General features: G+C 41.4%; 5 protein-coding genes across 16 annotated transcripts; 2 read left to right on the forward strand and 3 right to left on the reverse strand.

Annotated features, from left to right (window-relative positions):
* Window positions 1-1,960: 1,960 nt before the first annotated feature.
* LOC115375583 (histone demethylase UTY-like) lies at window positions 1,961-50,090 on the reverse strand. 2 transcript variants are annotated; one of them, XM_030075032.1, is made up of 30 exons: window positions 49,560-50,090; window positions 49,357-49,420; window positions 35,494-35,602; window positions 34,254-34,303; window positions 32,248-32,306; window positions 30,121-30,241; window positions 29,464-29,518; window positions 26,753-26,787; window positions 25,863-25,956; window positions 24,418-24,544; window positions 23,830-23,928; window positions 23,253-23,472; window positions 21,098-21,235; window positions 17,772-17,903; window positions 17,071-17,142; window positions 16,679-16,786; window positions 14,976-15,395; window positions 13,314-14,200; window positions 11,759-11,888; window positions 11,096-11,201; window positions 10,153-10,358; window positions 9,856-9,917; window positions 9,593-9,667; window positions 8,089-8,237; window positions 7,870-7,984; window positions 6,858-7,045; window positions 5,708-5,849; window positions 5,397-5,523; window positions 4,477-4,647; window positions 1,961-3,283 (listed from the first exon to the last, which is right to left on the reverse strand). In XM_030075032.1, the coding sequence occupies exons 1-30, from the start codon at window positions 49,733-49,735 to the stop codon at window positions 3,254-3,256; spliced, it is 4,467 nt and encodes a 1,488-aa protein (XP_029930892.1). In that variant the 5' UTR covers window positions 49,736-50,090; the 3' UTR covers window positions 1,961-3,253. The 2 variants fall into 2 exon arrangements, with proteins under 2 accessions (XP_029930892.1, XP_029930900.1); XM_030075040.1 differs by lacking the exon at window positions 21,098-21,235.
* Window positions 50,091-50,577: 487 nt separating this feature from the next.
* Window positions 50,578-56,746, forward strand: LOC115375597 (FUN14 domain-containing protein 1). Of its 2 annotated transcripts, none has more exons than XM_030075051.1 (5): window positions 50,578-50,698; window positions 51,593-51,758; window positions 53,162-53,237; window positions 54,490-54,624; window positions 55,342-56,746. In XM_030075051.1, exons 1-5 carry the CDS (start codon window positions 50,674-50,676, stop codon window positions 55,417-55,419), a joined length of 480 nt encoding a protein of 159 aa, XP_029930911.1. In that variant the 5' UTR covers window positions 50,578-50,673; the 3' UTR covers window positions 55,420-56,746. The 2 variants fall into 2 exon arrangements, with proteins under 2 accessions (XP_029930911.1, XP_029930920.1); XM_030075060.1 differs by having other exon boundaries at window positions 50,674-50,698; window positions 54,490-54,618.
* A 628-nt stretch (window positions 56,747-57,374) lies between these two features.
* On the reverse strand, window positions 57,375-64,222 carry LOC115373501 (centromere protein L-like). The gene is made up of 5 exons (XM_030071938.1): window positions 64,084-64,222; window positions 62,853-63,027; window positions 62,417-62,671; window positions 59,839-60,432; window positions 57,375-57,975 (listed from the first exon to the last, which is right to left on the reverse strand). Exons 1-5 carry the CDS (start codon window positions 64,098-64,100, stop codon window positions 57,901-57,903), a joined length of 1,116 nt encoding a protein of 371 aa, XP_029927798.1. The 5' UTR covers window positions 64,101-64,222; the 3' UTR covers window positions 57,375-57,900.
* Window positions 64,223-68,168: 3,946 nt separating this feature from the next.
* LOC115370245 (peripheral plasma membrane protein CASK-like) lies at window positions 68,169-122,056 on the forward strand. 9 transcript variants are annotated; one of them, XM_030067193.1, is made up of 29 exons: window positions 68,169-69,102; window positions 78,376-78,488; window positions 83,993-84,098; window positions 85,174-85,251; window positions 85,495-85,567; window positions 91,435-91,537; window positions 91,985-92,163; window positions 93,530-93,652; window positions 94,190-94,273; window positions 95,168-95,267; window positions 96,536-96,553; window positions 98,888-99,009; window positions 99,428-99,505; window positions 101,058-101,138; window positions 103,297-103,485; window positions 103,745-103,823; window positions 104,294-104,379; window positions 104,840-104,908; window positions 105,038-105,106; window positions 105,350-105,385; window positions 106,589-106,627; window positions 107,155-107,351; window positions 108,219-108,334; window positions 110,206-110,271; window positions 111,210-111,290; window positions 111,962-112,164; window positions 118,745-118,828; window positions 119,081-119,107; window positions 119,506-122,056. In XM_030067193.1, the coding sequence occupies exons 1-29, from the start codon at window positions 69,044-69,046 to the stop codon at window positions 119,680-119,682; spliced, it is 2,835 nt and encodes a 944-aa protein (XP_029923053.1). In that variant the 5' UTR covers window positions 68,169-69,043; the 3' UTR covers window positions 119,683-122,056. The 9 variants fall into 9 exon arrangements, with proteins under 9 accessions (XP_029923053.1, XP_029923095.1, XP_029923036.1 ...); XM_030067176.1 differs by having other exon boundaries at window positions 68,171-69,102; window positions 110,191-110,271; XM_030067185.1 differs by having other exon boundaries at window positions 68,171-69,102; window positions 91,985-92,160; window positions 110,191-110,271.
* Window positions 87,443-89,815, reverse strand: LOC115370293 (probable G-protein coupled receptor 34). 2 transcript variants are annotated; one of them, XM_030067264.1, is made up of 3 exons: window positions 89,531-89,815; window positions 87,722-89,028; window positions 87,443-87,571 (listed from the first exon to the last, which is right to left on the reverse strand). In XM_030067264.1, exons 2-3 carry the CDS (start codon window positions 88,974-88,976, stop codon window positions 87,561-87,563), a joined length of 1,266 nt encoding a protein of 421 aa, XP_029923124.1. In that variant the 5' UTR covers window positions 88,977-89,028; window positions 89,531-89,815; the 3' UTR covers window positions 87,443-87,560. The 2 variants fall into 2 exon arrangements, with proteins under 2 accessions (XP_029923124.1, XP_029923115.1); XM_030067255.1 differs by having other exon boundaries at window positions 87,443-89,028; window positions 89,521-89,815.
* Window positions 122,057-144,179: the final 22,123 nt, after the last annotated feature.

Below are 144,179 nucleotides of genomic sequence, written 5' to 3' on the forward strand. Positions count from 1 at the left end.
AAAAGAAGCAAAAATGTTCAATTTTAGCTTCAGTTGACTCTGGACTGGATGTGTTGCTTTCTGCAGGACTGCAGCAGCTCAGATGCAACAAGGCAAAGTGGTCAAAACACAGCGGGTATTCAAAGGCATATATAACTAAATCCAGCTGGAAAAAAAAAAAAAATCAGACCTACCTCTCCAACTCCTGTGATGCCAGGGAAGTGGGTGGAGACAGTATCAGGGTTTGACGATAGCTGCTATTTTGCAAATTTAAAGCTGCAATAATTTGAAACTCAACTAACTCATTTCTTAATCGATCAGGCGGAAATGAGAACTATAAAATTCTGCTTATGTCTTATTTCATGCATTTGTCAGTTGAGTCTACAAGGCTAACCCCATCAACTCAAGTGATGACCTTTAAGACTCAACTCAATCTATATGGTTCTCATTGCTTGACTGACTCACCAATATTTCTATTTAGACTACTTTTGGCAGTTTTGCATTATGCACCTTTAAATTGTCCTTCTTTAACTGGAGCTTTGATTCATCTATCATATAACTGAATTTAGTGTTTCTCTTTATTTATTCAATCTTTATTTTACCGGAAAAAGTCTCGTAAAGGCAAAAGTCTTAAAGTCTCTATCAGGGAGGGAAACACCCCTGACGAGTAAAATCACATCCTGGCCTCCATCGTCGGCAGGGAGCAACACCGGCTCCTGTCTTGATTTTCCACTCAAACGGCGACACATCGTTCCAACCCTGGTCGCTATCTCAATGAGTCACAATTTGAAGCCAAATCCCGCCTGCGACATCCAGTCTGCGCAGCGCCGGCCGAGCGCCTTGCCTTGCCATGTCTGAGCTGCATTACATTACAAACACAGTTGGAATGGTTTGATCCCTCCTGCACACTGGAGCAGGCAGCATGTGAAAAATGTCAGGAATCCCCACGCTAGCTCCAAGGTACCACATTCAAAACATCCTGAAGCCCAAAGCTGGTTAAGCGCTGCATTGTTGTGGCCGCTAAGTGTTTCCATCGTGTCAAAACACACTGCATTGTGGGTAATATTCCATATTGTTGCTTTTGGGTCAGTGTTTTGCCTTTGATGTCTTCGCAGTCCCAGCAGGAAAATGGCACAAGTAAAAATCGTGACACAGTTTGTTTACACTGTTCTTGATTTTTGGAGAAACAAGGAAGCTGCTTTGTCATGCCCCCCTCCTCCTCCTCGCTCAGCACGACACTGTCTGCCTCCTCAAGCTTTCCTCCTCCTGGAAGGGTTGGCAGTGGGGAGGCCATCTTGGCTCTGAGCGGGGCTTCGGAGCCGCCGGGCGTCCAGCAGTTGCTCAGTAGTCAGTGTAGATCCTGTGGGGCCGGCAGCAGCTACATCTGGCTACTGGGTCTCTGCCGTTCGCTGTGATCTTCACAAGGATACGAGACACGGTGAACACATGCAACTTTAAATACGCAAATGTAACGTGCAACAGCTGCCATCCGTTTCATCTGAGATCACTGTATTTTTTTGTTTTCAATTTTTGCCCCCCCCCGGCACTCTGATTTGTTTCCAATTAACATCCCTGAATAATTTCTTTCCTTGTGGTTTCATTTTAAATTTCGAACAAACTGTTTTTGAGTGTCTTTGATTGTTTGGGTGCATTTGAGGACAGTGGGAATTTCAATTAGGGGCAAAAATGAAGTGGATTTTATGACCTGTGTTGGGTAAGGTCTGGACCTGGCATACAGTGTAGGATTCTGTGTGGGTGAGTCTACAGCTACATTGTCTGCTGGGTTTCAGGTGCTGCTCTCATGCACTGATGTCTGCAACCAAGTATTTTTTTTTTTAATTTATTTTAAATCTCACGGTAAGTTATTTTGCCTCAGGTTGTGCATTACAGCTGTACCAGATGAAAAATTAAAGCGTTTATTTTGGTGTCAGATGAATGTCTGTCTGTGTCATGTTGAAGGAATCCACATTCAGTGCATGGGTAATTTCACAACTTTGTGTTTATTGACTCATCATAAAACATTCTTCAAACAATAAAACAATTTTAAATGTCCGTTTCTGTACAATGCTTGCTAAGCAGTTTTATTCATATATAGAAAATGTAAGAGGAGTTGTGTTAAAATGACAAAACTCCTTCAAATTTAATGGCAGGTACTCTGGAAAAAATAACAGCATTCCATCAACAAATATTTTCAAGCAATAAATATGTATTTATAAATAGTGTAAATTTACATCAAGATTAGAAACATAACGAAAAAAAAATCACAAATTAAACTTTATTCCATAAGTCTATGTGCAACCCATTTTCTTTGTGACTTGGCTAGTAATTTTTTTTTTCTAAAATTTTCTTTTTTTTTTTTTTTACCTAAGAAACAAACAAACAAAAAAAAAACAACAAAACAAAACAAAACAAAAAACAAGAAATGAACTGAACATCATAGTTTCAAAAAGAACGAGACAAAGATAAAACATAAAAGCTGTAAAAAAAAAAAAAAAAAAAAAAAGAAATCACCTAAACTCTTCACATTACAAATTTTTTTTGGAGATTTTGCTGTCCAAAGAGTCTTAAAATTACTATCTACCATAGAAAAAGACCAGTTAGGCTAGTGCTCCTTAGAAGGGGAAAAAAAGAAGAAATCCTGGAGAATTCAGTAAAACAAGAGGGGAAGCCAAGGTTTTATCCTGTTACCAGAATACAAAAAGAGAAAGAGGGAAAAAGACAGGGAGAGAGAGAAAGAGAGGGAGAGAGAGAGAGAAAGAGAGGGAGAGAGGTTGTCAAGTCAGTAGTCTTTTAAGGGTGGTGTTGCCAGTTGTGACAGTTAACAATTATCTACAAAACATTTCATCACGCATTAATAATCCCACTCCTCCCCCGTCGTCTCCCTATTCCCAACCGTTTTTGATTAAGTCCTCCATTAAACCAGGGCAGAACCATTGTCACTCGAGGGGGTGGGGGGTGGGGAGTCCTGTATTGGGTTAGTGTGCTCGGTGGCGCCCCCCTCTGGGAGGGCCGTGCCCAGCACTTCAAACAGGTTGCATAGACAGACACTCGGCCGCCTCGGCCTCCAGCCGTCGCTATGGAGACCAGCCATATGGGAGGGGCGGTGGTGAGGGTGGGGGAGACGGCCTTGGCTTTCCTGAATATCAGAAATGGTCCGTGTATGTAGGTGTGGTTTTTGTTCCTTTTTGTTTTTATTTTCGTTTTCTTAATACAAGTTCCTGTCAAATGGGCTTGATGGCTCCACAGCAGAAGAAGAAGAGGGTGTCGTCTAATGTCAAGATGAAGATGAATGAAGAGGAGGGGCCTGGGGAGGAAGACGAGACAATACAATTAGTCTAGCCATTATATTCACTGGCTTGGGGTTTGACCACTGGCAATATGTTCAAACTAAAAATCATGACTCAGGAGACTAACAAAAAGGGTTTCCTGCTAAATTTGGCAGATTAAAGGATAATACTGGTGTGTTTCATGTTTGCACTAATCATCTAGGTTTCCCCTCTTCTTTACATTATCACAGTCTGTGTATTTTGAGATATCAGAGCTTTTTTCCCTACCTGCACAAGAGGCCACCCTGCTGCCATTCATTTTTGAACAGAATGAAGTCACTTTGAAAATGCATCTGTCTTCTTCTTTGAGGCGTCGGTAGTCGCCCAGACATCAGGTAATTTACAGCTATGATTAGTTAGTATAATTGGCCAGCCATCCCTCTACAGCTAGGTCTGACTCAAGTTTGTATTTTAAAGACTCCCTATGATGAAAATCAAATTTTAACCTTGCTGTCCATGCGATGTTTTTCATTTGCTACAAGACTTATCAAGCATGAAATAAGCATTCAATGCCATGTCTGAGCTACTCCACTTTGAAACTGCAGCGTGCCGAGGACTAAGTAAAAAAAAAAAAAAAAAATCTGGATTCACAGGTGAAGTTCATGACATCAAAGACATATTAGCACCAGCCCCATTAGTTGCTTGAGTGTTTTAAAATCAACAAGACCAACTAAAAATGGCTGCTTCACATGAACAGCATTCGTGTTACTAGGACATTCAGCGCTTTATGTTTTTTCCTTGGAAAAAAAAAATATTGATGAACAGATGATATTTAGGGTTTAATCAAGGGCTAGACGGCATGACAAATGACAGAAAAGTAATGTAAATAGTTTGAAAAAAAAAAAAAAATCAAATTTTGATGGTTAATGTTAACTGCATATACACAGGAATAAATAGACAACCTCCTGAAATGATAATGCTGTGTTTGTATGGTAAAGCTTATCAAAAGCCTCCATTTTACATTAATGTGGGAACAGGCACCCATGAATTTTTCAGCTTACACATAAGAGTGGTTCATTTGTTTCTTCCCAATTTTTAGTCCAAATGAAACATGAGTTGAATAAAACTTAGCCAAGGATTTCCTTTTCACCTCACCATTCTCCCATAAATCTGATGAATATTATATGAATGCAGAATGAAGCAGTCCACCTCTCTCTGCCCGGGGACTTACTAATGTGAACTGGTCGTAGACCTGCATGAGGTCCTCCATTCTGTGCTGCTCCAGCACCACAAAGTTGTCCAGCGTGGCGCTGCCTTTCCTGGCACAGTCCTGGCAGTGAACCACGTACTGTTTCTTGGACAGGAGCTCGCTGCGCACAAACAGCAGGTTGAACACCTCCACCTGCAGAGCACACACACACACACACACACGACAGGTGGCAACAAGAGTATGAGCAACTCCATGTTCTTCATAGTTACAGCAGTTAAACAATAAGGTATGTATATCACCATACATCACTTGATGGCAGTGATGTCTGGTTACCCTGAACTGACTTTGGCTCTGGAAGACCACAACACTGTGGCAAAATAAAAAATAATGCACTGGAAAATTAATAAAATTGAGTGAATATTCCAAAATAAATACCCCTACACATTTTACACCAAATCCATTTATTTTTTCCACACCTTAATTTCTTGACCATATTTGAACCTTTTTGGGCTAGCAGACAATCTGATATAATGCTGTGAGGTAAAACGACTGTTGACTTGGACATGTCTCTGTAGCTGAAGATTAGTCATCACAGCACATATCACAACTGCAAAAGGCGGAGGGTCTTAATTATGCAGTTGTGTATTGAAACTAAATGATTCTAATTCAAATACATTTTGTGTAAATTGTCAAGTTGTAAATTCCAGCAAATGACCTGATTCAGACCTGCAGAGACACCCTGGCAACTTTGGGCAAATAGATGCTCTTTGGCTCTGACTAAACATGTTTAGGGGTAAGAGAATTATTTAGGATGACAGTAGGAACACAGCAACTAAGAAGCAATAATCTTCCAGCAGAAACAAGTGAGAGCTGTGTGTCCCCTGAAATGGTGCTAAACTTCACACCCCTGATGCTGCAGTGTTGCCGGTGCGTTCACTGACCTCACAGATGGTGCAGTAGTGTGCCGGCTCGTCCCTGCTCCTGGGCCTCAGCACCGTCTCCTTGCCGGCCGACGCCAGGGCCTCCTTCACCCACTGGCACTGCTTCAGTGTCCGCAGCAAGCAGTACCTACGCACAATCAGGACACATGCAAATGCAAGCGTCAGATGAAAGGATTTTGGGCCGTGCAAACTACAAACTGAAACACTTGAGCAAACATATAGTACAAGCACACGGACTGCACATGCTGATGAGCTTAACAAGGAGTGCAGAGTGAGGAAGGAAGGAAGGAAGGAGGGATTTTGTGACTCACTTGATCATCTCAAACAGCTTGTGGTCAGACACTTTGATGTTGCGTGCCATGTTCCAGGAGAGGTGCACCATGGGAACCATGGACTTAACACTCTGGAGCTTATTCCACTCATAACGCTCCACAGCCAGCTTGTACTGGTGGGCTGGAAGAGCAGTTGCAAGTTTTTAAGTTTAGTCTTACTGAGGTGAAACATATCAGAGAGATAAAACATACAGAATGCATACAGTCGAAAAGCACAATGAAGGCTTTGCAAGCTACAGCTAGATAAAACAACTGAAAGTACTGCACACAATAAAAGACCAACCATCAGCCATGTAAATTTTGACTTCATTTTGGTGGTTAGAACATAAATCTCCAATTGATTAAATACTACTCAATATATAATATCCTGTTATATAATACATAAGCTATGTTTTGCCCAAGACAATACCAATAAAAATTAAAAATCATACCAGCAGGCTTATGCATATGCGACAGTGACTTTGTAACAAATTTTGGATTCAGAAACTGTGTGATGTGAAGTGTCGCATGTAACTGTCAGTTAACTTGTTTTTTTTTTTTGGAATGGCATTTATCTGTGTTTGCAAATAAACTCTAATTATAAAACAGCATTTTTTGTTTTCATCCGACTCAGGCATGAACAATAGGAGAAGTGCCATGAGAAGAAAAAAAAAATATTTCAAGGTCATGATATTCTAACTAGTGGCCATAACATGTACCTCGTCCCCACATTTTCATTAATTCGACTTTTCCATGACTCTCTCCACGACTAGTATGTTGAATTTCCATGACCAATTTTAACTGGATGATTTTTTTTCCTTGACCAAAATTTTGAACACACTTCGGATTTGGGGGAATTGTTAAGGTTGACTACTCTTCTGTGTTATTGTGATAGAGAAGTGAACCTAAAATGAACACAATGAAAAATAAAAATTACTTTTGGTGAACTAGTAACTGATTTTTTTCTTTTTGGGGGGGACTTAACAAAATCCTCTTATATTTCATTTGCCCCAAAAACTGAAAGAGCAGTGTGAGCACCTGATAGGGGAGTAAAATAAGTCACCCTGACTGATTTGGCCTTAAACACAACAGATGGCTGTGTTTGTTTTGTAGTGAAAGGTTTTTTTTAATCAATCAGCAGGAGGCGTACCGGTGAGCGGCCCGACGTTCCAGGCGATGTTGTTGCACCAGCCGATGGCCTGCACCCAGTGGACAGTGCCGGTGTTGAGCCACACCAGGTCGCCTGGACGCTGGATGAACCGATAGACGGGGACGTCGGCCTCGTACAGATCCTCCAGGTTGGGCCACCATGAGCCCATCAGGAAGTTGATGTTGTTCCTGGTGGAGAGCGTTTGGATGAATGGAGGACAAGTGGGGGCAGAGGATGGAGAGAAAGAGGGAGATGATGGAAAGGAGAGAAAGTAGGGAAAGGGAGAATAGAGGGGAGAAGAGAAGTTTAAATGAGTTTAGAACTAGTGAGATCTCACTCTATTGCATTTTCACTTTTTTTCTTTATGATCCAGCTTTTTCAATTTTCTTTTCTCTGCAAGATTGAGGTAGTAGATCCCCGCTCTCCAGACTGTAATTCAAATCATCTCCTACACCTTTTGTTTCACTCACAAGCACACATAATCTTTTAACATGCACATGCCTGTTGATTGTGTGCATATGTGGCATTTCATTCAATATATCCATTTACAAATAATTCTTAGCTAACATATTTTGGTCATTATTACCATAAAGTTACATTCTTCAAGTTTTTTTTTTTTTTTTTAATGCACACGCTGTAAGATCGCTCATGGCATCAATAATGTTCCTTGGACAAGAAGAGGAAGAGCGAATGCTACTTTGCAAGTAAAAATGCTAGATGATATTTGGATGCAATGAAACAGAGGCACTCCAGGGCAGAGAAAATTGTTTAAAAAGCTCTGAATCTATTAACGCTTCATGATAAAAGGTTAAAAAAATATTGACCGTAATGGTTTTAACCCTCTGCGACAGAGAGAAGCAAGACATTTAAATTTTCCGGAGTGCTGTGGGGCCTTCGTTTTCATTAATATTCCATAGTGACTCTTAAGCCTCATGCCAGGAATAGTCACATTTTTAAGAGGGTTTTTTTTCCCCCAAATGGTAGATGTCTTAGCTCAGAAAAAAGCCTTTACTTTTCACAGAAGTTGCTCATAACTCCCCAGTATGGCTCCGGTACAGCAAACCATTCACAGTCTCCTGGTCCGATGTTGATGTTGACTGCACAGAAGTTGTTGTGCTCCTGGTGACCTGGATAAACAAAAACACCACCATTTACACACTGGACAACCTGACATCAAAACAACACAAATGACAAGCGGCATATTATTATTTCTACTATTACAGATATTAACCTGGTATCCTGCTCCCAGGGACCTTCATGTAGAGCTGAACGGTGTTCATGCCCAGGATGGTGTGCCCTACATGGCTGAGCAGGTTTCCTGCTGATACTACCCGCGCAAAAGCCGGCAGTTTGCTGAGTTCCTGGAGCTGCTGCTTCCACCTGAGAAACAGGGAAAGAAATGATCAGGGCTCAGTGATACATATTGATACGTACGATTGATACATATGAATCTAATTGTGTTGTTATGAAAGTTATAATCCTGCATTCAGTATGTTGATATATAGAGCTGCCACTTTAACAAATGAAATCAATAACCTGATGGTAATTTACTAAACTGTGAGAGTGAAATGTCTATTTTTAAGACTAAAACATCTGGTGGCGAATAATAAGTCGTCTCATATGTGTTTCTTGATTGCATCCACAAGAGGGTGTCAGGGCATAAGCAGACAGAAAATATAGGGCAGCAGCAATTTAGCTTAAACCCCGTTGTAGGTATCATTCAGAATAAAATACTGACCCGTTGTGCTGTATTCCAAAGGTTGCCAATCAGAAACTATTATACACTATCATGTGTTTGCTTATTTAATTTTCCAAGAGGCTTGGACAAGCCCATGTTTCTTTTTTTTGAAAGAAGACTGGTCTCCATTACTACTAGTCTAGCTATAAATACAACTTCTATTGCCTTGGCACGCTTTGAAACACAGAGGACATTAAAAAACTGAATGGCACTTCTTCCACAGTCAGCATGATCTTAAACAGCTGACCAGTATCAACATATGCCTGTGTATGACTTGCAATACTTGTAGTGATTGTGTGTGGAAAGGTGCAAGACAGCCAACTGACAGCTTTCTAAAGTTGGTGTGAATCGATTTGGGTATAGCCATGTAACATTTCCAATAGTGTCTTTGTGCTGGCTTGTCTGTCTGAAAACTTTAAGCAGTGACAGAGTAAAAACTGAGAATAGCATCAGGCTCACACCTGCATTTATTTAATCATTTTAAAAATCAAAATCCCCATATTCCGTGACAGCTATACTGATCTGTATCTTAATGAATACAGCATGTAGCTTAAGGCAACTCAAACACACGTGTATCAATTATCATGGAACCAGCAAACAAACATCTCTAAATGAGAATTTTTTCTCTTCTGTTCTATTAAACACGATGGCCGTCTTGAGCTTCAAAACTGAAATGTTCCTACATGTTTCAAAACAAGTTAACACCTCCAAATCACCAAAGACACTGGTTCCCAAACCAGTCCTAAAGTGCCCCTATCCTGAAGGTTTTCATTCCAGGTCTACTCTGGCACACCTGACCCCATTAAGGCCCATGCATCTTCATGCATGCCCTGATCAGGCAGATCTGTTTCAACCAATCAGCATGAAGCCCTTACATGGATCAGATGTGAAAGACTAGAGCTAAAACAAAAACCTGCAGTGCAGGGGTCCTTCAGGACTGGGTTGGGAACCACTGACCTAAGACGAGATATTATTCAGGGATGAAATCCAGACTCACTTCCTTTCATCAGACACGTCGATGTTGGTTCCAAACTTGATGTGCTTTAAGGGTCCCCTCCTTTTGCGTGCCACACTAAACACACACACACACACACACACACACACACACACAGAAGTTATGATAAGCAACATGTAGTGCACCTTATCACCAACTTACAAACATATCACTGATGAGTCTCTGAAACCTCTCTTTTACAGGAAAGTGAGTAAACAACTTTTGCTAAATGTGAAGAAAAAGTTTGGATAGGTGAAGGTATGTACCTCTCTGCTGACGCTGGCTCAGTGTCTGAGGGCTCCTTTAGTGCCTTCTTCTCATTCTCCTCCTGAGTACAAACAGCAAAGGCATCACTAAGTGTGTTCCTATCCACAAAACGCACAATACAACTTGTACATTTCTGCAATATTAGGTAACCAACCTAGAGGCAATACTTTTTAGTCCTTAAATGTCCTCAAACCTTGTTGAGCCTTTGTAAAATTTCAGTCCTGTATAAACTGTAATTTCAATCCGTGGACAAAAGGTAGAGCATCTAAATGTTTTGTTATTCATCAGTCACTGACCCGTAAGGATTCCTGGAAAGAAGCAGCCTGATACTGAGCGTATTTGGCTATGGTGGTGTGGGCGCGGGCGCTTTCACAGCGCCACATCTTCTTGGTGCCGCTTGGGTCCCAGTTCTCGTCAGCGGGCTGAGAGAGTTGAGTCCGAACCTCCACCAGGTGCTCTGGGTTGGCCTCGACCAATGTCTTGGTGGAAAACAGACCCAGGTCTGAGGAGAAGACAACAGAAGGGAGGGGACTCAATGAGAGACTGATGTTCACAATCCCAAATATACAGACTTTTGACTGCAGCAGTGATCAGATTTACAGATTAAAGATTATATACACTCATGTCCTATTTAAGAGTGCAACCATTTTGCAGATACTTTTTACATTGAAGGCAGTATTAAGTCTGACTTGGTATCCTTCACACCATTAAATGTGCTAGTCTATTTAATTGTTACACTTGGGAGGAACAAAAGCTGAAACCAAATCCACAATAAGCCAAACTCATAACATTTGATGAAAAGACACATATGAGTCAGCCTGCCTGTTGAGAGGGCTGTGTATTGGAGCTAGCAAACTGCTGCCTGACCTTGGCTGTTGTACTTTCCAAAAAGCATCTTAGTGCTCCAGCAGCTGAGAACACAACGCAGAGATCTCTGCTGAAGAGAAGCCCACCAATTAAATCACTGAGTCACCACTAGTTACCAAGGCTTCACGAGCGCTTTGTAAACGAATGTTGCCAAGCAACATAAAAATTGTGGCCTCTGTGCAGAATTATGGCAAATTTTCCTTTGCAACAAAATGTAGCACCAGGGAGTGGAAAGACACAAAAACACAACTTTAAGTGGCAAAATATGACCAGACGCCTCACTGCTGCAACAATTTTAGAAAGGTATCTTTGCTGAATGGAACTACGCCCTCATTCTACGCATCAATATATAATCTAAGTGATGCACTTTACCCAGTTTGAGTGCTCCAGCCAGGCCTCTGATAACAGTGACAGGGTTGGAGGGGTTTGTGCAGAACTGGTGCAGTGGGGGGAAGAAGGCATCCCTCTTGTTCTCCAGCTGGTTCATACACAGGAAAGAAAGAAAAAGGTTATCATACACTGTGCGTGCAAAGTGCTGCAAGTGCCTGCTCTTTGATTAAACAGAATGACCAGGTGAAAGCTCTAATCCTGTCTTGAGTTCTCCTATGAAATCCCTTCAACAAGAACTAGATGGATGGGATGGAAGACAGGTTAAAGAAGGGTATGCAAAACTCAAGACAACACGAGGAGACTAATGCTGAAATATGTCATCATTTAGCTGCTTTAAAAAAAACTGGCTGTTAATTGTACATATGAAAAACAATCAGAAAATAAAAGAAAAATATGTTTGGGTTTGCAGATGAGATTAAAAACAAGGAAACTTATTAAGTAAAAACAGATATGAACAACATTTAAGTCTGATTTAATTTGTTGAAGATAAGTCAAAACAACTGATGAACTAAAACAGGTTATTGTCAAAATAATCTCAACTAGTGTGCTACTTTCCACTGGTCACAACCTTAAAATTTTAATCCTGTCCACCACAAATAATATTTCTAAAATCAAAAGGCCTTGAGTCAGCTGGGTAATACTAACGTATATGCTGGGTGTAGGGGGGTTGAGTTTGTCCTTGGGTAGGGCTGGCGTGGGTGGAGGGGGCAGGCGGGGTGGGGGACACTTGTCCAGGAGGATACTGCTGTTGGAGAGACCGTTCTTCCCCAGGTTCCTGCGTACATAAAATGGTTTTAGTTATAGCAGTAATAGTAATGTCTTATTATGAATTCCACTATGGAAAATTCCACTGAATGTTTTACTGTCACATCAGTAGTGATCCAACACACGCACACACCATATATGGGGCACTAGTGACAGCAATAACACACCAGGAACAAACGGTTAATAATAATGAGTGCCGACTATGTGTCACACACTGTCTACACTACACTCAGATCTTATATGTGTACTTATATTCCTTAACTGCCGGGGTCCCATCTAACTATCTTATCTGCTGATTAAAAAATAAGATTCTGATTGTAATCCCACTGGTTATTTAGGTAATGGTGGAATACATCACTTGAACCAATCTGCTGACTTAAAACACGTAAGCTGACATACTAGATTTGTCACCACACATAAACTGAAAAATGGTGAATGTGTTTCCACAATGGATGAATCTACGAAATAAATGTTTTGTGCTGAGTAATATCCGCATGGCAACAAGACTGTCCAGTAGCCTTCAGTTTTATTTACAGTTACATAACAATATCTCTCTAATTTTGTGGTTACTCTCTTATTCCACTAGGGGGAGACATCCTCAAAAACAAAACTGAGGCGAAGTTCTTGGCCTAATCCCTCTGTCATTTGCACACTGGCATAAACATCAACAGCCCTTAGTTTGTATTTACATTGGTTTATAAGGCAACAAAAGAAGGAACAAGTTACTTATACCATTTCAAACAAGCGAGCCCTTCACTTGCATTTCCCCAGGTAAACCTCACAACTGGCATAGAAACTTCTTTCAAGAAAAACAGTTTCAGGAAAATCTCAAGGACAATTTGAGTTGTAAAATGTGGTCACTGGAGGAGGGCTTAAAGCCTTTTCTGTGCTTGGTGTGGGCCTTGTCAATCATACTGGCATGGTCTTGAAAATTAATTTTACCCTGAACATGCAATACATGCAGGGTAAGACTAAATGCAAAAACATACACATACTATACTCAAGACCAGCTCATCTGCAGACCTGCAGTTCTATAAGTTAGATCTGCAAGAAGCACTCCACAGTGCTTGCAAAATAGTCTTCTTTGTAATGCATTATCCTCAGGTATTATTTTTTTGGCAGTCTTTGTTTATTCATGCAGAGCTTTTGTCTTAAAAGAACAGTATTTTTGCTTACTCTTGTCCATACTGGCTTGTTTTTGAGAAAATAATGTGAGTGCCTTGTTTAAATAAAGTATTTGATCTTTGCCTTTGTTCAAGCCTTGTCCCTGTGAACCAATCAGAGCAAAGCAACAAAATAGTCGTGTCTAGCAGGGGTGTTAAGGGGTGGGCAATTTTTATTCCTACCAAGCAAAATGAATAGAAGGCCTGTAAGCCTTCTGGACATCTGTAGGACACCGTGATGTGAGAAAAGCCACATGGTGGTTCAGTCTCACCTGCAGGCCTTGAGCACGTCTGTGGAGCTGGGATAGATGGATATCGACGATGACGACGATGAGGAGGAGCTGTGTCCGTGTGGAGGTGTGGCTTTGAGACTGGTGATAACAGCGGGTGGCTCAGCCTTCAGCGGGCTTTGAGAGTCCTCAGAGATTCCTCCTTTGCCGTTACCGTTCATGGCAGGTGCAGTAGACGTGATGGTGGTGGTTGTGGGACTGTGGGTGCCCGTTTGAGTGTGTTCCGAGGATTTGGGCGAGGGCGTGGCGGTGGATATGGCGGAGATGGGCGAGGAGGCAGCCGAGCTGCCCTGGGCGTGGGGGGTGGAGGGCTGGGCGGACGGGTGGATGTTGTTAATTTTCTTATGAGGCTCGGCCGCTGTGGACTCCGTGGCCGTGGTCCCCTCTGAATGTCCATCACCCTCCTGTGGGCCCTTCCCCCCCGCCAGCAGGGCAGATAGCCTGGGATTGTCTGCGCTAAGGCTCGGCTTCTCGCCACCCTCTCCTGCCTTGCCACCATCACCCGAGTGGATGTGATTTGCGAGGCCTTCTGCCTGCGCTGCCGCACTGTTTACCGGTGGCGTCGGCGTCTGGCCCTCAGAGCCCCCGTTGCCGAGGGATGCGGTTGCCGTGCCGCGGGCGGTCACGGTGTTGCTATCTTTGGTAGAGGGCGCGCCGGCTGTCGCTCCACCTGAGGTAGCGGATTGGGGGAGGGCAGGAGGGGACGGTAGGTGGTTGTGAGCCTGCTGCCGTGGCGACGGGGCGCTAGCGGAATGTCCGACCTGATTGTTGGGGTGCAGGGGGGCGGCGGAGTCGGGCGTCTGGGGGTGAGACAGGGTCCCCTCTCCATTGGAGCCCGGCGCATGTGGAACGGACCCCTTCTGAAGCCCCTGCAGGAAACAAAATGACTGTTAGAATAAAAAAGTACATGTAGCTGTGCTGAACTGATTCTTAAGTTATGAGGTAAAGATCTTAATCTGATTTGAACTAAAACACATTGTTTGACCTATTCCCATTAACATCAACTGTGCCAATCCCATCAGAGGATTCTTCAATACAAATGGATGCTGTATGGCCAAGCTTTGCTCAAACAAACAGCTGTATTTTAAATTCGAGTGGAGATTCCAAGGTTCCCAGAGATGCCAAATATGTCCTGCTGAATTACAGGGAAATGTGTATAAAATGATAACCAAGACATGTACATACATTTTTTTTTATCTGATATAATGTTATAGCCATAAAACACTGGCACCGTGGCTTTGAATATTTCATTCAATATAAGTGGAATGTATCTTCAATGGCGTACTGCAACTAGCAGATACAGAATAATGATGCAACATTATTGCACAAAAGGAATTCAGGGGCTTTGACAGAAAAACAAATGAATGAACCAGGGCTACATGAAAAGGCGCTTGTATTGTATGTCAGCACCAAAACATTCTCAATACAACAGAACCACTAACTAACCTGAGTCAGGACATTAATTAGTCATGAATTTTTTGGAATAACACTGAATTTTGAGAGGTTTTGAACAGGGAAAACCATTCAGCTTATTAAATGCTGTAATGGAAGTAAAGAATATCTGGTAAGTAAAAAGTCAAGGAATTTCACAAAGTTGTGGCCATGAGTGCTGAAACTTGACAAAGACAGTGGGTGATGTCTGACCTGAGAGGAGGTTAGGTGCAGGGCCCGGTGCGGCGCGGCATCCTGTGTTTGGGTGCTTGTGCAGGTGTGAGGTAGCAGTGCTGTGTCGCCGCTGCCGGCAGGCTGCAGGTAAGGCACGTCTCCGTTGGGTCCTGTGGCCGTGGGCCCTGGCTGATTATTACTACTACTATTAATACTACTACTGTTACTACTACTGGTACTGTCGCCCACAGAGAGGGAGTCTGAGTGTCTGTGTGTCCCGGGGCCCAGGGGCCCGTTGGCCAGCGGTTGAGGCGGGCAGGGGGACCGGTGGGGTCCCAAGTGGGGTCCCAAGTGGGGTCGGGAGGGGTGGAGGCTTGGGTGGGGAGAGGGGAGTGAGTTAGTGGTGGGGCCGTTGGGGAGAGAGGGACGCAGCTGACCTCCTGAGGCATTCTGTCTCATCTGTGGAAGGAAAATAATGCCAACACCTCAGGTTAAAGAAATATTACTTAAGACGCTTCAAAGAATTCACTGTTTGTTTTAACCTGCTTGAGCAATTTGATGGGCGGGATCTATCACACCAGCACAACTCATGGGCGGAGAAACACACCCTAAACTGACTCCCAAATACTTTCCAGGGACCGTTTAACTTTCTGGCGCTGGCTTGTGTTGTGATACATGGCAAACCACGCCTGTCTGATATCTGAACAGGCCAGAACAAACCACGGAAAGAATTTGAATGGACGATCTGAGCCAAGTCTACTACAACTACTATTTGTATGGGATCATAAATTAAATCATGGCCTGTGTTTACGATTGTGACGACTGGGTGAGGTTACCCATTTATGTATTCTGACACTGTGGCTTGAGCCTTCGGCTACGTTGTGCTGTCATGTTAATGGAATCTTAATCTCAGTGTGTGTCATTACGAGCACATCCATAATCACACACTCAGGCTTTTTCCAGTTATGCCATTGAAGACTTCACAGACCTCTATGATTACATGCACTGATCCCACATATCAACTATAAATTCTTCAAGCTTCTGTGTGCAACTATGAATGTCCGTGGTTATGTATATGTCTGTGTGGATGTGTTGCAAGTAGTTATGTGTGTAAGTCAATACATGCTGATGCGTCAGAGCTACATCAACAAAGAGCTGCAAATACTTGGCAAAAATCTGCTTGAGTAGCCTACCAAATGGGTGGAGGTTCCCAAGAAGCGCAACACAGGAATGACAAGACAAATCACTATAACTTACAAAGTCAGTTTTGTTTACTTTTCTGTGATTGCCAACGTGGCACTAACTGACACAAAATTCCATCATTTGCTGCTCCCACTGGGTTCGACAGGACAGGAAACACTTGATTGACCAACAGCTATAGTAGATAGCAGACCCAACTATACAACTATATTACTAACTATCAGGTCTAACTGGTTTTCAGGATTGTAAACACCTCAAACTGATGAACGGTTATCTACAGGATGAGTTCTCACATGTTAACCCTTTCAAACTTTTACCAGACTCACTTCTTGTGACCTGTGCCATATTAAAGCATAGCAGGAGAAAATTCTTCACACCAACAAATGTTTGGACGTGAAATAAAGCAACACTCAACTGTATGTCTGTCGGAAGTGCAAACATTTTTTTCTGACAAATTCCCAAGGAAATGGTGGGTGTTTTCTGAAGGCTGGTGTTTAACCCATGTCTGCGATGTGCATATGTGTGTTTTTGTTAGTTTTTACCTGCTGCTGGTGCTGCTGCATCATGGTGAGCTGAGCCTCCAGCTGCTCCAACATTTGAAGCTGCAGGGGCTTCAGGTTGGCCCGGTTACTCCGCAATTGTTCCAGCAGCTGAGGACACACAGCAACAAACACATTGTGAACTTACAGACCCAAACATACTGCTATCATTCAAGTAGGAATGGTTTGTGTTTTCTCTGCTGCCTGCTCGGAGAAACAACCAAGCTTTCAAGGATTTACAGGCATTCTTCAACATACTGCACTGATACTGAGATGAGAACAGGGTAGAAAATTGACTGTGGTCTCAGCTGGAAGAAGAAAAATCCAAATCCAAATCATTAATACATCCTAAATGCATCCAAAATGCACAATATAATATGAGAAGAATTCCCCACCTGTAGTTTCTGAGGGGAGAGGTACCAGTTGGGAACCGGCTGCTGTGCTGAATTACTGGCCCATGAATCACCCTGAGGGAAAAAAAAAAAGAAAGAAAAAAGAAATAAACAAAAAAAAATGTTATGTATATGTGTGTGTGTGTGTGTGTATACACATACACACACACACACACACACACATACATACACACACATTCTTTTACATATGCCCTCATATGACCTTAGAGATAAGGTTGCGAAGTAAGAATTAACATTGTCTACAGAAGCTGTAGACATTTAGATTCAGGCGATTTTACATGACTTATGTTTATCAAAGCACCGTCATTTCAAAACAGGAAACACGCATGACATGCAAAGAATAGAACAAGTTGTGCATGTTAATTTAATCTTCTATCAGTTGTCAACATATTATTACACAGTCTTGCACAAATACAGATGGGATGTTATTGTTAGGTTTGCTGATTAGCTACAATCACTTTAAAGTTTAAATGGGTAAAAAAATGTATGTCCCTGTGTGGGTGTATCCTTTATGTATACAGCCTATATCTAATATCCTCAAATTCAGCTATTTTTACACTAGTTTAATTTAAGTATTCAGTGTTGGACCAAAAATTGCATTAAAAGAAGGAATGGTTTCAGCAAAACCATAATATGAGAGTTATAAACTTTCCATTGCACCTATTCCATGGCATGGGAATTACCTTGGCTGGGCTGGAGGCTCTCCTCCTCTTGGCCGGGCTGGACTGGTCATCTGCCTGGCCCAGAGCACCCATGTGAGGGGGCAGAGACTGACCCGAGCCTCCACCCTCTGCACTGTGATGGGGCTTACAAGCCTGGAGAGAGAGACGTGGAGGGGGGGGGGGGGGGGGGGGGGGGGGGGGGGTTGGCAGGAGCATAGACAAAGGAGGATAAAGGAAAATAAAGGATGAAAAGAACAGACAGGTAAAAGAACCAAACAAAAGATCAGAAGAAAAGAATGGGGGGAAAAAAGATAGGGGGGAGTGAATTGTGTGGGGAAGAGAAGAGACGGGCAAGAGAAAAAGGATAAAAAAGGGAAAAAAAGGAGAACGAGGAAGAAAAGGGAGCGTGAGCAAGTGAAAAGATGCAGAGAGGAATATTTGAATATCAAGGCATAATGCAGAAGGATAAATGTGTGACAAGCGTGACATGGAGGGGGGAAATTACATTACAAGGAGAGGCCAGAAAAAAAGAGCAAAGCAATGAGGAAGGAGGAAGAGAGAAAGAGAAGAGCATGGCTGTGATTTTGTGTTAGCACTTCAACCAAAAAGCAACACATGTAGCAAAAATATTCCTGTCTATCTGGAGGTGTTGCTTCATAGGGCAACAGCAGCCCCAGGCTATTTTTCTGTCTAAAAAAGGTAGAAATTAATCACTAGTGCCTGTTGTCAACATTTGCAGGATTAAAACCACTAACATAAAAACAGACAATGTCATTATGACTTTCAACAAAATTATCCTCCTTCAAAGCTTCTCTACGCATTTCACATTGCAGGGGTCAGCCTTTATAAAGCAGTTGCTGCTGCTGAAGCAAACATGTAGCATAACTCAACCTTTAAAGCAAAAGGTTACACCACATTCCACACAGACAACCTCATCCTTACCTCTGAACAAGCCTCTGTGGGTCAGACGTGACTGCACAAAACTTACACTTGGTTATATTTTACTGCTGTTTTCACATTAGTGTCTGCGTTCAAGACAGCAGTAGTTTACTTACTTTTGTTACAGCTGCATGCATTTTAGGTGACTAAACAGGAGGTGAATAAGTTGTAGTCAAAAGTAGGATGTTTCAAAGTTTAACTGTCTTAAAATTTGAGGGTTTAACAGAGCTATTAAGAGTATGCTGCTGACAGTATGTTCATGCTGCTTAGAGAAGTGAGTATAGCTTGAGCCTTAAAAAAGGTAAACGGCATTGTTATTTTGAGTTATAACCCATGTACCAAATTATCTAGTTTAGCTCAAACTTCCCTTCGGTCATTTATAAATTTACTTGTAGTGCCACCCGTAAAAATATACCCTTTGCGGTGACAATCCTAGTTTGAAATGAACTTCTGTCTCAGCTGAAGATGCTCTTAGTAAGAAGACAGGGATTTGATAAAGTTTGTAAGGTGGCACGTATTCAGGGATCATTTCCTGGTGAGGTCATTCATTTTTTCCTCTGGTCCCATGTAATTGACAATAGGCAGATCATAATATAATGTGCATTTTCATATAAATGCACTAAGGTTTATGTGAAGGATGATTTCAGAGCAAATTGGAAGTTGCTTTTCATGTTATACAAAAATGAATGGCTGCAAATTGACTCCTCTGAAGGGAGGAAAATGAGCTCTGATTATCTCCAACTACACTGACTATGTACATCACTTTGCTATCACCTGGGACCAAAAATAGATTCATTTTTATAATATTTCTTTTCTCTTTTTCCCAAAATCAAATCAGGCATGCAGTAACATCTGACCCACTGAAAACTATGCATCAGTAAGTTCCTTATTCCACACCTTCACACTCCAACAGTTTTCTTACAATGAATTTTCTGTGACCAAATCAAATCAATGCTGAAAATCAACACATTCCAATGCCAAGTCACTAGCACAACAATGAACACACACCTACGTGGACACAATGGAACTATTTGGTCTCTATCATGGACGTGAATGGAATGAGTGGTAATGCAACACTAGGGGGTGCTGCTGGGGCTTTGCGAGCAGCTGCAGGACACCTAAGGTCAACTACTAAAGGGGGAGGAAGATGGACAGAGCCAATGGGACACCTGGATCTAGTCTACGGCAGCACGACCTCACCAATCACGTCCGGGGTAGGGTCAAGGGCCATACAACAGTGAGTGTGAGAATTACAAACACAGCCACTTGGCTTAGAATTAAGAGCATTTTAATCTGTTCAAAAAGGCAATTTTTTCCAGCCTAAAGCAAAGCAGATTATGAACAAACAGCAGCATGGTGCAGGTACAACCACAGCTTTTTCGATTTGACGGTGAACTCGAGAGAGGTTATCCTGGATGCCAAGTCAAATTAAGAACAGGATTAGATGAAAGAAATTTACTGGATAGATTTTTATTCAAGGAAGTAACAATAGCTTGCATGAATGCTTCATTTTATTTATTTTTAAAACATGATGGGTGAGGCCGAGTGACTACTGAGTTGTGGAGAAGAAAGGGAATAAGGGCTGGGTAACACTTGGCCGGACCCCTCCTCCGCCTTAACAGATGCCACAAAGCAGCAGTGATGTGGACAAGTTTGAGCTGAAAATGGTCGAGCGCTCTGATCTGAGAAACAGCATGTTGCAGAGAAGTAAAGCAATTAGGGCTGAACGATATGGTAAAAACAACAATATCATGCATCTATTTAACTATTTTAAGATACTGTGATTGAGATGTTCACTTTATTGGAAATGCTAATATCTGATTAATAAATTTCAATTTCACTGGGAAAAAAAAACTTGAAATGATGATGAGTGATTCATGCTGGTGTCGGCATAAAAAAAAAAGAAAAAGAAAAAAAGTTCTCTTATATCTGGAGAACAATTTTTAGGCCAGGGCATCTCTGTAGCACCATAAAACCTTGCTCATTACTATTTTGTCACATATTTTACCTTCATCAAAAAAATGCTGCTCCCATGTTTTGGATATTGCAGTTTTGATAATATTTGATGAACTGTTCAGCCCTAAAAGCACTCACTGAGTAGCTTTGTTTTGGAAGTTTTCAGCTTTTTCTGGCATCAGCGTTTGCACACAGAGACAGCAGGGTGGAGTTTGGCTGAAGTGTTGCCCATTATCAGGTGTGTGTATGTATGTGTGTGTCTACCTTATCAATGAGCGAGCCAGTGAGTGTTCAAATGAGTGACAGTAAATGCGTGTATGCTGACCTGGAGGTATGTCTGTGTGTACATTAAGATTATGTGTGTGAATGGCTGTGTCTGTGCGTGTGCACTTGGTAAGAGGGCAGGGGAGGGGAGGGGGAGGGAGGTGTAGTTGCTCTAACTGGTCTCTCACCTGCTGTGGTGCACTGCTCAGGCCTCCCTGCCTGGAGGTTAGCTCAGCTGGGATTGGTAGACTCCATGCCTCCTCAATAAGAGGGAGCATTTTACTTTTACCCTGTAGGCTACTGAGCTGGGGGTTACTCAACTGAGCCTATGGGAATGGAAAACGGCGTGAAAAACAAAACAAAAATAAATAAATAAAATACAAGGTTTTTAAAAAATGATGACCTCAAAAGAAGGAAATGATCAGTAATGGTAAATAGGTAGAGATTATAACAAGTGAAGCCAGGCTGTAAGTCAACAGCGATATATCCAAGTTTGTGCTGGTATGGCTGCTGGGTGTGTGTCACGCATCAGTGAAACAAAGTAGTCTTAATACTTGAATGGCCTTCAGCAACAATATTCAACAACCCATTACACACAATCACAGCAAATCCATTAAAACAAGTCACAGAGCTTGTCTTAATGCCATGGAATTATGCTAAAATAACTGGTGAAAATGCAACGTTACTTCATGCATACGTATAGGGAGATGACTTTGCTTTTCCAAAAAATATAAATGAATAAATTAACACATGGGATAAGAGGACTGGCAGGTGACTTAAAGACCAGCTATCGTTAGCTCGACTGTGAATCTATCCCTGCCCAAAAACATTCACCCCAGGAGGAAAACCTCAGGATAAGAAGATCACTCCTATGTTTCCCTGAGGGACTACAGTGCAGATTTTTAAATAACAAATGGGAGACATCAAATGAAACATGACTAAAGATTTAAGTTCAAAGAGGCCCCACTTAGGAGGAACTGCCATGTCAGCCAGATACAAGTATAGATATAAAAGAATAGGACTGGTATAATGCAGGAAAATTAAGATGCCAACAAAGGACAGGACAAGCATATGGCCACCACCTGGATTTAACCAGCCAGTCAGCTGAAGATGTACTGTGTACAAATATCTGAGCAACACAGAAAAAAATTTACTGTTTTTAAACAAACGCACAGGCCAAATAACATAAAAATAGGAGCATTTTTAGGTAAACATTGGAGAGGAAGAGCCACCAGATGTGAATTTTCAGGGCTTTTTTTTTTCCAGGATTTCATGTATTTTTGGTACACAACAGTCATTCATTTCTCACGGGAGATTACCATTTTCCTGCTTTGTTGCCTGCTGTTTTGTGCTCCTAATCACATCCCTGTGGAATGATATACAGACTAATCCAACATGGCTGAGGCCTCTCAAGGATGCGAACATAAAACAACAAAAAGCAAGAAATCGTAATCTCCTGTGCACAGTGAATGGCAGCAGTGTGTGCTTAAGTGCGAACCCTGAAAAATCCCATTTGTTCCTCTTCATCTTGGTGGAAAGGGTTTAGGGTCTGGGACGTTTAGGAGGGACAGGAAAGGTGGAGGCCGCTGATGTTGAGTGAGCCAGGCATCAGAGTTTGCTGATCACTGTTTCATGTCAGATCCTTGTCAAACAGCTTCTCAAAATCATCATGAATGTTCGTTTTAACCTGCTATATGTACCAGATGGGTGTGGTTGACTCTATCAGGGCAAATCAGGTATCAATTACAGATGGGTCCACTAAATTACCCTGAAATTAAATCAACTGCGACTACCCGCATTTTTTGCCTCTTGTTGTATTATATGGAAGTCCCCATCAATCTGGCACCAATCTAGGCTAAAACAAATGCTCAGTTTTCCATATATTGGTGTATTTGTTCGTACAGTCCAAAAAAAATAATATTTAATGTGGTTAAGCACTTCCAAGTATGTAAGGGAGCTACAGCAACCACGGTTCACTATGCCTATGATATAGTACATTACTGCTCTTCCTTTGGGGGAGAAAAACATTTATACATTACATATGTTAAATACGTTTAATAGAAATAGGACTTATTAGATAGGAGTTTAATAGTTACCTGGTTAGTCAACACTAGCCTAATTAGCTTGGAGTTTATCTAGCCTAAACAAACAGTAAATAAAGCAATCAATAAAAAAAGGCTGTCAAAATACAGCCTACCAAATAAAACGACAAGTCCATCATTTTGTGAATACACCCAATAGAGTGATATTTGCAAATATCAAAGCAGGCTCGCATGGCATTGGCGGCTCCTTCTTTCCTTTCCCCTCCGTCAGAGGAAGGCACGCATTCCCCTCTCCACCCACCTGCAGGCATTTGATGCGGTGGGTGAGTGCGGCGGTATTGGTGCAGGCTTTGCTGCGTGTGGCGTTGATGTAGCACTTGATGGCGTCGTGCGGCTGGTTGCAGGACTCGTACAGCGTGCCCAGGTCCATCCAGGCAGCCGCGTGGCTGTGGTCCAGCTGCACAGCGCAGATGTAGGCCTGCAGCGCGTCCATGGGTTGGTTCTGCTGCTGGTACAAGACCCTACATGGGGGAGGAGGGAGGGAGGAGGAAGGAGGAGGATGCATAGGAAAAGACGGCAAAAAATGAGGGCAGTGCAGGGGGGTCAAAGTGATGAGGAGGAGGGAGAAGAGGGACAGACAAAGAGACATGGATATGAGGTTACAAATAGATTAAGTGGTTGTTCATGGAGGAAAAAGGTCAACATGAGGGATGCTCGAGTAATTGAAGCAAGGGTTAAATTGCAGTTTGAGGGGAGGATTTCAAAAAAATGAAGGGAAAAGGAGGATGAAAGATGTTGAGAAACGATTTTTTCCATTATGTGAGAAAGGGTTACATGGCGATGCATCTGAGGGTTCCACTGAAAAAGCTGACCCTTACCCTATAGAGCACCAGGTATCTGCACTGGCCTCTGATTTGTCTATGGACTGCCGATACGAGATGAAAGCGTCCTGGACTTTCCCAATACTCGAGTAGCACCTGCAGGAGACACACATGCCAACATTTTGCTTTAGACAAGAAAAAGCATTAAATAAATAGCAGCCACAAATCCATCCACCATGAACCATCCAATGAAAGCTGTGATTTGTAATGTTCCGTTGGTTTTTGATGGTATAGCAACAGCAAAAGCTTCACAACCTGCAATTATAACTAATAAAGCCAGCCTTAGTACAAGTTGTTTACGAGCTTTATTTGTGTCAGTAGTCATTTGTCAGAGCATGTGTCAGTTTTGTCAAACGGTACACAGCTTATCGCAGTTTGGATCAAAGTCTTCACATATATTGGGGTTGTTCTTCCTTCAAAAAAATGTCATCAGTATAAATACTTTCTCAGGATTGTTGAACCTTTCTGATTTATCTTGTTATCAGACCAGCTTAAAACAAATAGTGAGATTTGTCTACAAAATAGACTAGTTCTCTAATGAGATTACTGCCCATATGCAACTGTACTTGCCCACACACAACCTACCTGCCAAGGAAGTACCAGGACTGTCCAGAGTTGGGGTCGGCCTCCAGAGATTTCTGCAGACACTGGATGGCATAGCTGTCCTTGTTGGCTCTGTCCCCGAGCTGTTCCACTGTGTGATGCATCCAGCCTGCAAAACCAGACCAGAGTAGTCAATCACCTCAGCAATTCATCAACTGAGGCCCTTAAACAAAGAACCAATGTGTCAACTGCCTGTTTTGAATGTTTTACGAGAAGCCAATATAATCATTTGCATGAGAGTTAAATGTGACACAACCTCTACTCTGCCTGGGGGCAAACAGCAGTAACTACTTCTGTGTTTTGAAGGCCAAATATTACCACATAGTATTAGAGTTCATAACAACAAGTCTGAACACATAAATGCAGTCCAAATCTGTTTGGACTGCACTCATTTTGTTAGGACAGATTTGGGTTCACTTGAAATTTCAAGTGAAATTTCTTCAAATAGACTTGTATAGTATTTTGAGAAAGGGCCTAAATCAGTTGGCTTGCATGTCACCTGAATGATTACATAGTAAAGCCTAGGCTATGCAGTCAGGAAAGTTCATACAATGGCTTCATTCTAATATCTGAATAAAACTGTAAAGAAAGCTGTCTGTTGTTTTATTTTCCAAGCTGATTTAATTTTATTTACAGTTAAAAAGGATCATATTTTACAAGTTGGGAGCGTTTCAAATAAAAACAAAAAACAAGCAAACAAAAAAGGTATTTTAGCCTCAAATTCAGACATTTGGTTTTGACACTGAGGTCGAAGCTTTTATTGCAATTACAGTAGCATAAAGAGTTGTCAACAACTGAGTAACTGTCTGTCTCTCCTGTCTTCATCTGTCTCTCCTCTGCTCTGCTCCATGTGTGTGGAGGGGCTAAGCCCCACCCTCAGTGAAACACAGAGAGCAGAGGGGAGGAGAGGAGGAGAAATTTGCGCAAGACTTGTGACAAAAAAACAGTAGAGACTTTCAGAATAAGCGCAAATTAAACAAGTGCAAATAAATTAGGGAAATGACATTAATAAAATTTATGTTTTTTTACAGGGGGGCAAGCTGCCCATTTTGCCCATTTCTCCTACCATGGCTATGGTAGGAGAAACACTGCCTCGAAAAACCACTCTGCATTTGAAATCAGTATAGAACAAGAACAAAAAACTAAATCAATAACTGCAGGGGGGTTGCTGTGACTAGAAGGATATGCAGTGTCTGTGCATGTCCAGACATTTTCAGTTGTAATATTCCAGAGTTTTGAAGACCTCAACTTTAAGATTTTCTTTTAATACCTTAGGCAAATGATGGTATTAATTCTTCACGCAGTGCAGTCTCCACAGCAAAATGATAAAGTTTGTATTTAATTTATATTCCCTACTTCTGAAAAAGCTAGAATTTGACATAATCATTTTCCATACTTTGTGTGCAGCAAGTATGTGTGTCTCTCACCTAGCTGCTGCAGGGTAGTGGCCTTCACCTGTGCAGGGAGATCCTCTGTCTGCAGAAGACTCTCATAGGCCTCCTTGGCAGCCCGGTATCTCTTCTGGATTTATTGGGAGGGGGTAAGGAAAAGACCAACAAAGAGAAGAAGGAGGCTGAGAACAAAGCAATGATGAAAAAATAGCTGAGATGCATTTGAAAATCCCTCCACTGCGGCATCCATGTGGCTCAGTGTGCTAAGCTGTACACTAACAACATCACGGATTTGAAATCAACCCATGACCTGTGCCACATGCCATCCTCCTGTCTCTTGTCTATCTTTCCACTGCCCATCATGACAAAGAAGCAACACCAAAGTAATCATCCTCCTCTCCCCTTTCAAGTCACGCTTTTGTACCCAAAAATATTCAGCAGCTACATGCACAAGACTTCCACTGCGGCGCTATGTTCTGACACAGCATAAAAAGCACATTAGATCTTAAGCGCTGGTGCTCCCAGAGCTAGTGAGTGCTACTGTACCTCTCCACTGAAACACACACAGAGAGACCACCAGCATACAAAAGAGGGGGAGACAGACTTTCTTGTTTCCGTGGCAACCTCGCCGAACGGCCAAGAGGAGTCTCCCGTCCCCTCCCACCCGCCACCCACTCACCCACCCTGCTCCCTGCTCAATTTGTCAGCACCTGGTCCAAAACACAAAAACAGGGCTATCCCTGACATTCAGATACTCTGTAATTTTACTACACTAACTAAGCTACAGGCTACAGCAATAATACTGGACATTCAATGAACAGAAAGCCTCCTTTCTCCTGACTTACAAATGACAGAAAGAAAACAAGAGACTTGTTTCCTAGGGAGCAAACTGAAGCAGAGGTTAGATAAAAAGAACAAACACTTACCTGAATCTCATACAAATGAGCAATGTGGAACTGAACTGTGAAAGGAAAAGACAGAAAACACACATTAGGTGGGGGTTATTTAGCATTTAAAGAAAGCTTTCGCACCCCTTGTCAGAGTTGGTCCTCCTTATACAGGTCTTCTCAAAAGTAGCGCCCTGGTGCCAATATATGGGTCTTAGTTAATCCAAGGTTGCCCGTCTACACTGAGTGTAATGGAGCAGATAGGGAGCTGTGCTCCTGGCGGCACCTTCCTTTGTCTAGAGCGCTGCAGTGTCTCTGATCTGAGCTGCCTGAGTGACTCTCAGCAGATGGAGGGAGAGAGAGAGAGAGGGAGAGAGCGAGAGGGGAAGAAAGAGAGGGGGGGCTGCCCTTGGTGTGTATATGAGAGGGAGAGGGGGGGAGAGTGAGAGAGAAAGAGAGAGAGAGAGAGAGAGAGAGAGAGAGGGAGAGAGAGAGAGAGAGAGGGAGGATGAGGGGACACAGAGAGGAGAGAGGCAAACAGTGAGAGCCTTGTGTGCATGTGTGCAAGCAAGTGTATGTGTGTGTAAATAGCAAACAGGAGCTGGAATGGAGCGTGCTGGGGTAGAGACAGATAGAGAGAGAGAGGCTGGGCAAAAAAAAAATGGATATTGCTGTCTCCAAGGTAACAGGTACCGGGGCCAGGGAGATCAGAGATGGCAGTGGCATATCAAATAATGCCAGTATTCCACCCAGGCTGAACCCCACCAATGTTGATCAAACAGTGTCCAGAAAATATCTTAAAACAATTAACAACTAGATTCAAGCATTTCACCAGTCTGCCTTGACCAATTTCTTTTGTATATGATCCAAAGAGGGCAGCAGGAGGCTCCTGGGACCCATTTAAGATCAGCCGCTGTGGGTTTTGTAGTATAGAACAGACCCTCATGGACATTTACACCATAATATATGAGCAATTGTGCTTTGATTGCAGCAGTCAGCGTTTCCCCTATCACAGCCATTAGTGGGTGGGCCAGTCATCATGATGTAACTGTCCACTGACAAATGCATTTGTTCAGCAAACATTCACTTTACTGGAGATTTTCAAGCAAGTTCAGTGAGTTTAAAGCTAAAGTGAGAGCTTTAAATATTCAGTAACCAAACTGAAATAAATAATAAGCCTGTTAATCTGGCATTAACAACTTGAGAGAGAAAACTCTTTGTAGTCATTACAATATTATGTGATTCATCTCACAAAATCATGAAATGCTTTCTTGAGTGAGGAATACATTGCTTGTGTCCTCAATGAAGCACTTTTAAAATCACTCAGTTAGCTTTTAATATGTGTCAAAGATAGGAAATGTCACACCATATATATTAAAAAAAAAAATAAAAAAATACAGAAGCAGCAGTATGATGCTTCCTCTGCCAAGTACAGTAAGGAGACGAATGCCCAGTTCACACTACACGATTTTAGCCCTGATTTTCCACTCACCAACAGTTTTTGAAGGTCGCTTAAAAAAGCCCCAGATCAGACGCAAATCTGTGTTCGAGTGTTATAGGTGAACTGTTCAAGGATGTAAGCTGAAAGGCTTGCCAATGCATTGTATACGCATTTCCAGATATCTTGCAGGCTAAATATCTGGATCTGTCAGTGACGAGCTACAGCCAATGAACAAATGAGAGTGCAAGACAAGGAGCACTTCTGCTGAAGCAACTCCCTGAATCCAGTCTGAGCATTTCTCCCTGTCTCTCTCTCTCTCCCTTTATATGGCGGGCACAATAATAGAGTTTCTATGAGAAAACACTGGCATACACACAAGCTTTTCAGTATCTGTAACCTTGACGTCCTTGGGGGCACCCCAGTAGCTCACCGGATAAGAGCACAAACTATGTGTTAAGGCTGAGTCCTGATTGCAGCGTTCTGGGTTCAAATCCAACCTCAGGCCATTTGCTGCATATCATCCCCTCCCTCTCTCTCCTCTACCTTTCCCCTGTCTCGCTCTACTGTAACTGTCAAATAAAGCAGAAATGCCAAAACATAATCTTAAAAAAAAAAAAAAAACCTTGCTAAACCATAAGGCACCTACCTACATTTTCATTGCAAAAACATTTTACCATCTCCATTCCCAATTCATTCCCTCACCCACTCATACCATGTCACTCCTCACATATGTTTTCTTGACAAAACATAATTTAAAGACCAGAAAGACTCATCAGGGATTCCTCCTGGTGAAAGATTTTGTAATGTGTGACCCCCTGTCGCCACTCAGTTATGTAGTGTGCACACTGCAATGACTTCAAGATTTCCGGTTACAAGATATCAAGCTGTGTTGGTACAGCAATCTGACAATGTTGATAGTCATGTAGTATGAACTTGGCATTGGTCAAGGCCTGCAGTGTTAAAAAAAAGAAACATTTTCAACAGGTTCATTCTTAAGTGCTTCACTTCAATTTTGACAAAAGGTAGTTACCTGAAATGTATCACCGGATTCATGACCATACGTGTTCCCAAAAAAGGCTATTGCTTTAAAAACATCTAATGACTTGATGAGTAATGAGTTTCACTTTCAGGTCAGCAATTATATCAGAGTAGTTGTTGCTTTTTTCCCTGAGATTTTTTGAATCAAGCATGTCATTTCTTCAAGCATACATTTAAAAGACACAAACGTCTACCTAAGTCATATTTGTCATTTTAAAAGGAGAAAAAAAAAAAAAAAAAAATCAAAAGATGTTACGAATGAGACGCTTACTTTCAGCTTTGGACAAAGTGCAGGGGTTGGAGTCAATCAAAGCCAGCTGAAAATGCTGTGGAGGAAACAGAAAAATCAGTATAAATACAGAATTATCCCAACAACTCTTCTCTTTGTTGTGAAGGCAAATCTTGGACTAAACCACATTAAATTCCCACACATTCACTGCTTTTGTTTCACTACAAAAGCTATGGGTCCAAATCGGTAAATTAACCACCCATTCAGAGCAGTGAGCTGAAGCTAGAAATCGTCTGTGTTGCAGAGAGGCAGAGAGAGCATAGCACCTAGCAATCAGAAGGAATTACATTTCCACTGGGACCACCAACACTAAAAATATGTATGCACTCACAGTACTACTGTAGGTTCTTGAGACAAAAGCAGCCGCCTTTTGTCAAATATGTTGTTTTTATTTACGGTAGCCAATTTCTTCTTCAGCTAGAGCTCTACCAAAGCTTGATATTTCATAGTCTTCCATAACATCTTAGCCACACAGTTTTGGGTGTTACTGTACCTGTCAACCTGTCAGGCCAGGAAATTAACTTCTACATTTATCTTCCCTAATTGAGAACACCTCCATTGCAGCTATAATTAAGTTCAACCATAGGCCTAAATCATGCCTGTTAATCTTGGATTGTTTAAAATTCAGACAGGCTGTACCTTTAGGCTTGACTCATAGTCTGTGTTGACCTTGAACATGAGGCCCAGGCGCAGGTGGATCTCCTTGGCCCGAGAGAAGCCTGGGTCGATGTACAGCACCTCCTGGAACGCTTTGATTGCCCTGCAGAACAGATGGAGGGAGAGATGAAAGAAAGCAGCGGGAGGAGGAGAGAAAGGCAGAGAAACAGCACAAAAATGAGACAAAAACAACATTTAGATCCAAGAGCTGGTCCGTGGTCTTCAAAAGGTCCCTCTAGACTAGTAAACCAGTCAAATTTTAATATAATTGTGATTTCTTTGGGTTCTGTGATGCATGAAGGTGGCATTTCTCGTTTGTGTAGTTTTCAAAAAGGCAAAATTAAGCTGTGACAGTGTGGTGTTGGTCAGACAGTCAGTGCTATTCAGTGTCCTTTGATTCACACTGAATAGCTGAGATGCTGATTACCCAATGTACTGTGGGGGTAATGGTGTTTGTTGGATTCGCTTCACTACAGTAGAAGCAATCAGATGGGAGTATAATAGTCAGTAAATATTGCAGCAGCAACTTAGACAAGCTAGCTCACATAAACTTATATAAGAATGAGAGAATTTAGTTCATGAAATGCTGGGCTTGCTAAATAAAATGCTGCAGACAAGTGGGAAATTAATTAAACTCTGTCCTTGGCATTTTGGCTCTACTGTGATGATATTCTCAGAAAATGAAGCTTATACAATAGATCACACAAAACGCAAATGCTAAAATCTGCTCAGTGTTGGCAGATATTAAACAATTTAACAGAGGATTAGTAGGAACTCAACTGCAGTTTTCTTGTTTGGGGACAGTGCTAATTTATTGTGCACAAGTAGATTTCAGATGAATTGACTAAACTGGGCCAATGTGGGGAAAAGTAGTTAACCCGTTGGTAGATCAAATGGCCATGTGAAGCAAAGTCTGCCCTGAACCTTTGGGCAAAGGTCTGTGCAAGAGAATTGGCTTCTAGCAAAAACACACCACTTCAACATGAGTATGCAGAGATAAAACTAAATTAACGGAGTTGTGGTGCACCAAAGTCAGGCAACAGTAAACATGTCACAGCTGTCCGGGCCAATCAGTGAAAAAATGTCACCTTGATTTAAGCTGTAATATTTGTACCCCTTTCAGATAATCAATCTATTTTAAATTGCAAAAATATCAACAAATCTCCCTCAAACAACTGTATTTGCTCAAGTTTCAAAAAATTCTACAAGATTACATTTCAACACATCATGATAACATAATAATTTCCCATCGCCCAGTACTCATTTTTACTGAATAGAGCTTCAACGCTTAATAATGTAAGTCAATACAATGGAAATATTTTTCCATGCTCTCTCCTCGTTTGCCATACTTAAACTGACCTAGAAATTATCAAAATGATATTCCATACTTTCCCAGTCAGAGAGAGACAGAGAGAGAGAGAAGGTGACAGACAAAGAAAGAGACAGAGAGAGAGATTGCATGTGTACACATGCATGTGCATGTCAAAGCAGCTTCCCTCTAATCAATAAGGTAAGTCTGAGGTTAAAGCGGACCTGATCGTTGTTTTCTCAAACATTAGCAAAGGCAGAGCTACTACACTATGACAAAAATGGTCACATAGCAAACATTTTCTTTTTGGAAAGTGCAAGTTCATATTTGAAATTGCATCCTCGTCATTCACATGTTGGGAGAGAGTTATGTTCATGTTCATGTTCACAAAATGCAGGAATTCTTAACCTTTTAAGGAGTTCTCCTTTAAGGTTCCTGATTCTTATTGCTACTTTATAGGCAGAATAGAGACTTGAGTGGTCGTGTTGTTACCATGGAAACAACACACATAGCTTCGGCCACAGCATTCGCCAGCTGGTAACCACATACACACACGAAGACACATGCATACTGTATACAGTCTACAACAGAAGCATCTAATCTCAGTCTGTCATTCACACATGCTGTTCCACAGATAAGCAACCTTGAATGTCTTTCCACTGTGTATTATACACCAAGATTACAGTGTATTCAACTGTTACCATCAGTTCAGTGGTGTTTGCTGATTTTAAGCTCTACTGAGAAAATTGCCTTGCAGGACAAAATCAAGTTGGAATTAACTGAAGAGAGTGGGTACTCACCACTGAAAGGCATTATAGTGGAAGTAGACCATCCCTAGGCCGTATAGAAAGGCAGCATTCTGGGTGAGAGGGAGAGGAGGGAGACCATTAGGACACATAATAAAAAAAAAAAAAAAAAAAACTATCTACATTCCTCTTTATATAAAGATGCATGCCTACGTACACAACAGCTTATGTTTTTAATAGCTGATGCTAAAGTGTAATGGTAGTGTGGGAATGATGTTTGTAGGAATCAAACATCAGTATAACATGAACAAACAAACAGATTTAATGGATTCCACATCAGCAACAACACTGTAGAGACCAAAAATGCAGACATCCTGCTCAAAATGTGGCAACAAAACTACTGTAACTTCAAAATATACCTTGAGCAATACCTTTCAGTGTGGTGTGTAACCCATTTCTAGAGCCAAGAAATGAGCAGGTGCTGGGGCAAAAAAAAAAAAAAAAAAACACTCCAAGATCATAAAATGCCTGTGAAATTTTTTGCATGTCACCTTTATGACATTCCTTTTAACTGGGAAACCCAACATTCATGGCTACTGTCCGCCTGTGGGCTGCCATTGGAAATTTGAGGGCGGCCCGGGGGCTTTTTTCAGTGCATTCTGGCAAATGAGTGGCCTTTGATCAGAAATCACCCAAGCACAAAGCCTGAAGAAGCAGAACGAAATGCTGACCCCACACAAACCACTGCGTCAACAAAAATTATACTACCAGTGCCTTGAAAAACCTAACTGAGGGGTGGAAGATGAACTGGCTGAGGACAAAGTAGGGAAACACACCACTGGCTTCAATAAGCCTGCTGCCAGTTTCCAACAGTGAGAGAGAAGCTAAAACAAGCCTTAGTGTACAACTTGGCATTCATCTGCCAATATGCAACGGAAATATATAATTTCATAGTCAATTTGTACCATAGGAAAAAAAAAGCCCTTAAAATTAAGATCAACAGGCTAAAAAAAATGCCCTGTGGAAAAAGTTTATTTTTCATCTCGCTGCTAAATAGTGCAGACACTGCATGTTCAGTACTCAAACCTGCACTCAAGTCACTGAGCAATGGCACCTAACACCTATGTTTATGTATCAACAGGCTCAGAACACAGATATTGATAACTATTCGATGAAAACATCTGTGATGAGAGATGGCAACATGATATGCCCGATGACATGTCACTCATCTCTCATTACACTTACACAGCAATACACTTGGAAGCCAAGTTCCTTCCCAAGTGCACACCAAAACGGCAACTACAGGGATACCACTGACAGACCGACTGATTGTATCTGCTCATATAAAAACAAACTGGACCTACATACTAGGGATGTGAATCTTTGATTTACAATTTACTCAGTGGTTCAATTCAAGAATGACATTTCTTTTCAGGAACAATTCTTGTTTGTAAACAATGATTTGAGTCAACAATTTAATGCAGTATGTTTAGGCAATTCTGTATCCATTCAGCACAAATTACTTTTCTACTGAAATGTGGAAAAAAAAGAAATCAGACAGACACACTTAAAAACTGCTTATTGATAGGTCTTCGCTTTTTTTAAATAGACATGAAAGTTTAAATTCAAATTCTTTCATATAGTTTCAGGCCAAAGTCAGAGTGATTCATTCTATTTACTCCTATTAGTAGACTGTTGGAGTTGAATTGACAGAATTTACCATCAATGCAATGAATGAATCGTTACACCCTACACATAACCTTTCAGCTACTTGGTACAGTTCAGTGTAAACAGGAAGCTTTCATTAAGATACTGATAGCCAGACATCAGTCTCACCGCAAAGTGTCAATATAACAGGAAAGACGCTCAAAATGACTCCAATGTGAAACCTGAAACCACACTTGATACCAACATAAACCCAATCATGACCATACAATTCTTCCTGTGTGTCAATGTGTGTGAGACAGACAGTGAGATAAATGTAATTGAGAGGATGTGAGTATATGAGTAAATAAGTTTGTGAATAAGTGAGCCAACATGTGTGTGTGTCAGAGTCTTACCTTCCAGTAGTCTGACTGTAAACTGTAGTACCTCTGGTATGCCGATAATGCTGTAACAGAGAAGACGGAAGCTGGGAATTAGTCATGAAGTCTCACCACAACACCACAGAGGAAAAGGTGCAAGCAGCCAGCATTACAATCAGGCTACAACTGGTGTGGGGCCAATTCCATGTCTCTGCCAAACTTGCAAAGGTGAGGAAATCAACAAAGAAAGAGTTAGGACACACTGGGTTAAGTGTCTGTGTGTGGGGATTACAATACAGTTTAAAGGCAGCAGTCTGTTGTTTGGATGGCCATCCAACTACACAATTCTCTACGTCCTTCAGGGCATTATAAATGTTGAAAATGTTGCCATATGGAGGTCTTTACAAGAGAAAGGCAGGGTTGTTTTCAGGTTAGGATAAGGCCTTTATTCCTGAGAGAAGAAAGAGGCTCAGAAACAAAAGGAAGGCAATGGATAGTCCTTGGATGAGTGGTGACAGCCAAACCAAAGGTAAGAATAAAATAAAACAGACCAGGTATTTTGTACGTGAACAAAAACAATAGGCTACATAACACACTGAAAATTAATAATCAGTGTTGGGGGTAACGCATTAATAATCACATCACATTTTTTGTAAAGCAGTACTATAACATGCTACTGTTCATAAATTTGGCAATCACATTACAGTTACTAATCAAACAATTATGTTGTTACTTCCTTTACTTAAGTTCTTCAATTATCCAGCCCAGGCCAGAGACAACTATCCAAATCAAATCTCTCCAAACACCTACGCAAGCAACTCGCTAACACAAAGCTAGTAGTGAAAGACCCCCAAAACCTCAAAAATGATGCTTAGACTGAGTGTATGTCAATCCCAACCAATAAGCCAAAGCTTGATTGTCAACAGGTAAGAAAAGCAGAATTGAACAGGCTTGTAGCATTGTACACAGTAGAGGAAATACTGGCTATTTCTGCAGTACAGCTATTGACTGTTATATTATTAACTGGCGATAATGTGACAATGCATCTCAGGCAATGCTGTGGAGTTACGCTTAGTGTAACACATTACTTTCCGCAGGGAGTAAATAAGTAAAGTAATGCATTACTTCTAACCCTAACCCTAACCCAAGTAACGAGTGATGTGTAATACACTACTTTTTTTTGAGTAATGACCTCAACCCAATTTATAATTCATACCAAGTGAGCGGTGTGAAGAGAAGAAAAGATCAGAACAGAGTCAAGAGTTGATACACTCACCTTTCGGGTAATCCTCCAGGAGGAGGTTGAAGTGGCCTAGCTGGCAGAATAAATCAGGCTCCACTTTGCCCTCGGCTTTCAGGATGAGCGAATCATAGCAGCGAACAGCCTGGGGACCACACAGAATAAACTGGCTCAATTTCAGGAAGTACTGTGTGTGCATGTACTTGTGCCTGCTGACATGTATGCACGCAGAGTGACTTCAAATAGATGAGCAAAAGCATGTCTATTGTGCAAAGAAAGAAAAAGAAACAAAGTCAAACTGCGAAATAAGAAAGAAAGAAACAGACCTGGTGAGACAAAACTTTCAAAGTCATAGTCAGTCTGATGTCAGCCTCCTAAGTCTGGGTAAGCCGACTCAATTTTATTTCAGCAGATTAAAATCAGCGCTGGAATAGCTGGAATGAAGTTTCCTCTAGATAAGGGCTCATGCTTCAGGCTCTTCTCGCCTGTCATTACAGAGACAGTATGCATATTCCTGCCCTGATGAAAGGATATAAGAAAGTAGCCAGTGCCTGTGGCTCGACAACACACTTGCAGATCTCTGGAGTTAATTTAAAAGATAGCGATAGATACTTGTAGATGCCAAAAATTTTAAAAGGCATGGAGGTAGAATGCCTCTGGTATGCGCAGCATCATCAAAAGCATATTCAAGCGTTCATGAGGAGATTTGTGTGCATGATTTGATTCCAGTTCCCAGCTTCATCTCAATTTCACACATACAAAATCTTTGTCCACCATAATCTCACCAACTGGCTTTCTAACACAGTCCTATAGTGCCAATAAATTCTCCAAAAACTCAAACACTCCAAAAACAATGGACCTAAGATATGTATACCTGAGTATTTTATGCCTTTAGAAATCAAAATCCTTAATACTGATACACACTGATACTGGTCACCAGGGTTGAATAATAGTATACCTCCTCCAATAAATCTTGCCAAGAGGAAAGTAGATGGACAGAGTGAAGGCTTTTAAATACTCCAGGAATCCCATTTTACATTTTAAATTACTGCAGTCAAGAGATATTGAAGTAGTATTCCAAAAGTATAAAATTCCAAAAAACCTTTCCCCAGCATCTGCTTCCCTATTTCAGTGGTCAGCATTTCCTACAGGAAACGTGTTGACCAAGGTGGTAGTGGCTGACAGGCTGACTACCTTGGAATACCCCAAATAAATAAATAAATAAAATGTGGCACACAATGATTTTGCACCAGCCGAATGGCTTGCATTAAGTTTGAAAAGTTCAAAGTTGTGAGTTTGCTCATGGGTTAATTAAGTATAGTAAAATAGTAAGTAAGTATAGTAAGTAAGCCAAACAGGGAGAAAGGCAGTGAGATTTTAGCTCTTTTAGCAATTAAACACAAACAAAATTTGCCTTAACTGAAGCAGTTACCTCACATGACCTGATCCTCCCAAAATAACATGCTCCTCATGGCTGCATTTTTGGCCAGCAGATGTCAAGGTTAGCCCTTGTATGCAACATGGTTTTGATCTCAGTGAATATCAGTGCATTATATAATGAAGGATTGAGTTATTTAAGGTTTTTGCTGTCAAGGCAATGTGTTCTTTGGTCATAGTAGCTGTCTGTGCTTGTTAAAAATCATTTGCCACTTGTGTCTATTGCCATCCCTCATCCTTCATCCAATCACCCAAACCTGTCATCCATGATTAAAATCATTTCGTGATTAGGGGTATAACAATACAATTTTTTTCATATCATAATAACTTTGTTTTATGGATGATGACCATATTTTTCCCCAAGAAGATTCTGTATTAGCCTCAACTAATGTGTACCCAATGCACAATTTCAGTCAACTAAAGAGTGGACCATAAATATGAAACTGTTTCGCCCGCTCTGACCTGTCCTGTGCTACAAAGCACATTTTAGGCTCTCACCTCATATTCACAAGGCCTTTATAGAACTCATAAAAAGTTGCTGTTTTCTTTATGATATTTAGTATTTATAGTGTCTAACTTGAAATATACCATGTACTCACTGCTACATTTATTTATATGGTTCATTAAAAAAAACAAACAAGGCTTGTCAATCAATCAACAAATATATAAGAAAGAAAGGATGTTTAAAGTTTTGCACAAAATATAAACTTCATAAATATAAACTTAATTCTTAACTTGCCAATTATCAATGGGCTGATGTGTGGATTCAGGCATTATCAGCTATCTAGTATAAGCCTTAGCGACCAGCTCCTGCAAGCTGAGTTTGGGGAAAACAAGAGTTTATTGGATCTATTAACAGGATACTGGGACCAAGGAAAAAGGGTGAAAGTTAAAGGCGTCATGGAGCAGCCACTTGGAAACCACAAGAAAATGAAGGGCTCGGTACACTGTTTTATATATTAAGCCTTTGGGATGCTAGTAATGTCACAAAAACCAGAGACTGACAGCAGCCAGTAATTTTCTGGATATTAGGGCTGGGTGGTAAGTCAATTTTCCCACTGATCAGTGTCACGCCATCAATTGACAACTGCTGATATACTGTGGGGAGTTTCAACGCATCGAGGCCTATCATGGGTTCGGTTATGAATTACTTAATGACAGCAGCTGTGTTTCCTGTGGAAACTAATCATGAAAAAGACAATATGTATTTGCACTGCACTCATGGTAACTGGGTACATCTCCAATAATTTTTAAGTGTCAAGGTTACTGTTTACAGCATGGTTTCCAATTAATGTTTTGAACAATGGCACTCCACAGTTTAATTTCTAGCGCCAGTTTTCAATATATTACACACCCTCACCCCCGCCTTCACTTGGTCTCCACTACAGTTACACTGCCATTGAGTGGGAAACACTCAAGATCGATGCTAAACTAAACTGTATCTCCTCAGCTGATTTTTTTGTCACTACAGTGTGGTCTGAAAGCTGCAAGCAAAATACCAAGGTGGTGTTTACAAAGTCAGAACACTGCCACAGTGACACAAGCACTAACAACATCCCACCATCTACAAAAGATGAAATGGCAGAACTTCTCTCCATTATGGGAAATGAGGAAATTCACCACCAAATCACAGGCACAGCAAGCCATCACATCTTCCTTCACGTCTGCTGTTGACTGTATAGTAAAGGTGAGAACATGAAGAGAAGTGACAAAAAAAAGGAAGTATGCGGGCAAACATGAGTCTGTCCTGAATGACAGTGACAAGGTACATTACTCTGTCCAAGTGTTAGTGAGAATTTCCTCCTACACATAATGGACCCAAATAGAGCTGCAAAAATTAGTCAAATAATCGATTAGTTATCAACTGTTAATGAATTAATTGCCAACTATTTTGATACTCAATAGTTTGATCATTTTAAAGAAGAAATCTGCTAAATTCTGTAATTCCACCCTCTCAAAAGTGAGTATTTTCTGGTTTCTTTAGTCTTCTATGAAAATAACCTAGGGCTGTCACTTTTTCTAAAGATCAAGCTCAAACAAATTTTGAATACATTTGCGTGTCATTCAATAAACAAGTAGGTCTATAATCGTTATTTGCAGCTCTAGACCCAATTCAAGTGTTCACTGCTACTTATTGGTCATATGCCTACTATACTCATCCAGCAGTCCAAACCGAACCTCATCAGCTGATTGCCCAAATAATTAGATCACACAGATGAGTGTCAGAGGAAAATGAAGATGTTCACAGCACATATTTTTTCCAATTGTAATTTCTCCTCTCAACTAAGTGCATAACACTGGTCCAGAAGCATAATGTTTGCCCACATCAGCCAATGACAGGTGGCTATAGGTTTATTTCCCAGCTACTCTGATGGGGAACCAGTTATTGTTGTACAATACACCCCATGTAGTCAAAATGTAGTTTGCTTGAAAAATAGTTACAACATTTGGTGAATTCTGATCAGAGTCCTGTAGTGCACCCTGCCTTAGGCACAGTGATAGAAAGAAAAGAAAAAAGAAAACACAGTTGGAACAAGACAGGAAACTGAAGAAGTGATCACAACACATTGGATTCTCCCTCTCTTTTGCCCCCCAAAACACACACCCGCACATACTGCCCAGTTTGATATTTTTCATGCCACTACTCTACCTTCAGGCAGCCGACAATGATCTTATTACAGGGTATATGCAGCAATCTTGAAGTTAATTTAATTACCTTTTAAGACTTTTCAAGACCCTTTCATATTTTTATACTCACCGCACAACAACGGAGTACGTTTTACCATGGATCTTTTGTAGCCCAGAGGAAATATGTTGCTCAAACACTCGGTATGTAGTGTTAGTGTATGTTTATGACTTGTAGAACATAATAAATTATCTTGAAGGAGTAGATTCTACATTATTATTTGTTTTAAAAATGTAAATTAATTATCAAACGGACCTAACAATTCAACTACCATGAGCAGCAGTATGCCTGTGTGAATGAGCAGCAGTATGCCTGTGATAACATAGATTGAAAAATAAGCCGAAGTGATACCTCTTCTATGAATAGACAAGCTAAGCCAGTGTGCTGCTGTTAGCCAGTGAAAACAGAGCGGAGTGGAAACTCTTCGCTTTGTTACACAATCTATGTCAGTGCGCTGCTGTAGCCTGGACATTGTCTTTGCCTTTTGGACTCGCACGGTGCCGGTGCAGTTGTAATATTTTTTCTTGGTGGTGCAGGTGCAGGTGAAACGACTGGAGGGGTTGTGCCACCCAGATTTGCTTCCCTCCATGTAATTTTCCCCAGACATACATTCATATTCCACACAAAAACAGCATTTCATTCAAATTATGTCAAATTCCACGTTAAAAATAGATTCCTTTTTATTTGGCTAATTCCACGTTTCCTTCCGCGATTCGGCCCTAGTTAAGTTGAACGCATGGATTCATGTAGCATTTCGGTGTGTTCGTAATATGCACTGGGAGCGCCAGAGCGTACTTTGTGCTTCTGAATTTCCACCCGCCCGCTCGCTCTGGCGCTCTCGGAGACAATTTACGAACGCACCCACAATAGCCTAGTTTTTTATGTACCTGTTCATCTTTGTTTTTTAATAAAAATGAATAAATTCACAAACTTTTACGATGTTTTTGGGAATCAAACTCTTGGACAGCTAATTCAGAAAAATACTTTCAAATTTAAGACTTTATAAAGCCGTGATAAGACTTTTTAATACTTTTTAAGGGTCTTAATTTTCCCTAAATTGATTTATCACCTTTTAATACTTTTCAAGACCCCGCGGATACCCTGTATTACACTGATGTTCCCAACCATGCATCGTAATTTTCAATGAAAATTTCCAGAGAAAAGTCAAACAAAAAGAACCTTGTTAGCAACACGTGAGCAATTCACCATGATAAAAACTTTGGTTTCTCTTTTGGCCGTTTCAAACCTACTGCTGCAGAGCTACTTCAAAGAAAGTAAATAATGTCTGTCCAATTATTAACTTGACAGAATTACGTCTTTTCCTGATAGTGTCTGTGTGGTAAGAGAGGAGGAAACGAGGACAAAATGACAGCTTGGTCCACATCTGTGTCGGTCTAAAGCCTGGCTAGTTAATCTCTGGTTTATCCAGCACAAAAGTCAGGGTTCTCTGATTAACTGAACCTTTGAGCAGAGCAAGCAAAAGAAATCAATCAAATGACATACATGCCATGCTCATTAACAACCTCATAAAACAAAACCATGGATGGCTTGGACTGACATACAAACTGACACATGTCCAAAGTCAGTTGCATGTGACTGACTGCATCAAGTGAGTGCTGGGGTCAAGTTTGTGTTTATTCACCAGAAAATATGAGGTGGCATGCAGGAAACTCTCGATCATTATTTTGGCTCATCTCTTTCATAATTTAAAAAATATTACAGGAGTTATGCATGGGAAAATTTGATGGAATTAATGGGGGTATTTGCTTCTCAATATGAAATTTAAAAATGTACTCATGACCTTTAACCTTTATAAAACACACAAAGAAGTGTTCACAGCTGTTTTTCCTGTGTTGTCCATGCCAAGAAGCAGCATCAAAATGAAATGCCTTTGATTCCCATGCTTATCAAGATGATGAAAAGCCCAAATCTATAGCCAAGACAGCACACAGTGTCATACGGAAACACCTGCCAGAAGGGCTGCAGGACAAAAGAGCGACACTCTCTTTCAACAGCTGAGCTGACTGAGTGCTGACTGATGGAGCGGCTGAGGACAAACAACCTGCTACGCAACTGAGGAGTATTTACAAGAGGGAAAATGTGGCCTTAAGTCTAGGAGAAGTCAACTAAAAAAAAAAAAAAAAGCAGATTCTGTGTTCAGATCATTTATCCTGAGGGCAGGTTCTTCTCATTTTAGGGTTGCAGCTATTGTTCAATCATTTAATCGGATAGAAAATACTTTTGTGTCTTCTTTAACAGCAACAGCAAAAGCATAAATATTTTGCTGAGACTCACGTTTAAATTTTTACATTGCTGTAAAAACAACAGATTTCTCCAAACAACTGTATTTATTCAAGTTCCTCACACCTAAAATTTAATTTTACAAGATTACATTTGACCACAGCTTGAATGCATCATAATATAATTCAATACCACCTAACGATAACATGTAGCCGACAGCAGTGTGGATAAAGTCAGAGCTCAGTGAGACCTGGGCTTTGTGAAATTGTGACCCTGTTCCAACTCTGAGCTGGTTATGACCCTCATCCCTGTTCTGTCCTGACTCAGGGCCTGTAGGCCAACTCGGGTTAGATGCAAACTTTGATTTGTTGTTTTGAAATGCTGACTATGAGTCGACTCTGGAAATTGTGAGACCAGTACAGCCCTGGAGAAGGGACGCTCAGTTGCAGTCAGCCTCTGTAGTGTAAAACATTGGCTGTAGCCGCTATAGATGTGCAGTTGATCCAATGTACCATTTTCTCGGTGACAAACAATAATAATGATTATAAAATTGTTGAATTTCCCTTTCGTCACAGAAGCATCCCATGGGAGAGGTTTGTCTGTCTCTAACAAAAAACCAACCAACCAAACAAACAAACAAACAAAAAGCTAGTCCCTGGGATGCCTTTAGTCTCAGGCCCTGGCAGACAGGATGTTTTCTGTTGAGATGCTGTAGCATTGATAATACGCATGTTCAGATTTTGTTTGAAATGATCCCATACTTTAGAGAGGAACAACTATCTTACTCCATGTCAACCCCACATCAGTCTATGTCGTTATTTTACAGCTCAAAACCCTGCTGACTCCAAGAAAGGCTATGTGCTTTTCTACCCAAAATGTGCTATCAAGACGAAAAGCAGGGGTTCTTCCATGGCTGCAGAAGTCCTACAAATCATATAGATTAAAAGCCATCAAATAACACACCTCAAAAAAAGATCTTATGAAAGTAAGACATAGGGCAAGATGCACTGCACCTTATGCATAAATAAATGTATCAACATGCTATTCCATTCCATTTGTGTTAAGACACTTATTTGGTTCCAGGTAGATTATGGCAGTGAACTGAATGCATCTTTGACTTTTAAGACTTGCTAGTGCAATGCATTTTGAATGTGCAAACTTGCCAAAACAACACTGTCACCATCTGTGCACGGACTAGAGGTTTCATGATGGGGGCGGGGCCCAGCAGATGATCGACAGCACAGCTGAGGAAGGGTGTGGAGGGCATCCAGCTGACATCACAGGTGACCCAAGACTTGTCATCACCCCACCCCCAATTTCCACTGCTTAATACTGGCACTAACGTTAATGGACACGACTCTGCTTGGCAAACAGAGACACTTGGCTTGGTTGTTTCGTCTCCCTCAACCAGAAAATACTGGCAATATTCAAAAGATGGCAGGATGTGTAGACTAGAGGCGTCCACCCACTTCTACACACATATAATGAGTCTATACAAGTATGCATGAGCACACACAAATACTACACCACTCAGAACAGAGTCCATATGTGCCACAATCAAAAATCTCCAGGAAAGAAACGAGACTAATTATCCTCAATAATGAGGTCACACAATGCTCTGCTGCTTTACTAATGAGCAGAACATCATAACGGGGAGAGCTCCATAAGATAATTTGAGGTCAAATTAACACCTCATGAATGGCCAACGAATAGCACCACCTTACCGACACACACAAAATTACCTCTACCCTACTCAGGTTTGACACATGTTCAAGTATCAACAGCAAATGCATATCAAGTCATTCATGCTAGTGGGAAACTAGCCCACCAATGTTTAATGACTCATCTTTCATTTAAAATCAGAAATGAAATGAGGAAGCTATCATTTGATCAATGTTCCTTTGCTGGTAAACGCTGCTGAGAGAATAACACTGAAAGCGTTGCAGTTTTTTAAGGCCACATTAACTCAGCAACAGGCTTTGCGGCACTATGCACAGGTTTGTGCAGAGGTGTGGGCCAGTACAGCCTGACACTGGGTTGCGCTGTGGCAAAAGTCGATTCTGGCTCTACTTTGTTGAAGGATGCCGTTGCGTTTTTTTTGTGGAGTCTCCTGCGGCAAACAGCCAAAATGCAGTACACCCAATACAATGAATGAGGCTCCTTCAATTCCCACTGCTTTTTTTGCACTGTTTTTACTGCAATGCCCGATCCTGTTTGAATGTGGCCTAAGACCATCTCAGTGTATTTTACGGTGCACGCATCCATTTTGAACAGGAGTGATTACAGAAAATGCAATTTGAAGCGGTGCACTTTTGACATGTCCATCAACTTGACTACCAAAATGGCAGCAAAAAAATAGGAAGATAACAATAGCAAGCAGAAAGATAACATCACACATAATCACTGGCCTGTAAAATCAAGTTGCAATGCAGAGAGAGAGAGAGATAAAAAAAAAGAACCTCCACTGCATCTCAGCCCTCACCCAAATTCAAGCTGCACAGGGTATCAACTGCATCTAGTAGGTCAATGTCCTGTCTAAAGAAGCCACAGAAAACAATCATCTATTTCAGACACTATAGCCACACACGCAAATATGTTACTAAGTGAAAGAAGCTGGACTTGTGATGAACGGATTATGGACATCTGCACAATAGACAGTGAATGCACTGCTACTGAACTTAAGAGAAAAAACAGGTTTGAAAATCAACCAAACCATCAATATCCAAACTGCAAAACCCATACAGACATTAGCCTTAACATGAAACACACACACACACACTATTCCCAAAAGACAGCTTGTGAAGCCTGTGTCCTTACTTGACTTGTTTCCTGTCAGTTTAAAGTGTGGCGCTGCTGGTTTAGCCTGTGATTTGGGGAATCAAAACAACGGGTTGGGTGTTTGGTATGTAGGCTAGCTTATATGGCACTGGTGCACCCACCAAGTATTGGAAGTTGGCAGCAACAGTCCAACATTTTGGACCCACCTAAAAATCAAACTGTGATGATATTTCTATTGCTGGTAATTTTGAAAGGGATCACTGGTGCAGTGGTACAACTTATATCAGTGGTGAACATGCAGCCCTTTTTTTTCATATTAAAGGCTGCATTCAAACTTGCAATAAGAACAGAATGAAGCACCTTCAAAGGGGAAAAAACTCCAGCAACCAAAAAAAAAAAAAAAAAAAATCCCTTATCCAAAAATGGTCTGGTGCAACAAGAAAGCTACGATGATTCACAAAATCAGGGCCTCTCTACCAGAGACAACAGGAATAACGAATACTTTCTGGTGGTTTTCCTTTTAAGTTGATAGTCATGGCATGAACAGCCAATCTGTGACTTGTTAAGTCTGGGAGCCAGAAAACAGAACCTACTAAAGCAAATAAGCTGAATAAACCACTATATTCAATTAATCAGATGTACAATTGCAACAACCAACCTGACACACCAACACAGTGTTCCTGTACAGCAAAACAGGCAAACAACAGCCCTAGCATTGCAAAGGTGAGATGATCAATTCCCATTGGAGTAAAGAAATATAAACTGCATATAATTTATGTTCTATGTTGGGTTACACAGGGTGAAAACTGTCATATATCAACAATGCACAGGTTATAATAATAAGCAAAAAAAAAAAAAAAGAAAAAAGACCAGGATACTGAAAATAGGAATCTCAACTCCTCTGCTTATTGGAAGTCTATGTCATGGCCACCTATTTATTGATGGTGATACAGTGACCCAGTTCTGTCATAAATGTCGAACCCACAGTAGATAGCAGTGCAACAGAGCTGCAACACAGCCACTGCAAAGCGCCAGACAGGGCAACCAGTCAAAACTAATAAAGCTGTATAAAGGATAGAGAGTCGTAAAATACATCACACCTAGAAAAACAATTGGAGCATTTGGCAAGCGACGGAGTGAGGCAGGTAATGCTGATGCACTTTAGAAAATCATTCTAAATGGAGACAAAAACAGAAGGTCTGAAGCAAGAGTCTGCAGAGATGAACTGCTTGTGATGCTCTGGGTCATGCACATGTTTTGTTTTCATGACTCCTTCTCAGGTGAGGACACACTAACAAAACAGCGTATGAAGATTCATCATGTCACAGAAAAATGTTTTCTGACAAGTTAGAATTTACACAGGCAGTAAAGGTTCCCTAGAGCCAGGCCACATTTAAAGGTTGGCCTTCTGTTTAAATAAATACATAAATAAACAAATTAAATCGTCATTTTCTATAATATCTGATGCTTACCAGACTCAAGTTTGCCATATTTGCTAAGATTAGGGTTTACGTCAGTCCCATAAACAGAAATGGCTGGCGTATACTTGGATGAATGGACTGAAAGCTTGTGATAGTTATGACAACTGCATGGATCAAAGAGGTGATATAGACGTGTAGGAATACATTCATCTTCTGCACACCTGACCCTTTAACTTAAAAAGCTAGGAGTTGATCGAAAATAAAATACACAGCTATGTAAACATGCTATGATATCTGGCAAACTAATTAAATTTTTTTTTTAAAAAATCATATTGTGATTAATTTGAAAGATATAGCAGGAATGATAATTTCTGCATAACAATTTTCACTTTCACTGAAAAGCTATTAAAATGTTGATGAAACCTAATTTTTGCTGGGGTCTGTACCAAACAAACATCACATCTGGAAAATACCATTTTTAGTCCAGGGCATCTCTGTAACACCGTAATTAACAATAATATTTTGCCATATATTTCAGCTTCATCAAAAAAATTGCAGCTCCTGTCATTTGGATATTGATTGCACTTGGCCATATTGCAATTTCAATAATATTTCAATTAACTGTGCAGCCCAACTTTAATAATTAACTGAAGATAAAAAATTACCATTGGAGTGTACAGTATTACTTTTGATGTGGAAAGAACATCAGTAACAATCACCAATCAATCAGGAGATGAGAAACCTTTACATCTATATTTACAACATTGACAAACTGCTCTGAACCAAGATGGGTGGCATGAATGGATGCACAAGCAGGAAAGAAAAATAAGCAGTGTACACACATGTTCCCCACTTGTAGGTTCCCATTCAATCCACAGATTATTACATCATATCATCAGTTACCCAAATATATACATTTCAGCTGCTTTCTATTTTTTTTGTTACTCATGCCATAACGTCAGCTTAGTTGACCGTTATGTATTTGACGAGCACCACTGTTAGATGGTGAAATGGTACGAATGAATATCTGTATAGTGATAACAGGCTTTGAGATGCTGCAACAGAGCTGCACCATGGCAGGTTCCCAGATGACCTATGTATCTATATTGGGGTATGCAACAGTAGAGCTGCATCAGGATAGTCCAGCAACTGCATTTACAGTGCAAGATCAGGCTGTGAATGCTCACTGCCACCACATATCCATCTGAACAACCGGCGTCATATTCATTCTGATGGCACAGAAAGTATTCAAATCTAACTATTTCCACATTAAAAGCAAATCACAAGCTTTCTGTGTGGCATGCCAAAGTCAAGAATACACACCACATTGTGCGCCACTAACAGCAAAACAACTGCACAAGGCCTGAAGGTGACCAAATAGCTTTCTCATCATGACAGGGGAGGTTTGTTTTGATGCAATGGACAAGTGTTTATCATCCTAGTGTGCCTGTGCAGGACAGTCAAGATGTATTAAAACCGTCCTGTTTGGTAAATCAACAAATTATGTGGTAGTCCACTAGACCATACTAAAAATTCAGCCAAAGAGAAAGCTAGGGAGAGAGTACAATGTTGATGAATATGGATGAACAATTAACTGAAATACTATCGAAATTGCAGTTCAGCCAAGTGCAATATTCAAATCACTGAAGCTGCAGTTTTTTTGACAAATGTAAAATGTGACAAAACATTGTTGTAAATCAAGTATTATGGTGCAACAGAGATGCCCTGGCCTACAAATTACATTTTTTAGATGCAAGAGAATATGTTTGTTGGGTACAGAGTCAGACTCCTGCCTAAATCACGCCACCATCATTTTAATAGTTCTTTTTCAGTGAAAATGAAAACTCTAATGCAAAAAGAATCATTGCTACTTAAATCATGCACCATGTTGCAACAGCATCTGTAAAGACTCTGTAAAATTCATTGCAATATTATTTTTAACCTCATCATTCAGCCCTACTGATACATTTGCTCTACTTTTAATTAGGTACTGGATTGTTTCAGCCAACACTCATGCATGTGTTGTATAGCATAGCTTCCACATCATCTATTTTGTCGAGTATACTACTGCTTTTTGCTTTGTCTGTGCAGCTAGATGAGGCCACTTCCTAGGTATCCCACACCACCTAGCGAGCACATACTGAGTTGAGGATGGCACCTCAAACCATGAGCTGTCAACAGCACCATCTTTTTGGATCCAGGTGCAACACAAACGCAGTCCAATGAGTTTTCCCTCTTTGTTAGTCGTGCAGGGTGTTACCTACAGGTTGATCGCGGCACTATCACATGAAGCTTGCAAAGCTCGGGTTCATGGACAGAGCACATGCAGAGCCAGAGAGGAGCAATGAAAACTGTAAACAAAGGACCCTGTCACCTCTCAAGTCGGACCGAGAAACACGCCACTGCAAACGGGCGACACCCTGAGAGAAAAACGAAAGCCCGCTTGGACGACACAAAGGCTTCGGGACAATATAATCATATCAAATTGGGGTTTATAGCTATTGGTGTCACTCCGCCATGTCCCGCCATCTTGGACAGGCAGCCAGCCATTAACGTTACTTGTAACGTTTGTCAACTCGTTCACATTGACTTGAGTAACGATATCCAAACAGAGACAAACAACTACAGCCCGTCCACTCAATGTCTAACACCCACGTACACAGCTCCTAAAACAACACACCGCTGCAAATGCACATACAACGCAACTGCTAGTTGGCAGTAACCTCACCAGCCAAGCGGGCAGGCAGGCTGTGGTCGCTGCACACTGGAAGACAGCTAACGTTACACATCCAGACAACTTATTCCTCAGTTCACGGCTTCAAATGAGACTCTAAGTAATAAAGACAGGTCAAGACGCCACCAAACTTTCCTCATTAAACACTGCAATGTTTCCAACCTTCAAAAGAGTGCTAACGTAACACAAAACCGTGACGACGTTGTGTTATGGGGTGATGCCTTTGCAAGCAAACTGAGCTGGACAGAATAGCTACCGGGCTAACCGGGAAGAGTGGCTGCCAAACAAACATTAACTAATGTCCGTTAAAAAACAGAGGCACGGCTTGTCTGCCGAGCCGGACGGCAAAGCTGCGTAGCCGCAGGTGCAGGGTCGCTGTTGGTCGGTTGATGGTAGCTAGCAAGTTAACGTTAGCTGGCTGGCTAAAGAGGGGCTGCGGCTAGCTGGCCTTGCTCTGCTCAGCGAGAGGGCCTCTCACAATCACACTGACGGGCAACTTTGAGTGCACGTAAGCCGCCCTGGGTAACAGTTGTGGGGTTAGTGTGTGTCCAGCGGACCGGGGTCCTCCTTAGCTGTGAAATAGGTCCAGTTAGATTGGCTACCTTCACCAGCAGGGCCTTCGTTCTGGCGCCATCTTCATGAAGCCTCTGAAATCCAAACAGTGAGCTGCAAAGCAAGAAGACAACACAGGCGGCTCAGTATCACTTGCAGAGCGGCTCGGATAAAATTGTCGACACGAAAGCAAAGGAAACAATTTGATTTGGAATTGAACGTGTAGGCGTATGTGCGGGGTTACGGTTCCGACCTGTCAATCCCGACCAAACTGTCCCTCTCCTGGGCTGTCAGTGTCGGAAAGTCCTCCTCGGTTTCACTCGCTTTTCCCGCCGCCATTTTCTTTTCCTCATCACCACCAGAAGCCGAGCCGAGACTCCGAGCAGCAGCGCAGGCAGCAGCGGCGAGCGACACACCGCACGATTGCATGGAAAATCGCGACGCGGGGACAAGTAGTTTGCTCCGCCGAATCAAACAAGAAAAACTGAAAAAAACAAAACGAACAAAAACTTTTTTCCAGGGATGAAAAAAGATGCGATTCGATATAGTAAATCCTGTCCGTGGGGGTACAGAAGCGCTCTCCGGGGTAGCTCCTCAAACGTCACATTTTTTTAAACACAAAGTGATGTTGTGTCACTATTTAAATGCAAATTACTGAGTACAGTATCCAAGAAAGTGTGTATTTGACAATTAAAATCCGTTACAGCCACGAAGATAAAGTTGTTATAATTGTGTCACCCAAGCGAACCCACGCGCCGCTGTGGACACGCCCTCTCGTCCCTCCTCAGCCAATGGGAGCGCCCGGACCCCACCATATGACTTCCCTTGCTATATGATTTTTTTTGTCTTAAATATTCATATTCCCTCTGCAAACCACTCATCTACATTCCATGATTTTCTGGAAGCAATATTGCAGAAAAAAACAAAAATTAAAAAAAAAAAAAAAAACTTTGCTGAAAATGCCCGCCTTTACCGTGCATTCTTGCGCAAATTAAAATGCTTGACCAACTTTTCCGCTAACAATTATTTTTATAAGACGAAAAAAAAAAAATCCGTCATGTGCAATAACAAGTATTGACACTTGGATTGTCAGTTATCCCTCGTTTTCCCTCACAAAACCGGGCAAACGATGAGTGCAATGCATCACCACGACATTTGTGGCTTTCGCAGCATGCAACCTTTTCTTGCACTTCCCAAATCCCTCTCATAAGTCTGCGATATTGCAATATTTTTTCTAATAAAGTAGCTAAATTGCTGAGACTAATCATGCCAGATCAAAGCATTATAACTGACGTGGCATAGCGTCACGCGGAATGGGCGGGGCCTAATATTGTCAACATCCTGGTGACATAACTAGCTGCTCCAAAATGGCGGAGGTGGATCACAGGGAAGGTTGGTGACTTTGTTTGCTCGCAACACCGGCGAGATTACGGCAACTTTTTCCCCACTGAGTTTAACATCTTTATCATTGGACATATTAAATGACTTCAAATAAGGTCTGAAAGGGAATCTCTGGGCCCATAATATTTGGTTGGTGGCTATTTAACGCGAGCCAGTTAGCATTAGCTAGCCACAGATGGCAGTGTCTGCGTTAAAAAAAAAAAGCAGCATACAAGGCGCGTAATAGCCGAGCTGCCATTATATATAGTTGAAAGGATGACTGAACGATGTATTGGTATCGTACCGTTGTCTACGTATGAAAATGCGAGATATTAGTACCGCAAAAGGCAACGATATGGACGATACTAAAATTAGGGTTAGGATTAGCCTAATACAATGACTGGTCTGTTCTGATCAATAAAATACTTTGTGCAGTAGCTGCGTCTTCTACGTCCATTTGGCATAATTATACTGTTTTATTTATTTATTTATATATATATTTTTTGAAGAATGCTTAATTTTTTACTGTTTGCAACACTTAAAATTTCAAATAAGGGTGAAGCCACAGTCATATCGTATCGCTATTGAGATATCTCTCAAAAAATATCGAGGTATGTATGATTTTGTTTGTCCATATTTGTGAAGGTCTAGTTGAAACGTCACTGTGTCAAGACTTTTGGTTTGTGCAGATACATGGGGCCTCTGCAAAGTAACTTGATTCATTTTTGGAGCGTGTTCATGTGGGTGTGGTGCGTGCATGGTTTTTGAGTTGTAGGTATTTGGGTGAGGTGTGTTGTGCAGCAAAACGTTTTCCTCAAAAGCTGTCTACACATGGAAAGGCCTAGTTCTTTCTGATGTGGTGGTGGTGCTACTAAGGGAACTAACTCCAGTTCTCCTTCATGTTAGGTCAGGACGACCCAGAGAGTGAGGATGAGGTGTACGAGGTTGTGGACTTGACAGAGTATGCCCGGAGGCACCAGTGGTGGAGCAGGGTGTTTGGCAACAACTCTGGCCCGATCGCTGAGAAGTATTCCGTGGCCACACAGATCATGATGGGAGGGGTCACTGGATGGTAAGGCCTGGGGATCCTAGCTCACGTGGCACCTTTGAACCCGAGTCCAGCCCAGCACACACTTTGAAATTTACTTTGAAATTGGTCAAAAGGTCGAGTCGTGTACCAAAAAATAAGGCTTGACATGGCACACAGAAGACTGATGTGGTTTGATACTATCATGTTACTTGGGTGCCGATTCAATATGTATTGCAGTTCTGAAGTATTGCGATTCGATATTACAATTTATTGTGAATTTGTTTTTTGAATTATCCTCTAGTTTGTGGATGTAAAGTTCTGTAAAGCTGTGATTATCCTAAAAGTCACAGCAGGTTTATAGATTGACGTCAAGGTTCAAGAAATGGTCTCGCTACAATTAAATGTATAGTATGGGAGCTAACATTATTGCTCATGAATCAAATTGGTCTCATTGAGTCCACAAGAGTCTCAGCTTTCCAGTTAAACCCAATTTATGCAACTCCAAGACTGCTGAGGCCCCAGTTTGCACAGAAATACCATTTAACAATAGGCCAAATATGACATTTGTACTGCATGCAAAAAATGTTATAACAATAATATAATAATTCAGATGTCTTTAGGTCAGAGGTCGAGAGACCCTGTTGAAAATGGCCATGCCAGATTTCCCTGCACCAAAATTTAACCTAATTTTAAAGCAATATTTAGTCCCCTTGCCAACAACCTGGCATGACATGTTTGGTTCAAACAGATTCCTTAGGTTGTCTAGTTTCATATGATACCAACATGACATGATGTATATGATACCTTTACTTTAAATTAATTCAGTAATGTAAAAAAAAGAGATTAAAAATCGTTAAAAAAAAACAAACTATATATAAAGTCTTCATATAAACTCGAGGCCAAAACTCTCATTAAAATTCATGTGGCAGCATGGTGTTCAAAAACACTGCACAGACAGTTTGTTCACATTTATTAAATTGATCAGGTAGGAGCAAAGGTGTGCGTGCTGTAATTCTAATATTATGTTAAAGTAAATTTGAGATAGAGCAAGGTCTGGTTTATCCAGTTTTCGTCTCATTACTGTAATGGCATATTAATTAGCATTATATTAATTGTGTGAGGCAGCCATGAATGTCAGCTTTTATTTCTGTTGGTCAGGAGGTTGAGTTGATCATTAGTCTTAATGGCCATAGTCTGTTCAATAGTTTTGACAGACAGACCTATTTTAATTGTCACTGGTCTTGTCATACCTTTACATTTAAAAAAAATAAATAAATAATTAAAAAGCACTACCACTGCTCATTCTTGTCTGTGTTTTGAGCTCCTTGAGCCAAGATTAAATTGCAAGCCATTATTCTGTCAGTCAGCTGGTTGATCAAAGAGTTTAATCAACACAATTAGTTATGTTAAGAATCCTCCTGTCCTTTTTTCCACATCATATGCAGGTGTGCAGGTTACCTCTTTCAGAGAGTTGGGAAGATTGCTGCTACTGCTGTTGGTGGAGGGTTCCTCTTGTTGCAGGTAAGCATATCATAAGACAGTGTTTCTATAGTGTAAGCTGAAATGATGCATTGTTTGAGGGTCCTTTGATGTCTTGAGTGATAAACCAGCTATCATTTGTGAGCTTGACATTGTAACAGCTTCACTGGCCAGTGAAGATGCCAGCTGGCCAGCAGACTGGTAGGCTGGTTGCCTCTTTACAGCAGAAAGACTGCATTGTTTGTCAGCTGGCTTTAAATGGACATGGACCATCAGGGTACATATGAAGTGTAGCTAACTTAGTCACAATGACTTTTAGAGTTACAATACAGTTCATTTTTACCATTTTACAGTCCGATTATAGCAGAGCCAGTTGGTTGTCTTGGTTAATTATGCTTGGCTAACTAAAGGACAAGATGTTTAAATTTGGCTCTTCAGTGATCTGAAATAAGTTCTTTTAATTGGAAACAGGAAACAGGCACAACATTTTTCCCACATAGCATTGCTTTTCTCTCTTATTGTAGTTATGTTGGAAATGTATCAAGCTCTTTGGTGTTGAACAAAGAAGACTTTACATTTTGATAGTTTAATGAAACAAATCTCTGCACCCAGTAAGCAAAAGATTGCTATCACTTAGTAGCTTTCTATGCTGTCCAAGTCCTGGAGTTCACATGGGTGGATTGTTCTTGTGAGGTCTGTTTTCAGATTTGATCAAAACTTATCAAATTTTTAAATATGCTATTATTCAAATAAAAGCATCTGTGCCTAAAACTTGATGGACCATACAGCCTACTGGAGCAAATACAATAACAGAGAAAAGAAGATCACATCTCCATCATAGATAATGAAAAGGTTGATGCGTACTCCTCCAAAACCATTGCTGACATTAAAGCAAAGCAAATTTTAGGTTTCTATTAACATTATGAGTCATTTTAGGACCTCAACCTATAAAACGGTTTCAGTTATATCTGTGGGTTTGAAATAAGGGCTTATGAATTCAGTATTGGTTTTTTTTGTTTGTTTGTTTGTTTGTTTGTTTTTTTGTCCCTTAAAGGAATTTTATTGCAGACAGAATTAACAATGAAAAAGCATACAATAAAAGAACATAGCAAAAGCATTAAATACAATAAAATACATGACAAATCACCTCATCATAATACAATACACAGACTAGAGTTGAGAAATGAATACATGGTTGCTTAGTAGCATGTAAGTTATTATGCAGGCATATTGTGCAACTTTTTGTAGCACTGCAGATAATACCTACTGAGAATCTTGTCCTTGTCCTCTGCAGATTGCCAATCACAGCGGCTATGTGCAGGTGGACTGGAAGAAAGTGGAAAAGGATGTGAACAAAGCAAAGAAGCATCTGAAGAAGAAAGCAAACAAAGCAGCTCCTGAAATAAACTCTTTCATTGAGGAGGTAAAGGTATCTGTAACAAAACTTAATTTTTTCCCCACTTGCATCTCCTCGCTGCTCCCGACACACGAGCTGGCTCACTGTGACTTGCAATATTAAAAAAAAAAAGAAAGAAAGGGAAAGAAGAAATCAGATATTCCTGAACTGCATCTCTGCATGGTGGAAAAATAGTCAAGCTTTAACAATTGATTTGATGTGTGCCTATCCACTGGAATGGGTTTATTGGTAAAATATGTGTTTGTTGTTTTGTTTTGTTAAGGGGTGTATTATTTGGTACACAATGAATCAGCAATGCCCTCTAGTGTGCAGCTGGTCACATTACACCCATTGGCTGTGATACACAAAGCTAGAGAGAGATGGTGTACTCACAGATGGGTGCATGACCATGCACAGCAAGACCAGCTTGAATATTTTTACTTGAACCCATTTTCACTGCAGCCACTCGAGCCTAGGATCTGGTGAAAGTCTGAGCTTGTGGAATTAATGGGCGCAAGCATATTTGCCCAGGATTTTCCCGTTTACACACTGGGCATGTAGCAGATACTCTTATCTAGATTGACTTAGTGGAAATGGTTTTTGTTTTCAGTTCCAGGGAAAGGTGACTGAGCGCACATGTTCTTTCTCACCAACGCCCTCTATTTTATGCTTGTGGGACGTGGGAGCTGCCCAGGACAGCCACAGTCTTATCTGCTCATTCTCTTGTTTCTCTCTCCATTTTCTCTGCAGGCCACAGACTTTATAAAGAGGAACATCGTCGTGTCCAGCGGCTTCGTTGGCGGCTTTTTCCTGGGCCTGGCCTCTTAAAGCTGCTGAAAATGCTGCATTTACTGTGAATCCACTCACTTCATAGGATATTGTCATTGCCATCCCCCACCCCCCCCTCCTATTATTTACCTCTTTGCCCGAAGCGTGCATTGCTTCTTCTTTTTCATGAACTGAACAGGAGGTTTTTAGTCAAACACTAGAGCATGATGTATCGTGACAGTGGTGTTATCATGCAACATTGTTCCTCCTTCTCCTATTCTTCATTGCACCAGGCCTAGCTAATTATTTTCTGTGGGGGAGGACTGAGTGCACATTTTGAAGCAGGGGTACAATAGAGAATCGGGGTCTTTGGATTGTACTGTGAAAATTCATCTCTCACCTCTGCTGTTGGACCTATTATGGACTTGTGCCAGACTGCTGAGTATGTCAAGCTGCCACAAACACTGGTTTCCTTTTGTGTTTTGAAAACTGATTTGAGACTAGATTGCCCATCCCTTTGTCTGTATTTTGCAGGCTGATGCTGATCTTATATCAGTGAAACTTAATTAGCCTGTGTAGGCGCCTTTGTAAATACATAGCCAACCCCTGTGAACTGTAAATACACACACAAGAGGATGGCCGCAGGTTGCGAAGTCATCACCAGCCCAGATAACATTTTGTTTTTCCTGCGGCTGCTAACTTTGTCTGTTTTACAAACCATTTAATCAGGTTGGCAGACACAGTTCAGACACTTTGGCAGGGGATGAAAAAAAAGTTAGATTTTCGCCCTGTATGGGAGCTCTAACCAATATACAACACATATCATAAGCTTAAATGACAACTCTGAATTATGTGTAAATTTTCTCTACTTAACACTGAGTACAAAGACTACTAAATACAAAGAAGTATTCTATATTCCTCAGCCCCATGATGCTCTTTAATTAACGGACCAATGTCTGCTGCACCCTCACGAGCCAAATTCCAAAAGAGACACCAGTCATGTTATTAAAGGGCATGATGGAGCACTGGTCGTGATTCCTGCACCTTTGCTTTTGTCATTGTACAATTAGAAGTGTTAGTGTAGCAATAAGAGAACAGCGACGCTGCTGAGTCGTGTAATCACATAAATCATCTAGATAGCACACGCAGTTACAAGTCCAGTTCAGTTGCTTGGGAGTTATCGTTTGTTTTTGCCTTTATCTAACAGTGCAATATGATGTTTCAGCTTAACAGTGTTTCTGTTGAAGTGTCAAGTGTTTTTTGTATGGTCATACTCTCATTTGTTTTTATTGAATTTCTTTACTTTGATAACATTAACTAAGCTGGATGGATTTGATTGGTTGTCAATTTTGAAATAAAGTTGACTGGTTTGTTTTGAGTAACAGTACTAAAGAGTTATTTAATCATTTTATTTCATGGTTTTAATTGCTGTTACATAAATACATATGTAGGCTTCTACAGTGTTATAACAGTGATGTATGTGCAGTGGGGACTTTTTGGTAACCATAATAAAATAATATGAAATGTTTCTTCGTTTATAACTACAGCAGCAAGTCTGTAGACAATGATACATCACTGCTTGTATCATAGCGCTATTTACATTTCCTGCAATATTCCTAAGTACTCTTTGAGGGCATGGTGGCCTGCAGATTTTCATCACATGTGAACTGACTGAATGATAATGCCATCTGGCAAAAAAAACAAAACTTTCAAGCCTAAAAATATTTCAGTTAAAATACACAGAACATTATGCAATTTCACACAAAGGGAATCAATTTTCCCAGGGACACCTCAGTGAAGAACCGCAGTACTCCTATAGTACGTTTTACAGCGGTACTGTAATTTAACATTCTTAGTAGTTTCTATTTTAAATCCCAGATTTCAGGAACAATCTGGCTGGCCATTTAATTAGAAAGGAAATGTCTTCCTATTTTATGCCATCTAGGTCACATTACCCTCAAAGGAGCACTGGTCAGGTGGGTCATAAATCAAATCCTCACATGGACAGCCTTGACTAATGTGTTCTCTGATATGCCTTTATTACTCCAAAACAGTAGTATCTCAATATATTACAATGTGCTCCATACAAACATTGCTGGCACCTTCAAACAGTGGCCAAAAGACAAACAAGGATACAGCAAAATTAACAATATCAGTACAGCGCAACATGAAGTTAACAAAAAAAAAAAAAAAAAATCAAGTTCATAAAAAATTTCTCATTTGAATTTTGACACTAGATGAACTCCAAATTTCCTCACTGACACTTCACTGGCATTTTAATATGGCAAAGTAGACAGTGTGATTCAACATGAATAAAAGGGGTGTTCCTGGTACTGTCAATCATAATTGTGGCCACAAGATTTATTTCCTATGAAACAAAAAAGGTGCTATTATAGGGGAATATAAATGTCAAAAAGTCAAAATAATACCTGCTGGTCATGCTTCTGTTAAAATGATAAAGATATGAGAAAACAGCTGTTTCTTCAAATGAATGATGCAACCGCAGTATTGCTTTTCCTGTTGATGAAAGATCTTTCTTATTCAGATGGGCATTTTGAGAAGGGCACACTCCGTCAGCAGCATGAGGGTGGTGATCATGTAACTGCTGTTTGAGATCTGAAAAGGAAGGAAACATTAGAGCAGTACCCAGTTGTTTTTTTGGTAGAGTGACAGTTTTTTTTGTGCGTATTTGTCTTCTCAGTGGTTGTAAGCCAGTAAACAAAATTACTTCTTGGTATCTGAAATGACACTGAACAATAGGCCTGGCGAAAATACCCATCAGTGGAAAAATGTTGGTAGTGTGCCTCTAGTTATTGTCTGGTGAATTTCTGTTGTACAGAAACTCAGCTGACTAAATTACATGTTTTGAATGAATGAAGGGACAATGGCAGCAGCTCCCCACACGAAGCCACTATCAAGTATAAATACTATAATACTATAAAGCCTAAAAAAGGGAATCTTGATGCATTTTAGATGTAAAAACCTTGATGAACCTGCATACTGAATTGATACAGAATCAAACTGATACCAAAACAAGGGCAGAGGATGTTGTATTTTCCTGTAAAGCCCTTTGGGACAAATTTGTAATTTGTGATTCTGGGCTATACAAATGAATAAAATTGAATTGAATTGAATTGAATTGAATTGAATTGAACTGAATTGAATTGAATTGAATTGATTTTGTGAATCATATTCGCATCAAATCAGAAAAATTTGTGTCAATGACCAGTCCTGTCTCAAAATAAACATTTCTTCCCAGTATATGGGTGTGCTGGAGGGCATTTGTGCCAAAACAATCCGTGCATCATTCGTTCTTTCTATTTTCAATTGCCAATCAAAAATTAAAAAATGAAAAAGTGACTGGTTATTTTGTTATTTGTTTTTTAATCTAACACCAAAATCCAAAATATGCCTGGTTTTTCATAGTTCAATTTTAGGCTCGGATCAAAAATACGAAATGGAAAAACGGGAATCAGGACTGAATTTGATTTTATTATTTAATTGGTCCGGTTTACTGACCCAGACGTTTGGTAATGAGCAGTAGCTCACAGCAGATCACAGTAGCCAAGTGCATTCAGTCCCGCCACCCTGATCATCGCCACCATGGATAGTTATTACGTGTTGTTTCGAGGACCAAAGCGTGTAACTCTAAAAGAAGAGGACATGACAACCGAAAAAATCAGCTGAGCTGAGCGGCACCGGACGCTCACCTGTCAGATCCGGCAGACCTGACCGGGTGGGCGCAGTAGGGTACCGTCCGGTGCCGCGGCCGGCCCGCCTGATGCCGTCCGGTGCCGCGGCCGGCCCGCCTGATGCCGACCGGTGCCGCGGCCGGCCCGCCTGATGCCGTGGCCGACTGGCGCCGCGGTAGGAGTAGTAACATGGAAGGGCGCAAGCCAGTAATTTCGCCTAGGGCGGCAACATAGGCAGAACTGCCACTGTGCAATTTCACAGAAAAGGGCCGGGTTTCCCAGATCGGTCAAGAAGGTCTCCGGAGCTACTACCCATCACTGTTAAGAAGCTCAGCTGATTTTTTCGGTTGTCATGTCCTCTTCTTTTAGAGTCACACGCTTTGGTCCTCGAAACAACACGTAATAACTATCCATGGTGGCGGTGATCAGGGTGGCGGGACTGAATGCACTTGGCTGCTGTGATCTGCTGTGAGCTACCGCTCATTACCAAACGTCTGGGTCAGTAAACCGGACCAATTAAATAATAAAATCAAATTCAGTCCTGATTCCCGTTTTTCCATTTCGTATTTTTGATCCGAGCCTAAAATTGAACTATGAAAAACCAGGCATATTTTGGATTTTGGTGTTAGATTAAAAAACAAATAACAAAATAACCAGTCACTTTTTCATTTTTTAATTTTTGATTGGCAATTGAAAATAGAAAGAACGAATGATACACGGATTCAAAACGAATTTCTCCTGTGGAGTTGTCGAGGTTGACGTATAAATTTATCATGTGAGATGTTACCTTGATTTTGCCGTTGTGCTTGGCTGACCCCAGCGCGGTGGAGACCTGGTCCAGCCTTCCAGTCGACAGATCCACCCTGAAGTGTCTGTAGAAGTGGCACTTCAGCGCCTGCATGAACCTCATCACCTCCTCGATGCAAATACTCCCCCCGTCCTTCGCCATTGTGTCCCTGCCACCCTCAGTCTTTTCCTCGTCCTGGACGTCCTCCCTGATGCTCCTCCACAGCTCCCAGGCGTCTTGCGGGTGAAGAGTGTAGGTGACCTCCAGCGGTGGCACGACCGGCAAAGTCCACATCAGCTTGAGGTGCTGGATGTTGAACTCGGAGTGGCAGTTTGTCCATAAAGCCACCAGCCACTCAAGGTTTGTGGTATTGATTTCCAAGGGGCCAAAGCAGCAGTCGAACATCCTTTGGAACCAGGACTTGACCAGTGAGGTGAGCCACTCGGCCCCACTGCTGCAAAACAACGGCAGGCAGACAAAGTCCTCTGGGAGCGAGCGCAGGTAGTCGGGGCTGCCGCTGATGCAGGCCAGCCAGCCGCTCCACACAGACCTCATGGGCTTCTCCTGCCCGGCAAACACAGGCTTTGAATGGATCTGCGGTCAGGGGAAAGAAAGGGTCCAATTCAAAATGGCAATATCCAGTCTCATAGCTGAAAGGTGCAACATGTAGGACTTTTAAACATCATCATGTCATTAGTATAAACGGCATAAATAAATGAAAACCACAGTTGCATCAAATGGTAGCCTCAATCTCATACATGAATAAAGGCATATCATGAAAGCGATGATATAAATCAGTGTTTTCATTTTGCATCAATGATAATGAATCATTGATCATTAAATTTACACATCGATCCAGATCAATGGATCAGACTTAAACCGCTAGTTGTCAGTGGTCATGTTTTCTTAAAAGCAGGACCATGTTATGAGGAAGACTGTGAAGGGAATTCTTACGTGCATATAATTATGTTTGTTTATCCTTTATCACGTTTACCCCTTATCTTTTATTGCTTAAATAGGTGCCACAAACGTATATGTAACAGAACAAAGGCAGTGCCATAAAATGGTTTCTCTATATGGTTATTGTTAACTGTCAGCCTATGAAAGGCCAAGGCAGATGGTCTGTGGGAAAGAAGAGGTGGAAAACTACTGAGTGAAGCAAGTGTGTGTACGCAGAATGCGAGAAGACATAACAAACAGCTTTGGCCTGCTGGAAAAATCAACAGAGCAGGGGATACCAGATCATAACGAGAAACAGAACTAGAGTATGAATCTGCTCGCTGTTTGGGGCACAGCGAGGTTGATTTCTTGTGTGCCATGCTCTGAGCATTATTAAACTGTGACAATACTGTGAGAGCTTTTGTTCCTCATTGTTGCCAGACTGGAATTAGCAATAATTGCCACACAAGGACAAACATGTTGGAAGTGATTTTGCTTTTGGGCTTTCACTCGTGACACCATCTGCCCTTCTGTCTGCAAGCTTTAGCGCCATTTGTCCTGTTCTTGTTTTGTGCCATAAAATAATCCAGAAGATTTCCAGATCTGACCCTGTGGCACAAATTGTAAAATGCAGCGTAGAATGCTGCAGAGACTGCCAATCTTCTTGGCAGTTTTGTTTGTTTATGGTAACTCTACTGTCTCAAAATCAGTGTGGTAAGATGCCTGGTCATATCTAGTCAACAATGTGTTGGATCTACTGAGGCATCTCCTAAAATACCAGTCGACTTTGTCGCTATCCTCTATAGTAAGCTGGCTGAGTCAAGCTGTCATGGTTGTAAAATCATGACAATTGTTTCAGGTGACTTAATAATTGTCATGACAGTGCTGACGAATTGTGTTTTAAACATATTTAAACACATAAAATATTTAAACACAAGTTTGCTTGCCTTGGAACCAGATTTTGTCCATCCGTGTGATCCAGATTGGAAATGAAGAACTGTGATTGCATGCAGCTTTCAAAAAATGGTCTCACTACAATGAAATGGCTCCTATGGGGGCTAACATCATCACATAAATAGTTATATGGCTCAATGAATCCACAAGAGTCTCAACTTTCCAATCAAATCCAATTTATGCAACTCCAAGACTATTTAGGCCCCAGTCTGCACAAATGCATCATTTTACAACAGGCAAAAAGAACACATTTGTATTGCATGTGAACAACTGCATGGTTTGTGTCCCAAACTGCATGAGATTAGAATTTGGTGGGCATGTCTGGAAAGGGAGATCCATGGGTAGCCATAGAACCCATTTGCATTGATATCTTGAGGTCAAAGGTCAAGGGACAACCTCGAAAATGCCAGTTTTTGCCAAAATTTAGCCTAACTTTGGAGCAATATTTTGCCCCTTTGCTGACAACCGAACACGACATGCTTGGTACCAATGGATTCCTTAGGACGTAATTGTTTCATATGATTTAAGTGATATTTAATTGATTTTTTCTCCACCCCTATTAGAAGACATCAGACCTGTGACACATGGGCAAGGAAAAAGTAGTTCAGAACTTGGGCACTTTCAGCTGCAGACTGAATGTAGCTGTGAGTGGCTGCTGTCTATCACTACAGAGGCCTGCGCTTACCTGTACGAAGACAGACTCTGCATCATCATCTGTCTCCACCATCCCCTGCAGCACAGAGAAGGAGACTCTGAAGCTGCTGTCTGCTCCCTCCATACCCACCGCCAAGCCCTGCTGACGCTCTGCTACAATAAATGCCTGCAGCTGCCTGGAGTAGCTCTTCAGCTGCTTGTGTCTGAACTGGTGGAGTGGGGTGACGTACGACAGCTGCCACTCCTTTTTCACCAGTAAGGCCAGCTGCTCGGGGCTCACCTTCTCCTTTGAGGGGTGAGGAGAAGATTGAATGAGGAAGAGAAGGCAAGAAGTTTACCACAAAGTAATCCAGTTCAGAATCATAATCATAATTCAAAAGATTGACTGAAAGAAAAAGAGACACTGAGCATTTTAATAAGAGGAATGGAGGTTTAGTTGCATGTCCAGAAAAACTGAGATCACTCACAGTGATACTGTGAGACTTTGGAGCTCTTCTGCTGGTGGTGAGCCTGCGTGCGGTCAAACCTGAGGTGAGGCTGAGGTATGAGGCAGCTCCAAGACAGCTGTGGTACGACCGCCGGTAACTCTTACTCCTGCTCCTCCTCGGGGCCACAACACTGCTGAGAGGAGTCCTTGCCATGCTGAAGACGACACACAGATCGTGACCTCAGCTTCCTTTAAAATGTAACCTCAGTACCCCTTAAAGTTGAGTATACATTTTCACTTCACTTGTGCTAGTGATGACATCGCCTCTGAATTAATAACATGTCAATTTGTGATGCTGTGACCACATTCTCTTATACAGCAAGTGAAAATGACTGGTCTAGCCCATATGTAATTTTTACATATTTGTTCAGTTTCCCCTTTTTCCATACAATAACATACTATCAGATATCCATGCAACTGGCCACTGTACAATTTAGCAGGTTAATGGGCCTCCGCAGTAATTTCTGAATTATTACTCATGGGGAAACTTGCACCTTATTATATAGTGAGCAGCCAAGCATGAACTGTGGTCAAATATTTTTTGCAAATAAACTGCCTTCTTAAAATTAGCCTTCATGCACTGCTTTAACAGCTACTGTGTCGTATTCCCAAGTCAATCTACATAGTCTGAGGCACCTGTTTTTTGGAGACGTGCGAATTCCATTAAAAAAATATTGTTGTTTGCCATGGCCAAGCTTATTGGTAAAATGTATACGCCTGGTATAGCATTAACGAATTTTAACGAATGATTAGACTATTCTGGTAAATTCGGCATGTAGATAATCCCCAAAGCAGGGCTATATTTCAATAAACGTCCATCTTTAACATGGTTCACAGCGTTCATTGTCATGCTTCAGATGTTTAATGTTATTTGAATGGAAAACTGTGTGAATGAAATGAAAACCACGTCTAAAAACGTGGACTAAGTGCAGCTTGGGATATTTCACGTACGCCGAATTGGAAAGGGCATATTAATGATTCACAAAATATCTTGGTATGACATTTTACTTTACATTTAGGTTGCCAGACATGTTTTCCTATACACAAACATATAATCATTGAATGGAGTGTGGAGTGCGGAATATATCGGACAAGAGTAAACATAATACCTTAGTGACAAAATTAGTCAGTATTCGAGCTGTAACCAAGGCGAAATCAACTGCGAAAATGTTAGCCTACCGCTGTGTTATTGAATAGATATAGAAATGTACCTGTTTCGTCGCTCCATGCCTGAGATAAAAACAATGTCCCGATAACAGGAAACAAATTTTGAACATCGCGCTTTTCCGCGAAACTACGGAGTTCTCCGACCAGCCAATCAGCGCATAATTCAACCAGGAAGTAGTGTTGGGATATTTTCCTAACTTGCCAACCTGAACCTGACCATCTCCTTGTGAACTTTCTAATAGGCCAGCTGTATTGTTTTTAAATTTCATGCCCAAACTAATAGCCGTTAGGTAGCCCTATAATAGAGAAAACTGACTAAATTTGTTCTCAAAAAACTGAGGGATGAGGTTTAATTTCACCATAACTTATTACACAAGAAATTGTTAACGAGAAACATGTTATTCTTTAAACAATGTTTTAATCTCACAGCACTGGATTGAGGAAAGAGGCCCAGACTGCACATTATCCTCCTGTTATTTTAATTAATGCATGACTTTTGGCTGTGCATTAATCTACTTTTGATTATCAGACCAACAAACTTTGAATCCATTTGTTGATTGCATTGTTCAAGTATGGCATCTGAACAAAATAGCTTAGAGGCTTCTGATATGAATAAAAGAGCCTCCACCAAATTGCACTGGCATTTCTCCACGAAGAATAGTGTTACATTCCTAAGCATCAAGGCTTACAGCGAATAGATGTCCTAAAACTAAAAAATATATGTTTATTGATATAACAAAGCTGTTTTAGCTGTTAAGTCCAGAACATTGCAGTTTATGTGGATGTCTCTTAATTCTCTCCTGTGTCTAGCTGTGTACTTTATAGAACTGAGAGTGGATGAATTTAGAAAATAATATGAGCTTCAAAAAGTGTAACAAAAGTAGTGTAAGATAGAAAAGCTGCAATAGAAATAACAGCCTGAATAAACAGCATTTCAAGATTGCAAAATACGTATAGTAACTACAGCACAGAATTACAAGTACAATTACACTAGTGATGCAAGAGACAAAATTATGTTCCACTGGTCCAAAGTATATTTTGTTATGGTGCTCGTTCTGAGATAATGTCTCTATGTCCCTCTCTCTCTCTCTCTCTCTCTCTCTCTCTCTCACACACACACACACACACACACACACACACACACACACACACACACACACACTACCTCTCTTTCTCCCTCCCTATGTGAACATCTCTGTGTGCATTGGACTAAAGTTTGTTCAGCTAAATGAAGGAAGACAGTGAGCAATGGCCAAATCGAAGCAGATGGATGCATGGACGCACGTGTTTGCATGCGTGTGTGCAAGTGTGTGTGTGTGTGTGTTTTCATCGTAGCTGCCAGTAACACATGCAACCATCACAACGGCTCCCCTCCCTGTTACCATGGAAACTAAACTCTTCCCTTTTTTCCTCCTTGTGGTGATTCCTCACTTCCTTTCTTTCGTTCCCCATATTCTCTTCCTCTATCCCTCCGGTTGCCCTAACACTGTATCTCTCTGCCTCTCTCTTTCTGTGTGTGTGTGTGTTTGTGTGTGTGTGTGTATGTGTGTGTGTGTGTGTGTGTGTGTGTGTGTGTGTGTGTATGTGTGTGTTAGAAGGAAGGGCGTTCCATAGCCTACATGTACATTACATACATATGATGACCACATCATCAGCCAATCAGATCGCCAATAGCTGCTCCGGGGCTTCAGCCAATGAGAGAAGCTTCCAGATGATGTGCGAGCAGAAGGGATGCAGCGCCATGGAAACTGCAGAGCGTGCCGCGACGGAACAGCGCGCTCTAGTGGCACCAGATGTCATTACACAGCCCGGTCTAATGCTCAAAGCTGCTGCACTTCTCAGCTCAAAGTTGTTTTACTGTTGTTAGTTTCATGAAAGAATGGACGATTTAATTATCTTCATGTTTCTAAAAAAAGTAATGAAATAGCTTCGAATCATTTTAGAGCGTGTTTTTATCTTGCAAGTTCTGTGGTGGAGTTTACATCACCAGGGCAGATCAGAAAGGGTCAGGCAAAATTATACCAAACTGACATTCAGATAATTGTGCAAACTTGACACTGATCCTGATGGCTGTGATGATGACACTTGTGTGGCAAATCCATCTGTACTTCACTGAAGTGTGAGGCAAGTCTGTATCTAGAGGCAGTCTTTTCTTCAGATTTCAAATACACCATGGCTCTGGAAAATAATTCTTTTCTTAATAATGATTTAGAGAAAAATTAAGTTTATTTAAGAGTTTAATTTATTTGGTTCAGCTGAAGGAATTTGAAGACTCAGGCAGAACGCTCATATTACTGGACCCTGATTGGTCAACTGCACCAGTTTCTCTAATTAAAGTGAGGTAAATATGCTGAATCCTCTGTAATTTTGGAGGCATTAAAGACAAACTCTAGCTGTGATGTGTCTGGAGTTAGCCTGAAAGTTCCAGTAAAAATAAAATGAAATAAAACAAAGCCAAATTTTTGGAATGTGAATGACTCATAATTATCAACTATCTCATTATAGGAGCAGCAGTCTCAAATTGCTATCCATGTCATTTTCAGTGACTGATCTTGTAGACATTTGTCTGATCCCGAATATGTCTTTAGGAAATATGAGGAGATTTACAAATACACAATATCTGAAGTAATGAGTGCCTATTAATAAATCATTTACACTATGTCACTGACATAAACTGTACCTTCTCACAGTACCTCACCTCTTCTAACTGTAATCTGGCCTATAATACCCAAAAGATGACTGATAACAGTTTGTAACCTAACAGATGAAATATACAACATGCAAAGCTCTTTGGATTGGTTTTGCCACTGAATTGCTCATGCATACAACACGAACAATGTCACAATGTTAATTCAGAAACAAATCCTGATATCCACACCGTAATAATTCATGGAAATTAACTGCTAATTTCTCTGGTGTAAAGCTTGCTGAAAAATTTATATATTGAGACATTTTTTGGTCTATTAAACAAATTATTCATGACACAGAAAATGAAAATTGATCAAATGATCTCATCTCTCCACAAGGTTGCCTGCTTCATTGTACCCTCCTTCTGCATATATTCTTGCTCTCTCTGCTTTCAGAGCTCGGCTAGTATTTCACATTAATTTTGTTGAGATTGTGCTGGAATGTATTTCATTAGAGGATGTGCAAGATCTGTCAATTTGGGACAACACTTGAGCTGAGCTGATTCCTTTAATCACCTGCAGGGGGCATTACCAATACATCTCAGTGCCTCTCTTCTTACCTCGGGACATTTCACCTGCCTCTCTGCACCTGCATCAGAAAAAAAGCACTGCACAACAGTGTAATGAAAGAAAATGAGACGTACCTCACACGCCCTTTTAATATTGCTAATTCATTTTAGCCTACCTGCCACACGCAGATCTGACTTTCCACAAACCTCTGCATGTTTTAAATACTCAGAAAAAATATCCTGAAATATTTCAACCTTTGTTATTGGCAAAAAACTGAGTTTCTAACAGTTATCAGGGACAACAAAATAAATTCACTAACACAAAACTGATAGGAGTTTATCACAGGTGCGCCCATTTGATTTGTTTGTTGTTGTTATATATGATCAAGTGTGAGATGTTTATATTTTTTGTGCAAAGTTAATGTTGACTAGATTGAAACATGAGCGAAATAGACTTCACTGTCGCCGTATTACTGTCCACACCTGAAATAAATGAAAAAAAAAAAAAAAAAAAAAAAAATCTGTGCTGGGGGCCATTTGGGAATTCTTCCACCCCTGGGAATTTGGGCTTCACTCAAGGAAACTGCAGTCATGAAATTTTGTTTCTTCCAGGAGAAAATACTCTCGTTTTTTGCAGCCGAGAGGGAGTCATTGAGAGAGACAATTTGGCACAATAAAAGGAGGTAATTTAGACAATTTAGATAGGAATAATGTGCCTGTTGTGAGGCTCGGGAGATGACAAGGGGAAAGGCTGACGTAAGGTGATGAGTTTAGATGGTCGACGCTTGCGCGGGATACACTGGATGCGACCGTGGAGGAGATTAGGAAACTGTGCGTACACGGAGCCGCACCGGCCGCCATCTTGGCTCCGCTGACACCGAAACAACACGGGAGCCTGGGGCATGCTGGAGCGGCCATTCCGGCTCTTGGACGGAGCAGCTTCCTGGCCCGTCGAGGGAGGAGCCTGGCATTTCTGGAAGTCGGAGGAGCAGCCAGCCAGCCAGCAGCATCGGGAGGTAGCGGTAGAAACTGGAGCAACGGCGGACAAGGGGTGGGCTGCGTGGAATACGAGAATAATTTCCAACATCCAGAGACGCGGGCGGCGCTGGAAATGGAGTAACCGTCGTCGAGATGAACGTGAAGGTCTTTCGTCTGGGGGGTCGGGAAGCTGAAACACCTTTGCAGCCCTGAACGCTTTCCGAGCGGCGGGGATAAGCCATCTGTGATAATATTGGGTGTGCACGGCGCAATAACGGTTCAAGACAACCGGCTGCTTCCAACGGCAGCTAGCTGATATTAAAACCCAGCTAGCCAACCATTTTAAGAGCCCCTGCTAGCTTACGGTGGGGCGAGCATCCTCCTCGGTGGATGCTACGGAGTGAGTCCGGTATTAAGGTGTTATCCTGAAGATACAAGATACAACCCCGAGGCATGCAAAGAGGGGTGTTTTTCGGCAAACGAGCGAGGAAATCTCCACGCCCTGGGTTCTGGTCTTGTATTACTGTTTAGCTAGCTAGCTGGCTAGCCAGCCTACCGGGAGAGTAACGTTATCCAAGGCGAAGGTGGGGCCGCGAAGTGACAACCGTAGGAAGGCAGCTAATGTGGCTAGCCGGCTAGCTTGGACTCTGCACTGGTTCTCCTGTCATTGACATTGGGGAGGGGGATTAAAATACCTGGAGCCTGCTTTGTGGCAGTACATCCCTGTCCACTAAGGAGGAAACACACTGCCATTGGCTTCGGCTTCACCCAAATCAAAACCCGTGTGGGTGGGATATCTTTACTAGAGCATCCTCGTTTACCTATTGACCATGGCGGACGACGACGTGCTGTTCGAGGATGTGTACGAGCTGTGTGAGGTGATTGGGAAGTAAGTATCCAAAACACATCCACTTCTCACTTTGTATGCTATTTATGCGTGTGTGTGTTTTCTATTATCCTCACATCTGTGTCCCAAACGAAGCTGCAAGGGTTGTGCTTTTGTCTGGACGCTGCTCTGAAATTCAGGCCCACAGGTTTTTCAAGGGGAAAGTTCACTCTTGAGTGAGTAAGGTGAGGCTAGCCTTTCAAAGCACCGTGCTCTTTGGTGTTACACTGGAATTAATAGCAAAATATTTAAAGATGTATTAAGAGTCAGAGGTTTTTGGCCTGACATCATGACCTCTGTGCAGGAATTTAAATGTGCAAGGCTGGATAGAGGCATGTGATAGCCATTTTTGATTACAGGTTGAAAATGTGGGGGAATATCAGGTCCTTGCACCAGGCTTCAGTGTGTGCTGTAAAGCTCTACAAGTTTTCTTTTATCTCCATCCCACTATGACAAATTCCAGGGTATTTGTTGTACCTGAGGATCAAAGAGTCTTATTCTAATTCCAAACAACAGCTTATGTAGACAGAGCTGACATAACGTTAAACCCATGTATGTGTAACAACAGTAAAATGAGGGTTGTTTGTGTTTGAAATGTTGGGCTCATCTGGTTGCATGTTTAGAATGGCCTCCAGGAGGGATTTTCTCTCTTACAACCCCGTCTGGTTGACAGCAGTCACATCTGCATACAGGAACAGAGCGGCAGGGCCAGGCCGGTCAAACCATCCATAGAAGCGTAGGTGGAGGCAGGCATAGTTATTTTTTTGTGATACAACTATGCAGTGGCTTTTCAAAAACAGGCACACACATTTAAAAATGACAAGACATTCACTGCCGTTTCTATAAGGGACTCTTAACTACAACGTCTACCTGGGTGCAGACTGTCGCGGTTCCCATGATAAACAAAATGCGCTTGGTGAAAATTCCCATTAACTATTTTACCTTGCCTTCCCACATATGTGAGGCTTATGACTCCCCTGTGCTCCTGGAAGTCAGGCAGGCAGGTTGGCAGGGCCATCACAGCAGCAGCACTGGGCCACTACCAGCCAGTCCCCCTCCCCCCTCCATGAGGGTCCATTAAGTTCGTTCCAGGGAAAGATGCACACACTCTCCAGGCCCTTAGGCCCTGTCCTTTATCCTTAGACTTTTCGGTTGCCCTGGTTACTAATTGATGGTTGGTGCAGGACCAGTAAGTCTTGCCTGGAGTCCCAATATTGGGTACTGTAGGAGCCACTGGGCAGAGCTGGTCCTGAAACTGTGAATCCATCTTCAAATGTATATGTTAGTTAGTAAAAGAAAGAGGTAGCAGAGTTCTAAATCCACTGGTCAGTGCGGGTGATGAATGAAAAAGTCTCTCCATTTTGGTTTATATACCCAGATAGTTGACAAGTATTGGTTGGTCAAATAATATTTGAAATGCATAATTTATGATTTGTTTTAGCCACCTTACATGTCAGATGGGTGGAGTTTGCTGCTTCCAGTGGGAGCCAGAGTATACACAGCTACCTGAAAATGTCTCTTCTGTAAGTGCCAGCTTACCTGACAATATCTGAATATTTAGGATCCAGCAAAAGCCAACCATCTGGTTCTCGATGCAGCCAAAAAGGCTGAGAGCTACTTGTAAAAAACTGTTGGACCCAAGACTGTTTGAAGGAGGATTTTTTTTTTTTTTTTTTGATCAGTGCAAACCTAACAGCTCTGTTGGCATGATTACACAGAGAACTTCCAGACTGGTCAGCAGAAGAGCATACCCTGTATTACATAACAGAATAAATGTATTATGAAATGCCCAACTTATCTGGAGCATATCTAGGCTCCAGTAAAGAAGACAAATGCCAAATATATGCCACGGAAAAGCCCAGAGTATCTTCCCTTCCTTGCAAATTCTTTCTCTGAAATTACAAGCGATGGATAAAGTACTTTGAGTCCTGGTGTCTTGGGATGTGTTGCAGGAAAAAGGGGGGATCATTTTTCCTCAGCCTTGGGGTGGGAGGGGAAGGGAGGCTGAGGAAGATCAATGGAGACAAGTGGAGTTGGGAATGGGATGGCCCTGAGGCTAAGGATATAAATAATGCCAGCAGACATTGACTGCAGCACTGTACCATGTCCTATTGTGTTTTTAACCTCAGGTTTTACTTTCAGCACCACGGTAGGAAATAACCAAGATAGAACCCCATGAAACCACCATACTTTACTGTTGTATGTTATCTTTTTCTTGTTAGTGGCCATTCCTGTGCATGCATGTAGCCTAAGAAGTTTTTCAGTCGTGATTTCGTTGTGTACAAGGGCAGCCAGACAAAATGGATTGAAAGCGGCTTGATAGTTTGTCCATCCTGTTGAAAGCAATTGACAATCCTGCTTTAATAACGGCCTCTCCGATGGTCTCATTAGAAAGGTTTGCCATCCTCTGCTTTTCTTAATGAAATTGAGGCAAGCTTCCTTAATTCTGCTGGCTAAAGGGATGATGACAAATCTGTGACATGTCTGTCTCTTAAAAATGTTCAACCAGCTTGAAATTTATGGTGGCCAAGATGGATCTGGCACTGAAATTGATGCTTCGTCAGCCCTGTCAAATAAATAGGCACTCCTCATTGAAAAATAGAAATAGACATAAATAGCACAATGAGTAAAGCTGACAGATCCATAATAATCAGTTTGTCCGTGCTTACATCTTGCTGTAGGTCACTGCTGTTGTCACTATTATTAGATGATCTTGGTGCTTTTGCATGGACACGTCAGTCACTGACCTTCAACCTTAGCTCCTTGAACAAATGTACGTAAAACCAATTATCTGCCCCTCCCCTTTTCAGCCGTCTATTGTTATCCAGAGTATTGTAGTCCCTGATCAGCTTGTCTCAGAGAGGAGTGGCTAGGCTGGGTGGGATTTGGAGGAGTGGGGATGCCATCAGTGTTAAGTAATTGTTTCTTCTCATCTTGGATTATAAAGAGAGGCACGGTCAGAGTGATTCTAGTTGCAAGACAGTCAGCAAGTGGATGGGCAATTTTTTTGTTTTTTCAATGTCTGAGATGGGGCCCAGTGTATTGACAAGAGTTGCTTTGATCTGTTTACTTGTCAGTGGCTTGATTAGCTTTGCACATTGCGTATAACTAGTTTTGACGTATGCATAGCTCTTGTTTTTTTAAGGGTAACATGAAAAATGCTGTCCATGAAAGTGCTGTCAGTACCTAGCCAGTTTAGATTTAGTTAAAGTAATATCACAGGCATAGGCTTCTTGTCCACTGAGATCTTCTTGTTACAGCAATGACTTCTTGTTCTCATTATTTTCGAAGGAAAGACCGCTGAGCTGCATTCCTGACAGTGCTCTGTGGTCTTAGAACTCAGTCAAAGTGCTAGCAGTCAAAAATATTTGAATTTTTACCAAATGAGGGTCCTTGCTTTTCAATATTCAGTAGGTTTTCACTAGTATGGCAGCAAAGCTTGAATCTATTTGTGTAGAATTGCTATCTAAAAAGAGGCAGAAAGTGGTGGACATAGGCTATCTCCGTATGTTTTTGTCAGCTTTTGCACACAAATGGTCAGTCAAGTCTCCTGTGGTTGCACTAACCTTATTTCAACAAAAGATCAGACGGGTCAGGTGTCATTTCCACGTCTGGGAGAGTTGGCTCCACTGAAAGACGACACTAGCCGTTGAGCAGATTTACAGACCTGGTTCGTTATGTGCTTTTTGTCTGTAGTTTACATAGCAAATACATGATCAACAAAAATGCAATAACCACAGGCCTATTTTTGTCATTTTAGCTTTAGTTGAAGGGTTGGCAAAGCGCTGGGGTAATTGAATCCATTTTTGTCTAATGATTCTGTCTGAATAGGACTTGTGTTGTGGAGAAGCGCCACTGGAGCCACATTGCTCTTTATTCCAGCTCTGGGGTGCTCATTAGAGCCAAGAAGGATATTGGGATGTGCTGCTCACTCTAAACCAGTGAAGTGATCAGTCCTCTGGCTCATTCTGGGCTGGATAATTAAATTGCCTGGGTGACAATTAATTCTTAAACTATCATTGATCTCTTTGCAGTTTTTGTCAAGACCTAATCATAGTTTCTCCCCAAACAGATGTAAGCTAAAGCATACAACTTTGTTACTGGAGAGGCTGAGAGCTCACACAAAACTCTTGTTTTGCTTCAAGCAGTTCAAATTGCTTATCCGCCAGTAGAGTTTGCTCTCAAGTTAAACCAAGGGAATAGTTGTCCCTCACGAGAGGATCTTATTTCAACCAGCAAATGAAATAAATCAGATTTATTTAGGAAAGTTTAGATAGTATCTTTTTTTCTGACTCATTTAGCCTGATCTAATTCTCATCATAGAGGCAGATTGTCAGAAATACGCCAGTGAAGAGAGTGTTTAAGTGTCTATTTCCAATGTAGAATTGGCCACAGGCGATGAATGAAAGTCATCACTGTCATTCATTGCTGTTAAAAGTGCATTTCCACATGAGCTTATTTATTTTGCAGAATGCTGCCTAAACAGCGCTTTTCCAAGCAGAACAACTGATATTGTCAACTTCAATTTTGTAACGTTCTTTGATACATTTTGTTAAATCGATAATTGTGAAAAGTATGTCTCTTTAATGACCTGTGTTGCTGACTTTAAATTCAGGTCGAACTGTTGACAATCACCTTCAAAGGTAAATTTTAATAATTCACTTAAAAAAAAAAACAACAACATAATTTTCACAGAAAAACTGATTTCATGTGACCATGTTTTACTGAATCTAATGCCGGTCTTCAGAGCAGAGCTTTGATTGACAAGTTGACAGTCGATCACACACCAGAGGGGACCCCACATATAAATTATGAACCCTTTTGGGCAGATGCCAGCATATGCTACCCGTGAATCAAAGGCAGTGGCCTCTTGTGTACAGACGACACCTTGGCAAGTAACAAACTCCTTGGATTATTCAGGAAATTCACATTTTTTTGTTTGTTTCTACCCAAAATGATGAAAATCATGATCGTTAAATGTATATCTGTACATGAATAACACACTGCATGTAAAATACATCTAGAATTAAATTAATCAGAATTTACAGCCAAAAATTTACAGCCTTTATCATCACAGTAGATTGCCAGTCTCAGCACATTTGGAGGCAGGATGGCCTAACAGTTGGAGAGACTGTCCCTCATCGAGAAGACCCAGGGTTCAAACGTCCATCTTGCTGAAGTGTCATTGAGCAAGACGCTGAATGCCTGCCAGCTCTTTGGCTGCCGCTCCGTAGCCGAGCCTGACCTCTGACCTCCCTTTGGAGAAGAGGAAGTGAAGAGATAAAGTTCCCTACTGGGATCAATAAAGTATCACATTATTACATATGGCACCTTCCCATCTGCTTTCCAGAGGAAGATATTAATAAATATGCTGTCAATTTCGTGTCCTCAAATGGCTTTTCGCCAGTACTAAGAAAAGTGCTTCATTTTTCAGCGTTTTGCTGGGGTCTCATGTTACAGTAGTGGTAAGCTCTGAGGCATGGATATCACACAGTATGGAGTGAAATTGTCTGTTTTGTTTAATTTTTTCTCATGTCTTTGTGTTTGTCTGACATGAGGTTCCTGCACGTTCCCAATCTGGAATGATTTCCGCTATATTAGTCATCTTTCATGTTTGACTGCAAGACTATTTCCTGTCTTTCCATTCAACCTTCCTCACATGTACATGCTCCTAAGTTGCCCGCACACAGCAGATCAATAGTTTTGAATGGCTGGTGTAAGGTTAAAGCTTCTTGAAGATCTGGGCTAATTGATTTCCTCTCTCAGACTACACAGGTCTGAATGGGACCTCACATCCAACAAGGCCAGACTCTTCAGGGGGTTTTAAACAAAACTGGATCCTCTTCTGGCTTATCGAGCAAAAAAGGATTTAATGCCAAAAGCTTGAGAACATCCTTAGGGCGTCTTTACTGTGAATTTAGTCAGCAGTCTGAATACTAATTTCACTTAGAATATTCAAAGCCTTGTTTCCCCAATTTGCATAAGGAAGTACTTTGGATTGACGTATTGTCTCCCAGACATGCACAGACTCTAGCTGAGCAGCACTAAACTTAGTTGAACTTATTTAATTAACAGTTTCACACTTGAGGGCAGCTTCGGTGATAGGGCAAACCAAACAGCATTTGTGTTGAATTCAATATTTTTACTTTTCTGGAATGCTAATATTATTATTGTTGGTTTTCCAAGCACACGTCTTTGGAATTTCATTATTGACATTTCTGGTAATCCATAGCCATCCCCACTCACTCGTTTTTTTTTTTTGTTTTTTTTTTAACTCTGTAGTCATATTACTAATGTGCATTGTCCTCTACAAATTAAGATTAAAAATGGACCAGCCGATATATTTACCCCACAAATAAACTGATTCAGTTCAATGCCAGCTCACTCCTCAGCTGTACAAACTAAACCTAGGTAGTGCCATTTCCCTCTGTGATCAGGGTCATACATTGCAAAAGGATAAATTACCACTCGTGTTTGAAATATTTGTGGTGAAAGCTTATAAAACAGGCCTGGATGTTTGTGGTAATAGAGAATCCCTGCGGCATCCAGCACTGTACTGTGACTGCTCCTATGGAGGTGAATTTACTAAAGAGTGAAAATGTTCCACCTATGAGTGAAATGTTGCTCTTAGGAGAGTAGATGTGTCCTGGCCCTGAAAATAAAAATGGATTTGGGCAGATAGCATGGATGGATGTTAACATGGATGTTCACAGAACCTAATATCTATCTAGGCTAGTCTTTGTTTTACTTGGAGCAGAGACTACAAATGAACCAAGAGGCGATCTGTGAAGACTGCCACTTAGGACTAATGTTTGATGACTGCCGCTGTCGGATGTGAGCTGTGTGTGGGTGTTTTATATGAGCCCACTCAGCACAGCTGTGATGATGTCACTACAGCATGCAGCTTCTCCACCCCCTCCCCCTCCCCAGAGACACACTCACCCACTTACAATGCATATGTGATAGCTACATGGCTGGGTGGTCATTTTATTTATTTTTTATTATAGATGATGAGATGAATAGCAGTTCAGTTTAATAAATAATACAGACTACCAGGCCTCACTCCCTCGCAAAAACAAAACTCTGATAGAAACGTCCCCCACTGCGTGAACCGATTTTCAATGCAGCTCCTTTGAACTGACATCCAAGATTACAAATGGGCTTGATGCTTAAAATCTGGCAGGTTCGCACCAACCCAACCTCATTGTTTTAATGGAGGTAATGAGAGTTTCATTGACATGCCTTAGACCAGGCACAACATGGCCTCACCCTCACTGCATCCCCCTCCCTCATTTGTATTCTAGCATTTGAGGCCTCTCAAGCCTCATGACCAAAACCCTCCTTTGTCAAATGCAGATCGAAAATGATTAGATGTGAACAAGGTGGCACCACCCCCACCTTCTCCACGCCACCCCACCTTTCCCACACACTGTTTTTTAACGGCAAACGCAGCTGCTGCAGGACATCAACCCCAGAGGGCAAAGGTCACCGGGGTTGATTTTCACATAGTCCTCAGTGGGATCCCTGTGGGACTCCCTGAGGAGCAGTGGTGTGTGTTTTATGGTTGTCTGTACCCGGGGCGTGCACATACTGTCTGGGTTCTCGCTTGGATGAGTCGGTCATTATAGCAGCGGTGGGAGATGGATGTGTAAGCAAGTTGATCGCCGCCCCAAGTCCAAAACCCGCACAGTTGCTTGAACTGGTTTGTTGTTTTTCTCTTGATTTGACTGTGACGTTACCAGGCGAGCTGAGTCATTCGCACATTCAATTAAATGAGGGCCTATCAGTGGCACCACTTTGCTTGAGCAATATGGGTGTTATTTTTTGTTTGTGTGTGTGTGCGAGTGTGTGTGTCTGTGTCCCCAGTAGCATTGGTTCTGCCTCTGAGGACTTGAGAGATGCAGAGACAGCTGTACAACGGCAGGGAAGTGCTCGTGTGTGTGTGTGTTTGTGTGTAAGCCTCTGTTTGTGGGCACACAGACAAAGAATGTGCAAATGTGTAGGTGTTTAGTGTGTTTTTCTGCCACTTTGCTGCTGATTTAATCTCATGCTTGCTGTTTGGTCATGAGAAAAAATTGTCAAGTGCATCTATGGAACTGTAAGGGAATACATGTCAATATAGTTTCCACATTGAGTCTTCATGTGAGAGATATAAGCTGTTTAATGTGGCTGTTAAGGTGTTTTCATATTCATGGGAACATCTAGGTTGTATACAGACAGCTGTGTTCTGTGTTAAGTAGTTTTTTCAAGTTCTGTTGCATTTGTTTTCACCTGTTTGGAGTAGCAAATAAGTGGAACTGTGACTGGGGAAAAATTGTGTTAATTTATGATTTGCAACTTCTGACACCATTAAAATTATCCTGATGTGAAAAGTCTGATTCATCAAGAGGGTTCAAGTGGTATTAGGTAATTTTTGACTTTTTTCAGTGTCTATGCACAACCAGAGAATTGCAGCAACAATGACTGCCTACATTTGCCTGTAACGGACAAATGTATGCCACATTCTCACAACAGAACAAGTGGAACAATAAAAATCAGCCAGACCTTGTCATTTGCCTTTTGTGATGCTACTCTCTCACCTGCCGCATTGTCCACCACCGTTGAGCATTTGAAAGCAATTTATTTTCCCCAAAACAGAATATGGATCAGGAAATGAGTTTTTGAAAGCCACAAATCTCAGTTGTGAACCGATTGTTGAGACACTGGTATTGATCAATACCCTATCAAGCTCTTGCAGATATATTATGGCCATTTTGTGCTGTGGCACAATAAAAATCCTACCTAATCCACCATTAAATCAAACATGGAGAATTATTTACATCTTGTCTGACACAGGCCTGCAGTACAAGCCTCAAAGCTTCCAGATGTCAGTCTCACCGCAGTTGTATTGGGAAACACAACCTTGCCAACCCCGCCACCTACTTTGCCCAAAAACCACTCTTCTAGGCTTGGGCTCTCCACCTCAGAGCTTATAACAGGGCTTTTATTTTAGCTTTTACAGCTGTGCTGCCTATCACTGCTCTGTAATTCCCACTGGCACAGACAGGGAGGCTACAGTGCATAGCTAGCTGCCCACTGTGAATCCAGAAAACCCTCAAAAACAGGGATAGCTGCAGCTCTGCCTGTTGCACTTGGCTGGTGTGTGTGTGTTCCAGGAAGGTGGCTGTGATGCTAACCCAAGCTCAGGCAACTCCTCTTGCTGTTTGAATATGCACATGCGTGAGAAGCCTGTGTGTGCAGTGTAAGATTAACCCTGTGTGTCTGTGTGTGTTGCAGGGGCCCGTTCAGCGTGGTAAGGCGTTGCATCAACAGGGACACAGGCCAGCAGTTTGCTGTGAAGATTGTTGATGTGGCCAGCTTCACCTCCAGCCCTGGCCTCAGCACAGAAGGTAAGCAACAACAACCCTGGCTTCAGCAGGAGCTGCACATCATTCTTAAGATTAGTTTTCCTCTGCTGGATGCACCAGCTGGGTGGGGTTTACAGGTGTTGTTTAATGTCAGGTGAGCTGTCTGTCACAGACATGGGGCTTTTAAAACAACAAGGTTAAATATTTCTGTGCCAAATTTACCCTTTGAAGCTCATTTGTTCACCTATGTGACTAACTCCACCCTCCTGGCTCACTCAGTAGGCAAAACAAATGCCTAGAAGAATTTGCAAGCACTGATTACCCCAGTCTCGAACACATGTGCACACACTCCATGGGTTTGTGGCATGCTGTCACCTAAAAGACAGGTAAAGTAAGTGTTTCTTTTTTTGTGCTTTTTGTGTGTGTGTGTGTGTGTGTGTGTGTGTGTGTATGTGTGTGTGTGTGTATGTGTGTGTGTATGTGTGTGTGTATGTGTGTGTGTATGTGTGTGTGTGTGTGTGTGTGTGTGAGTGAGTGAGTGAGATAGTGATTGTGTGGGTGTATGTTTAGTGTTGGTGAGTGAATGCAAGCTATTGATGCATGTCTCACCATGTGGTTTTATGCTGTGTCATGCTGAGTTCTGTATGTGTGCACGAGAGAGAGAGAGAGAGAGATGTAGACATAGATTATAGATGTGTGTGTGTGTGTGTGTGTGTGTGTGTTGGTGCTGGTTTTGGCGTTCACCATGTGCCATCTGTGAGTCCCCGGTCAGAGATTAGTCTGGCAGCCAAGAACAGCAAGATGAGGAAATGAACCAAGGGAAGAGAAACCGGGAGGAAAAGGAGCTCTACACCAGTGTTTCCCAAACGCAGAAGGCCTAAAGTCCTAAATTATGTCTGACATTATATGTTTTCATGACCCTGAAACTAAACTTACTCACCTGAAAGATTATACCACCTACCAAATTGCACTGGATTTTTTTTTGTCTTACCTCAGAAATGGTTGAAACAGTGCTGCTGGCTTCCTCAGTTTCATCTGTGTGTTGTTTTCACCCTGTGGTTGGCTGCACCACGCATGCTAACACTAAGCTTCCCTGCAATATGTTTTATGACAAGACTCTCCCCTCTGCTAGGTTTGTTTGAAAAAACGGCCCACGAAGGACGCTCAAAGCCTAAATAATACATAACAGCTAGTGCTTTTCCTGCAGTGGAAGTGCATATAAAATGTTGAGACTACAGACTGTTTTCATGTGCAGCAAGGTGAAGTGCCTGGAGAAAAGTGAGGTTAAAAGCTAAGAATTTCAACACATCTTGTTTTGTAAAGCTACCAGGTGTTAGGTACAGGTCAAATTATTTTTATTCTTTTTTTGGGTTATGTTTCTTGGGGTTGCTTTTTAGAAATCTTGGCAGTGGAAAGATTTTTCATAATGCAGTCAATTCAACCAGTGGGGAAAGATGTAAACAGTGGCTATGTTTACATGTGTATAGCATTCCAGATGCTGGCTCATATCCTGGTTAATTTTGAAGTATTCAAGATAGGCTGTTTAATAATCCACTCTGAGATATAAATGCATGTTTGCAATCTGCTGGTGTTTCAGTAAGTGAAAAAAGCTATGATGATACTGATCCCAGGGGCAACTCGAATGATTTCTTCATCCTTTTAATGAATAATCTCATTTTACAGTTATTCTTGCTTTTAGTTATAATTAGCATCATTTGTCAATAATATGAGAGTATCATAGCAGAAATACCATCAGTTTCTGTTTCATTATCACTCCACAAGTACAAGAACTGTTTGTGACCAAAACAGGATATCATGTGTGTATGTTCCTGTATTGTGGATGATATTTTAATATCACAGGCTCATTTCTTGAAGTCTGACATAGCTAGGGCTCTGAAATGAAATTCTTGACTACCCTGAATGTTAAGGGGATGTTTGTGTGTGTATTAATGTAGCTAATCACAATGCAGGAAGATAGCATAACTTTGATCATTTTCACACCGAAAGTTTGTTGTGGTTGTTCCCTATTCCTCTGAAGTCCTGTGCTGAAAAAGTAAAAAAAAAATGCTTTTTCAACAAAGCCCCATGCATATATATTGCAGTTGGATCAGTGTAAGCACAAAGAATACAGTCTCCTCTTCCACCCATATTTCTGACATTTTAAAAAGTCACACGAGAGGAAACGAGCAAGTGGCCACTCAAAGCAGCAAGGCAGAGAGAGCTGGAGTGCGGCCAGATTTGGAGAGTGATTTCCTGAGACCACATACCTCGGCTTATTAAGAAAGAGTTTGGGTCAGCACAAATGTGAGAGTGAAAGGGATAAGATGACAGAACTACCGGCTGGACTGAGGTGCAAGCCGAGTCAAAAGCGTTTGTAGTTCTGTATATGCATATGTGCACAATTTAGACGAACAAAAGATTGATAGCGTAATTAAGGGTTAGAGATTTTTGAGTAAAAGTCGCAGAATGAGTGAGTCATTGCATTTCCAAAAGAAAATTAAGATGGATGGAGATAATTAAATAGCAGGCACACTCGGGCAGCATTAGAATATTGCAGTTTGTGGTATTGGCATTTAAATGTATGCGTATTGTAAGCACATTAGGAATAATAGAATGAAAATGTAAATTGTCAGTGCTCTGCCAAAGCCTCCACTCAGTGTTAAGTTCTTGGACACGCTAACTCCAATTCAAGACCATGCATTTTTAAGACTTTCCAACATGTTGGCCCCATGAAACATGTGTTTTAGACAGCTTGCAAGCTATCAGGTAAATATGTTAAGTGTAAAATTATTATTTGCATATCAAGTATGCCCATTCAGGCCTTTTTCCATTTCTAAATACGATTGGAGTGGGCTCAGTGAGCAGTATTGGTTTCACTGAGATTGTTTGAGTCTTCTCCTGTTCCCCCCGTCTGTCTGAGTGGTTTCCTCATCGCTGTGTGGATACTGGGCAGCATTGTTAAGTTCAAGAATAGATACTCGATGAGACGGGCTGAGGACGAGTAGAAAGAGAAAAGGAGAAAAATAATGAAAGAAAAGTAAGAGGAGAATGGAGGCTCTGTGGCAGGGACACAGCGTCGTTTCTGTGTGTTGCATAATGATACTGGTCTGTCACGACACAACGAGCACACATACACGCAGATCAGTAGACTTGCAGATGGGGACTGGAGTGTGTAAATGAGGTTTTTATGGAGAGAGGAGTGCAACAACAGCTCATTGTGTCTGTCAACCTGGCTCAGCAGTCTGTCTCTGTCTGAACGCTCGTCTCGCTACTTGTTTGTCATTCTGTCTGTTATTATGTATTTTCCTCTTCTTTCAAAGAGGGAAGCCAGTCCACTCTTTTTAGTATTTTCTTTCACTTTAGCCGGGTTTTTTTTTTTGTTTGTTTGTTGTTTCTTTATTGAGTCAGAGTGAGCTGTCTTGTGTGTGCATTTGTGATGAGATGTGGATGTGGTGATAATGAGAGGGATGGATGATCCAGATGTGAGCCATATGATGCATTTTCAAGAGGAGAAATAGTGGAGACATGGGGTAGAAAATAAGTGGCTGGTAGTGTTACATCTGCTGCCTCTACACCTTTCAAGAGAAGTCTCTCTGTTAGGTATCAGATTGTTAACTCGTCTCTCTGTCTACCCAGGGTGTCATAACCCACCTTGCTGTCTGTGAATAGCTTTGAAGAGCAGCCTTCCTGTGTCTTGAACTCAAAATAAAAACGCTTCACAGCTCCCTCTGGTGGTGTATTTGCAGCACAGCAGGCACCTTCAGGCCAGGTGGGAGAGCAGAACAGAGCACTTTGGGCAGCATGCTGTGCTTGTCCTGATCGCTTTTCATCTCCTTAACTCGCAACCAAGGGACGTGAGAGGATTTAGTAAGCCACCAGCCAACCACAAATGAGGATCTTGGCTGAGGCGCTGTCTAGACTTCCCAAATGAACCTCAGGGAGTTTGCTCACCCACAGGTCATTTGGTTTGATCTGAATAGCGTTTGGTTTACATCAGTGTTTTTTCCCAGGTGCGTTTTCATGACGCCACCTCCCATCCCTTTTAAAACCAAGAAGAATTAAATTAAAGGTGTAAACAATGCAGAGTTTGACTCTACTTCAAAGGAGACAGGTGTTGCGAGTCCCGCTGCGAAATGTGCTTGCGGTTGTATTGTGATGTGAGTTCATGTGGAGATAATGAAAAAATTAGGATGTTGATGAACATAAATACATGTGAGATATACATTACATTTTCACTTGCTATTTAGTTCTTTCCATATACCATCCTTTTTCTCGCCATTATCATTAGTCTAAATTTGTCTTCAAGAAAGCATTTTAAGGATTAAACATTCTTTTCACCACATCTGTTAAAAACTGCTCATTATAATATATGGGGAACAGACAAATTAACACTAGCTCCTCAGTGCTGACATTTAGTTGAATACATATGTGCCAAAAATAAAAATGTGCTACTTAGTAAAGTGATAACAGAGAACATGTGCTACTTGAGATGAAAATATCGGGATGGGTAGTTGCAATGGAAGATTATCATTCCAAAATGACACACCCTTAATTTAGGGGCATGTAGAAGTCCTTCCTTGTAAAATGTAGAGGATCTAATCTGTAAAATTGTTTGCAGGATGTATATTCTACATTTTATAGAAATTGATCAACCTAAGATATTTTTTCCCCCACCAAAACGGATACAATTTACAACTCATTTCCCTTTTTTTTGGTTCAGGTTTCTCAGTTAAGGTTCACATGTCCTTAATTAGGTAAAAATGTCACTGTGTATAGTATACTGACTCCTCAACGAACTGTAATTAAATGGAAATGTGTGTGAATTATTTTCAGTTCCAGTTTATTTACAGCAATAATTTTCACTTTTAACACCTGGTGTGCAGGTCTTTAAGATAATTAGGATAGTGTCTGGTAACTTCCTAGAAAAGTATGCTAAAATTGACATTTAACATTGACTCTTGTCATTGTGGCATTCATTGTTTAGTCATATGTGAATAACCACACCCATATGGCACCTTATTTCAGCCCAGTATGGTGTGTGTGTGAGTGAGATGAAGATGAAACGTCATATTGTTCTCTCTAAATGTGCATCAATTTCTTTTCCCCCAAATCAGCAAGTCTGTAGTACCGCAGTAGCTGTATTGATAGAATGGAACATTCTGTCAATAGAGGTAAAAACCATATTCAAAATACGTGTGAATTATTTTCAGTTTCAGTTTTTTGATCTGTTAGTGGATCTATTTTTTTTTTTTTTTTATCAACAACGGGTTCAAGTGTCATTGTCAATAATTAATATCTTCTGCAGTTTTCTGTCACAAAACAAATACTGCTGTCACATTCCATACAGGCACAGCCGCTGAAATGTTAACACTAAACTAAATCGGAGCATTTATGGACAGAACTGAATGCTAAAACTAACAAGCACTGATGGACAAGAATTAACTGAAACTGAACTATAATTACGCCCTGGTGTGAATTGCACATTGTTGTTAGGTGTGAATAATGTCTCACTATATCCCTCTGTCATTTCTGTCTGTCAATCTCAGACCTGAAGCGCGAGGCCAGTATCTGCCACATGCTGAAACACCCCCACATCGTGGAGCTGCTGGAGACCTACAGCTCTGATGGCATGCTCTACATGGTCTTCGAATTGTAAGTGTGTGCTGCAGAGGCCACCTGCCTGCCCTGTGAATTTAGCTAGACCTGGTCCTAACCAGGCCAGAACATAACTTTTTTATCCACCGCCCACAGCAGCAGGTCAATCCCAGAAATATATCAGATGCTGTTTCTAATTAGCGGCTAAATATGAATCAGAATAGAGAAGACTTTATAGATGTGAAGCTGCTTGAAGAGGAGACAAGCCAAACAGTCTGAATGCGCCAGCAGTTGGCTGGTGGCTGGTGTTAATTTCACACCCTGCCGCTAACGCTAACAGTTCCCTCATTTCAGTAATTACAGTGTTAATAGGAGCCTCGACAGCAACAAAATATAATGTGTGCTAACTCGTGAGTCATTAAGAGGGAGCTCAGATGCTGGTCTCCCCTCTGTTTACATTGATATCTATCTCAAGATGTATGCAAACTAAACAGTCTGACCCACAGATTATAAGTCAGGGCCAAGCAAATGATTGGCAAACTAGTGGCAAAAAAAAACAACCAAAAAAAAAAAAAAAAACACTCGGTAGGGTTTTTTTTTTAAGCTTTTGGGCCTCCATAATTACACTGTAATAATAAAGAGAGGAAGCTGTAATCTAAAGTGTTGCTGATCAATATAAAATCCACAGGAGGCATTTGAAAATCAGGGAGCATTTCTCTACAAGTGCCCCAGGTCTTTGTTGTAAATGTAATTCTCTTAATCAACTTGCATGGCTAATTTGTATTCTCTGCATGGATTTTGCATTGTAAGATCGCGTCCTGTATTCTCTGAAAGCCTCCCTGTGGATTTTACTAGCTGAAAAATGCCAATGCAAATATAGTGCCTCTGTGTTTATGCCTGTGACAATTGGTCATAAAATTGCTCCCCTGCTGGGTGTCGTTTTATGCACTCTTTTAAATGCTATTTTGAGAGTTGCTAGTTCATCTGTTCTTTTATGAACTGTTGTCTTTTTTCCTTTTGCTATGTCTATCCTTGATAATAGCAGAATATCATTTTTCAAATTGAATTGCCCCTAATGTCCCCTTCTCTCTCTCTCTGTCTCTCTCTATCCCTCTCTGTCACTCTCTCTCAGTATGGACGGAGCAGACCTGTGTTTTGAGATAGTGAAGAGAGCCGATGCTGGGTTTGTGTACAGCGAAGCAGTGGCCAGGTAAACACAAACACAACAAATTCTGTTGAACTCACTCCAGTTTCAGTCCAATAAAGCCTGGAGACTGTGGACAAAACATTTGAAATATTAATAACTCTTGAAATAAACAATGTTTTTGTGGCTGCTCTAAATGATCTCCCCCTGGTCTGTCTCTGCTCTCTCTCTCTCTCTCTCTCTCTCTCTCTCTCTCTCTCTCTCTCTCTCTCACGCCTTCTCTCCCTACATCATTTTCTGTCCATCCAGCCATTACATGAGACAGATTTTGGAGGCGCTTCGGTATTGTCATGACAACAATGTGATCCACCGTGATGTGAAGGTGAGACTCTTGCCCTGTCTCAGATTACACCATTGAAACCGGCAGAGCTGCTACTTGTCAACCCAAGCATAGGTGCTGTCAAACCACATCTATGCATCTATAGTCAGGCATTTGGCAATTCAAGCACTGCAAACAAACTGATTTCGTTAGCTTGCATTTCCATGTGAGTAATGTAACTGTAATAGTAAAGAATGGATACTGCATCACAAATTTTTAAAATTTGCTAGTCCACATCTACTGTAGAATATTTTGGAGCAGCTCTCTCAACAGAGTACTCAACCCACTCAATTCCCAAGGGGTCCAATGACCGGACATTGTAGATGTAGTGAAAATGAATGTTGGTCTGATCAGGGCTGAGCTTTCTGGCTGATGATGGACCTAATTTACTGAAACATACAGTGTACGATAAGTAATCTTGGAAACACCAATGACATACATACTGATGACATAAGAAAATTCTTGCCACTTTAACCTTTAATCAGTTTTGAATGTCAGTTTTCAAGTGAAAGCTGAGTCAACTTAAGGGCTCCTGAGTCATTTCCTGTTGAGGCCCACAGATAGATTCAAATTAGACCATCCTCCTTTTTTGATAAGTTTTTTTCCCCTGAGGAAGCCCCTCTGAGCAGACTCAAGCTGTGAGTTATGGTTTAATAGTGAATAATTGCATAACTGTCTAGACTGTAGGTGGGGAGGGGGTCGTCCAGCCTGTGCTCAAAGAAATCATGCTTTGTCTCATTGCACTAAATTCTATCGAGTGAAATAATAAAGTATTACTCATTGGCTGGGGACCCCTTGGAAACCCACCAGAAATCCCTGCAGGTCCCTGGTCCCCAATCAAATAATAATTTGACATTTGATAAAGCTTATTTCCAAGCACTTGTTTATTGTCTGTCTGTAGCTTATGAGAATAGTCATTCCTAAACATTCTCTCATTCTACTAAGTTCCAGTGAATTAAGTATCAGTGACAGTCAACACTTTTCTGCTTATTGAGGCTCAGTTGGAAACCCTCCAAGGACTTCTAGCACTTTCTGACCCTTAGTTTGGCAGGCGCTGCCACAGTACCCTGATGATTGGTGTTTGGTTTTAATGCATGTCAGACTCTGGCTTGGTTCAGTAGGGATTTTTAGTTGAGCTTACAGTTGGATTAGCATCAACCGGTGATTACTCCAGGATTAGCCATCTAACACGGCGGACAAGCTCAACCAGACCAGATGGAGCGATTCTGACCCAGGTCCTTGATTTACACACCAGCCTGCTCTATTATTTCAGGCTGACTTGGCCCATTTGGTGACCCAGTGCCCGAGAGGATCAAGAGCCCTATTTTTTTTGTGTGTGCAGTGCAAAGTTAATAGCTGTCTCTCACTTTTTGTGGTTGTAAATGGTTGTGAGCTGCATATGAAATCACGGCGCTTTTGCACTCATCAGTTGTCAATATGATAAACCTGTGGGATACAGTAGTTGCAAATAACTTTTAGTGTTAAATTTCATGATTAACACCAGATGGGTGGATTTTTAACACAATTAGGGTAATTTGAAAATATACTAAAAATGACTTTTTTTTTTTTTATATAAAACATTGACTCTTGTCATTGTGGCAGTCACTGTTTAGTCAAATGTGACAAAGCACACCCATATGTTACCTTATTTCAGCCTTGTATGGTCTGGGTGTGTGTGTGAGTGTGACTGTGTGTGTTGGTGTGTATGAGGCCATGCTGTGTTTTCTGACTGTGCATCACTTTCTTTTCTTTTCAGAAAGACTGTTGTCCTACAGCTTTATTGTGTTATAATGTTCCATGTTCTATCAAAGGAGGGCAACAAGTTGATACATATTCATTTTTTTTTTATTGACCAATTAGCCATTGTACACATTCCTTCAGACACACTATATCATCATCTCTGAAGACTGTTGGTAAAAACCCTATTTTTGTGCCACATATTTCCATGTGTCAAGAGGTAAAGTCCATCTCCCTTGGTTTCAAGGTGACATTGTTGTCAGTGTTTTTCTGTCAGGCAAAAAAAAACAGAACATTTAAAAAATGATTCCCGTGAGCAAAGATGCTTAGAAGATAACATATTGGCAATAGCTGAGACACATAGATGAAGTCAGACAAACAGAAATCATATAAATTGTCATTAATGCAATCATTGTTTACCAGTAGGAAGAGGTGTGTTCAGTGCTGTGCGGCGGAGAGTAGAGTTCATGAGGCAGATGCTGTTTCTAGGGGTCGTTGAAGACGGGGTTTGGGCGGGGTTAGGTAATATCACTGACAGACTCGGCCTTTGCAACTCCGTTGAGCTAATGGACGTCCCCTCATGAAGAAAATGGAGGCGGTTGCCAATGCGATTTCCAAGTACCCGCAGGGCAGTTTTGCGCACTGAACCAGATAACAGAAAGTACATGATAGGATCCAAACAGCTGTTGAAGGCAGATAGCAACAGCATCACCTCATTGGTCTTGTCCACCAGGCGCAAGTAATCACAAGAAAGTGATTGGCTGAGTTGGGAGAGAATGTAGACAGGTCGAAAGGCATGGTAAGGCCCAAAGCAGATGGTGAACAGGAAGAGGACAAAGAAGGACTTCTTGGCGGTTCGTCCATACCGCTTGGCATTGGGTAGGTCCGGCTTCTTCCAGGACACCTTCAGCAGCCGGGCTGCAATCTTCCCGTAGGAGACTATCAGCATAACGAAGACCACCCAGAAGAAGAACACTAGCATCATGTTGAAGTAGGCCATCCCCTTGGCACCGAGCCGCTGCTTGTATTGGAAGCATTTCCCCTCTTCCTCATTTCCTTCTTTTGTGGTGATTATGTACACCACTCCCGCCAGCGACAGCACCCACAGCGCTCCGCACACTACCCAGCTCCATGCACCGCTGCGCCCCCACAGCCTCCTCAATTCTTTGCGCCCTCTGCCTCTTCCCCTCAATCTCATGTACCTATCCAGGCTGATCAGCCCCAGTAATGTTATACTGATGTACATGTTCATATAGAACAGATTGCCTACCAGCTTGCAGGCCTTGGATCCGAGGGTCCAGTTATTTTTGTTAAAATGGTAGGTTACCCTGAAGGGCAGACATGCTAAGAGGACCAAGTCAGCCACAGCGCAGTTGATGAGGAGCACTCGAACAGAGTTGCGCCTTGTGTGGAGGAAGATGAAGACCCACAGGGCGAGGAGGTTGCCCACCAGGCCAAAAAGGAAGAACAGTGAGTAGATCAATGCCAAGGATATACGCAGGGCTTCATCCTCAAATAAGCAAGTCTGGTTTGTAAAGGAGGTGTAAGATGGTAGGGGGCTGTCTGAGAGGAAGGATGACATGGTGGAAATGGGGGGGCGAGAGGTGAAAAGAGGAGTAGTTGTGGAGTTGGAAGATGTAGAAGTGTAATTGTTGGCAGCTTGGAGAGAAACCATGGTGTCCGCAGAGTTGCGGGGGACGGTCCTTAGCGTGATTAAATATTCAGCTCTGAAATAAAGAACAGAAGAAAACAAGACAAATATTAGTTGTCAAACACACAAGTATGTTTGTGACTGAACAAATACATTTAAAAGACAGTTCTTTAAACCGTCAGCATGAAATAGGACATGGAAGAGAAAGCAACCAGCAGTTATCAAATGACTGATAACGCTTGAAGACTGGTGGATGATATGTGGGTTGCTGTTTTTAAAAGGTCACATGTAATGACTCAGTGTGGATTGGAAATTACAGTGAATCAGTGTAGTACTTTGAAAAATAGTAAGGGTGTTGTACTATTTTGAAGAAAAAGGTACTGAAAATGATGGGAAAATGTACAAATGGTTAGGGGTTGTATTTTCCAGGTGTGGACTAGGACCCGTGACCAAGCGAAATTTTCACGCTGATTCAGAATCAACACAGCAACTCCACGGTTTGACACGCAAGACTAAGTGTGAATGTAGATGTCCATGCATATCTATACAGACACACAGATACACTCACAGCTACTCACAGATGTCTGGATTAAGGCAGAACCGCTCGCTGTCCAAATTCCTTCCGTAAGAGATTGAACCCAGCTGTAGAATACATGTGTGGGAATGTGCAAAGCTATGCACAGGGCTTGATGGTGTTATTTTTCTCCATCAAACTGGTAGTGAGATGTCCAGAAAGCAAGGATTTATGTCCCAACAGATGAAACAAAATTTAAAATCAGATAAATTATATTTAAAAAAAAAAAGAAATGTAGTCCTTGTTCTTTGGCATTGAGAAAAAGTCACACTTTATCTCACACTCCTTTGGTTATGTGCTACCATCACCTTTTTCCCCAGAGTCTCTTGCCTGTTTCAGTGAAGCATAAATCCTCCTGAGTCCTCTCTTTTCACATCCTTTTGACAGTGTTTGCTCCTCCTCTATTATCTATCAGCTCTGTGGTCTCAGTCTTTGCCTTGCTTTCTTGTCTCGGTCCTTGTCTCCTCTTTCTTTTTTTAATCTAAAGTTTTCTCTCGCCCTCTTCAGTCCGTTTCTCTCCCAGACGTGACTGTTCTGTCTGCTGTGCCTGGTGTCTTTGCCTCTCCGTCTGTTTGTCTGTACTCTTTCTGTCCCTCTTGCTCTTTCTCTCTCTGGGTTTTCACTGCCACAGTTCACAGCTGTGGGCTGCCATCAGCCCATCCTCCTGCACTCCCTTCCATCTCCCCATTAGAGGGGAAGTGCATGAGTGGGCGAAAGTGTGGTTGTGACAGGAAATGAGCCCATTACAGACACATGCATGCTATTTAAGAACTTCACCTGTCATAAAGCTCTTTCCTGAGCAGTGCACCACACTAACCCTGTCAGAATATGATCACTTCAGTCATCAAGAATAATATAATATGCAGCCATTGGTCTTGATGACACCGGTGCAGACACATTTACAGCTAGTTCACATAAAACATTTTCTGTCGCATGTGTAGTCCAGATTATGAGCAAGTCACACAGTTGACAATTGTCAAATATATGTATCTTGCTACCCCACCACCACCACCACTTCTGTCCATCACTGCCTTTTTAGCCTGTATGTAGCTGCCGTGTGAAGTTTCTCACCCACATTTCTGTCCATCCTGTCTACCCTTTTTTTAAAATATGTATTGCTTGTGCAAGCAGTTTTACATGAACTGCTGCTATTGCCGGGATAGCAGTTTGCACATGAGCAAACAAAACATTTCTGTGTTGCAAATAGCATCGCACATTGGAAGAGTCAATGTAAAAGGCCAATTCGGTTTTGCAAAAATGACTTGATGCATTTTTTTGTTACTTCACAGAAGATTCTACAAAAAAAACATGGAATGTTTTAATAGACTCGACCAGTTAGACCCCATGTTACCATTTAAGATAGGGTGGGATTGAACCCCTTGCTGTATGTTGCAGAGGCACGGCAGCACGCGAAATGTTTCGCGTGCTTCCAGAGCTGAGAAGACAAAAAATGTTCATGTATTCCACCTAATTACTAATATCTCAGAAGTGCCAACCATTTTCAACATATTTCATTCTTTTCATAGACACTGATCAGTGAGATTTCAAAGATTACACCATATGAGTCAATTAGAAACCAAGGTTGACTAGCCGACATAAACAGGAGATGCGAATTTGCACCATTGCACAGAAAGAGCAAAAGCAATGCTGTACTCAGTAAGTGCAATCAGCAAAGTATTTTTTTCATTCTCTCCTGAAAAACAAGTCACAGTTGTTGTACGCTTTTATCCAAAGCATATTACAGTATCTTGAGTGCAGTTTTTTTTTTTTTTTTCAAGATTGGTCAGCCCCATTAGGAGTCAAACCCTTAAGGATGCATATGCCAGTGCTACAAATTTAACCTACTGAGCTTTACGTGACTTAAAAACCACTGTGTTAACCCTCCATTGCTTTCTCATTTCTCTGCAGCCCCACTGTGTGTTGCTGGCCTCCAAGGAGAACTCTGCTCCTGTCAAGCTGGGAGGCTTTGGAGTGGCAATACAACTGGGAGAGTCTGGCTTAGTAGCTGGAGGTACAGTAGAACAGTTTGGTCTTGCAAAGTATATATCCTTGTTCCTTTGCACGTTCCTTTGCTTGTAACTATGTAGCCTTATCACACTTCCAGTAGAGTGGACCTTTTTAAAAAAAAAAAAAAAAAAAAAAAAAAGCCAAACAAACATATTTTGACAGATATTGCAATGTGATGCACGTTTTTTGTTGAGAATGTTTGGATCAGAAATATCATTTACAGTGAAAAAAAAACTTGTCTGTAGCGCCACAATACTTTCTTTATAATGCTATTTTCACCTTTACCAAAAATTGCAGCTCCTGCAATTTGGACATTTGGACATATTGCAGTTTTGCTAATATTTTGATTAATTGTTCAGCCGTCAAGTGTACATAGCAGCATGGTCCCCTGGCTAATTTTTCATTCACACCCCACTGCACAACTCTGTCTCTCTCTGCCCTCTCCCTCCAGGTCGAGTTGGCACTCCTCACTTCATGGCCCCTGAGGTGGTGAAGAGAGAGCCATACGGCAAGCCGGTGGACGTGTGGGGATGCGGAGTCATCCTCTTCATCCTCCTCTCCGGCTGCCTGCCTTTCTATGGCACAAAGGAGCGCCTTTTTGAGGCCATTATTAAGGGGAAATACAAGGTAGTAGTTGATTTACAAAATACACAAAGTAGTTAAAAAAACCCTGATGATCTAATGCCTGCAAAACTTACTGAACTGAAGTACGTCAGCCTTATTGATTTTCCATTATCAATTGCACTTTTTAGTTGTCTTGCGCTTCATTCTTCACTGGTCTGCTGTGTTTGCATTTACCGCAAGGCCTGTCAATCTCAAGGGCAGAAGGGTGTGTTTAGCTCACTTCCCCGCAGTACTGGAGAGAGAGGTTTCCTTTCAGCTGAAGTGCAAAACCACATGGAGAGCATCATAATGTCAGAGACAAGACTGAGAAGAAGATCATTTGGCAATATGTTGCAATGTGCTTCAAGAATAAGCCCCATGTTTGGCAGAACTGAACTAAACACACACACACACTAATATTAACATTAATAATACATTTGTGCCTTGAAGCATAATTTCAGTCAATTGGGAATCAGATCATGAAGAAGGAATTGTGAAGTATCAACAATTATCTTTTTTTTTCAGTTCCCACTCCTTGGCATGAGCAGCTTGTCATTTATTATTTGCCCAGTTTGTAGAACAAAATACAACTAGGGGTTTATTTTTTTTTACATCCCTTTGTAGTTTTTGTCCCTTTCAACAGTGTGGCTTTGATCCAATACGGACCAAATTAATTAATGCCCGTTTTGAGCAATTTTCACTGCTCCCTCTGTTCATAGTTGTTCCCCTTTTTAATGTTGAGCAAGCTCATCAAAATGATTAGCGCTTACATAATAAATCCTCTCATTTTAGAAATTGCAGTGTTCATTCAGAGGTGAGTTGTAAGCTGGTGGGATGAGCAGAAGGTACAGAGCTTCAAGGCCTGTTTAATTCTCTGCAAAGGGACAGCAGTTTTGTTTTCAATAAAAAAAAGTATGAATTTTACAGATTATCATCATGCGGTTATGTAAATTGATGAACACATGCCACAATTTGAAAACAGTGAGTTCTTAATTAGGCTTTCTTTTGGCACACTGTTTCTCCGGCATTTATGCTGCTCCACATAGAACACCTCAGTGCCATCTGCTTGGCTAAAGGAGGGCATACCACAATTGATGAAAATAAATGACTGTCCCAAATCTATTCTTCTGATAGAATACATCAGACCTCGAGGCAAACACAAAAGTCCATCTCGAAATTCTTTTTGAAGTCAAAACCCCCCACACACACTCAATTGTCTGTGTCATTTTCAGCTACAGTTTTGACCTTGGTTGGTGATTCTTTACATCCATCTGAGAGCGCCTGTTTTTTCTTCTGCGGCTTTGTGTGTGTGTGTGTGTGTGTGTGTGTGTGTGTGTGTGTGTGTGTGTGTGTGTGTGTGTGTGTGTGTGTGTGTGTGTGTGTGTGTGACCAGATGAATCCCCGCCAGTGGAGTCACATCTCAGAGAGCGCCAAGGACCTTGTGAGACGCATGCTGATGTTGGACCCTGCTGAGAGAATCACTGTCTATGAGGCCCTCAACCACCCCTGGCTCAAGGCAAGAACACATGCATACACACATAGTGCCTCTAATAATTAATCTGATAGACTGAGCAACTGGATCAAAACGCCAAATTAAATTCAGGTGAAGCATTTCCCATAGACAGCCAGAGTAATATTTATCAATTTGACACTAAAAATTTATCAAACTGCATTTTACTTTTCATATCTGAGGTGGGTGACCTTGACTGGTAATCTGTGATTTCTAATGAAAAATTATAATTGGTCGTTTACACAAAGTGAAGTGGCGCCATCAGAGGCTGAGAGTCGTTTTCAGACCCACTGCCCTACATTGCTGCTGATCCTGACTCAGAGCTGCGTTTTTCAGTATACCGCTTCCTCATGCAGAAACACCACAGCTCTGCTCACACTTTGGTCGGACGTGACTGCTGAAGTTTCTTGAGATTATTATTGCACCATTTGTTTGTTCTCGCTAAATTGTGGTCATGTGGGTGTTAACGCAGATATAGTACATTGTGTTATCTTATGATTGTTCCTGTGTGTGTGTGTGTGTGTGTGTTCTGTCTCTCTGTAGGAGAGGGACAGGTACGCCTATAAGATCCATCTGCCAGAAACAGTGGAACAGCTGAGGAAGTTCAATGCCAGAAGGAAGCTGAAGGTCAGCAGTCTCATCAGCGTCACAGTTACCACAGCAAACTGGGTCACACATACGCACACACACACACATATATACACGGTCAGACGCTACTTGATTAGGTACATCTGCACAATCCAGTACAACTACTTCCAATACAACTAAGTTTACTTTTCTGATGCCTGTAATGTAATAGAGGTTTTCATTCAATTCAATGTTTTGCATTTTGCTCACAGTTAGTAGACTGCATTTTTGCATACTGGACTACATTTTATTGAGAGGTGTTTGTAATATTCTGTCCCCCTCATGAATAAATAAATAAGGAGGACAAAAAATTTGAAACACTCCTCAATATAATGTAGTCCAGAACAAGACCTCTGTAAACTACAACCTCAAAAGTAATCATATAATTAAATTACACAATTACATTCTCCACAATGTCATCAAAAACTGAACATTATAGACTTTCTTAAAAGGTAAAGGAAACACTCAAAATGTTTGGCCCAAGTCAAGTCCTCATCAGTAGAAAGAGACAGGTATCGATAAAGTTGCATAAACAGTAAAAATCCAGTCTGAAAAGGTTGTGTGACTTGCCTGTGGTATCTGTATCAAATTCTAATTCAAAATCAACATCTACACATTTGCTTTTATTAGAATCCAAGGTTAGAGAGAGGAAGTTGCAGCTGCTCAGATTGTGCAGCTGCATGCAGTAGGTAACACTAAATGTTTTTTTTTTTTTTTTTTTGGCCATGCTTCTCAGTAGACCTCATTTAATATCATTAAAAGGCCCCACAAATAAACAGTAAGCATGCCACTGGCTCAATCATACTATCAGTTTGCACACTTGCACACTCGGCACTTGCAGCACGGTTGAGACTGTTAGTGTAACAGCTGTGTAATCTGTGCATTGTATCCCAGGGTGCAGTGCTGGCTGCAGTTTCCAGCCACAAGTTTAACTCCTACTACGGTGACCCACCTGAGGAGCTGCCTGACTTCTCAGACGACCCCACCTCCTCAGGTAAACCCCACACACAGGCAGCATGGAGATCAAGGAATGAGTCTATGTTTTCACAAGATTTATGCTTTTGAAATGGTGAGGTTCCAGTCAACATGAATACAACATTTAGTCTTTGTATAACATATTTAAATGTGATGGTTTTAAATATGCAGTGATAAGACAGGATGAAGAAGAACAAAGGGAGAACACAGGAAGTAAAGATGCAGTTTCTAATTTGTGCAGAGCAGATTTGGTGTCTGAAGGAGCTTTTGGTTTATATCAGCTAAAGCAAAAGAAAGGAAAAGAAACAAACAGAACAACAGAAAATCAAGACTATGAATTCAGACAGCTGAAACGACATTGTGGAAAATGGTAGGAAAAACTAATGTTTAGGAATTGTAAATATGCTAGTGTAGGCCTGTAAGTGACCATTTTTTTCTGGCTTATCTATGTTTCATTTTACTGTATTCCATAACACACTTTGACAATCCACCTCCCCCTCCATAAATGAAGTATTAATTGATAATTGATTAATTGATATGTACTTTAAGGGCATTTTGTTTTTAAAGAAAAAATGAAAAATGATGCATCTCAGTCTCAGAACAAAATCTTGAAGCACCGTGCCCCGTTTCTTGTCTGGTATCTATCCTAAATCTGCCCTGGCGATCACACACTGTCTGTTCAGAACTCCTGATTGGCCGTAAAGGAAACAGAAGTTGCCAAATCAGCAGACTTCCCTGTCTCAACCATGGACTTTCACTTCCTCTGCCTACAACCCTTCAGGCTGCACTACCTAATATTTATAAGGTTTATTGCATTGTAATCTAATAGATGAATTTACTATATGAGCTCGTTTTTGTTTGGTTTAATGAATAGTTGCAGACCAGACCCACATATGCCCTGTTGCTGGAAGTCTGTGCTCCATAGTGACTGGTGTATTTTTGCAGTTGCAGGGCTCCAGACATGTTGCAGGTCGTTGACTTGTGACCGCTCCAGCTGTAGTAGCTGCTTGCAGCGAGACTTCCTCACCAGCTTATTCATAGATAGAGCTGCTTTCGCTTACTTTCTGTCTTCCTCTGTCGCTGCTCACTCTTCCCTACTTGCCCTCTGACTTTTTTCCCCACTCTCTCTCTCTCTTTCTCTGTTCCTTCCCTCCTAGAGTTTTCATTTTCTTTCCACCTATCTTCCCGTTCCATTGATTTCTCTCTCTGTAGTTGTTGTAAACCTCCTCCTCTAATTTCAGCCTCTCTTTCTTTGGTTTTGTTTTTCTTCCGCTGCGCTGTCTCTAGGATTGCTAGCTGCTGAAAGTACGTATCCCCTCCCCACCCATAGAATATTGTTGTGTGGCATCATCACGACATCATTACCATGTTTTTGCATTAGCTTTCATCATTGCTGTTCATTTTACTGTTAGATTATAAGGGTCCTAAATTGCCACCACCCTCTTCTCCTAAATGCTCCATTCATGTTACACCCCGTCCCTGTTTGGGAAATTGTCTTTGGGTTTGATGATGTTTGTCTGTGTGCTATTATTCCAAATGCTGGCTCATATCCTGTTTAAAATCATACTCACATCAAACTGTTTACATTGCATCTTCATATTCCAGTCACACATAGCTCTGTCATAATAAATTAGTGGTGAAAATTGTGAACATTACCTTGTAAACAGAACCGGCCAACAACAAAACAGTAAAACAGGATAAGATGCTTGTGTGCCTCAGTATTCTGACTCATAATGCAATTTCTCATCATTTTCAGGTTTCTCATAGTGATATGGGCTTTTATTGTTTATTGTTAGCAGAAAATGGTGCTTACGTGCACCACCTCAAAAAATAACACTGGAGCAATGAGCATTGTACTGAATGCGAACAGACCCGTAAGGTTTTCTCAAAGTGAAAGGCTGTATAGATGCTGTGTTGTCCATCTTTCTTTCACATCTCTCAGGGAGTAATTGTTTCACAAAAAGGCTCCCTGATGGTGTTTGACTTCCCCCAGGTTTATCTTTATTTGTCCTTGTGGTAATATATCCCCTTTTCACACTCAGTCATTTAGTCAAGGGCTAATTTCTGCAGCTCGCTTGTTAAGCAGTAGATCTGGTATTTTTCAACCCAGGTGGTATAAATTGTTCACAGGAGCTCTGAACGCAGCATTGGCTGACTCAGCTGCAGAATGGTGTGGATACATACAAGGTGATGTATTATCATAAATGCTAAATAAATTTGTTAGACAGCACCATCTACAACCATCTTTTTGACAAATTCAAGATGTATTTGACAGTGCGGCTTATTTCCTGTTTTCAGAAAGGACTTTTATAATGGTTTTTGCTCTGTTGGATTGTGTTGAAGGCTAGCAAGAAGCTGCAGCTGAGTGCTGAGGTTTCTCATCACTAAAGCTACCGTTGAAGTTGTGTTATGTTCAGTTGAAAATGATGGATAACAATATTTTAATACAGCCTGTGTTGGAAAAATACCAAACCTATCCTTTAACACTGCAAAGTCCACTTACAGTATATGTTAGTATATGAAACAATAACCACCCCAGGCCAAGAGCTGTGTTAGCACAGGGTTAGAAAGACTCAAGAATGGAGTTGCCCCTAGTCTAAACACATGAGGAGACTTACCAAACCTTTGATGTTTTTGAGAGGCTGTTTTGGCAGTGAAGGCCCTCATAAACCCAGGCCACATTTATATCATAACATCCGACCTCCCTTTTGCATATTGTTTCTGGTGAATTACCTACCAACTTGTGGGCACATTCATATCACTGAGCAAACCTCTAATCTTTGACAGAAATCTCTTCTTCGGCATTTTTGTCAGAGAGAGGGAATATGTGTTCAGACCCAACAACGGTCTTATCTGACATCAAAACATGTCAGTTCTTTTCAGACCTTTACACCCTTGAAAGAATCTGCTTTTCTCTGTGTACAGACTGACAGAAACTTGCATCTGGTGACAAAAAGAACATTATACGTACTTTTTTTTTTTTCTCATCACATACACAGCTGTAATGCAGGAAGGCTATACTTTTATCCTGATATCCAACTGTTTTGCACCGGGAGATCTGAAAATACCTGACAGCGTTTTGAATTCTTACTACATCTTTTTCCAATGCATTTTTTAAGAATCCATCTATTATTTTTCCTGGGTCCTTCGCTCCTACAACTAATCCATCATCCTCCCTCCATGTAAAGTGACTTTCTGAAGTGACTTTGTTCTAATACTATATGTCGTATTGATGCCATGTACCGCTGTCTCTCTGGTTTCGCTGCATGTGTGGGCGATGCAGCAGGTACTTGGGGTTGAATGGTTGTGAGAATATTTGTGTGTGCGTCTGTTTTTGTGTGTTTTTTTTTTCCTATTGTGACTTCTCTCTGTTGTCTCAGGATTTTTGGTGTTCCTTTTGGCATCTTAATTCCTCTGTTGTTTGCCTGTTTGTGGACAGATGTGGCCCTCAGTGTGTCTGTTGATAAGTGTGTCGTGTTAAATGTTTGCATTTTGTGTAATGGTGGATGTTTGCAGTGTAACTGTGAGTGTAGTATATGTGTATGCTTGAGTTTGGGTGTCAATATGAGTTTATAACCTGTGCGCGCGTGTGTGTGTGTGTGTGTGTGTGTGTGCAATTTTGTGCGTGTGTGGGTACAGGGGCAGTATCCCAGGTTTTGGACAGTCTAGAGGAGATTCACGCCTTGACAGACTGCAGTGAGAAGGACATGGACTTCCTCCATAGTGTCTTCCAGGACCAGCACCTCCACACCCTGCTGGATGTGAGTAGACCTAGATACACACACACACACACACACACACACACACACACACACACACACACACACACACACACACACACACACACACACACACACACACACACACAAATATCAGCATGTCTCCACTTGTAATTCCAAAAACCTTCCACTAGGTGTCAGGGCAACTCAAAAATCACTATACATCATGTTCAATCACAACTGCAGCATCCATTTTTGTTGTTTTTATTTATTTCTCCAGAGAAAACTGATGTGCATGTGCTCCTTGTCTGCACCTCTCTGCTGTATGCTCACACTTTCACCCACATTCATGCTTGGTCAATATGGCCAATATCGCTGCAATTTATCTGACAGATATTTCTGTATCAGATAAATGTTGCAGTACCATTGGGGTTTAATTTTGTTTGTTCTGTCGTTCCAGCTCTATGACAAGATCAACACCAGGTCGTCCCCCCAGATCAGAAACCCTCCCAGTGATGGAGTGCAGAGAGCCAAAGAGGTGAGAAAATTGTAGAGCACTCTATTACTTCAGTAATGCGCTTGGGGAATATAACTGACAGGAAGGGTTGCACAATATTTGAAAAAACAAACAATCAAAAAAAACAAAAAAAAAACAGTAATATCTTTTTTTTCTGCAATATATATTGCAACTTGGAAAAAAATACAGGAAATCTCACCAAATACATGCAGTGTGTTAATTATATCCAGAGATACAAACATGATCTTTATCATTTGAGTACTTTTAAAGTATGTCATCTTCAAACAAAAAACAAAACAAAAGAAACCCCCCTGCCTACCTCTACCACACACTGCCTAGCCCTCTGCTGCGCCTCCAGAAATCAACTCCTCCACTTTTGGTTTCATGTATGTGACTCTGACACTGGTATGGACAAGTGGAGAGAGAACAGCTGGAGAGGTGTTTGGGAAAAATGTGTTTCTTGACAAAACTTTACAAATGGACTCATGTGTCTTTGTTGTATTATTTACATGTAATCTACCATTTGTAACATTGTTCAAATGTGTGCGTAATCTGTGTGGTGGAAGATAAATAGACCTCCTGGGGAGGTTAAAACTCTCATACAGATTTACCTAACGTTATATGTCAGCAAGATGTAACTGCACTGGGACGAGGTGTTGCTGATAAACGGGAATACACACACACTCAAAAGCCACTTTGCTTAACAGAACGCCTGCCTCTAGAATCCAGGCGACATTATCTGTGACAGCAGCCGCGTCGTGTGCATGTGTACAGGCAGGTGACACGCAGGCTCTCCATACACAGCCTACCACCAAACACAGTTATTGTCCAGTCAAAACAGGCAGCAGTCATTTTCAGGTTCTGGTCAGTGACTAGTGGGGCCTGCTTTGGTCGTTTTTATACACTGATCAAGTGCACCCCTTCTCTAGAGCACATGATAGCATCGTGATGCTGTGCATGCAGAGCCTGTGTGTCATTGGCACCAAACTTCTTGTATGCAAGAACCCTTAAATTGCACTGAATAAGTTGTATTAGATGGACTTTTCTTGTAGATTAGTCATAGAAAATCAGAATATTTGCCTCACTCGACATCCTGCAACATGACTTGTACATGCGCACATCGCAATGTTGATGTTGAAACAATAAATCATGCAGCTCTACTTACAAGGAATTTTGATTTTAACACATAAGAACTACATGCATTCACAAATAGTGGTGCCGGAGATCATTTAGCAGAGCCAGAAAGTATCATCCTGTCTCACAAATCCAAAGCACAAGCATGGATTTCAAATCTGCTTGGCTTTTCTTTGTATATATTTCATAAACTGAAAGTATTCATTTTGCAACAGGGCCTTTTCTAATCCCTTTAATCCAGGAATCAGTTGCATCTTAACAAGTCCAGTTGAACATCATTTACACAATCTGAATATTGTTTAGGCAAGAATTAAGAGTGTGTTGTGACTTAACTTGGGATAAATCCCTGCATGGTCCTAACTTTCCATGTTGTAGGTTGTGTAATGACCATACTTCTCACTGCTTCATGTTTCTTTGTCCTTTTTGTCTTCTTCCTCAGGTACTGGAGACCATCTCATGTTACCCAGAGAACATGGAGGCCAAGGAGCTCAGGAGGATCCTCACACAGCCACACTTCATGGTGGGACACTGTTGGATGCACTGTTGCACACACACTTCCTCTTTGCTGTTACCAGGTCATGTTAGTTTGCATGTGCATGTGGACACACAATAGTAGGTACTGTGTTTGGGTTTGTGAGATTACTCAAGCTGTTGCAGAAGCAGGGTTCTTTTGTCAATCCACGTTACAAAGCTGCTTAGCACCTTAGCTTGGTGAGTCCTCAGACACAGATAGACACGTCGGAGTGGAGGAAAAAGAAAAGCCTCACAGGAATCAGGTCAGTAAGAAGGACTGAAGAGAAGTTGTGTTGAGGGAGGGGCTTCAACTTGGCTAGTTTGTTGATTGACCATGCTGCAAGAAGAAGACACTTTTACCGGTGCTGTCAATATCACCAGCTTCACCAGATGAGACTGGTGGCTGAAAAAGAGCTGACACTAAAAGGACAACTGAGGAAGATACTGTTGAGGTTAAAAAGAAACTGGAAGTGGATTTCCTGTGAAGGTAGACCTTTTTGGAGGCTGTAATGCCTTTTACTCTATTTTGTGGCTGTAATGCCTTTTACTCTATTTTGTGGCTGCAGCTTCAATCTAAAGGATTATTTTTTTGATGGAATGACATATTAGCCTAAATATGCAGCAATTCACTCAGCAAGGTTAGTCTTACTTTTCATTTTACATGTGATTTCTTGTGCAGAGTTTGTCCTTTTTATTATTTATTGTTGCTTGCAAACCTGTATAGCAGTGAATGCTTAATATAGAATGAAACTGTCATTTTATTAGATCAGATACAGTCACAAAGGCATAGGTTTTGTTCCGTCTATGCTGGATATGTTTGACACTGAGCTGGCAGGCCTTACCTTTGTTTTGATCCGATTAGCCCTGCTCTCTGACCTAATCAGCTGGGCGTTTCATCCTGCTGCAGACACCTCACCGTGTGTGCCGGCCAAACAGGTGTGGAGGGAGACATGTCTCATGGCTGAGTGTTTTCACTTTGCACTTTCTTACGCTTGCATTTGATTTGTGTGGCATGGGTCCAAGGATAATGCAGGACAATTGACCATTCTCTTGTTCCTAATTATAATTAAAAACCAGTTATAACAGACCCAACTCAAGCACCCTGCTCCGTTCTGTCATTCACTGTTGAACACTTGTAACAATGTGTTGCTAAATACACAGTGTTATTGCTTTATTGCCTCTTCAGAGTGTCATTCTCTTCACAATTGATACCGTGACACTGATAAAAAAAAACATTAACTAAAAGCCTTCAGTGCCAGCTGTTACAAGTGCTTGTGACTTTTGGTTATGATCAGTAGATACTTGGTGTTTTGCTCTGATGCTGCTGCAAGTGAGCAGATGTTCTGATCTTTTGGCAAAAGCACCTCAACGATAGTGGAGACACATAGATGTGTTGGTGACTGCACGCTGTGTGTCAGTGACATTATCAGTGGTGGCACAAAGAGGATTAGTGTAAGCCGTGCTCTCTGTTCTATGTCATAGCCACACACACTCAAAAACACACACAGTTTAGTACATGTATCAAGCATACCTCCTGCTCTGACCTGAAAGAATTTTAAAAAAGCAAATACATCAGCACAGCAAGCGAACTAAAGTACGCTTCAGTTTTCAAATGGAAAACTGTGGATGGTTATCTGTGGCCATTCAGTTTTTCACATTTTTCTGTATCGTTTTATTTGTTTGATTATTCACTTTTTTTTTTAAGGTTAATTAAAAATGTTTTAAATTACTTTGTCTTCCCACTGACATAAAAAAAGCCTGTTTCAAGCGAGACCTTGCCAAGACAGCTGCATCAGTTCTTTAACCTTTAATGGGTTGCCACGCTACACCTCCAGTGGAGCTGTTGGGATTTTACATGCCTTGCTCAAGGGCACTGTGGCAGTAGTTAATTAGGAATGAGAGGGCGTTTTTAAACTTGAAGTTTTTCCAAGCCACAAGTCTGCTTTTCTATCCTCAAGGCTGCTGCTGCCCTCAAGCAATAGAGATAAAGTGTTGTGTTATAGGGAGAGCAAGGCTTTATTTCTGCCAGGGTGAGGGGTCGGATTCCCACTTGCTTGACCCATGCAAAAGCAAATATATGCTCTCATACAATTGTGCTTGAAGGCACAGCATTTGGGCCCACCAAATGGCATAAAAATGTGTCTTTGTCTCCTCCTGTACCCCAGGCTCTCCTGCAGACCCATGATGTGGTGGCTCACGAGGTTTACAGCGACGAAGCACTGAGGGTGACCCCGCCACCCACCTCACCCTACCTGAACGGAGACTCCCCAGAGAGCACCAACGGAGACATGGACCTGGAGAACGTCACCAGGGTCCGCCTGGTCCAGTTCCAGAAGAACACTGACGAGCCCATGGTAGGGAAACCCGACAAGGAAACAGTCATACACACATTCAGATTTGCACAAACTCAATAAAAAAGATACTCTTGTACACTTTTTCTGCAGTCGCCAGCCACATGCATATGCTGAAAGCTCATTGATTAGTATATGTATGAGTAATTGATAGTAGTAGTATTTAATGTAGTAATATGTGTATATGTAAGGCATTCTGCCACTGTGCATTGCAAAGACCTATTATGACTTTTCTCTCTGACCCTCTGTCTGTCTCTCCCAGGGCATTACTTTGAAAATGAATGACCTCAACCACTGCATCGTGGCCCGGATCATGCATGGTGGAATGATCCATCGGCAAGGTAAACATGCAAACAGCACGTATGCAAGCTTCCGCCAGTCATGTAATCAGAAGACTCATAAATCCTAAAATCTACAAACCTTGTTTGGTTTTGGATGGTGCATATAGGGTGTCAGTGTACGTATTTTCATCCAATAGAAGGTGTGTATCACAGGGGTTACTTGCTTTCTCATGACGCCTAATTGGATGAGTCACAAATTCCTGTGTAGGAAAGATTTGTCTACCTAAGATTTATTTCTTGCAATGCGATTCACCACAAAGTTTATGCCATAGTTCTTATATTCTGCTCTGTCATTGGGCAAACCTCTACTGAATGTAATAATACTCAGAGGTAAATATTCCTTACATAACTTGGAGTCCCCTCGGAGCCCTGTCAAGAACTTGCTGGCCTCCGCTTTGCAAACTACTGATGCTTCTGTGCCTAAGAGCCTCATTTAAAGTCTTTATTATTTCATTATTTCCCCTCTTTAGGGACTCTGCATGTAGGAGATGAAATCCGAGAGATTAATGGCATCAGTGTGGCCAATCAGACAGTAGAACAGCTGCAGAAGATGCTGGTACGTCATCCAATCATCCTTTCTTCTCTCTCTCTCTCTCTCTCTCTCTCTCTCTCTCTCTTTCTCCCTCTCTCTCTTTCCTTTCAGGCCTTTGATTTGGCTCTTTTGCATTTCCTTTCCACCTCTCTGATCCCAACAGTATTTCTGTTATTCCCTTTGCAGTGTAGAATCTACAAGGTTAACAGGGCAAAGCTTTTGCTCCACAGGGTTCTGGTGTAAGAATAGTATTTGCAATTTATAGTACTTCAATGAAACGTACAGAGGGAAATTCCAGACCTGATATTAAACCTAATCAGAAACAGCTTTCATTGATAGAAACGAAATGTGAGTAACATGCAGAAATCTAAAGTAAAAAAAAACAACCTTTTATCCTGTCAGTTACTTCTATTTTCTTCCTGTAATGCTTAGTCACTATTATTGGACTTTTAAACATAATGTCCCTTTTTTCTTGTATCCATAGAGGGAAATGAGGGGTAGCATCACCTTTAAGATTGTACCCAGTTACCGGTCCCAGTCCATGTCTTGTGAGGTAAGGCAATACACACACACACCAAACATACAGTTGCTGGATGTGTGCAAACATGACATGAGAAATATTGTGGTTGTCATCTGTTAATCTTGTGTGTTTTATCTAATCTGTGTGTGTTTTCTGCTGCAGAAAGAGTCACCAGACTTGTCCCGACAGTCGCCTGCAAATGGTCATGCTAGCGTCACCAGCTCCATCCTGGTACGTGTTTCTCCGTGTCTCTCGCACACAATCTGTCAGTCATTCAGCCGCCCACACACATACACTCAGATGCTGCATCATCATCCTAGTTCAGTACTCAAAAATGTTACATTGGAAAAATAATGATTTGGAAGATAATTAATCAAAAATTTTGTAGAACTAAGTCTGCCCTGTTACAATGCTGTTTGTTCCTGTGGAGTCTTTGAAATAAACAAGTAAACTTGGTTGTGTCTTCCCATCCAGGATCTGCCATCAACTATACAGCCCAAAGGCCGCCAGGTGAGATTTTACACCACAGCTCCACTCCTCCAATCAAATAGCTTGCTCCTCCCTTTCCCTCGCACAGACCCTCTAATACAAGCGAGCACTCATCACGACCTGAGTGTGTGAGCGTGAGAGACGCGTGAATGTATGTTTGCATTTCTTTACTCTTTTGTATGTACTCAGAAACACTCTTACGTTCTCTTCCTTCTGCACTACATTAATGCTCTTAATACCAAATATCGTCCAATGTCACCCCTTTCCTCTACAAAGCCCGACCTGCCTTGGGTCTCCTTGTGCATTGCGTCAGGGTTTCTACACCTCCACAGTTGTTTAAAAAAAAAAAAAAAAAAAAAAAAAAAAGTCAGCAGATGTATGGGACATTAATGTCTCGGTGTGGAAAAGTATAGCAAAAAAATCTAGTCATGCCTTGTGTTGATATTTTGTAGCTGAGGTTTCATCATCATTTTGTATATTATTATCAGGCCAGCAAAAGCCAAAATTGACCAGACATTTTCACCTTTTTTTCCCAGGTAGGTAGGTTTTTAGATGAGAGGAGGCTTTTTTCACAGCAGCCACTTTGACATGGAGTAGCAGGTAAACACAGGTGATATTAATTAAGGCTCTTTCCAGTGAACCCCGGCTCTGTCTAACCTAATTGGAATGAACACAACCTTAATTCATGTTATTAGCAACACCTGTGTTTACTGGCTGGTGGGAGAAAAAAAAAAGTATACAAAGTGGAGTTGTCAAATTTAACCACCACGAGTCTCAATCCCACGGCAAACGTTTTGAAATTATCGCTGGTTGGATTAGTGTAATGTGTACCAGTTGTCATATTGCCCTGCGAGATGGAAAGGTGACTGAAAATCTTGCGGTCAAGATAGAGCGAGTTGTGGTGAGTAAGATAATTGTGAGATGGAGAATGTGTAGAAACCCTGAGATGTTTGGGTCATAACTTCCTTCATGTGTCCCCCATCACATCTTGTTTGTTGATCTCACTCTGTGTTTTCTACTGCATGATTCATGTGTTATGCTCTCAACACCTTGATCTCTCTCTCACACAATTTCTATGCAGTAAATAGTCACTAAGTCTTTACGTTATTAACCATCTGGCATCTAATTGTGCGTCCCTCATCACACCTCCTTTGTTGATGCCCCCCAGACGTTTTCTACTGCATGATACATGTGTGTGTGTGTGTGATGCTCTCAACCCCATAGATCTCCAGAACGGCTATCAAGGACAAATTGTCCATCAAGGTAAGATTTCTCCAAGTTAGACCCGTCGTAGAAGTAGATCCCAGCTCCTCCCACCCTCATTGCAAAATTAGGCTCCTCACCATAGTGGTTGTCTCGATCCCATACTAGCAAAGCACAGTCTCCGTATTAGCTTCTTGAATGGATCCAAAAGAAAGGGGGACAAAAAATGTGAATGGATGTTTGCACATCAGCAAAATGGACCACACAGCCAGTCAAATGGTAAAGCGCTTTGTTCAGTCACTTTTGTCTCGCTGTTCATTTTTCCTAGTGTCTGCGTCCTCCTTGCTTGCTTTGGCTCTTAAGGTTATTGATTTTTCTTATTTTTACCTTTTGATAACATGCATCTGTACTGTTATTTCAACTTATCAGATTGCTATTCAGCAGCCTTTTGAACTCTTCTCTCCTCCCAGCTTGGCCAGTCATGTTCTCTCCCACATATTCTCCCCTGTTCACCATCCCCAGCCCCTCCAACACATCAACATCTTAACAAACTTTGTCGGGCCCTTTCTGACTCCCTTCGTTTACAGATCTATGTGCGGGCTCAGTTCGAATACGACCCGGCAAAAGACGACCTCATCCCATGCAAGGAGGCAGGCATTCGCTTCCGTGTGGGTGACATCATTCAGATCATCTCCAAGGACGACCACAACTGGTGGCAGGGCAAGCTGGAGAACACCAAGAACGGCACAGCAGGCCTTATCCCCTCACCCGAGTTACAGGAGTGGTGAGTAGACCAGCTGGGAAAAAACAAAGCTTTGCACTGGTACAAGGTGCAATACTGATGCAAACATATTTGAGGAGTTTAAAGTTTAAGTCATTCAGTTTGTAGTTCTTGGAAGTAAATTTTGATAAACTTATACCCTTAAAATCGTAATACCTTATTGTCTCATAGATTTCTAGAAGGGATTTATGAGGAACTGGAAATACAAGCAAACTGGACAACATACTGTTGGAGCAATAGAAATGTACTCCATCGATATTAACAGGAAAGTAGTGCAGATTTGATGTCCTGTATATGGTTACATGCAAGTGACTTACTCATGGAATGACATGGCTTTATGAATGAAGAGACACAAAGTTTGTTACCCTAAGATGTACATTATGGTTAGTAGACATGTTTATTTGGGCATACAGTGTCAAAATGAATGTGGAATTACAAATGGGGGAATCTGGTAGAAACCTCAAATGACCTCAAATGGTCCAGAGGAGAATCTGTCAAATTCACCACCTTCAGAATTTACTACGAGATAGCTTTTCCTCTTATCAGTGGAGTCAGCAGCCGAGCTAAACTGCACACATCCACTAAATGGGTGCAGATGGGAGCTGTGAATCAGAGTTAAATAAAAGGTTAGACTTGGCAAAGCTCACGAATGAGCTGGATTCAACAAGGTGCATGATGGATGTGGTGTCCCAAGTTTGTATGTGTGTGTGAATAGCTGAAAAGAAAAAGACAAATTAGGCACAGACGCTCATATACATATATACACACACACTGAAACATATACAAACCTTTTGCCTTCCTGTTAGTGTGTGACATACAAACAGTAACAAACCAGGTCATTTAATTGGTGTGTGCATGTTTGCCCTTCAGGCGTGTGGCGTGTATAGCTATGGAGAAGACCAAGCAGGAACAGCAGGCCAGTTGTACCTGGTTTGGCAAGAAGAAGAAGCAGTACAAAGACAAGTACCTGGCCAAGCACAATGCAGGTATACACACACACACACACACACACACACACACACACACACAGCACAGCTTGCTAAAGGTGCAACAGAGACACACACATGCATAAACAGAAGTGCCTGTAAGGGTGTATGTAGAGGGAAATGTGTAGAGATACTGTTGTGTATTTACTTCATTAAGTTCTTTTTTCACTCTTTGGCCAGGCTCGGTTCTATTAAAAATAAATAAATAAACTAAAAAAAAATCCCCTCCATGACAGAAAAGTGTATAGATGTACACAACCAAAAAACACAACCTACATCACGTACAGTACAAGTGTAATACATGGCTTTGCAGATGCATTTACTAGTTATAGGTGCACCTGGACTGTTTACTTGACAGTGGAGTGTTTAGCTTGTGAGTGTGTGTGTGTGTGTGTGTGAGTGTGTGTGTGTGAGTGTGAGGAGTGAGATCAGGTCAGTTAGGCTGTGACCATGCCTGACTCTGCAAGCTGCCAGTAAGCCTGTAAGTGAGCCTAATCTGTCTTTAAGTCCACGTTAGCTACCAGTGCCAACCCACTATGGGAGGTTGTCTTGGCAGCTAACCTAGTAGCTCACTAAGGCAGGAGAGTGCAACCTACAACACAAAAATCTGTAGTTGTATTTTGTGGTACCTTTTTAAACCTTATACTGTTGGCTGAAGGGGATGGGGTTGGAAGGGCACGGCAGGTGGTGCAAATGGATAACCATGCTGTTGCAATGTCATGTCCTTTACAGTGTTGAGTATACTGTATGTGTAAATGCTGCATGTCTGTTCTGTTTTCCCTTACCTTTCTAACTGCTGTGTCAATTTTGCCTCATTGTTCAACAACTAACAGTCCTGCAATTAACAGTTTTTGACGTTAACCAGGTTATGGTCTCTTTTTGTTGAATTTATCCTCTTTTATGGTGTGTTTTTATTAACCCCTCCCCTCCCTCCCTCTGTCCATATTTTCATGCCGTCTCTTACCCAATGACTTGGCTGCATGTAAGTAACTCCGGACAACTGGCGTCCTGCTTCTGTCTCTCCTTCCCTCTCTCTGCTCCTCTCTCTGTCTCATCTTCTTCCTGTTGTCTCCTCGACTTTTGAGTGATGGCCGCATTGATAGCACTGTTATGAGATCTTGTGTCCGCTCCGCCTGGGTTGTTAGCAGTAATGTAATGCAAATAGGCGAGATGCTAGTCAGCTTAGCATTGCTTAGCGTGGTTGTGTTTTTCACCCGACCAAGGTTACTGCAAATAAGCAGTGTTTTATGCTTTCTTAAGGCATTTGACCTTGATCGGTTCTGCTCAGTGCTTATTTGAACTAGCATTTGGTGTACATTATGGCATCATGTGAATAATTCAGTTCTGAAGATTAAATACACATTCAGGATCCCAGGCTTTATTTTAAGCCAGAGGGGGGAAAACATGATGGAACTAATGTTAATCTGACTAGCACTGGCATTGTTAGTGTCCCCTCTGATTGTTCATTAGGCTTGAATTTTGACATTGAGATATGTTTGTTTTCACAAAACTGTGAATCCATTACTTATAACGATATTGGCGAGCATGCACTTTGTTGTTCACTTTACAATTTACCTGCAGACTGTATCCCATGTATAATCGTATTGGAGTACTTCATGTTAGTCACACTTGTAGAACATTAAAGCCACTGCAGTCTCATCCAGCAAGACCTATTCATGTTGTTTACATACCTCATTATATTTTATACAAGCAAGCCTATTGTGTCCTCATTTTTCCCTCACTCAGTGTTTTTGTTTTTTTCCCCCCAAAGATGCCACTCTGACCTCCCCATGATCTACTGTGTTATCCCCACGGGTAATGGTATACTCACTTGTTGTTTCTCCCCTGTTCTCCAGTGTTTGACCAACTAGACCTGGTGACATATGAGGAAGTGGTTAAGCTGCCAGCGTTCAAGAGGAAAACACTGGTTTTGTTAGGTACGTAAAACGAGGCCATACTGTTTTTATTTTTTAGCAAAGGAATGGGCAACCATGCAGTTTTTCAAAGACTATAACCAGAGGTTTATCTACAATACACCCTAGTTGGTATAGTGGTAAAACTAAAAAAAAAAAAAAAAAAAAATCTTAGGATTGTATTCCCCTTAAATACAAGATTAATTTCATGCAAAGGTAAAAGTTTTTCACAAGCCCATCTTATGAAATAGTTTGAGGTGGAAAACTGTATAGAGCAGATGGTGGGGTTTTTGTTAAGCTTAGATTTTCTTAAACAGAGGATAGAATTGCTGTGAGACAAGGAGGTAGGAGAAATGTCAGCGAGTTGTACAAGAACGATGTTTGTGGTTTATCTCATTAGCGATGCATTCTGAAAGCTCTTTTAGAATCAGAATGAGAAATACTTTATTGATCTCTGAGGGGAAATTGATTCAGCTGCAGTAATAAATAGAAAAAGAAATAATATAAAATTATATGCATTAGAAATTTGTGACAGTTTGTGCATTATGTATAAATCCACAGCCTCAGGATTAAAAAGTAAACCTGTATTTTAAAACATTTTGTCAGCATCATCAGGTTGCTCTATTTATCGAACAGGATTTCCGTTTCATGTAGTAGGATTTTTCATGCTAGTAGGTTAAGGGGGGGCAGAGGGGGGTTTCTCAGTAAACACAGCCTCAGACCATCCGATCACTGCGACCACCTACTGCTGCCTGTGGTTGAAACAATAACTTACTCTCAGCTCTCTGTGGCATGTGGTTTGAGACCACAGCAGAAAAAGCAACATGCAGTGTGTTTAATATGTTTATGATGTTTAATATGTTGATGATTTTGACCGTAGTCTTGGCCTACTATAGCACATCTTTGCCTATCCATGATGTAGTGAAGCAAACCCTGTCTCTGTCTGTCTCACCTCCATCCAGGTGCACATGGAGTTGGCAGGAGGCACATCAAGAACACACTGATTACCAAGCACCCTGACCGCTTTGCCTACCCCATCCCTCGTAAGGTTACACACACACGCACACACAGAAGTGTAACAAGGCTGTAGAAGTGGTTTAATGCACCGCCCATTAAAGACTAGTCCTTACAACAAACAAAGGCAAATAGCATACACAGTGGTCGGGTTTCCATCCAAATATATCACAAATTTTAACTGAATTTTCAGAAAATCATCAAAACAAAATGCATATTTATGCACATTTCCATCCACTTCTGTTATGCGAATAATTGGATAGTGTTAATATTTTCTTTAATTAGTTCACGAAATGTTCCAAGTCTCTTCGGTCCAAACATACAGGGTGTTGTTGTCATCTGCCACCGTTTTTTATCTGTACAGTGGAGAGGAAGTCACGTGATTGTCAATGTCACCGTTGATTCGCTAAACCTGTTTCCATAGCACTTATTTGCATTTTCCTTTTATCGATACACCAACTTTTCCACCTCCCCCAATTGTAAAAACTTTTTTTGCGATATTTGGAGATTTTCAATGTTTCCGTTTGTTTTTAATGCACAAATTGAAAATGTGAATAAAAATAGGTGGATGGAATCCCACCCACTTGTTACACCAGTTAAAATCTATTCTTTCCACTGTTTTTTTTTCTAATAACTTCTCCCTGTCCTTTAAACTTTTATCCCCTTTCCTCTATTCTATCGGTCCATCCCTCCTACCCAGATACGACTCGGCCCCCTAAAAAGGACGAGGAAAACGGCAAGAACTACTACTTTGTGACTCATGACCAGATGATGCAGGACATCAGCAACAATGACTACCTGGAGTATGGCAGCCACGAGGACGCCATGTATGGAACCAGACTGGAGACTATCAGGCAGATCCACGCCCAGGGCATGATTTCCATCCTGGATGTTGAGCCACAGGTAAGGGCAGCTTTTGGTGCATGTTTGAATTACATTTTTGGCTGACAGTTTTAAGGTGTGTTCAGACCAAACGCGAAGTGAGTTTTTAACGCAGCGCCATTACATGAATAGATATGAAACTTGTGTCATTCACGTATCGGCATCAGTTGAAATTTGAGCAAAAAATTCATGGCCATATTTGTGACACAAAAACACACTTCGCATTTGGCCTGAACACTCCTTTAACATGTTTAACCATGAGTTAGCATGTGAGAGCTGTATGCCTAGTTCAGGGACATTGTGACCGTGTAGGGCAGTGTTCCCCAACCCAGTCCTCAAGGACCACCTGTCCTGCAGGTTTTTGTTTCAGCTCTGCTCTTTCACACCTGATCCACTTAAGGGCTTCATGCTGATTGGTCGAAGCAGATTTACCTGAACACGGCGTGCAGGAAGATGTGAAGGCCTTAATTGGGTCAGGTGTGCAAGAGCAGAGCTGAAACCAAAACCTGCAGGACAGGCGGTCCTTGAGGACTGCGTTGGGGAACACTGGTGTAGGATACTCACTAGGTCTTTTTATGACTAGTAGGGTAAATTATTATCATTTATTAACCATGTATAAGAGTAATTGCAATTACTATTAACATCGAGGTAATTCTTTTAAAGTTATCGGGTAACACTTTACAGTAAGAGTACAACAATTAACAGTTAATGCCATAATAAACATTAAGTAACAGGTAACTAACCATTAACTAATGTGTCTAAGAATCATGTACTAATGCTGTTCATGCTAAGGTATTAATTTATGTTATTTAAGGGTTATTGTAGATATTAACAGTAAATGCCATAATAATCATTAACTAACAGTTAATTAACCATTACGGCATTAACTAACGTTAATTGTTGTACTCTTATTGTTACCAGTTAGTGTAACAACCAAGTAAAACTAGATAGTTAGTTGATCAGACAAGAGAGTAGTTAAATATAGTAACACTGTCATAAGAACACTTATGCACTAATTAATTAAGAGGCAGGAAGATGTTTCCTGATTAGGGATTTATATTTTCATGTATAAAATTCTGATGTGAATTGAATGGGCAGGAGCCAGACATCCCTCCTCCACCGTACTAAGCCTCTCTCTCAGACAGCTTCTGGCAGATGTAGCGCACTGGGCAGTCAACCTGCTTCACCTGCCAGGACAAAACAGAGCGATGTTAGGTGTGTCGGAAAGTGGTCAGGCTAGGGATAAACTGCTGGTAATAACCTGCCAACCCCAATAACCAGGGGTGTCCAATCATGTGCCATGGAGAGACAAGAGGCTGCAGGTTTTCATTCCAACCAAGACCTCCACCAGGTGATTTCACTGATTAGTTCCTCCTTTCTGATACAAGGTGAGGTGATCAGTGAAGTCACCTGGTGGAGGTCTTGGTCGGAATGAAAACCTGCAGCCTCTTGGCCCGCCATGGCACATGATTGAACACCCCTGGTCTACACAGAACCAGGCAGTCCCATCCTTCTTGCTAAGGAGAAGAATGGGGCTACACCAGGCACTGTTAGTATCTTCTATTACCCCCATCTCCAGCATAACCTTCAGTTCTTTCTAAATCAATTTTCTTGTGTGTTCAGGTAACCAATTAGGGCATGACTGAATTGTAACACCTGGGGAGGTCTCAACATGGTGTTGAATGAGGTTTGTGCATTCTGGCAGAGGGGAGAGCAGGTCAACCAAACACTGCTGCAACATGACAACATCTGGGGTATAGGATGGTCTGTCTCCATGCTTTGAGGAGTTTGAGGTGGTAACTCTTTGTTGCCCCTCCCCTGCCAGAACACAGAACCTCAGTCAACATCCCCCACTCGCTGTGTGACCATAAAGAGCCCTGGGCACTTAGCTGGATGAAGGAAGCAATACAAGTACTCTCTTGGTGCAAATTTTCTTAGTCTAGTCCCCCTGTTGTACATGCGCTGTTGATGCTCCAAGGCCTTGAACAAATTCTCCTATGACAATTGCCTGAGTGTGTGCAGTTTTGCAGGGCGCACTGGATTACACTTTCAGTAGGGCTAACCAAGAACTGTGGAGGCCTGGGGGCACCTACCGCACTGCACACAACAGAGGGCCTAGTCCAGGGGTAGGCAACCATGCCCCATAGTGAGCCGAGAGGCTGCACGTTTTCTTCCAAACCAAAAACTCCACCAGGTGATTTCACTGATTGGTCCCTCCTCTACTTGAAGGTGAGGTGATCAGTGAAATCACCTGGTGGAGTTTTTGGTTGGAATGAAAACCTGCAGCCTCTCAGCTCATAATGGCACATGGTTGCCTAACCCTGGTCTAGCCACCTATCCCAACTGCAGCGGTCGTGTATGAACTTAGGGATCATGGACTTAAAGGTTTTATTCAGATTCTCAAAAAGGCTATCAGTCTGTGGGTAAAGCACACTAGTCTGAATTGATTAAGGATTAATATGTGTATCTGTTATCTGTGAAGATCCCCAAACACATACTTGACACACCCTAACCCAGGGGTGTCAAACTCGTGCCATGGAGGGCCAAGAGGCTGCAGGTTTTCATTCCAACCAACAACTCCACCAGGTGATTTCACTGATCACCCTACCTCCAAACAGAGAAGCGGGACTAATCAGTGAAATCACCTGGTGGAGTTGTTGGTTGGAATGAAAACCTGCAGCCTCTTGGCCCTCCATGGCACGAGTTTGACACCTGTGCCCTAACCCTACCCAAAATGCCTCTACCAAAGCCACGGGGTGAACCAGGTTCTGGTGGATTACAGCCCAAATCCACCATTGCCTGATGTACACCCATTTGGGTCCTTACCAGAACACTGTATGTCCCTCCTGAACCACGGGAAGGTGTTTGTCCAGGTTGCTGGCCCACCTGCCTGCATCTCCACCACTCCTGCCCTGCCGCTTGAAGAGCCCACTGTGGGTTGGGGACATCACCCACACCGGCTGGAACCTGGAGTGGGGAGGAAACAGAGAGAGGGTTAGAGTAGGGAAAGGGAGAGAGGTGAGCTGGTACATTGGCATGGGGTGAAGGACTTCCTACAGGCCGCTGGGATTGGTCAGGTGGACGTCTGGCCTTTAGGATGGACCGTGAGGCTAACAAGATGGTGCTGCTTAGGATCTGCGCATGTGCCAACAACTTCCACCCAGAAGGGACAGAAGTAGTCTGATGATGTCACAATATTGAGTTGTGGGGTTAGGCTATATCACACATACAGACATGCTATTCAGCACTGCCAATAAATGCATAAACCCACAGTGACATGATCAAGTAATACATTTACCAGCAATTCAGCATCAATGAGCAGTTGGCTAGAACTATAAGCAACACTACTTGGTGCTTGTTTTGTGGACTTAACCACAATACAAACTTCATCCACAGTCTAATTCAAAACTAGTGCAGTGCCCGTTTTGTGTACAAATGTATACGTGTGTTTTGGGTGCAAAAGCTCACATGAGAATAAAGATAAATGGCATCAAAGTAGCATTTAAAAAGTATGGTTAAGGCCCAGAATTGACATAACTCATTAGTCCAACGTGAGGTAATACTGTTCCCCACAGCAAGCTAATTACCACTATTTGGGTATAGGCTACACTTTGTCAGGGTGAAACATTTCTGTCAGAGTGGGGCTGCACAATTAGTCATTAAAAAAAAAAAAAAAATCAGTCTTTATTCATACATCTTTGCAATCTCATTTCTAAATGATGCCGATTTGTCCACTCCTATTTCCCTATGCATTCACGTAGTGCTGGGCGGTATACCGGTTCATACCTAATACTGGTGTTATTTATTTATTTTTTTTATTAAATGAATTTTTCAGATACCCCAATACCCGTGTGTGTGTGTGTGTGTGTAGCGCGCGGAACGTAGCACTGCAGGACATCGTTGGAGGGGGAACTGTTTTTGCAGTTGCACTCACTAAGCAGTGGGGACTCAGACAATGAAGCTGAAGAACTTTTATTAAAAAGAGGAGCTGTGTCGGCTGTTTGGAAGTTCTTCGGCTTCAAAAAATCCATCTGGCAAAAGCAAAGAAACTTTCCAGGCTACAGCAGCACACTGACATAGACTGTGTAAGAAAGTGAAGAGTTGCCACTCTGCTCTTTTTTCAGTGGCTAACAGCAGCACACTGGCTTAGCTTGACTATTCAGAGAAGAGGTATCACTTCGGCTTATTTTTCAATCTATGTTATCACATGCATACTACTGCTCATTCATTGGTAGCTGAATTGTTAGGTCTATTTGATAATTCACAGTTTTAAAATAATAATGATAATTTAACATATTGTTAAATCAGTCAAATTAGTCTGCATATTAATGCAAGTGGCCTTAAATTTGCATAATAAAAAGGTTCTGTATTTTTACTGCAACTGTCCTGCATTCTGATTCCTTCACTTCATTAGAATCATGAGTGCCACCTCTTTGCATCATTTTGTGTTGCCATGTAAACCTGTATTAATACTAGGGTGGATAACTTGGACATTAATGTCCAGTTGTCTGGACATTAATGTCCAGTATTCATTCCTCATGACAGTAAAATATGTCATTCTAAGTTAATTTACTGCAGTAATTCTTCTCTAAATAATTAGAAAATGTGGTTAACACCCAGTCGTGCATGAAAAAAAAATACCGTCATATACTGTGAAACCGTTATAATTTTGAAAAATACTGTGATATACATTTTTGGTCATAACCGCCCAGCACTACATTCACGTCACGCTGCGTTCACGTGTTTACTTCTTTGATTTGGAACAATCCCAGTTATTCTATCAATCACACATACACAATGTAAAGCAAACACGCTACTGAGTCAATATTCAGTCAAACAACTCTAGCCATAATTTGCCAAGCAATGCTTTGGCATCACCACAGCACTACAAAGTAACACTAAGACCACCATGAAATCCAATCTGTGTTTGCAAAGTTTAACAGCCTTTTGTGATTTGGAGCATTGACTGGGTTTCAGTTTGGGAAACTTGGTAATATCATGTAATTTAGACAAATTTATGAAGTTGCTTTGGTTCAAAATAAATTATCACTGAGCTGTGTGATGAACAGTGCAATTACTGACTGTTTTATTGCAGAAGGCCTATAAATTGAAATAGTACCTGATGATAGTCTGTGGACAGTGTCTTGCAAGTATTACAAAATGGATGCACTATAGACTGTCAGGGTGCTGCACTGCCTTCGCATGTGAGTTCTGCCTTTTCTGGTCCATCAATGTAACATTAAGAGTAACAATATAAAACTGATTTTTGCAGGTTTTTAACCATAAGTACTCACTACATCACCTCAAAATGTCTCAGCAACACATCTGTCAAGTTCAAAGTTGTTAGGACACAGGGATAATTGAGCTACAGACACACACACAAATTTCTCCAAGTTATAGATAAGAGGTCATCACTGCTTTTTGTTCAACAGCTTCAATATCAAAAACTGGTCAGCAGCTGCAGCTTATGAAAATTTACAAGGGCACAAAGTATGGACACAAGACATACACTCATTTGATCAAAATGGATCTGATGACCGACTCCCACATTAAGCTGACCTTTCTGCCTCTTATACTGCTTGGCTATGCCACTTAATCTGTACTGAACTGTATGGTGTCCAGTGCTAATACAGAAATCACCACTGGTTTGCTACGCAAATGGTGATATCTGGGAGCATTAGCTCAGCTATAATAGACTAGAATTTTGTAGGCTGACAAGTGGTTCAAACACAGGAAATCAGGGAATGAGTCTGTTTACAAAACAATTTCCACACATTGAAAACTAGACTGGACGATCAAAACTCAAAGTTAGTATAGTTATTTTGGTTACAGGACAAATTGGATACTTTTTCTTCACTGAGGTCGCTGTGTGGTGTCTATCTCCTCCTCTATGCTGCGATGGCCTGCTGTTTCTCTGCCTGAGATAGTTGTACAATAATGAGATGATTCACTCAGCTTAAACTCACACAGCAAATTTTGAATGGAAAACTCATTTAATCATGCATGCATTCTCCACTAATATGTAGAATACTCACTTAAATAGGTCTTCTATGAAAAGTAGGAGTTTTGCTTGGTTTTTATGGTCATTTTGTTTAAAATTACATGTGTGGACAAGGTGCTTATTAATAACCAATAATAATTCCCCCTACTTTTCATAAAAGACATACAGGAGGGTGCCAGAATCAAATCTGACCTTTTAGCCACAGGATTGCCTCTCAATCCACCTGGCCACCCTGCTGCAAAGAGGCTTTTCCCTCCATAATATGAACTCTTTTTCTAAGTATTTTTATGCAAAAGATGCAGTGTGTTGAATTACAAAGGCTGACTGAAACAGCAAATTTCAATATGATTTCCTGTGTGAGAAATACCAGAGGAGATACATTTACAGCTGGTGCCAATACACAGTGATGCAGCTTTCCATTTTTCTCATGGACATGTTTTCTGCAGTAGCGAGTCTGTTTGCTTCACCACGATGAATGGGGATACACCTAATTCACATTTTGTTTGGCAACATTTCAAAAGTTTGCTTTAAGTTTGCAGTCTGATGGAATCACAGCTAGAAATACAGAGCCAAAAGAATCGTGTTTGTCTTTCTCATCAGGCACTAAAGATCCTCAGGACAGCTGAGTTTGCTCCCTATGTCGTCTTCATTGCAGCGCCCACCATAACACCAGGGATGAATGAGGTACAGGCACATACACACACACTTTCTCCTCTCTTACTGGTGCTCTCAGTAACAAGTTAATCATCCCTCAGTTTTTTTTTGTTTGTTTTTATTCATACTAACTCACTAACCAACCACTGTCCACAGTTTACTCACTGCTTCTGCCATATCTTTTCTTTCACCTATTTTGAATGTATCTCTCACTGCTCGTGTCTTGTGTGCTTTAAGCATGTTTGTATTTTCTTTGGCATGCCTTTGTTCACTTGCACTCAGATTCCAAAATGGTGCAGGAAACTGCCTGTAAGTATTATATAAGTTGTGCCAGTTCATCTTGTTTTTAGCTATTGTAGACAGGGATGTGTGGGCTTTGTGCATTTGTTGATTCCTTGCACTGTCCATCCATATTTCTCTCATTTTCCTTTAATTCCTCTAATCCCCCTAATAATCCTCTTAATTTTCTACACTTGCATTTTTGATACTTCTTCACTGGCTGATGTTTCCTCTGGCCCACTCCTACCTCTTTATTTCCTCTCTCCTCTTTCTCCTAAACATGCTAAATATATGTGAAGGGAAGCATGTAAATGTAGAACAAAGCTGGACCTAGAGTAGAACCCTGAGGCACGCCATAGTTAATCAGATAGGTTCTAGTCATGCTAAAAGCTAGTCATTACATCCCATCTGTTCATTTTTTCCTCCAGGATGACTCCCTCCAGAGGCTCCAGAAAGAGTCGGAGACGCTGCAGAAGACCTACGCTCACTACTTCGACCAGACCATCATCAACAATGAGATCGACGACACCATCCGCTTGCTGGAGGAGGCCGTGGACCTGGTGTGCACCACTGCGCAATGGGTCCCTGTCTCCTGGGTCTACTAACACACACTTGGCACCACTTGAGTTCACCCTGATCCACCCATTTCTGATCCAACACATGGATGCTAAACTTCATTTGAACCCCATGCAACCCGGTCGCCTCCCCTCAAATTGAGTCTCTCCTCTCAGAATCACGGATTTCTGTCAAAAACTATTGTGGAAAACGAGGGTAATGAAGAATTGAAATGACTGAGGCTTCATTAGAGACTTCGTCCTCCCCCTGCTTCCTGTTCTTAATAGCCTCCAAGGCATACTGTTGTGTATATATATATATATACATATATACATATACTGTATATATAAATGATAGAAAACTAAATAAATATGGTCCTGTCCTTACATAGCAAAGGGTGGGGAGTGGAGGGGAAGTGTGGTAGATATTTTGTACTTCCTTTTTTTTGTAATTGATGGATGGGTGGCAATATTGGAAAGGCAATAGTGAGCATGAACATACAGAAGTCTTTAGTGGGTGCCTGTGCGTGTTGACCTTTTAAGGCATTACTTGTGGTACTCTGTGTCCCCCCCTCTCCCCAGTCCTTTAGTCTCCTCGGCCATTGTGACAAATAAGCCGAACTTTCAAGCACACGGGAAGCTGCCACAGTGGCAGCAGGTCGCCCTTCCCCTACACTCCACCTGCAATTTTCAGTGAAGCGAAAAGCACAGGAAACTTGACAATGACTTTTTCCTCAAATCTTCCCCCACATCCTTATTTATTTCATTAGTCCTTGCACCTGTCAATCAAACTGTTGAAGGAGCACACTACTACCCCCTCCCCTGTCTTCCCTGTGTTGTTGTAGCCTGCACCCCGCTTCCCTCCCCATCCTCTCCTGGTCTTTGTTTACATCTCAGTTTGCACAAAATGGACAATTGAAAAAGACATGTACTGCATCTTGACATCTCGACATCTCTCTCTCTCTCTGCCTCACCCTCTCTACTTCTCTCCTCCATGTATGAGATGTGTATACTAATCAGCAATCAGCGGACCTGGAACTTTGTTCTCGGTGCGCGGCCAGTCGTGACAAAGTGCAGACAAGCTACCACGAAACACGGCTCTTAAACATGGGAGAAAAAACTACACAGAAACTGACAGGAATAAAACAGACTGCCTTATCAAGCCTTGGGGAAGAAGACAGTAACACCTATGCACAGCCCTGGCTTCTCTCAGGCAGACGGAGATCAAAAGGCCCTCTCCCCCTCCAAACTTGAATAGTGAGTTGTGTTTGTAAAAATAAAAGTTTAAAAACAAAACAAAAAAACAAAAAAAAAAAACAAGTCTTCATTTGAATGGTTGTGTGGAAGGGGGCAGAATCCAATCCTAGAGCCACCATTTCAGAACTGTTAACTGTTGTCTTTAAAAAAAATATTAAAAAAGAAGAGTATTATTGTTTTGAGGGAGAGAAAATTACTGCAGACTTTGTGTGTAAATGTTCCAATGGTGCGTACGTCATATGAGTGAATTACGAAGAGCCAGTGTATATTAACCCTTAAAAAGAAGCTCAGTATGTGACATTCTTCATGCTTTACGAGAAGTGGCAGAGCGCTGCCCCACATACAGTAACTCCTAAATAGGGCACATCTGTTGAAGGGTTTTTGGACAATTGTGACCAAGTTAAGTCTTTTTTTTTTCCCCCTTTTTTTTGTTTTTAAATACTGTGTGACGTGGGTGCTGTGTCCTGCTGCTTCAAGTAAAGTGTTTTCATTTCAAGTCCTGTGTAAATTACCTCTGCAAATGACAAAAGCAGCTCTTCTGTATGAAATGTTGTTCTTTTTTTTTTATTTTTAAAAAATATATTTCCTTTTAAGTGTTGAAAGTAAACTGCCTTGACTCTGTCTTCCTCTTGATTTATGACGTGTGAACACACGTTGGGGAGGGGGGGATGACATTATTTGTGTAATTATTTCTGTAAATAATTACCAAAATAAGTGACGTTTTGTAGCACAAGGGAAGTGCAAAAAATTCAAATGGTGGCTTAAATGTTGTATACTATAACAGTCCTACAGGGTTTTCATTCAGTCTGCGACAGTCTAAAACTGCTATTTAAAAAACTGTTTCCCAAACAAACCAGAATCTGATTGGATTTTGTTCTGCAGCCTGTAACCGGCCAACATCTTCCTATTGAATTTCTTAATGATCCCTATTTAACGAGGAATGCTCCCGCAGATAATACAATGGACCTCTACTCTATATTCAATGTCATGCTCATGGACACACAAGAAAAGCACAAAGAAGGTCTATACAAAATCATATTCATCTCATAAATATTACAACATTTCATTGTTTATCGCAGTCCTTACTCTACTTTCTACACCATCCCATTCTTTGTAAACCGTGTCATTGATAAACTCATGCAGAAATAAAGCTCCGTTGAAACACAAACAGCTGCCAGGCCCTGATATGTAGCACAGGAACACTCAATAAACAGGGTTTTTTTTCCTTCCATGTATTGATTTCAAGCTCGGTTTTCAAGGAAACTCAAGTGCAAGGTCATTAAAAACGGACTAAAACACTCTGTGGAATCTGTATGGGCTGTGCTGCTTGGATTCAAGGCCTGTGCTTGCACGGTGCCCTCGGGATAGATAAATGTGCATTTGTGTATGCACAACTGAATTAAAGGTGGCAGAGCGTAGGCCGTAGACCCACTTACTACTGTATCATGGATGGGAACTTGGAGCCCTGCTAGTAATTTCCACATTAATTATTAGGATCATCCAGTGTAATCATCCGAAATAATAATTATCATTCAGTTGATTGGCCAAAAGCTTGTTAAACTAGATAATCATCAACTTAAATTAATTAAAACTGTGTCCAGACTGTTTGACATTATTTTTGTCATGCAGTTTCTTGTGCTGGTCTTGACATGTTTAGAAAATTAACTTGATAACTCACAGGTTTTGTAAACTTTGGATAATTCACAAAATAATGACAAATAGCAGATCATATCAGGTCTTGATAAATATACAGGGTATCTGGAAGGTCTTCAAAAAATCTTAATGTCTTAAATTTACAAGTGTTAGGCGGCAAAGGTCACTGACCAGCCTTAAATTAAATTTTTGAGGTCTTAATTTTAATTTCAACATACTGCCTTAAACATTCCGGCTTTGAAAATGTAAAATCTCATATTTATTATCGCAGCAAATAGATGTCTAATCAAAAGGAAACTTAATAACAACTTGATTCCTACCTAAAATGTACTGTACCAAATACATGGTGCTAACCTGCAAAGCTTATTTGAAAAAGAAAAAGATCAATTGTCCAGAGTAAGTTGTTCTTTGAGTGGTCTTCAAAAGCATTACATTTAACTCTCAGATATGGGCAGACACCCTGATAAATGTCTACACCTTTTGTATACAGTATCATGTATAAAATGATACATAATGCATCTGTTGTGAGGAATAATCTTGAGCTGAAATATGATAGAGTAGCTGATTTTAGCAAACAACAAATTAGAAATTTAAGGTCTTGGAAAAGCCAAAATTTTGTAGAAAATGTATAGGAATGCTGGTGAATATACCATAACTGTCAAAGTATAAAATGTTTTTTTTTCTTTTAAATTACATCTCCTGTTTCTACTGTTATTTCTACTTTCTGACTATAATTTCAAAGCCTCATTTGAAGCAAATGCTTAAGCAGTCAGACTCCTTACATTATGCATTTCATGTAATCCAGTCTTTTCTTGAAGGTGTTTTCTATCACTGAATACCTGTTGGGTTTTTTTTTTCTGTTGGAGAAGGACAAACGGCTGGAAAACACAATCTGAGTTTTGATTAAAACCAACATCCTTGTTGCCCTAAGAGCACAACACAGCAAGTAACACACTGTGTGCTTGAGTTCACACAGAGTTCAGCCCAATTAAATAAAGGAGCAGACCGAGGTCCTCTCATGAAGGACAACAAACTGTCTCCATTGCTCACATCGAACACCATCTGAAGCCACAACGTATCACGAGTCTCAAATGTAAATGGAGCTGCACACAAACAAAATCTGTATCTGAGTTGCTAAATAAGCGCTGGCAGCACCGATTGAGATTGTAAAGCAGGTTCTACGGGAGCAATCTAAGATGTCTATATGTTGCTTTGGAGGCAGAAATTTCAGCGGTATGTACAACTGGACTAGATACTGTACATGGACCTGGAAACTTTGGTACAAACTGTACCAAAATGAAATGCTAAATCTTTTTTTCAAGCTGAGGGACGATTAGTATTGTGAGTATTTCCCTTCACACTGCAATCTTAAAAGAGAGCAGCATGGAGAGGAGTTATGTTTCTCATCTGTGCTGCTGTTTTAAAGCAGTTTCAATGCTTTATTTATGACAGTCCCAAGGTTCTTCAGAGTGAGGAGAAAAAATATAAAAACATAGGAGAGTTGAGAGGAAGGCTGCTGAATGAGTTCTGGACACTCGGTTCATCAGGTTTTCACTACAAGTTTTCAACGAGGTTTTCACTCTCCTCTGCCTGTCCTTCCAGCTGTCTGAATAAGAGCACCACTCTTTGTTTCTGAGTGAGGAGACATAAGCACCGCCGTGAGGGACGGAAATCCATCAGCAATGCACTCACCAATTACCACGCTGATCCACAAATTTAGATGCTGTGACATTAGACACCAAAAACTGACAGGGTCCATCCTCTGAGGAGCTCATTTCATGGCAATCGGTCCAGTAAGGATTTATTTGAATCAGTCATTTCTTATACAGGTAAAGAGTGACGTAGGGCTGTGTTATATGATATATATTGTGTGACAATAAAAATTTTTCACTGTGTCACATATCAACTTGTGCCTGTAATTTATTACAGCATTTTATCTGTCACTCTGCACAGCACATTTGAAAGTATACATAATTACACATCGTAAGTGAAATCCTGTGTCTACTTGTTGGCTGCAGCTACGTTGTAATGGTCTACACCGGTGTGAGAGTTTCACATTTCACTGAGCACTAAAACTCTGGACAGCAGTGGCAGGAGTTTTTTTTAACTGTGCTCCTGAAGCTCAGAGGGAAAACAGGAGAACATGTGGGTACAGTCACTGAAACAAAAAAAAACATTGCTTTGATTTATTTCTCCCTGTGGATTTAGTGACACCCTGCAGTCTGTAGAATTCGGGGACAAGCTGCCAACATCACAACAGATACGCAAACCTCTTCAGTTCCACCCGGTTGACCAGACATGAAAACCGGCATCACGTCATCATCAACCGGCATAAAACAGAGAGAAGCACAAAGGCATCTAGCGGTCCTAAGCGATCTTGCACTGCCCTACATGTGGTTACAGTCCTGGAGAGGTGCACACACACCTGCCGTGCAGCTATAGCAGCACATTGACACAGAAGTAAATGGCCCAGGTTACTGACTGAGAGAATGTCACTCCATATGGCGTATTGGCTGGGAAACTGTGCTCGCATCAAGAAGCATACACAGATCGCCGACAGACATTACACCTCTATTTTACAGGCAGATTTTATATTTTGTTAACTGCTTACTTGAAAATTTACACAAAAGTTCCAAATAAAAGTGAGAAACATAATCAAATGTGATAAAGTGCCTTTTATTTGTCAAGTGTCTGTTTATTTCAGATTTGTTCTATGTACTCAGTGGTTATCAAAGTTTTTAAATCACATTGCATTTGTGTATTTCAGCAGAGGATAACTGATGCCATTGCCACCATTGATGAGGCTATGCTACAGCGAACATGGCAAGAAATCAAGTACCGTCTTGATGTGCTTCGTGCAACTAATGGTGTCCATATAGAGGTGTATTAAATGACGCAAAAAAAATCAATATCTACTCCTCATTTTGTAATTATTTCCACAGATTTGTCTATTCATTTGCTTTCGTAATAAATCTGTTAAATTGTAAAGAGACTTTACGGACACCCTGTATTAGTGCTGGGCGGTATACCGGTTCATACCGAATACCGGTGTTATTTTTTTTTATGATATGAATTTTTCAGATACCCCAATACCGGTGTGTGTGTGTGTGTGTGTGTGTGTGTGTGTGTGTGTGTGTGTGTGTGTGTGTGTTGCGCACATAACGTTGGGAACAGCACTCGGAATGTAGCGCTGCAGGACATCATTGGAGGGGGAACTGTTTTTGCAGTTGCACTCACTAAGCAGTGGGGACTCAGAAAATGAAGCTTAAGAACTTTTACCAAAAAGAGGAGCTGTGTCGGCTGTTTGGAAGTTCTTCGGCTTCAAAAAATCCATCTGGCAAAGGCAAAGAAACTTTCCAGGCTACAGCAGCACACTGACATAGATTGTGTAACAAAGTGAAGAGTTGCCACTCCGCTCTTTTTTCAGTGGCTAACAGCAGCACACTGGCTTAGCTTGTCTATTCAGAGAAGAGGTATCACTTCGGCTTATTTTTCAATCTATGTTATCACAGGCATACGACTGCTCATTCATTGGTAGCTTAATTGTTTGGTCTATTTGATAAGTAATTCACATTTTTAAATAATAATAATTTAACATATTGTTAAATCAGTCAAATCAGTCTGCATATTAATGCAAGTGGCCTTAAATTTGCATAATAAAAAGGTTCTGTATTTTGACTGCAACTGTCCTGCATTCTGATTCCTTCACTTCACTCGAATCATGAGTGCCACCACTTTGCATCATTTTGTGTTGCCATGTAAACCTGTATTAATACTAGGGTGGACAACTTGGACATTAATGTCCAGTATTCATTCCTCATGACAGTAAAATAGGTCATTCTAAGTTAATTTACTGCAGTAATTCTTCTCTAAATCATTAGAAAACGTGGTTAACACCCAGTCGTGTATGAAAAAAGAAAATACCGTCAAATACTGTGAAACCAATATAATTTTGAAAAATACCGTAATATACATTTTTGGTCATACCGCCCAGAACAACCCTGTATATGAATACATGTGGGTAAGAGCCTGAACTCTTATTTTAAAGGATTGACAACATAACTACAGATGCCTTAACATTATTTTAGGCCCTGGGGCTGCAAGCATTTCAGACCATAGTCACACACACTGGGTACAAACTACAGGGGAGCCAATAAGACATGAGCTCCCCTGAAAACATGATTTGATAAACCTTGGAGAGGTCTCTAAAATATGACCTGACAATATACAAGTTTTTACCTCAATAGAGAACTCAGAGGTAGTCACCTTTCTCAAATTTCATGCCCTGGCAAGATTAAAAATTGTTTTGTACTCATAGTAATAACCACCGTTCTGTATGGTAGTTTTGCTGCAATACCGACCGAATCCACTGTGGCGCTATACCATAATCAGCACAATATACCAAAGAACAGAAGCTCTTGGTTTGTCTCTACTCACCTGCCTAAAGTGAATTAGAGAGACCACGTGACTGTGATAACTTATTTTGCACCAAAGCAGCTTCATAAATGTTTTCTCCTAAATTACATGATATGATCAAGTTTCCCAAACTTAGACCCAGTCAATACTCCAAATCACAAAAAAGCTGTTAAACTTTACAAACAGAGATTTTTTTTTTAATAGAAAGTTGCAGAGAAGGAAGGCGGCAGATCAAACATGATGCCACAACCTCTTGCAATAAGCGAAGCGTCAGCCCCTACTACTGATTCACATGTCATGTTACAATATGAGGCAGTGAGCTGCACAGGAGGATGATACATTAATATAAACATTATGGGTATTATATTCATTTACAGGCCTTTGCAATAAAAAAAATGCATTGTCACAATTTCCATTTCGCAAATGATCAAACTGCTTAGACCTACATAAGTCTAAATTCAAGCCAAATTTCCCTAGATGCAACTGAGTTACTATAGTAATATTGCAGAAACATTACAGGCGGTATAGTTTGCACATTGCACATGGGCGCGCGCGCACACACACACACACACACACACACACACACACACACACACACACACACACACACACACTCTACAGGCTGTAACTGAAAAGGACAATATCGAAAGATTGCAGACACCAAATATTTAACATTTGAACTACAGTTAAAAATAGACCAAAGTAATTTAAAAACCTCATAATCCCAGTAAACACTCATTCCACAGCACCACTTTGACAACACAAGCAAAAAACCAAATACTCCAGTCCATCAACAACAGGTCAGCCCTGTCACCCTGAAACCTGCAGGATCAAACCCAAAAATGACCTCAAGAAATACCCAAATAATTTCCATGATCGGTCTCAAAGAGCCTGCCCACCTGCTCTCTGCTAAAAATTAACATCTGTGACCTCTCTTAGAAAGACTATTTGTCCTTTAGTCTGCAGCTGAAATTATAAGGTTCCATCTGGCAAAATTAAAATTATTTTTTTAACAGCTAATTAACATTATGTGTGGTGTTTGAAGCATTTTTGGACTATTTATTTAGAGCGAAATATCATGCATATGAATTGTGCTCAGGATGCAGATGGAGTCTTATAATGTCAAGGTGTGTAAAGAAATCATTTTCCTCTCGGTGAGTGTGCGCTGGTTCAGGAGCGGCTGTGAGGTGCGGAGCTCACCTGTCAGCGCGGCTCCTCATGACGAAGAAAACCTCCTCTGGTGTTGGCTGCGTGGCTCTGACACCTGCCTGCTTCTTTATTTCGGCCTGCCTGCACACTGCCGTCGGTCTTCCCGGTGCACAGCCTCCGAGGTGCAGGAGTCCCCAAGCCGGATGAGAGTCAGGTGTGCCGGGCGTGGTTGGCTCCTCCTCCCGCCGCTGGGCCCGGAGCCGCCGGGCTGCCGGGGCTAACGTCGCTAAACTGGCGGCGACGGTGTTAGCATCGCTCGTTGTGGCCGGTAGCCGCTGGTTCTGGCTGGTATCCTCGTTCTTAAAATGTCGGCTGAGCTTCAGGATATTTTTCAGCATCCCCGGGTCACATTCTCCCTCCTGTTTATCAAAATTTCGCTTTTAAACTCAGTTTGCACTTTAGCGTACCAAACATTTCCCTCTCCAAACATCGCTGACAATGTGGACCAGTAAGCCCCGCCCCTTCCGCAAGTAAAAAAACAATCAAAAACCACAGGAAGTCAAGATTGACGTGTTTTTGAGCAAATCCACATTTTTTTTTTTTTTTTTTTTACAACTAAACAAACCTACGGAACCCCTAAAGGGACATGGGGAAATTTTTTTTTTTAGATATGTTTCTCGTGCGCACGAGAAACTTTCTCGTGCGCACGAGAAAACACATGGAGAATTTTTTTTTTTTTTAGACATGTTTCTCGTGCGCACGAGAAAACACATGGGGAATTTTTTTTTTTTAGACATGTTTCTCGTGCGCACGAGAAAGTTTCTCGTGCGCACGAGAAAACACATGGAGAATTTTTTTTTTTTTTTAGACATGTTTCTCGTGCGCACGAGAAAGTTTCTCGTGCGCACGAGAAAACACATGGGGATTTTTTTTTTTTTTAGACATGTTTCTCGTGCGCACGAGAAACTTTCTCGTGCGCACGAGAAAGCATTGGATGCGCGCGCATGCCTATATGACACGTCCTTCCGCTCCACGGCGTCAGCCACCACATAAACCTCCGATTTGCGGCTACCGCAACAGCAGCAGCTGCCTTTTTCACCCGCTCCCTCCTTGATCTCCCTAAAATTACTGTGACAGACGTTAACCGAATCATTCAGGCTAATTCCGCCACAGCCAGCAAGAGAAAGGACAAAGGATTTACACTCTACGTGTCAAATTACTTCCAGAACTATGAAGGTAAGTTAAGTGTTTTACGTTAGCCTCAGACTAGACTAGCGTACATGTTAGCGAGTGGCTAACAACGTTAACCTTCAGCGGCATCAGCTGCACCAATGATGTTACTGTTGTATTTTGTCCGGTGTCTTTTTGATAGAACGTATTTAACCCATATGTACATGTTGATCACAGTTTCAAACAAGGCGTGTGTGGCCGGCCCCGCCCTGTGGAACCACGTAGCAGCTCTCTTGTACCAGACTGCCCACTACTCCCAGAAGAAGCTCACCTCTGTCCCACCAGTGCACAGCTGCACAGAGTCAGAACAGAGGTGGCACAAGCCAAGACCCATGGTAACTTGTTAAACTTGACTAGACAGTCGTATTTGTGTGTACGTGTGTATAGTGTGTTTACATAATACTAAATAATTATCTTATCTCACTGCAAGGTATTACCCCAGATCCGGTTAAGGCATAAAGTTTGTATTGTTACTTACTGTATCACCTAAATGCTGTCAAACTTGAATCACAATGTCTCTTTGGTTTTATGAGGATTTAAAAGCAGACACATTTCCCAGTCTGATTGCAACTAGCTGTAATGACCTACAGTATATTTACATGGTGATGAAAACCTCAGTGTCTGACCTTTCTGACCTCAATGCTCAAATTTCTGACCTTTGTGTTGTTTTGCCCTTTTTTCACAGGAGTAACCATTGCATCCTTCATATTGTTAAGTGCAAAGCTAGTCAACTCTATCCTTACCACAGAGAAGATGAGAAAGTTCAAATATCAGCGAACATCTGGTACAACTGCTGAACACTGTTGTGTGTCTTTATGCCAGACTACTACATGCTGGAAGTGTACCATATTAATTTGTCTGGCTTTGTACTAGAACATAGAAGTCTGTGGATGGACAACAACCATAATTTGTGCGTTTGGAGAATAGTTTCAATGCAATCACATGACATCACTTTCTTTCATTGTCATCTGTATGTTCACCTACTAAGGATATTTCATTGTTAACTTTGAATTAACTACTATTTGTTGAAATACTTGTTTCTTTTTCAACTGATGTGTATGTTTTACTTAATGTAACTTCAACTTTACTGCTTTTTGTGTTAACATTTTGGTACTTTGACATAAACACTTTGGTATCAAGGCCTGTCATATTTTCTCATTACTTCATTTTAAAATATGCACATATTTGTATATTTGATAGACAACTAATCAACACCAGCCATTTGTAATTCAATCAGTATGTTTTTAATTCAAATCATAGTTTGAGGTTTATGACATTTCATTCAGTAAGTTGGAGGTTTATGACATTTCATTCAGTCAACATAGTGGAAAACTACAATCAATGAAATCTGGCACAGCCACAGGTAGTCAGGTGCTGGAAGGCAGCAGGAACGTGCGACACACTAAGACAAACAGATCCCCCGCACACTGACACAGACAGTCCAGTGAAATAAAGTGATTAAGTAAAAGTTTGCGTCAGTATGCGGAGGATCTGTTTGCCTTATAGTGGAAAACTAATTAGACAAATATATGCTGAGAAAGACATAAAAAAAGAAAAAGTCAACCCTCTCCTTCATGATATTTGTGATATCATTGTCACAGGTAATCCTCTGGATAAACATGTCCTCTTGTGTGTAAACAATTGGGACAGAGGTGAGCTTCTTCTGGGAGTAGTGGGCAGTCTGGTACAAGAGAGCTGCTACGTGGTTCCACAGGGCGGGGCCGGCCACACACGCCTTGTTTGAAACTGTGATCAACATGTAGATGTGGGTTAAATACGTTCTATCAAAAAGACACCGGACAAAATACAACAGTAACATCATTAGTGCAGCTGATGCCGCTGAAGGTTAACGTTGTTAGCCACTCGCTAACATGTACGCTAGTCTAGTCTGAGGCTAACGTAAAACACTTAACTTACCTTCATAGTTCTGGAAGTAATTTGACACGTAGAGTGTAAATCCTTTGTCCTTTCTCTTGCTGGCTGTGGCGGAATTAGCCTGAATGATTCGGTTAACGTCTGTCACAGTAATTTTAGGGAGATCAAGGAGGGAGCGGGTGAAAAAGGCAGCTGCTGCTGTTGCGGTAGCCGCAAATCGGAGGTTTATGTGGTGGCTGACGCCGTGGAGCGGAAGGACGTGTCATATAGGCATGCGCGCGCATCCAATGCTTTCTCGTGCGCACGAGAAACATATCTAAAAAAAAAAAAAAAAAAAATTCCCCATGTGTTTTCTCGTGCGCACGAGAAACATGTCTAAAAAAAAAAAAAAAAAAATCCCCTTTGTTTTCTCGTGCGCACGAGAAACATGTCTAAAAAAAAAAATTTTTCCCATGTGTTTTCTCGTGCGCACGAGAAACATGTGTAAAAGAAAAAAAATTTCCCCATGTATTTTCTCGTGCGCACGAGAAACAAACCTAAAAAAAAAAAAATTCCCCATGTGTTTTCTCGTGCGCACGAGAAAGTTTCTCGTGCGCACGAGAAACAAACCTAAAAAAAAAAATTCTCCATGTCCCTTTAGGGGCTCCGTAGTTTAATGGGAATAAACTTTTTTTTTTTTTTTTTTTTTCAGTGCATCAAGGCCCCTGTGGGTATGGCTGCTTAGTCACTTGATCTTGCTCTATCATGGTATGTTACTTGATGGCCTTTATCTTGATGGTCTTGCATACTGCATACTGATATTGCATTCAGGTAATTGGAGTAACTCTTGATTACAGATCATATACTACTCAGACTTTATTGTTTAATATGTGCAATCAGGTATAATCATCAGGTATTAATATTGCACAGCGTCTGTTTCCTCAGCGGGGCTCAGGCTTGTGGATTCAGCACTGCAAACCCCAAAATTCAAACTATGCTACAGACGCTGCTTCAAACTTTTTCCATCTTGGTGAGATTTATGGTAAATGTGTACATGTCAGATAACTGCAGGTGAGCCTACCTCTGTATGTCCTCAGGTGCAGATGTGCTGCTCCTCATGGTGCAGTCCGTGCTCGTCCTGTCTGAGCTCCTGCTGACATCAAAGGATATCTGAATAATGTCTCGCCCCTCTGCAGTCACTATAATGAGATGATAAACACAACACACCTGCCTGTTGCCATGTGGAGTGTCAGCATGGACTGTGTCAGTCTTCACAGAGGCCTGAGGGAAGGCTGTGTGCTGCGTGGAGGCACAGCCGTCTCACTGGAGCTCAGGCTCAGCGAGGCAGCGCAGCCATCGACACTGCAACACAATCAGTCAGTCACTTAACTTCAATTCCCGCACGCAGCACACAAATAGCTGTGCACAAAGCACCTCAACATAGACATACTGAGAGCTGTGGTCCAACTGGTCCATCCTGAAGAAGGGATGCTCTGAAACACCGCTTGGTTTTACACGATGGCAGGCATCCAGCTTCATCATTGTCTTCAGAAGATTGATGAAGGTCTTTTGCTCACCGGGCTTGGCCAAAATGCTTAAACTTCAGGGGACACACCAGAAAGATACAGAGGAACAAAAACAGCAGAAGTCAAAATCATCTCAAGTCACCTTCCTGATTCACTGCAGCCAATGAATGACTACTTTGAGGTCATTAAAGTATCTGTGTGAAACATATTGGTTGTCAGGTCCTAAAAGAGAGCACTGACCTGCTCGATGTCATCCCAGGACGTCAGCCTGTACCACCTGCAGTCAACACACTGCATCCCAGTTTGCATCTGGTAATCTTCTGGGGTCTAAAAAGAGACAGAGCTCTGTTCAGCTGATTTGTTCTGATCTCAGTGAGCTACATGACCACGGATGGATGGATGGATGGTACCTTGAGTTTCCACTGGTGCCCGGTCAGGTCGGTCACCCAGCTGAAGAAGATGCAGGTTTTGATTCCTGCATTCAGCAGATTGTTTGAGGGCTGACCTGGAGCCACAACAATGAACCTCATCTGGAGACACAACAAAACATCACATCAAAACAATGTGACTTCACTGACTTTTTCCTGTCTCACCAACATGCTATGGAAACAACAACAGTTATTTCCACTCTCCACTTTTCACCTCACCTGTCAGTATACAACTGGCAAACATGCACTGAAGTCAGTCTGAATGTTTTCAGACTGCCACTAAACACAGGTTAGCTGATGCTCTGAAGATGATTCATTATTATTTATAATTATTAATTAATTATAAATAGTACGAGAGAGGTGAGTACAGTAAAATTAGCAAATGTCTCGTTACATATAAACAAACCTCCCACTTTCTGTACCATACCATATTAGGACCCACAGTGGTGCCACAACTGGTCCTCCATCAGTATTCTGCTGTCACATTCAAAAAGTTGTGGATTCAGAAAGTGTTTCATAATTTAAGCTGCGTCAGAGCTGGGAGAGATGGTGCAGATGCTTCACTCATGCTGACCCTAAAAACTGCTGAGTACTGGGAGGGACTAGTTGAAGAAACCACACACTTTGTAGATCCAGGTTTATATGTACTGCGAGTATTTTCATCGCAAAATTAAATTTCCTAATTCTCCCCACCACCAAAATGATTGGCTACTATTCCTGATTTACAACTGGAGATGTGTCATTTTCAGACTTTAGGCAGATATGTGTTTGTAGGAATTTTAAATGCAGAATGGGAACACAGTCTGACGTAACTACCACACAGCTCAACATCCGGGGTGATACTGCTGATATACAGTACAGGCCAAAAGTTTGGACTGTACTCTAACTGAAGGAATCAAAACTATGAATGAACACATGTGGAGTTATGTACTTAACAAAAAAAGACTTCAAGACTGTTGGAAAACCATTTCAGGTGACTACCTCTTGAAGCTCATCGAGAGAATGCCAAGAGTGTGCAAAGCAGTAATCAGAGCAAAGGGTGGCTATTTTGAAGAAACTAGAATATAAAACATGTTTTCAGTTATTTCACCTTTTTTTGTTAAGTACATAACTCCACATGTGTTCATTCATAGTTTTGATGCCTTCAGTGAGAATCTACAATGTAAATAGTCATGAAAATAAAGAAAACGCATTGAATGAGAAGGTGTGTCCAAACTTTTGGCCTGTACTGTATTTTAGTCTGTTCTACTGAATATCATCACAATCACAGTTTTGCTGAAAATCAGTTTGACCTCCGGTGTGATATTGTTTTTATACAACAGTTCTACAAATAACACCATTTATCAAGTAATGACAAATAGCCACAACAGACCACAACCTGGGTGGCAGCGCTGCCCAACACTCAACAGTTGGAGCAAAAAACGCAGACCGCGATTTCTGACTGAACTGCAGTTTTTTTTTTTTTTTTTAGAAACTTTTCCATCTTTGCACCATTATTGCACAAATTCTGTCATAACATAGCTACATATTGCCTCTTAAAGCAATTAACAGCTGTCACTGAACACTTGTAAGGTGGAATGATACATAATAAACCCTTTTTGCATCGCAGCAATTTTGACATGGAAAACCTTAATTAACCTAAAGTAATGTCAGTCGTAACACCTGTGTTTATTCTGCTATTGCAGGTCAAAATAGCTTTTCTCAAAAGGGTCTGTTATAAAATGTAAGAGTGCTGTTACACTGTATATAAGCAATGACTCTTAACTTCTTTATAATTTCCTCCACAGGTGACAGACTGAATGCTACTTTAATGGTAATGTTTTTCACTTCAAATATCATATATCTAATTCATGGCACAATTCAAATGGGACCAAAAAAATTGTTTATTCTAGCTGTTGACTAATGTACATACTATTATTTATTTTTTTTTCCCAACATAAGGTCCTATTGGGGACAGAAGATGGGGAGGGACTCTGCATCTCTGCATATAATCCCCAGAGTGTCATGTAGGTCACGTCAATATTTCCATTCAGTTGTTCTTATGTTAAACAGCCTGTATTGTTGACTTAATGTATTTTTGACCCCATTGTTATTGATATTCTTTGTAAACAGGTTTTGCACATCAACCGGTGAAAACCTTTCATTTTTGCACACACTGCCAGTTTCCCTGTTCCCTTCCCCCCCTGTTCAGTGACAACATTCAGCTGGACAGCTTTTCAGATTTGTGTCACAGCATTAATGGAACCACAGATATCATAGAGCAGTGGCTGCTGCCTTTTGGGACCGACTTCACTCCCCGTCGAGCTCAAGAAGCATTTTCAAGAATTCTGTAGAAATCACCTGCAGGTGGAGACACAGAATATGTATTGCTGTGAATCATCATGGATCATGCATCAAATTCAAACTGATACACAGGGTGGAGACAAGTGATGCAGACACCACATGACAAAGGATTTTAACTTAAAAATAAGTTCATCTCAACTACAAAGGTAGCCACAAAGGCCAATCATATAACCTGAATACCATTTAGCAGAGTGTGTCAGCTCTACACAGTGGGATCAGGTAATCTCTTCTGTTTCCAACGCAGTTTCAGGATTTTATCTGGGAATAAATATAAATATGCTGAAACAAGACAGAATAAGGCAAATCAGCCCACTAGGATCAAGAAAATGACACTTGATTCAAGAAAATTCTGGAAACAGCTAGTATTGGAAATAAGTGGAATTATATCATCCCACTGGGAGATTCATTGTTGCATTGACAAAAAATGCTGGGTGTTTTTGAAATCTCTGTGCAGATGCAGTGTTTCAATGAAAGCTGCATGATTGAAACTGAAAAAAAAAAAAAAAAAAATCTTTTCTTATTCCTCATTGGGGGTAAGTGTCTTTGTCATCTCCACCCCATGGCAACCATACAAGCGGTCTAAAATAGAAACAGCTGCTCTGTGGTTGTGCACAGCGCACCGAGGACAAATCCACTCTGTCTGATCTTTTGCAACTGATTTGAGCAGGCACAAGCCAGAGGCACAACTTATGGCATTTATTATACCTGTTGAAACATCCATCTTAAGTCATCTAATCTCATTCTCAGTCTTAAAATCTTGTTTTTTCTTCAAACAAGGTAAAAAATCTGCCAGTGGGATGAGATAATCCCACTTGTTTCCAGTGCAGTTTCACTTGTTTGAGGAATGTTTCTTGGAACAAGTATAAATATGTTGAAACAACACAGAATAAAGAAGATCAGCCCACGAGGATAAAAAAAAAAAAATGGAAACAAGTTCATTAGCATTGGAAACAAGTGGGATTATCTCATCCCAGTGGCAGGTATTTTTTAACCTTGTTCGAAGAAAAACAAAATTTTAACACTTAATATAAGACTAGTCTTTGTATAGTCTTTACCCTCAGTCAATTAGAGGTTGGCATAAAGGATCATGGGTATGATTTTTCAAACACAACCATGGCAAAGGCAATGTCTAATATTGTGTTATATGTTTTTCTCTGTTCCTCAACATTTTCTGAGAATAAAGGCCGAATTCTCAGCATAGAGGGACCAAATGAACGGCAGCTCATTTTAACTCCCACTCTGAGACAGGAACCAAGGACTCAAATGCACTGATGTTTGTCAGCAGGAAAGAGTGAAAGAGCTAAGTGCCCTCTTGGTTCACCCCAGCTGCATGCTGCTTCGTGGTGACCTGAGTGGTGCTGCTCTCAGACCAAACTGCCTGTTCCCAGGAGCTTAAGGAGCTCGTTCAGGTTGAGAACAATACAAGTAGATGCATTTTGTCCTCCACCCCATGCAGGAGACAGGAGGGCAAAATTACATTTGCTATGCCTAGTACGTGCGGTGGCATGCTATGTCGAACACACAACTCCTATCCTTGCACTGTGCAGCTGTTTGTGTGTTATGGGGATGGAGTGGCTGTGAGTCTATCTCCCAAGCGTACAGGCAAGCAGAAGAAAATCCTCCCACTGTGGGCAGTAGACACTTAACACAGCCCTCTTCTGTGGGTTGAGTGTTGAGGAGATACGTACGGCAGCAGTGTGTCTATACCCTGTTTGTTTGTACGGTTTTATCTCTTGGACATGACGGGCTCCTTCTCAGGGTATGTGTTTGCTATGACTACCCAGGAGTTATGAGAAGGAGGTGTGTGTGTGTGTGTGTGTGTGTGTGTGTCAGCTGTCCTTACACCTGTCAGCAACCCCTGGTGGGCGGTCAGGTGATGCAGCTGGAGCTAGAATTGTTAAGGAAAAAGCTGTTCAGGTGTACGGTGGTTCTGGTCCTGATGGAGCAGGCAGATCTGCTCACAGAAGCTGGTATGTGAGCATACAGTGTCGGCAAATGAGTTGTTGGTGTCCTCAGAGCCTCTCAGAGACTCCCAGTCAGTGGACTCCATGCTGTCCTGTAGCATTTCTGCTGCTTCAGGAGTCCTTCTCTTTACTGTTGTCCTGGATGATTCAGCCCTCTCCAGTTGATGTCTGTATATCAGGGCAATCTGTATTATGCAGTGATGTGAGTGTCCAAGGGGTGTAAACTAATTCCAGTGTACTAGAGAAGTGTTAGTATGTTTTTTACTTCACCAAGCATCAGTTGTTATTGGCATAAAAACACACACTTCCTCCCTTTGATTTCCCACATGCAGCAGTTTGCCGGTCAGCTCTGATGAGTAGATATCCAGGTAAATCCACTGCAGTGTCAGTGATGTTGTTGTGCTGCCAGGTTTCTCAGAGGAATAAGGCAGAGTGACTTTGAAAGTCATAATTGGTCCATGAAAATGCACGTTCAACATGCAGATGACTGGGAGTGGTGTGCGATGTCCTCTCTTTCTCTATTTGAGGAGGAGAACAGCTCACCTACCCCTGTAGTGCCACACCTTTAGCAGGGCAGCCTTTACAGTTTTTTATGGGGAGTATGCAGTCACAGATTCACTCCAATGGACTCACAAAAGACAGAGATGAAGCAGTTGGCATTAATTCCCTGATGTTTAGGAGTGTGTTCCGATTGTAGCTGTCGCACATACTTGGGAAAAGAGAAATAAAAAAACACAAAGATTTCTTGTTACAGAGGGAGAGCTGAAACACTGTTGCAGCCAGCAAGCAAGGCGGCGCCAAGACGCCCCAAGAGAGAGATCTGGGATTCAAACCAGGAACCTTACACATGGCAGCGACAAACATCTCCCTGAGATGTGGCACTTCTACTTTGTTCATGAGCTTCTATATAGTGTTGAAAGTAGACTTGCTTGGGAAGATGACAGAATCTGTTACAGCTGCAATACTCCAGTACCTTTTGTTGATCAGCTTATATGTTAACTTTGCTGATCATGGGAACGCTGCCACACGTAAAGCTGGAACCTGTAAGCTTGTGCACCCCATCCTGCAGCTTATCTCCCTGAGCTACCTTCATTATCCTCCTCTCCATGCTTCCTCATCTCCACACAGGGGCAGACTGGCCATCTGGAGCAGCAGGAGCTTCCCTGCTGGGCCAGACGTTAGAGTCCCTTGCTGTTTGGTAGTCCTCCAGCAGTCTGGCAGAGGCAGGTACAGTATCTATGTGGGGAACAGAAAACCAAAAGTACAAACAAAAATGTGGCAAAATGGATTTACTGATATGAAAATGTGGATTCAAAATAACATTACATAAAACATAATGTACCCTCTGAACACACATTGCCAGTTTAAAAGACCAAGGCTGCAGTCAAATAGTCAAAAAAAAAAAAAAAAAAACAACAAAAAAAACCACATCCTATGTGCTTTCCTAACCACTTTTCCTTGACCTTGATGGAAAACAAGTCGAGGAAAGATGTGAAGGAGAATTCATAAAGACTTAGGAAAGGACAATTATGGTGCTAAGGGAATACGACAGCACTTCCACCAGGCTACGTAATTATGAGACAGCAGATGTTACTGACGTGGGTCTACTGTGGTGAAACTACACTCTTCCAAAAATGTACCACAATAAGTGCATCTTACTTGGCCCCGTGCATTCTTACTATGTTGTTTCCTTCAGGGCCACAGGGAATTGTGGGACAGCATTATCTCCTTTCCTTTCACAAGGATGATCCAATGTATCCTGTGCTAAAGAAGACAGGAAAGCAAGCACTGAGGCACCTTTCCTTAACATTTAGAGATTTCAACCAGCTCCTATCATGAACTGCCACTTAGATAATTCCAGGTCATTTCATTCAGTTAGGAACCTTCCTAAGCACAAAAAAAAGATATTTGACTGCAGCCTAAGACAAACAGAGTGCCGCCATGATGATAATTTAACCTTTCATGTAAAAATGAAAGCTCTCCATCGTCTGGAGAAAACATGGATGGTGTCTCATAAATCACACCGCTCTTTAAAATCAAATTAAAATCTCCCTCCTTCCCCTTTTCCTAATTTGCAGTCCATAGGACATAAATATGGTGATGAAATACATCTGCATTTTGCTGTTGCCAGGTTAAAGGCCTCGGGTCTCCACTTTTGGTGATTTTTGCATTTGAACTTGAAGGATCAAATGGCAAACTGGATGGGTTGAGAAATAGCTGACCCTTGGCCTCACCCAACCCTTTGAAAACCCCATTGCCTGTTTCTCTTAATTCCTGAAAAGTGGACACTTTTTGGAGATAAAGGGGTTTCACCTGACAGCGGTGATGTGCTGCCGTCCCTGCGTCCAAGGCCGGTCCCATCACTCGTCTGAGACGGGTCGAGCTGATGGCTGACTGATGTTTTACCTCAGGAGACAGACAGATAGGCTTGATGGAATAACTCAGTGCCAAATGGACCGAGCAGTTTGCTGGCTCATCCCAGGGCCTCGGTCCTGTTTTTCCTCGGTGGTTGCGTTTGCCGAGATGCGTGTTTGACTGTGTACCCTGGCTTTCACGCAGATAGTCCTTTGTTTGATTTCTGTGGTTATAAATTGCTTGCTGGCAGCTGAGAAAGCAGGAAAGCAGCCACTGATGAACCATTGTCACCCCAGTCCCGGCTGGGGTCTGTGTTTTGATATAATGGATATTGGAAACATTTTTCTTGACTCTGACAGTTACTGCCTGAGCCACAGTACTGACACAAAGACAGTATGTGGCAGCTTTACAGGACTTCTAAAAGTAAATAGAAGCTGTAAATTGCTGGCGTTGGTATCAAGGGCTTTCGTTCACTAAACTCAAAAGGTAGGGTACCATTTTGAAGTTTAAATCACACTTTTATTGACTAAATTTCTGGGGCCATGGCAACTGGGATGAAAAGTTGACTCCATTTGTGACAGAGTTTCTGCTTTCTCTTAAACCGGATATGTTGAAAAAATTGAAAAGAAAGAGAAAGGTTTCTACCTTTTGAGTCAAGGCTTTCTTGACATTGAGGCCTGTTTAGCCGTGATGTGAAAAGATATGAAAACCTCTGATGAGTTATGAGTGCAGCACTTCGGACAGCAACCCTGAGAAATAAAGCGCCTTTTGCAAAAAAAAAAAAAGTGTGATTTTTTTTTCTTCACAAATCTTTCAGAATTCAGCATATTATTCATCCCACTCATGTCCCAGAATATTTAGTATAATCATCATGATTAGATGTCCCTGGTTTGAATTCAGACATATGTTTTCTAGTACACTTTGTTACTATAGAAACCAATTCCTTTACAAGGAGAAACGTCTGGCCTTGTCAGGTAATTACACACTGAGGGCAGCTTTCTCTTAATGCTCCTATGTCACTGTCTGCTACTTTAAAAATGACGGCTGGTTTGAACTGGATTCAACCAGGAAGGAGTTTCAACAACATCAACACAGGAGTTATCAGTGAACTTAAAATATGTATATGTATATATATGTATATATATATGTGTGTGTGTGTGTATATATATATATATGTGTGTGTGTATATACACTATATTACCAAAAGTATTCGCTCACCCATTCAAATGATCAGAATCAGGTGTCCTAATCACTTGGCCTGGCCACAGGTGTATAAAATCAAGCACTCAGGCATGCAGACTGTGAAACAAGACATTTGTGAAAGAATGGGCCGCTCTCAGGAGCTCAGTGAATTCCAGCGTGGAACTGTCATAGGATGCCACCTGTGCAACAAATCCAGTCGTGAAATTTCCTCGCTCCTAAATATTCCACAGTCAACTGTCAGCTCTATTATAACAAAATGGAAGCGTTTGGGAACAACAGCAACTCAGCCACGAAGTGGTAGGCCACGTAAAGTGACGGAGAGGGGTCAGCGGATGCTGAAGCGCATAGTGCAAAGAGGTCGCCGACTTTCTGCACAGTCAATTGCTACAGAGCTACAAACTTCATGTGACCTTCAGATTAGCCCAAGTACAGTACGCAGAGAGCTTCATGGAATGGGTTTCCATGGCCGAGCAGCTGCAGCCAAGCCACACATCACCAAGTGCAATGCAAAGCATCGGATGCAATGGTGTAAAGCACGCCGCCACTGGCCTCTAGAGCAGTGGAGACGCGTTCTCTGGAGTGATGAATCACGCTTTTCCATCTGGCAATCTGATGGACGAGTCTGGGTTTGGAGGTTGCCAGGAGAACGGTACATTTCAGACTGCATTGTGCCGACTGTGAAATTTGGTGGAGGAGGAATTATGGTGTGGGGTTGTTTTTCAGGAGCTGGGCTTGGCCCCTTAGTTCCAGTGAAAGGAACTTTGAATGCTTCAGGATACCAAAACATTTTGGACAATTCCATGCTCCCAACCTTGTGGGAACAGTTTGGAGCGGGCCCCTTCCTCTTCCAACATGACTGTGCACCAGTGCACAAAGCAAGGTCCATAAAGACATGGATGACAGAGTCTGGTGTGGATGAACTTGACTGGCCTGCACAGAGTCCTGACCTGAACCCGATAGAACACCTTTGGGATGAATTAGAACGGAGACTGAGAGCCAGGCCTTCTCGACCAACATCAGTGTGTGACCTCACCAATGCGCTTTTGGAAGAATGGTCAAAAATTCCTATAAACACTCTCCTCAACCTTGTGGACAGTCTTCCCAGAAGAGTTGAAGCTGTAATAGCTGCAAAAGGTGGACCGACATCATATTGAACTCTATGGGTTAGGAATGGGATGGCACTTCAGTTCATAGTATGAGTAAAGGCAGGTGAGCGAATACTTTTGGTAATATAGTGTATATATATATGTGTGTGTGTGTGTATATATATATATATATATATATATATATATATATATATATGTGTGTGTGTGTGTGTGTGTGTGTGTGTGAACTGTGTATACACACACACACACACACACATACATATATATACACTGTGTGTGTGTGTGTGTGTGTGTGTGTGTGTGTAGACTGCTATCTAGCTGATTAAGAGTTAACCTTAATTAATTGATTTTACTATTCATTTAATTTTGGAACACATTCAATGGAGTGTATTATGCAGTTAAATTAGCAGTTTATTCAAAATGCAGACTGGAATTTGAACACTATCACAAAGAAAGCTCTCATCAAACACTTCAAAATTCCCTTCAAACATGCTTCAACATGGGAGTCACTGTCTTGCCCGAGGACACTTTGACCTGGTCTGAGGATCAAACCTGTGACCAAACTCCATTTTTGCACACAATTTTCAACGGATAAGAGAAACGGCGGACTGGGGTAAAGCCTGAAGTCATTCAGTAAATAACTCTCTTTGCTTGGTGTTGTGCGGCGCCTGTTTCCATCTCTGTGCTGAATGAACAACATAAATCTCAAATTAAGAGGCCTGTTGTTCAGAAAACACACCTGCAGGACCTTGCTTTGAATAAACAAAACAGGGCTTTACATATTCTCCATCTGCCGGCCTGCCTCGCTCTGATTCACTACATCTCAAATTAATTCCATCAGACAGAGGCTTGTTTTTGCATGAGGATATTTTCCCCCCGCCACCTCTAATGAGTGACACTGTTACGTGCTCCCCAGTCAATGGCTTCAATTTTAATATTCCTACTCAATATATATGACTATCCAACAAAGAACAAAAACACAGTTGTCCAATAGGGGTGTAAAACCAAACTAACAACAAAAACCATACTAATACACCCCACAAAGTGCAGAGAGAAAAACACACCCGCTGTACGAGAGCCATACATCCCACACTGAGCTGATGAATCAATGAATCTACTTAAAATATATTTATGCTTCTTTTAGACAGTATCATTAAATTTTTTCCTTTGAAAGAATATTTGTTGATTTCATATTGTTATCCCAAATCTCTGAATGAAAAAGGTTATCTTTGCAAATAAGACAAATAAATAAATAAATAAATAAATAAAAATAGAGAGAATTGGATTGAGATATTGGAAATGGCAAGTTTTTCTCCTTGATGTTCAAAACAAGTGTTTCCGTTACACTCAAGACTCCTTTCACATTTTTCACAAATACTGTTGTCTTTACACGAACAATTAATTTGATATTTCATGCACAGGAAAAATCCAAAATGTGCCTACAGTAGTTACTTTTGTTTCTTCATTCATGCAAACCTGGATTGTTGTATGAAATATTTAGTTTGTACCTGGGAGATCAGCCCGACTAAATAAGAGCACGAGACTTAATAATATCAGCTATCTCCTTAATTCCTAGCCTTTTCCTCTGCGCCTCACAACCAAGGAAATGTTGTTCTTTGACTCTGTACTGAGGTTTGACTCAACCAAATTAGAGTTTTTTCTACTACAACTCAGATTTGCTGCTGGGTGTTGAGCTGAAATGATGTTGTGTTGCACCATCCTGTTGCAATAGCAATGAATGCAAGCCACCACAGACAACAGGCCTATAAAAAATACATGTCCAGCATGCAGCATTATCCAGCTTCAGGGTCACTGCTTTGTAATGGGAGCTACTGAGAAGACAGTTTACACAAATGAGAGGCACACAAGTTCAGAAAAAAAAGATCATTTGTTCAACCAGATGAGAAGTCAGAGCTCAGAGGATCTTTTCATCACACATTTCCTTTCAAAATATCTTTGCTTGTAAAAGTAATTCATAAAGTCAATTAGTATTTGCTTACATCAGCTGTTACTGAAGAGAATAACATCACTGCATGCAGGAGATGCGTTAAGTCAGCGACAAGC

The sequence above is a fragment of the Myripristis murdjan genome, chromosome 2 (genome assembly GCF_902150065.1).
Source record: "Myripristis murdjan chromosome 2, fMyrMur1.1, whole genome shotgun sequence".
NCBI lineage: Eukaryota > Metazoa > Chordata > Actinopteri > Holocentriformes > Holocentridae > Myripristis > Myripristis murdjan.

What these genes read in the sequence shown, in the direction of transcription:
- LOC115370245 (XM_030067176.1), top strand. Translation starts at nt 69,044, where the DNA reads ATGGCGGACGACGACGTGCTGTTCGAGGATGTGTACGAGCTGTGTGAG. An exon ending in ATGCCAGAAGGAAGCTGAAG is followed by an intron (nt 94,274 to 95,167) that starts GTCAGCAGTCTC and finishes ATTGTATCCCAG; the next exon opens with GGTGCAGTGCTGGCTGCAGT. An exon ending in AACAGCTGCAGAAGATGCTG is followed by an intron (nt 104,380 to 104,839) that starts GTACGTCATCCA and finishes TTGTATCCATAG; the next exon opens with AGGGAAATGAGGGGTAGCAT.
- LOC115375597 (XM_030075051.1), top strand. Translation starts at nt 50,674, where the DNA reads ATGGCGGAGGTGGATCACAGGGAAG. An exon ending in GGAGGTGGATCACAGGGAAG is followed by an intron (nt 50,699 to 51,592) that starts GTTGGTGACTTT and finishes CCTTCATGTTAG; the next exon opens with GTCAGGACGACCCAGAGAGT. An exon ending in CTTTCATTGAGGAGGTAAAG is followed by an intron (nt 54,625 to 55,341) that starts GTATCTGTAACA and finishes TTTTCTCTGCAG; the next exon opens with GCCACAGACTTTATAAAGAG.
- LOC115373501 (XM_030071938.1), bottom strand. An exon ending in CAAAGTCTCACAGTATCACT is followed by an intron (nt 62,672 to 62,852) that starts GTGAGTGATCTC and finishes CACCCCTCAAAG; the next exon opens with GAGAAGGTGAGCCCCGAGCA. An exon ending in CAGAGTCTGTCTTCGTACAG is followed by an intron (nt 60,433 to 62,416) that starts GTAAGCGCAGGC and finishes CCCTGACCGCAG; the next exon opens with ATCCATTCAAAGCCTGTGTT.
- LOC115375583 (XM_030075032.1), bottom strand. Translation starts at nt 49,735, where the DNA reads ATGCAATCGTGCGGTGTGTCGCTCGCCGCTGCTGCCTGCGCTGCTGCT. An exon ending in CTCATTTGTATGAGATTCAG is followed by an intron (nt 25,957 to 26,752) that starts GTAAGTGTTTGT and finishes CAATAAATCCAG; the next exon opens with AAGAGATACCGGGCTGCCAA. An exon ending in GAACGTCGGGCCGCTCACCG is followed by an intron (nt 5,850 to 6,857) that starts GTACGCCTCCTG and finishes CTGCTCTTCCAG; the next exon opens with CCCACCAGTACAAGCTGGCT.
- LOC115370293 (XM_030067264.1), bottom strand. Translation starts at nt 88,976, where the DNA reads ATGGTTTCTCTCCAAGCTGCCAACAATTACACTTCTACATCTTCCAAC.